This window comes from Argiope bruennichi, chromosome 2, assembly GCF_947563725.1.
Source record: "Argiope bruennichi chromosome 2, qqArgBrue1.1, whole genome shotgun sequence".
Lineage (NCBI taxonomy): Eukaryota > Metazoa > Arthropoda > Arachnida > Araneae > Araneidae > Argiope > Argiope bruennichi.
Window position 1 is genome coordinate 54,827,787 of NC_079152.1, and position 144,179 is coordinate 54,971,965.

Sequence of the window (144,179 nt, forward strand, 5' to 3'; positions counted from 1 at the left end):
AAGTGACATCAAAACTGGTCTTAATCCTGATCTGGTCTTAGCCCTGAAATGTAGCATTAATTCCCTTTGTAAAATCTGGTAAATAAGTCGTGATATTAAAATCATTGTAGAATTTAAAATTAATCCTAATACGCAACATTGTCAGTAAGAGATTTAATGCTTTTCGCTTGGATGGAATTTACAATGGATCATCAGCATTTCATTTATACCAAGGCATTACGAAGAACATCCCATATATGCATATCTTTAAGACTTCCCCAATAAAATTCGAAGAATATTTTATCAGTAAATTTTAAAATTCCAGAACCAGATATCAGAGTGAATTTCCATAAAACTTCAAAAAGAAATAAGTACTAGGAATTTAAGCTTATCGCAACAATTTATATCTTATAAATGTTTATATATTTATGCATGAAGAGCTGTATAAAGAACGGAAATGTATAATACATCCCAGGAGAACCACCCTCTCCATAGGCCTTATGATAAAGTTAAAATTCCCACTTATCTGAAAAAGAAGGCCTGCCCACCAAAATCGTTTCCCATTCTGTGAAATGCGAACCATAAAACCATTCGATTTGTGCTGTCTGCTTTAGTAAACACCTCCAGAACAAATATTTTACCAATAAAAATTTCCTCCGGGACAACCTATCACAGACCGAACCCTGAATAAATCACTGCGTCGTTGCAGTAGTTTCAACTTTACAACCGCTCCTACTTTCGAATTTTTTTTGAAAGATTTTTTTTTCTTCATCTGCTTAGGCTAGCTGTCCCACATAGTAAACTCAGAATAGTTTATTTTTTAGAGGGGAAAGTTTTTAGTGTATTTTCGCTATAAACTGTGTTTGCCATGTAATTCTTTCACTTTGTCGCAAGGGAACAAATAAAGGGAAGTGGTGAATTTTCCTGCCAACATTGTTGCCCGTGAAATGGCAACGGCTTCTGTCAAACATCCGTGATATTGTATTCCTTATTTTTTTTAATGCAGTTACTTCAATCGTTGTTTTGAAATATGTTTTGAAGTTTATTATTTGTTTCTTGCTTATCTCCTTATTCGAAAGAAATTCATTTTTCATAAAATCAAGAGTGAGCATTTTTAGAAAACTGATCTCATAATTTTTTTAATGAAATGGAAATACGCTTGATATGGTCATTCAGATTATTGTTAGTTAATTCTCTTTACCTGTAGAAGTAAAGTAAATAAATATTGTTTTGGCAGAAAACAAAATGAATTATTGTTTGACAACTTATTCTAAAACCCTCCACACTTCTGCGCATGCGTTAGGATGGGGTTAATTCCCCAAAATAGGGGGGGAAAACGATGAAAAGAGGCAATGTTTACATTTAACAGTAAGGTGAACTTAGAGTATTCGTGGACTGAATTAAAATAAAATAATATGCTCAGAAATAATAAGATACTCGCATACATGTGAAAAAAAATGGCAAAAAAGTATCTAATAGGGCGAAAATTATGGCCAAAGAATGAAATAATACTTGAAATGCACTCATCCTTCCGAGTCTCACTCCTCAGTGAGATAGTCATCGAAAAGTGATCTTCTCAGCATATTGAAATGAACATTATATCCGTATTACTTGCTAGAGAAGCTATACATCAATATAGATTATTTAAAAGCATTCTCTATTAGCGTACAACTATATTTTATATAATATATTGATCCAAAGCTTAATAAAACGGAGTAAATTCTGAAAGTATCATTATATTACTGAAACATACCTTAAATGGTGGCCAAAGAGGAAACAGATAGGAAAAAGTTTGATTATACAAATTTACGTAACTTAAATATTTAAAAAAATGTTTATTTCAGAATTGAAGGTGCAAATAAGCACCGATTCAGAAATATTTGATTGACTTATAGCTAATTATAGGCATGACATTTATCTAAAATTTAAATTGAATGCAATTTCACAATCATACCCATTCACCAAAGACCCATTTTATCATATTTTTCTCGTGACACACATATATAAGCAATAAATCATGTATTTTTGTAATGTATAGCAAGCAGCATGATTATTACATATTTCTACTCAAATTCGAAAAAAAAAAAGTGAGACAGGTCAACCCAAAATTTTCTCGCATATATATTCTAATAAATGCATAATACCAGAGAACGTTTTGCATGGCATTTGCTTATAATAAAAAGAAATATTAAACTTTGGCTTTAATTTAATACATTTACTTAATCTACCGCGTCATCTTTGGTAAGTTATTTGACGATTAAGCTCTTGCATGCTGTTAATAATAAACAAAAATGGATTATTTATTATTTTAGATACATTTTTTTTTCAATCGATTGAAACAAAATTTGTTAGAAAACTATGTATATGGTCATAAAATCTCATAGCAACTTTATTATATTTCATTCATTGCATTTTTGATTTTTTGCGTTTATATGTTTTTAAAAGTACAGATAGACAGACAGTCAACTCACAGTTGGATTTGGCTCAAAATTTGAAAGTTGTCTACAGTATGGATGTTATATCTGTATACCGAATTTCATCTAATTAGCTCTCTTCGTTTTGTAATTATCATGTTAATTTGATATTCGACCAGCTGGAGAGACTTCCTCTGAACATATTTTACTCAAAATTGGATAGAAATCTGCAAATTTGGCGTAAAGACCGTATAGCAAATATCTAGCTCAAAACTTATTTGAATTATCTTTGTTACAGACATACGGACATTTTCCAAAAATGTGTTTTTCAAACTCAGGGAGTTTCTTAAAGCATGGAAGCTTAAATTTTTTAACGATTACTATACGTTCTCTATATTACGTATGCGAAAAAGTAATACGTTAGATCTACCAAAATTTGTCTATCAGTGCTATAAAATCAGGAGTTTGAAGCATCATTAAAATGGAAGCTGAAGCATCAAAGTTGTCTTTGCTTCAATTTGGCTTTTATAAGTTAGTAAATTATAAGAGATTGAATAATAAATCACATTATAATATATTTCATTACATTAAATGAAAGCATTTTTTCTTTGAATAATTATTCTAATTTAATTAAATAGTTATACTTCTCATTCTGAGATTACACGAGGGCTTGCCAGATACTTCGTCATTTTTAACATTGGAGCTTCACTTTAGCTTACACATCTTATTAGTGGAAGGTTGATTATTCTAGAAATATTTGAATGATTTTAAAATCATGTATATATAGATTTTAAATTATATTGATCAGGTATACAGAAATTAATCGTTCGTAAAATAAAGAATGAGGTAGCAAAACAAAGAGCAAATACAATCTTTTTGCCAATGAATTAATGAAAATAATTGATAGATCACAAAAAAATTAATATCTATTCTTTTTGCCTAGGAATGCAGGCGGTGAAGTGAAGAATTGAAGCAAAAAAAAAATGCCAAACATGAGACATGAAAGAAAAGAAAATATTATTTACTCCTTATATCATGTCAAAGCGTTTCTTTACAAGAATTTTTTTCCTTTTATTTTTACTTCCTCGTATACGAACTATACAAAGCGAAAGTATTGTAATCGTCAATTAATTCCAATTCGAGGCTTTGATGAATATCCATGTTTCAAATCTTCTCGCGTCTGAAAAACACATTTCTCGTATTATGAATGCTTACGAACACAATAACACAAAATTGCTTTGAGACAGACAGATAAAATTTGATAGATGAACTTTAAACCAAATTTCTAGACTTCTTTAAATTTCAAACGAAATTCATTCCTAAAAAGTTTGTCCATTTGGCTGTCCAAGCACAAATAAATCCAAAAAATAATTTCAAAATAAAATGATCTAGATTTATAGCACGTGATGCATAAATTAAAGATTCAAAAAGCTGATTAACATTAAATTTGAGCCCAAGTCCTTGAAGGCGTTGATCGTCTGCCGGACTGTATTTCATTCTTTCAACATAGAATACCTTTCATGTATGTAAATGACTTAAATAAATCAAATTGTCATGTAATTTGTATTGCAATTCTATTTCAAATTTTGATATGAATTTATAGAAAAGGGAGGGGGGGGGGTAAAAATACATATTTGATTTTATGCTGCCTGTGCCAGAAATTAATCTTCAAAGATGGTTCAGTGAAACGACTTCAATGATACCAAATATGAATTTTTCGTGATTACTATTCACCAATGGCATGCATTTAATACATAAGTGCAATGTTTTTGCTTTATGTTACTACGACACACACCACTTTCGTACGTGAAAATAAAATTCTTTCACCCATAGCAAGTTCTACAATTTAATGCAGGGGGAGATATATAACAAATTTATAAAAATATGCGAGGAAACTTCGAAAAGATCACTCCAGCAGATGTTTTGTTTGCATCTCAGACAATAACTTTCACCTATACATTCTTATAAAACCACAAAAATGTTTTACTTTTTAATGAGTGTAGATGATTTTTCATAATATTGTAGACTTACTGGTAAATTTTATATCATTTGTTACCAACAATTGGCCTTCTTTGCAACTGGTACATCATGTTTTACTTCACATGCTTGAATCGGTGTAACTGAAGTTGTTGAATCTTTAAGGTAAAAAATCCTTAAAGTTTGTTTAAAAATTTTTAAATCATCATGTAATTAGCAAGCAAGAGAATTGTCGTCATGGTATATCTATCAAGGTAGAATGGATTCACGTTTGGATCCCCTAAAATTCCATGAGTGGCCAATTTGCAATCATAGTAGCAAAATCGTGCTATTGAATATCTTACGAAAATGAATTTAGGATTATTTTGATGTCCACATATCTTGCCAAATTTAAAGAATGATGGACCAAGAGAGGTTACTACTTAGAAAATGCAAATTAACCAACGGGAGTGAATTCCCGAAATATTTTTCGTACTCTGTAATAAATACACTTGTGTATTATTAACCGCTTATTATTGGCGACCAATTATTACGAAAGAACTTATTAGCATGCGATCATGCAGAAACATCAGAAAAACGAATAACTAATTTGGAGGATTTCATAAAACCAACTGAAACCTCTTCAAAACTACATTTAAAATCCAAAAGTTAAGTTGAGAGAAACAAAAGCTAAAGTTATTGACACAAAGCCACGATTAAAGTAAAAAAAATCACATGCAAATTTTATATATTTAAGTAAATGTGTTTTTCGGATTTAATATTTATCTACACATCAGACTTAAAATCTGTATAAAATTTTTTTATCTTAATAGTTCTCTTTCTTTTCAGTAATATTAATGTGTTCACTTATTATCTGAAAGCTGGGCAGACTTCCTCTAAACGGATTTCGTTCAAATATGATAGTTTATAAATTTGGTGTTAACCCTTAACTGGGGAGGTGCGGTCTACGAGACAGCATTTCATTTAGACTCAAATTAAATTTTCTAATGAATGTATTAGTATGAAAAACCGTAATTATATTTTGCCGATATTTTTCTTGATATATAGATATGTTTATAAATTTTTCAAAATATATTATCATTGAAGAATGTAAATGCGTTGGAACATACATTTTCTTCTCAAATGACATGTTACAATAAATAATATTCTTGAAAAAACATATTACTTTTTTCTTTTTAAATCATATTTATTTTTACAGTATATGAAGATATATAGAAGAGAATGTAATGTAAAATTCAACAATTATATAAAAAAAATGACAATGTGTAAAATTTACACTTTTTTTTATCGGCTTGTGTGACTTTCATAGCACGGTTTTCTTGGGCATTTTAAACATACAAGTTAAGAAATAGTATAAAAATCAGCCTATAAATTCTCTATATATATCTTTCGATATATTAATATATTTTATAAATTTTTTGAAATACATTCTCCCTAGAAAAATTAATTATGTTTGAACATACATATCAGAATTGAATGCAAACTTTCATCGAAAAACTGTTTTGTACAATTATTCTTATCACTATAATCACTTTCTGCTTCATTTAAAAGTGTCTGGAACACTGCTTCATAATAGGATCAGGAAATCGGATGATATTTCGGGGCCCAAGTTTTAGCGCCATCTGCTAAGCCTTGTTTATCACTGGGACACGAACAGGGGGGTGCGGTCTTATAGATCGCGCTCAAAGAAATAACTGAATTATTTGAAAAATCATCCGCTGAAATCGGTTGAAAAAGTGCACGTGTATTTAAGGTCACAAAATAGGAAGCTACATCGTCAATCCATTCAATTGAGCTAAAAACACAATAGGGGTGACTGAAAATCCAGTGCTAGCGGTCTCAGAGACCTCACGTCCCCAGTTAAGGGTTAAAACAATATGCCAGATTTGATCCGGCTAGTTCAATCCGCTTTGAGTTATCGTTTACACAGATAGAAAGACTAATATAATTCAAAAAATAGTTTTTCGTACTCAAAGAGATACAAAACAAGTCTCGTCAAATTTTCTAGTTTGAATTTTTTAACCATCATAGTTTTTTTCTATGTATATTTCGCATATTAGAAAGTAAGAAGAAGAAATGGATTAGCTTTTCTAACGATGTAAAGATACTAAATCTTTAAAGATGGAATAAAATTTTTATTTAAATTTTTTCTGAAATTCCTTAATGATTTGATTTCAAATGGATAAGGAATGCTAAGAAATGGAATTCAGAAATTTATATTCCTTGCAAAATGGGAAGACTCTTATATTTGAAGATCTCTTAGATTAAAATTGATTAGATGAATTCCTTAATTGCTTAGAAATTAAGATTTCCTCGGTCGAATGTATTTCATTCCTGATTTCAATTACCTTAAACTAATTTACTAAGTATGATTGAAATACTGCCGTCGAAGAATATCGAGGCTGCAATCACCCCAACAGGTTTTCTGTAATTCTTTAGTTAGAATCTACTCTAGATTCTAACTAATATTCTTTAGTTAGAATCTACGATATATTCTAAGTATTCGATTGTCCACATCTAAATCAATATACGATTAATTTTTATTTGAATTCACTGAATTTAAAGGGGTTATTTTAATGAGTTTGCTTGTTTTGATAGTTATAAAAGAAATATTTCTTTTAAAAAATGGCTTATTTTCAATTGTTTTATTATTACTTATTTTATTACTTTATTGATTAAAGCTTTAAAAAATAACACTTTAACAAAACTAATACTGATATTGTGAAAGACTTTATGTATTTTAGAAGTAATAGCGACTCAAAAAATGAATAAAAAGGCCACAACATAAACTGAAACAATTTCAGTATAGGAAAATTGTAACCATTTAACCTAAGTAATAGTAATAGTCTCTTCAATAGTTAATTTTTGAGATTAAAAATACTCAGAAAACTTCAAGTACCTATAAGCTATTTGAATATGAAATACGAGATTTCCTTATATTGAAAAATACAAAAAAATTGTCTACATAATTTTGAAATTTTTAGGGTAATGTGGAATCAAAATTAAAAAAGAATGTGAGTCTTTACACAAATATCTATTCGTGGCAAGAGTGTTACAAAACGGCACCAAGTTTTAGCATTTTGTTATTAAATTTCTATACAAAACAATTTTCTCAGTAAAAGAAAGTCTGTAATGTGTTTTTTATGTCCTAAATACTCACTCATTTTAGTGGTATTTGTGCTTAAATGTATTTGATTTCAATTTATTTTTAGTGTTTTGAATTCCATAAATACATTTGATGCATTTATGAAATTCAAAAGTGAATTCGTTATTTTCTATTAATAATTTATTAATCTATTAATAATTAATTAATCTATTAATGTACGTACTTTTTTATTTGTCATTTTATCAAGAAGTTTTAGTTTTTCTCAGTCTTCCAATTATAGAAAAAAAATTTTTTCAGAAAAAAAACTGATTTAGTTAATATGAAGTGACACGCGTAATTCCGAGAGTTCTACGTTATGTTTTAGACCACTTACAATTCTCCTGCCTCAATTATTTCTGATTTTGATATGGATTTTTTTCCAATATAAATTGGTGTTTGTAGAACAAATAAAGTTCTAATGTTATATAAAGCCCATATTTTTACCTCGTATTTAGAGTTTCACTGTTTAAAAACACATCAGTCATAAAACACAAATATTCATTTACTGTCATATGTTCATAGAAATAAATAGTTTTGTCTAAATTTCTATACATTTTTCTTACATCTACGGAACTGAAATATGCTTAATAGTAAGTTTACTTCTTGATTTATTATTAAAGCTAATATTTTGCAGGAGTTTATATTCATTCTTTCTTACGGATTAGTAAAATACAATGCATATTCTTAATTACAATAAAAGAAAACTGAATCAGGTGACATTGACATAAACTATATCTTAAAACTATTAGTAAAATTAATAGTAAATATATAAAAAAAAATCAGGGGATGCAACAGAATCATTGAATGCCTTTTTAATATTTCAACACCATCTCTTTTTCACAATTATTCTAAAATGGCTTCGAATCAAGCAGAAACGAACAAAAAAGCTGTATTAAATTTTTAGTTTATGAATTTTGAGTTGCTTCTCAAAAAAATGATTAGGATTACAAGGAAGTATTACAGTAATATTGATAGATAATTTTTATTTTTCATAACATAGCTTCCCTGATACTTTTCTCATGAAATAAAAACTGAAGTTCAGAATTTGAAGATTTTAAAATTAATTGACCGTTAATTTTCAATTATTAGAAAATCAGTTATTATATGTTAAAAAATTCATTAAATTATTTTAATTTTATTAAAATTAAGTGGTAGGTAAACCGCATTTTTATCTCAAATACTCCAAGGTAAATACAATTGCCATATCTATTTGGGCCTGAAGGATCAGTCATAAGTAAACTTACACTAAATTTCATTAATTAATTAGTGAGCTTTCAAAATTGTAATGCTTTATCAATTTTAAAAATCATAACACATTTCAAAAAATATTTATTCAAGATGTAACAGAATAATGTCCTGTAAGGAGATAAATTAAATACTTTATTAACCACCATACCATTACTGAGCCGGCGTCCTGGTGTAGGGGTAGCGCGCCTTCCCCGTGCTCTGGGCATCCTGGGCTCGAGTCCCGGTTCGGGCATGGTTGTTCTCCATCTGTTCTATCTGTGAGGTGTGCGAATGTGCCCCTCCCCTTGTAAAAAGGGGGTTATGCAAACGAATGTGATGCGTGAGTAGCTAAGACGTACTCTTGGCCTTAGTTGGCGCTACTAAAACAAGAGACGCTCCCTTAGCTTAAAATCACTGACTTCGTCAACGAGCTTGTCCATGGCAAGTGCCATTATAAATAACAACAACAACCATTACGGACGTATTCCACAGATTTTTTTTCCAAGGTTTGCCAAATAATACACACCTACAAATTTAAGATATATGGGAAAGTAATAAAATATTGTATTTAGAACTGTTATTAAAAATAATTAATTGATTAATTAATAACTCATTGATTAATTAAAATTTCTTTCATTAAATTTCATTGGCTTTACGCTGAAAAGTATACTTCACAATTAATATTATTTATTTATTTATCAATTAATTTTATTATTTATTAAACTTTTGATAAACATTAATAGAAAAAGGTAAAAATTTTGAGAGATGCAGTTATGAATGCCTGTGCAGTATTTACCCGAACTGATTTTCTATGAAGCAAGAATTTAATGATAAATAACCGTACCAAAATGCAATAAATCAAAAAAAGAAATTAACTTTCAAAAACAGATTACATTACAATAAACACTAAAATGCAGATACGAACTTAATTTGGTAAATTGATGGGGACTAGCAAATATAAATCGTTTTGAACATGCAGCCCCTTTTGAACTTAACACAATGTAATAAGAAAAAAAATATCTAAATTAATGCCGTAAATTGCTAGGTAGTAAAGTAAAACTTGGGTCCATTTATATCAATTTGCTATTAATAAATGAAAAAAGTCGCTATGCGAATCAACATTTTATCTTTTTTTATATAGAACAGAAACCAAGCAAAAATTTCCAATTTTGTTTCTAAATTCTTATCACATATCCGTATTTGATAATAATCCCTCCAAATATCAAAGAAAATGTGAAAAATGGGTTCAACTAATTATTCAGCGACGCGTTTGATCATTAATCACTGTTTATCGAGAGTCTCCATAAATCTTTTCTAGACATCTAAATCCCAAAGAAATGTACTGAAATGTTTTGTGCCGCCTGTGAGGTCGTTCGGAACGCTGCATTCCACAATGAAATCATTTCGAAGGATCGTATTATTCCATTTCTTCTTCTTTTTATTTTTATTTTCGCCAAGAAGTATTTCAATAGGTTGGTTTTTCCTTAAAAGCTTTCGCCAAATATCTCTCTAAAAGTGTTTTTGTGAACATTTCTATTTTGAATATTCATTGGCAGGATGAAACTTATTCATATGCTGATAATGAAAGTTTCATATGGATCTCTCCATGATGAGTAATTAAATAAATAATAAATAAGAATATGATAATAAAATGTGATTATTAGATAGTTTTTAAATTATATAAAAAATTAAGTAAAAAATGGCGGAGACGAAATTGTTAAATTCGATTATATACAAATTATTTCTTGAGACCGATTCATGAGTATTCTGGCTTCTTTGTTTGTTAAACTTAAAATTCGATTGCAGAAGTGAATTGATTCTATGATAATGAAATATTATGTAAGAAAGGGAATGAATGTAGATATCTATGGTGGCTGTGTTATGTTTAAATAATTGTATTTCACAAAATACTTAAATAGTCGGGTTTGGCCATGCTTTTTTTCCTGAAATATTAAATAGGATATTGGCTAAAAATTTACGCTGAATTATTCGAAATAAACTTATCTCGGGTAAAACTAAATCAATTAATTTACCTCAGTAACGAAGCACAAAAAATAAAGAATTTGAATTAAAAGTACAAAATTTTATTTTATTGACTTTTTTTTGTTTCCAATTCTAAAAAAATGATATTTTAGGAAAAAAATATTCCTCTCTTTATTTTCAAATGTTTAAGAATCTTAACCCTCTGACCACGTAATTTTTTCAAAATCATTATTTAGATTAATTGTTTGCAAGCAAGTTTAAATACTTTTCAAAGAAAATGAACTCATACTATATATTACACTATAATAATATAATAAAAATCTGTAATCGTAAAAATAAATACTTTAAACTGCGAAAAATGCGGGATGCAATAGAAAATGAACTGATTGCCAACTCGCGAAAATCGCGGGATGCGCATTTGGAAGGTTAATATATTAAATAAAATAGATATTATACAAACTTGTAGTGTAAACAAAAAGTTACAACCAATGATTTCGTAATATACATTGCCTCATATTTTAGGAAATCAAAAACTCCCCTTTATGATTCTTTTAACTTTAATAGTTTATCTGTAATATTTTGAAATTCTTATTGTAACATCGAAAATTATAGCTTAATAAATAATTTTTTGCACAATTTAAAAAACATCCATACTTTGTTTTTCATATCTAGTTTTATTTTGATTTTCATATTTTGTACTTCTTTTTTCAAATCCAGCCTCAATAAATTACATTCAGATAAATATTTATAATGCTTTTATTGAACTGAGAGAAGAAATAAAGAAGATTTGAACAAACTAATACAATTTAATTCTTCATGAATAATTTGCATTTCGAACTTTTGTTGTTTTTCATATTTATTCATTTATTTTTGGTAGTTTCATACTAAAAGGAGATAAATCGATTATATATTAAAAAAGAATTACTTTTTTCGATTGCAGAATTGTCCACACTTTTATACGAATCTACAGTTTGAGAGTAATTACAGCTAAAGCATGAAAAGTAAACACAGACAGAACTTCAAAAATGCTTTTTTTTATTTTTCAGAAAGGTTGAAAAAGTTGCATCCTGATTTCAACAATTTCTGCCGACACATTCTTCATATATATGCAGACAAAAATAACATTTTAATTTAAAATATTATTGCAAAGTTTTAATTCCGAATTTTTCAAAATATATGTTGATAAAAATATTTAACACATATATATTTCATATTCTTGGAAATTCTTTTTTTTTATTGAAACATTTCAATAACTTATTTCGTCTTTTCGATAACAAATATTTAGCGATAATATGAATATCAAAAAATATAAAATATTGACATGTAGTATTTTGTAGAAAATTAGTTAAAAATATTTTTAAATTCTATGTTATTGCTTAATAAAAGTTTTAACTTCGGAATTTCTACTTTCTAATGTCTTAATTTCGAACATAATTTTCTATTGTTTTTTTTTAAAATTCTATTGTTTTTTAAACAAAATAGAAAAACTAGAAAAAATTCTATTGTTTTTTAAACAAAATAGAAAAACTAGAAAAATTCTATTGTTTTGTTAAACAAAATAGAAAAACTAGAAAAAATTCTATTGTTTTGTTAAACAAAATAGAAAAACTAGAAAAAATTCTATTGTTTTGTTAAACAAAATAGAAAAACTAGAAAAAATTATATTGATTTCTTCAACAAAATAGAAAAACTGGAAAAAATTCTATTGTTTTGTTAAAAAAGTAAATTCGAATAAAATAACAAAAAAAATATTTAATCAGTATGGTTTTAAAGTAAATTAAAGTAAATTCTACGTACATTTTTTTATGTGTTTTATATCTATATTTTAAAATGTTTAACCAATTTATGTGCTTTCACAGCTACCCCCCCCCGCCTGTATCTTTTTTTCACCTTAATAGGAATTAATGGTCAAAAACTTTAAGTAAGGTTAAAGCTTTGTGAAAAAAAATCCATCGTAACGAATCCGGAAACTTCAAGAAAATAAAACAAGAAGACATTTTTCTTTCTTTGTTACGAAAAGAGAAAGAGTGTTTAAATTAATTTAGAAGTTGTGTTGAAGTGGAAAACTACTGCCCACGGCGCAAACAAGTGCCGAAATACCATAAAATACAAAAAAAGAAACATTTCAACTCCTTGGTCACTGCGACAAGTGTTGCTAAGGAGAGATTTAGCTCATTAGAAAAACTTTGAAGTTGAAACAGACCGTAGAAATGGCATTAAAACTTGTTTTTTCCCTTTGTTTTTGCTGAAAAGAATTGTGTATGTGCGTGTTATGTTATCAATGTGTCAATTTTATTGTTATAATAATAGAAGATTCAGTTATTTTCTTAATTTTTGAGAGATCCAGTATACATTCCAGTTTCTCCCCAATGTATTTTTGCGTGAAAGAAAGTGAATCCAAATTCAGTGAATCATCATAATTTTTCTATTTCTACTTTTAATAGAAATCACACATTAAGCATCATATACTATTTTTATGCATCATTATTTAATGGAATTTTATTTTTGATGATTAATTTAAATCATTACGCACAAAATTCACACATGAGAGGAATTATTCAACTTTAAAAAAAATTTATATTTATTTAACTAAATTATCATGGTTGTAAATTTCGTGGGTTTTTTATTTGCCGTTGTTTTCACACATGTGGAGTTACAATAAAATTCTTAAATAATTGATTTCTTCAGAGTGAATAGAATTGGACTGTGAATCTGAAAAAAATGTATTACAAAAGTATTCCATAATGATTATTATAATGAAATATATAAAAGAATAAGAAAAAAAAAAGTCACTAAACTTTTTTAAAAATAAATATTATTCGTGCTTTAAAAATAGAAAATTTTTTGATCAAAATTCTTCAAACTGGAATAAAGTAATAAAGAAATTCGGCTCAGAAAATAATACGATAGCAAATAAATGAATGTGTGAAGAAAAAAACCATCTTGAACACATGTTAAAAAACATTATGTGATTAAAAAATATTGAGTTCAATTCAAAATTTCCCAGCTCTTGACGCTTATGTTTTATTATTTCAAAATTTTTTAAAAAAGAAATAATTTCTTCTTTTAAAGATACCAATAAAAGCATTGCTTTGATATACTTTATTAAGATTGCCTAGTATTATCATGTTTATAGGGATTTGAATTTTTGAAACGCATCTTCACTAACTTCTTAATGCCTGAGACTTAAATTTTAAGAGTTTTTATATTTTCAATAACGACTATTTTAATATTTGTGAAAATTGTAATCAATTAATTAAATAATTGATTTAAATTTTGATTTCTTACATGTGGCGCCATCTGTTATTAAATTTCAGCAAATATTTAGAGATTTCATTTTTCTTATTTTTGTGACAGGGAATAAGAAATATGTTAGTCTAAAAAGCCGACATAATAAAAATAAAATAATCTCTCTCTCTCTCACTCTCTCTCTCTCTCTCTCTCTATATATATATATATATATATATATATATACATATATACTCTCTCTCTATATATACATATATATATATCTATATTATTATATATAATATATATATATATATATATATATATATATATATATATATATATATATATATATATATATATATATTATTCTCTCAAATCAGATATTTTTTAACAAATTATTTTTAGCCTTATTCGATAATTTTTATAATCATAATTATCAATTTTTTCGTCTTTTTGTATCTAAATTTATTACATTATTTGAGGTAATGTGTATTTATATTCACCACACTACAATATGCAGAAATAATGTTCTTCCGTTGGTATAAAATTCTAAATTTTTCATACAAATAATATGTTTCGAATATTTTTCAAAATGGATCATAATGTATTGTTCTGAATTCTAATGATTATTTTATATGCATCGTTTCAACATAGCTTTGCCCATCACTGAAAGATTAGGATTTAAAAACAATAACTACAAATTTTATTCAATCAAAAATAAAAAAGAAACTCCCTTTGTATAATATTTGACATTTTGTTATTTTTTTGATGTTTTATGCTTTATCCTATCTGTTTTCTTTGAGTCAAGAAATCAGGCTGTATCGTTTCAAACACACCCTAAATATAAATGTCTGAATCACTGATTTATGCTTTGCATTTGAAGAGAAATTGGATCCATGCAAACGTAAAGAAACCGATATCTGGTATTGTAGACAGCGAAATTGGTGGGCAGATAGACGAATGGCAATGCCTTCCATTTTTTGAAAAAAAAAAAAGAAAAAAAAAGGAACCTGGATGACAGATTGGGTCGTTTAAGTCCTGGAATTTGTTCAAAATCCATGTTTCTTCCGTATGAGTCCATATACACTTTTCTACTTAAAACTATTAAAGGAAATAAATGTCATATTTTTCTTTTCCTTTAAAAGTAAGTAAAGAAGGATATGAAAACACTGAAAGAAAGGAGTTTCTGTCTTTTAATGTAATATTTCTTTATTTTTCAGTTTCGTGTTTAGTTAAGTCATGCGATATAAGTCGTTTTGACTACTTAAGAAAATATACTATATTTTAGAAATTTTTTTGAAAATTTCATGAATATTTCTTTTTTTTTGTTTAAAAAATTTTTTTGGCAGAATCTTACGTAAGAGAGATTTCGTTATAAATTGTAAATATTACGTATCAAATGTTATAATCTTCATAAAATAAATTTCTTCTACAAGAAATATTAAATTAATTTTTTTAATTATATACCTATACTATTCACTAATTTTTGACATTATTTAGAAATTCTTGCAGATATTTCTAAATCGAAAAAAAAAAATCTTCCTACTGAGTATTCTTTTTTAATCTATGCATAAGATGTTTTGATAATTTTATTCTAAATCAGTAAAATCAGGTAAAAAGCAATTAAATTCTTTAAACGACACTTTTTATTAAAAAAATCTGGCGAATTCAATTTTAAAGGACAAAAAAAAAGTAAAATGTTCCCTACTTTTTTTTTTAATTTTAAAGTAATATAAATAATTATAGCAGTCTATGTTAACGGCATTGAATTTTGAAAAAAAAAACAAAAAAAAAAAAACATTGTCTTTTTAATTTTTGTAATTATTTTTGTTTCCATAGCAAGATAACAAAATGATTGATAATAGGCAACACAATATACTTTCTTACATATATTTTAGCATCCCAATTTATTTATTGAAAATATTTCATCTAATGCTTTCAATGAAATTTTGTATAGCAGGATAAAAAAAGCACATTTTAAAAAAGTTTTTCAAATATTATTTTTTTTACTAACATTTATGCCCTATTTTTAGAATATTGTAGAATATTCTATGATTACTAAATGCTGTACTGCAATCACAAGGATCCAACAAAATTTTGGATGATACCTTAAAAAATCAAAAATAAATTATAATTGATTGTAATAATTTGTGAAAATTTTATTGAAGTATTTTTCATATTAATTTCTAGCTTTTTTATCTTTCATTTACAATTCATTATTAGAAGTATAATGGAATCTTGAAATTGTTATTATTTTTTTTATATTTAACTCAAAGTAATAGTACCAAGATGGCGAGATGCAAATAAAAAAATATTTAAATTATTCTTTGAACTGGTAATGAAATTATGAAAATTTAAAAGAGAGGGAATTGTAACTGAGAACACGTAAATTTACAATATTTCAAAACTTTCGAATACTGGAGTAGTAAGAAAAATAAATCAATTTGTTCCATTAACAAAAAAAAAAAAAATAGATGAAAGAATATTAACATACAATGAATCAGAGATATGTTTTATACAACTTTATGTCTGGATAATGACATTTATTAGTGACAATTTAGTGATATTGGAAAAGTTTGATCAAAGCGCATGCATATATGTATAATTAATAACAACTTTTTACTTTATCAATAAAAACTATTTTCGTTCAGCTATCAGTTTTGAACAATATTTATAAAAAGGAATTTTGCACTCTATGAATAATACAATTTACTAAAATTAGCATCAAAATGCTATTACAAAAATATCTAACGAAATATAAAATAAACTAGATTTAATTTCAAATTTTGTAAAATGACTTATTAATGAAATGATTGCTTTAAAAAGAATTAAAATAAATTTGTTCCGAAAGAATAAATTATTAATCATTCAAGAAGATTGGAATTAAATTATTTATTCTATTTATAAATAATTAAACGTCTAATTCGTCAAATCACAATCTTGAATTATTGAAGAATTTTTTTCCCTTCAATGTTGAAAATACTATCTTTATCTTCTACCAAAAAAATTATATTATGTTCAAGAGTACTGAATTCGAAGAATTATTCGCTATTTTCTGAAATAATCTCAACTTATTATTGAACGATTCTTTTACAAAATAAATACTTAGGACCAAATTCCTGGTATTTCGCTTTGAATTAATACGGATCACAAGTTTCTTTGATGAAAACTATATTTATTTCTGGAAAAGCTCTCAGACATTTTCATTTCATGGAATTCGTGAAAAGAAGAACATTCGCAGAATAAAACTAATTTCCTAGAAACACAAATTTATTATTTTATAACGTTCTCAATCGATGCATTAAAGTTCATAAAATTCCCAGAATTATTATATGAAGGTATTGGAATGTAGTACAATTTTATTTTGAACATAATGCCATCTCGGATATTTATATAGAATCTTAATGTAAAAATGCAGTTATATATTTCGAAATGATTTCAGATAAAATTACTGGGAAGTTTATACATCAAAAACATACTGAAGAGACATTTTCTGTCAACTTATTATAAATGAAGAAACAAAAGACATAAATATTTATTTCAAAAGAAATGCAAGGAGATCATAAAAACACAATAGGCATTTTCTTAATTATAATATATTTTTGAAACAAATATTTTTTAACAGAATGCAAATTCAATAATTATATAATATTAATGAATAACTTTAATAATGAATATTTATGTTTGATACTCTAACTAATTTTATTTAGAAAATAAGGTTTGCAAACTATAATTTTTAAATTTATTTACTATAGAAATTTTTGTCTTATATAGTGTGCCTGAAACTATTTAATTAAATCGAATAGCAGTAGAGAACTTATATGTAAATGTATTTCTTCAAAACGAATATTCTGAAAAAATCATAATTTTTATACAATCGTCTTTTTTTTTTTTTCAGATTGTATCGGTGTTAGTAAAAAGGATTAACAGAGTTTGGTAATGTTTGCATAATGAGTTTGGTTGCAATGATGTTTAAATTTACGATAATTTTTAATATATCTTATACTTTATTAAAGAGTAAGATTTATTAAAGATAAGTGATATTAAAGATGAGAGATATTAAAGATAAGAGATATTAAAGATAAGATAAAGATTAAAGATAAGATAAAGATTAAAGATAAGATAAAGATTTATTATAGACAAGTTATATTAAAGATAAGATATATTAAAGATAAGACAAAGATTTATTAAGCATTATTATATTAGTTAAAAGCATTTTTTTTCAAAAACTAATATTTAATAATAATCTTTCTTTAAGAATATAAAATAATTTTCATTTAAGTTAAAATAAATTAATAGGAGGTTCTCTTTACCTATTTTAAAATATGGATGATGGGAACTACTTAAACATCTAATTTCGTCAATAAATTTTCTCTCCAAAACAATTACCAACTTATCAGGTGCATTGGAACAGTTGAGAAAAGCGTTTTTAGAATTGAAAAAAAATAATTTTGCTGTTTAGAATTTGAAATGGCACCAGATTCAAACTATTCTTTTCGTCTTTTACCGTTAAGAAGAATCCCACTGGGGGGGAGGGGCATTTCAAAAAGGACGATGAGAAGTTTCTAGTATGGTGGCTGGTTTTCTCCATCCTGATGGGTACAGAAAGAGGTGAAGGTTTGCTTCTTCCCATAGATAACAGGACGTATTTCTCCAGAGAAGGGTTCTGCCTTGACGGGTGATGGTCTTTAGGACTGAACTACAGTTCCCGCCAGGGTTGTTGTCGCGGTGGTCCGGTCATTCAGTTTTATCCATGTATCTAAGGGCGGGTCGGAGTAGGTAGTTAAAGGTTACCGTTAAGAAGTAAAATTATAAATTAGTACATAATTGAAACATTTTTAAAACCGGTTTGGTGCAACTGAGTGCACCATATTTGCTACTGAAATAATTAATAAAGTGTGTAAAAAGAAGCGAGAATAATTCCAAATATTTTAGCAGAAAGTTCTGTAAAATATTTAATATCCAAACTTTCTCTTGGGAAATTATTATAATAATTTCAATAAAAGTGAAAAATTTAATTTTCTTATCTTATTAAAAAGTAACAGATAAAAAGATCCTCACACTTAAGCTACTTCATCACTTGGTCCAACAGCAACTTACAGTCAGTATTATTGATGCATAAGAATCAATGGTAACACATTTCTTATAAAGTGGCATTAAAGAAATCCAGGGGAAAAATAAAAGATGGTTTTTTGAAAAAGCAAATAAAATCTTTGTCACAAAAATTTACTGATCATTTTAATTAACTATAAATATCTGTAATAATTTTAAATCATCTGGATTTTACGGAATTCAAGAAAAATAAACGAAAAAGAAAAGGGGACCACTACCAATGAAGTATTATACATGCGAAATGATATTTCATGTAAATGCAAGCAACCATATGCAAGTACACGTAATAATTAAAAAAATATTTTATATTAAATAACTGCCTCTGTACAAGTCAAGTTGTATATACATTTGGTATATTGGTGAGGAAAAGGTCATTGGCCTTGTCATTTGCAAATATGGCAGGAATATTAACTTAAAAAAATCTTTTAAATATGAAACAATCACTAAAATACTGTTAAATAATATTAAAAACATTCAGAAATTGAAAGCAATTTCATCTTGCGATTTATAAATTTTAAGTAAGGATTTCCTATATACCCTTACTTGAAGAGGATCGAGTTCCAAAGAGTACGTATTTTCAAATTAATTTTTATACATGCTGTAAAATAGATATCCACTTACCACGCCTTTACTAAATGTTATAAGCTAAATTCTTAATTGGGGGGGGAGAGGGTCATCGGAATTCTCAAATACTAAAATGGATAAAGTCAGAAATAATATGTAATAAAATAATAAATTACATTTTTTTTTCTTCATATACTTTTCGTTCCAATTATACCATTTTATTTCAAATACAATTTTTTCTTTGTTTCTATTGTTATCTTTATCGTATGCACAAAACAACTTTGAACTTCATTCCCCTGATAAACGTCAAATAAGCGTCAAAGTCTTGTATCTGGATGCACCTGAAACATCTGGCAAACATTTTTTATACATATATTTACACGTAAATATATGTCTTTCATAATGCTCTTTTTTCTCTTGAGATTTAAAATTCTGTATAATTTGTTCTGATTGTATCTCCAGTTTAAATATATGGATATTTGATTTACCATGGTTTATTATGCATTTATCTTTTAAATTATCCCAATAGCGCAGCCTATTGCACAATATTGTGCTATTTTATATGATGCTAATCAGTATTCCACAATATTATACGATATGGCGAATATTGATCAATGTCATACAACATTGTACAGTAATTGTGTACTACTAGGGTATTTGTATTGTATCTCAGGTTTATTTCGCATTTTGGATGTTATTTATATTGGTCGATAATAACATTTGAGGTGAAGACAGTATTTATCACTTAATTGTTTGATACTGTTTGCAGAAAATTCTATAATGTTCCCCTGATAAACAATTAATGTCTTGATCATCTTCATTCACATTTTCTTTCTTTGCTTATTGATTTCTGATTTGCTTACTTAAAGTTCATAGAATTGCAGCTTTTTGTGTATTCGTATTCCCCAATATTAAATTTAGTTCTCGTTTTATTCATATAGTTTTCTCTTGAGGAACTTTCCTTCTTTATTCTTGTTTACTTTCAGCATTTACTTTGGTTATCTTTGTTGATGTACTTTTACTTGGATTTTCTTTCCGTTTGTATTTCGATTTGTTTACTTATCTTTATTTTCTTATTTCCTTCAAAAGTCACAAATCAATAAAAAGACATCGTCTTCTAAAGGTCGAATATATTATTTTTAATACAATATTTTTTTTCAATGTTAGAACTTTGTCATAAAGTTTTGAAAATACTTTTCTAAAATTTAAAAAAAAAAGATGAAATAAAAAAATGTTATTTAAAATATATCAGTAATATTAACTTATTTTATAAGTAAAAATCAGTTGGAGTCAAAAAAAAATTTCTTTTTTTAACATGAAAACAAATGACAGAGTTTATGATGTACCATACACAATTATTTAAAAGAATTCAAGCACAAAAAATGAAATAAAATGAAAGTAGATATTTAAATATATTCTGTAAACTTCATTTACAAAAACACTGTGAAGAAAATATTTTAAAGTTAAAAATTAATTATTAATTTTAAAGTTAAAAATTATTTAATAAAAAAACTATCATGTTTTCGCATCATTTTTCTTTTCGAAAACGATTCTATAAATGATCAGTAAATTGGTCCAGTGTCCTTAAAATAGGATGTCGGTATGTTTGCCGAAATGTCCTTCCGTTAGTGTGATGGTGAGTTTGAGTGCTTTTCAGATGCCGTACACAATATCTACCCATGGCTTAAAATTACCAATTCTCTCTTTGTATTTCTCATGATGCTTTAAAATGAGATTTAAACATAAACGTACGTTAACATTAATTTAATGAAATAAGAAAAATTATCGTCAATCTTAAATACTGGATATTTTTAAAAATAAACGCAATCTGTATCAAATGTTTAATTAAAAGTGTTTCTTTAATGAGAGAATATTAGTATTTTTACTGTATAATTTTTATTTAACTAGAGTCTATTTTTATCACTTGATACACGTAAAAATATACATTGCAGCTTATTTCTGAAAACCATCGAGTATTTATAATGAGTAAAAGTGTAAGATGATACTAAGTGTTTGGTTATGTAATATGTAATATTATTTCTTAGCATGCTACTTAGACGTAACTCGAATATCTTAACTGCTCACAAGAACATGGAATCATTTTCGTAAAAGGTAACAAAGGTTTCGTAAATATTGCAACAAAACGAAACCCGATTCCTTACGTCGCTTACATATTTCTTACTTAAAACACATTTCCATTAATCCAAAAATGTAACAAAAAGAAATTCGCAATATCCGTCTTTTCAATTCCTCCTCTCTAATAATAAGGGAGTTGGAATTATGAAGGCGAATGAGAATATAAATGATGAGAGTTTTCTAACGAGATGTCACATATATATGGGTTAGAGAGTTATAAAAGTTATTAAATTCTATTGCTTCTAAATAATTATAAGATCTGTTTAATTTCTCTTCTCTAATAATTAGAGAGTTGGAAATACAAGGGTGAAAAGGAGAGAAGTGAGAATGTAAATGATCATAGCTTTCTAAATAGTTATCTCATGTGTAGGTTAGAAAATAATAAAATGTATCTAAATTTCATTGTCTCGAAATAATTATAGTTCTGGGAAAATATTCAATGTAGAAGTTGTTCCTTATGATAAGACTATTCCTAATATCAATTCTAAAGATTATAAGTAAAAACGAAAATTTCAATTCCCATTACTTTCATCTGGAGATTATGGGCTGGTGGTAAAGTCTCGGCTCTGGCACCGAAGGGCTTCAGGTTTGAGACCCGATTCCACCGAAGAACCGTCGTCGAGTCTAGAGCACGTTAAATCCGTCGAGACTAAACGTCCACCCGCTGGTGTGGTATGGAAGTTTAGAGAGGGCGTGCCAGCTCAGGTGTCGTCCTCGTCATCTGACCGCAGATCTAAATACGAGGTCCGTCCCAAAATAGACTTGGTATTGCTTTAAAGAGGGCCGTTGATATAATTAAACTAATCTAAACTCCATCTAGAGATAAATGTCATAAGTATGAACTCGACTGAAATTTTCACCTTCCTTGCATAATATCTCGAATTCAAATTCAGTTTCGTTTATTCGCTACTCTCACCAGCAGAAAAATCTTAAATCGATATAATATGTGAATGAGTTGAATGACTCGAAAGAGTATACGTGATTTGAAACTCTCAAATTGCAACAAACAAAGAAAATAAAGTAAAAATGTCAAGCTCTATTGCATTTTTTCCTCCAATAAAGAGACTGTGAAAAAAATTTACATACAAAATACTTGGAACCTACTTTTTTATTACATTTTTCAAGTTTAAACATTTGTGATTTTATCCCTAGCATTCTTTTAGCAAGATAAATCGCTTCGGGTCCATCCTTAATAAATGAAGAGAGCGCCGAACCTACTCCCGCTTGTTAATTCACTAGCGAGTAACATTAATTCAAGAATTATTTTTTCCCTCATGCCGCATTTCCCAGAAACTTTTCAATACACTTTCAGAAAAGCTATTAAACATCTTCTTTAAAGCAAGGAATTCAGTGGTCGAAGTTTATGTATTCAGGGTTTCCTTTGTTAATTTTTAACATTATTCACTAGGTCTGGCCGCAATCTCCATTTCATGTAGGGGAACCATTAATTTAGCTGTCTGAATTTTATTGATCTCAGAACTCTTACGCGAAGTCAAACGAGCTTAGAAGCGAAAGAAAATAATCTACTCTTTAGTTAATGATTTAAATTGCCGCTTTATTAAAATATATGCTGAAAGGAGAAAGAATTCACAACGACTTTTAGTTCAGTTAAAAAAAAAAAAGGAGATGGTAGTTGGTAAGTTTGGAGACTTAAGGGGTAGTTTGAACATAACCAAACTGCATGTTTAAAATAAATAGTATTTTGTCAAAAATGTAAACCGACTTTCTTTTATGAGTAAAAGTAAATATTTTGTGAATTAAAATATTCTGCAAAGTTATGCGATGTGTCACGTATTTTTGCCGGCAGCTGTTTAAAAATTGATATAACTTTTTGTTGCGTCTTGTGTTCGGAACTATTACGTATGCGTTAAACCAGATTGTTCTCTTTGCTAAACGTCTGACAGAAATGCGGAACTTGGAAGTGATATGTTATGTAAGAGAAGAAATCAAAGCAGTTATTTATAAGAAAAATAATCTCCGTTGTTTATATTCCAGTCGGATTCGGAATATCAGCAATTAAGATCGGAATATCAGCAATTAAGATATCTGATATAAAATATTAGATCAAATATTTTCTTTCATCATTGAATTCTCAAGGTTAAAATGTCTAAAATCCATTTTGAAAGGTTATGATAAAATCCTTCTTTCACTCAAAATAATATATATACGAAGGTGCATTTTGAAATAAGCATTTAATATCAAACGAAATTTTAAACTTTCATACTCATGCGTTATAAATCAGTAAAAAAACAGATCCCAAAATGAAGCCAGAGAAAGAAACTGTAATGCTATATTTTATTACAACTTTTCTTTCCGAGTGATTCTGACACTGTTTATTTCAGAGCGTCAACATTTTGTGTGTAATAATAGTTGGGTTTTAAATAAGCTTTTATAATAATTTCATGTAATTTAATAACTAATTTATTTAAAAAAAATTGGAAAACCAAAAGAAACATTCAAAATTTAATACTGGCCTTGTTAGTTCAAAACTTCTCATCACTCTGCTAATACAAAATCAGAGTTACCCTATAATACATATAGTAAAAGTTAACCCCAAAAAATTTTCAAAACTATTTTTTTAATTAAATTTTTAAAAATTTTAAACCTGATTTATATACTTTAAAATCAAAATTAGAATAGCTTGAAACAACGTACATACAATTATTCAAGATCAAAGAGGTAAAATCCGTAACAGAATCAAAAAATATTTTCAATTCCGAGACTGTTCCAGCTCATTTGAGATGTCTGGTCATTTTAAGAATTTTCAGTAATGGATTACCTCTCAGTTTCGAATATACAACAATTTATCTACTAAAAAGAATTTTTGGTGAATTATTTATTGAGTATCAACCACAATTGTCGTATTTGCGGTAAGAGTAATTAGATGAGTTATTCTCTCAAAACATTCTGGATGATTTGAATGAAATGATGAAGGTGGTGAGAACAAAGCATTTAGTACTAAAGATCAAAACATAGTATTCCTTTCCCTGGTTTTCACTTTCCCCTCCCTACTCCGAAGGAGATACACCCCGTTAAGTCGAACCAACAACATTTTTATACCCGAAAAAGAAATAAAACATTGCTTAATGCATGAGGGCGATAGGGTCATCAGTAACCAGCGTTTGGTTATTTCAATAACCTCGTTGAAGGTCGTTGCTGATCGGCAAATTAAACTGATCTTTGAGCTATCGTTCATCACTGTCAGTCGTACCTTCTCTGTATCGTACTCTCGGAAGGGTAATTTCTGTCACTTTATAACGTGACGGAAATGATCTTTCTGCATATTGGTTTGAGAATATTGTTTGTGATTTGGTCTGAGAATGTTGTTTGGTAGAATTATTGTATATGCTAATCTGATGTAAAACTATTCCATTAACACTGTGGTAGGCATTAGTGACTGTGCATCAAAACCATATCCAACGTTGCAAAAAATGTACTAAAATAATAAAACACTATTCTCACAAAATAAGCTAGAAACCAATAGTCATTTTTCAATCAATTATTTTAAAGCAATGAACGCGCTAATTATGCAACAGCTTCTCATTCATACGCTAGTAGTCCATGCCTATAGGTGGAGAATGCAATAAATATAAAATGACAATTTTTTTTATTCCATTGATTAATTGGGGCATGTCTTACTGGCGCTGATACGTTGATTCAGTTTGGAATACAAAAAAAATGCAACGATAAATATTCTAGTTCTTGCAACGATCAATGAAAATGAATAATATTTAATCAAAAGTAAATATATTCTCAAGAGTGATAAAGAAAAAAATGAATTCTTATGGCAAAGGTACTGTCATAAAATTCCGAATGTCAAAACTATCTATTAGTAATAATAGGTTAAGCTAAAAACTATGAAAGGAGTTGAAATGGTGCTGGTAGTGTGAAAATACCGGCGCATTATTCAGGCAAAAAACAAAAACGAAAAAAAAGAAGAAAAAGGTATTCAAATTTCGAGTTTACAGTACTATAGTATGCTGATATTTGAATACTGTTTGAATTGTCTTGTCTTCGCCTGGCTTGATAACACTGGCAATGACATTCCGCTCATAACTACTTTTGCATCACATAATTTACAAAAATAATAAAGCATGTTTCAAAATATGTTAGAACATTAGTGACAAAGCGGAAATTCTGTTAAATCTCTCAAGAACGATTGAAATAATCGTATTGTGTATTCAAAATATTGCCATTCTGCAGCACCCAGTTTTATATACTTTATACCACGTACAAAAGCATTATTTAAAAAATTAAATTTAAAGAGAATTGAAAAAAATAATAATATTAGAGTTTTTTTTTAAAAAAATGATGACTAAATAAAGCTAGTTAATAATTTTGATAATTGGAAATACTAATTATTTTTTATTTTAAAATTTGTGAAAAAGGATTTTTTTTTGCAGTAATATGTTAGAAATTATTAATGAAAAATCGTTAAAATTTTGATTAATTTTGAATTAATTAACTAAAAATGTAATAATTATGTAAATCTATTTGAAAACTCATTTCGTAATGATTATTTATAAAACAGAATGTGCCTATGTGTCAAATGTAGTAGATCTAAATCTGGCAATCCGACTATAAAGCATCTAGAGCGATTTTTCTATGACCTGACACATCATGAAATTTAAAGATGTATTCCGTATTATAAATATTATTATATTTAAAATATGGAAATAGCAAAAAAGGAATGAGCCACAAAAATAAAGGGAAATACGTTGAGTTTCATTAATGATTCATTTTTGCTTTCGAAGATGATGGATAATTTCTCCATTCCTATTTATTTCTATGATTTTAATATTTTTTCGATATGTGAAGCTATGGATACAAATGTCATTATAAATATAAAATTTCTTAAAATTTGAATATCAAATTATATGAAATTACATTATAGTCATTTTAATAAAAAACGAATGAGCCACAAAAATAAAGGGAAATACATTGAGTTTCATTAATGATTCATTTTTGCATTCGAAGATGATGGATAATTTCCCCCTACATATTTATTTCTATTACTTTAATATTTTTTCGATATGTGAAGCTATGGATACAAATGTCATTATAAATATAAAATTTCCTAAAATTTGGATATCAAATTATATGAAATTACATTATAATCGTTTTAATAAAGGCGCAATTTGTATCTATATATCTTCAAAATTAATGCTATCTCAAATGCTTTTGAGGTTATATCTAAATAAAATTCTCATTACATTTATAGATAGCGGAATCAAAATTTCCCTTTAAATAAAAATATATCTTTAAAATATTTAATATGTATAATTTTATGAAGTGTCCCCTAAATCATAATGGTATTCATGAGCAAACTGAAGAGGAAATAGCGGGCATTGGTATATTTTGATTCCCCAAAATATTCATTCACTTAAATGGCTTTCAATTAACACCCTTAATGATATTTAATTCGTACATCTAAGTTAGCTACAATCTTCATCGCAAATTGCCCGGAGTTAATTTTGCATAGATCATTATTATTAATACAACACAATCACCATTTGATTATCTCCTATGATTTAATTGTAAGCTCAGCAATTACAGCATACAACACAATGATCAGCGTAACTATTTCACGAGCAGAACACAAATCCCCAATAATCTAGGGGGATGGTCGGGCAAAAGCTCATCTCTCTAATGAGAGTTTTCCTCTTAAAACCAGCGTCCTTCCAATAACATCCTATCAAATGCACTAGGGGAAAATCAACCCTTTCCGGGCAAATCCCGGCAAAGCTCACCTAATACCACTGCAATTCTCTTTCCGTACCATTGGCTGGACGGTTCGATCCACATGCAGAAGTCGATCACTGCTTCACGCCGAGGTGGTGTGCTCATCCCAATTAGCTAATGAATTAATTAGCAGCCACAAGCTCCCGTTTCAATCACCTAATTCAGAATCTGATGCTAGCGTAGATGAGGCCGAGGGAATCAACGAATTAAGGTAAAAGGATTTTGCCACCCTTTCTGTCAATTTTGCTGCAACAGCTATTTAGAAGAGACGGCGAGAAAGTAAAAATTACAGGTAAGATACTTTTACGCTTGGCTTCGACTCATAAAGTAAGAGATTGTCGTATAATTTGTTGTTCAGTTAACTTAAGAATAAGAATTATTGTTGCTAAATGTCTTTATGAGTAACGTTAAATGTATAAATGAGCGAGAAAATTTTGTTTCTGGAGAATTTAAAGTTACATTGGATCGTAATGCGAAAGATGATATTTACGAAATGTAAGGGGAATATTTCCAGTGCTTAATAGAGATAACGCACGTGTCATCATTCATTTTTTTCGGAAAACTTGTAGCAACGAATGGCTACAAAAATATTTCATACTATATTTTCAATCATTAAATATAAAATATTGTATTACATTTTTATTTTGTCCTTTTTTTTAGCAGCAACTAAGCATCCTTTAATAAATTTCCATATGAATTTATTAATAAGAAAATAAAAGTGTATAAAAGCCATTCAGATAAGCCAAGAACATACAGGAATAATATATTAAAAGAATATTTTGGAACTTTTGATTGAATGATATAAAATTTTCATAGCAAAATTTTAACATCTCAACTTTCATTATAAATATCATTTGCCGAAATATTTGTTATAAACTGACATCCAAAAATTACTTTATTTTATACTTTTTGAAAATTTTTGAGCAGAATGTTCGAATTTATGACCGAAACGTCAAAATATATACATAATCTTATAACAATGTTAGGAAAGTTTGAAGCAAATCCTCAGATCCCATAATGATCATGATAATAAAAATCAATATTTCTAAAACAAATCTTTACAAATATCTGTTTCTCTTGCACAACATCTAATTTTTTCGTTTTTCCTTTCATTTTTTTTTTATCCACATATTCTTATTACCTCTCACAGACAAACAAAAATCTTCTCTTCAGTCGATTATCTTTGAACTAAGCCATCCAAATCTTGCCCATAAATAGACATTTAAAGGTAGTAGATGCAACTGCACTTTCTCGTTCCAGTAACATGTGACAGCTGGTTATTTATGCCATCTGCAAATTTATTAACTACTTGACATTGATACTATACTCAAAATGGTCTCATATATGAGTACATATGGAATTACAGCGTAAGTCGCACAGCGTACTCAATTGCCGAATATGCAAGACAAAAAATAACTTTTTCAGCATTTAACTGGAACTCAAACTTCTTTTCAGTTAGTCTCTTTTTTTGAACAACTTACATTTTGATAATTCATTTTCAGTATGCGTGCTCAATCTTCTGCAATTTCTCACTGTTTTCTTTCTACATTCGTTTCAGTACCTGAATTGTCTTTTTTCAGATTTTATTATTTTTTTTGATTTTCATATGTCCAATGCGGTTTGGAATGTTTTGGCTTGATTTATTTCCTTCGCTGAATATTTAACATAGGAAGTACATTTATTTAGAAACGAGATACAAAATTCCATTTTCCTTTATGCAGGAAGTTCTGAAAGGGTTTCAAAGGATGCCGTAAGACAATGTCAGCACTTTATTTGATAGTGTGATGTAACTTCAAAATGATAGTACTTTAAAATGGACGAAACACTTCTAAAAACATACGTTGCGACATAAAACATCAAAAGACAAAAATAAATAAATACAAATTCTAATAAATTATAGTATAGAAATACAGCCTGAGTAAAAACTTTAAGGCCAGTAAAAATTTTTGATAAAATGGAAACATATAAACTGAGGAATTAAAATACCATTTGATTGATAATTATTGAGCTTAAATTAAAGTAAAAAACGTAGAAAAATTAATTTGCAAATATTTTATTATTAGAAAATATTACAGAACACACAGATGAATATTTGAGCCTGAGTAAAAACTTTAAGGCCAACATAGAAAATAACATATAAGAAAAAAATTACAAATTCTTAGAAGGTTGTGTAGGAACCATTTCTTCGAATTACTTCAAATATTCTTGTTTTCATGGACGAAACGAGTTTTTGACAAAGGGTGGGGTCGGTTTTATACCATTCATCTTTGATAGTATATTTCAGCTCTGTTGTTCATGTAAAGTGTCTCTCATTTGCATAAACTCTTCTTGCTAAGTCACCCCAAAGGTTCTCGATTGGGTTGAGGTCAGGTGATCTAGCTGGCCATTTCACAGTTTCAACATTGTTGACTTGGAAACAATTTTTTGTGCTGTTACTCGAATGGATCGATGCATTGTCTTGCTGATATTTCCAATTTTCTCCAGCAAGACATTCAGCATTTGGCAAAAGATGATTTGTTAGGACATTTTGGTATCCTTGTGAATTCATTCTACCTGAAACGAATGCAATTGAGCCCACACCATTGTAAGCAAAACAGCCCCAAGTCATGACAGACCCTCCACCTAATTGGCGCTTGGAGAATATTTCTTTTTCATTTCTTATATCATGCCAGTAGAAATTCCACCCATCTGGTCCATCCAAATTCCATTTTTTTTCGTCAGAAAAAATAATTTCTATCCATTGGTTGTCCCAGGTCATGACTTTCTGGCCAAAGTTCAAACGCTCTATTTTGTGTCTCTGCAGTAACTGAGGCTTAGTCAATTTTGCTGTATAAGTGAACCTTCCAGACCTTCTAATTGTGTTATAAATCGTTTTTTGACAAACTTTTAAACCTGTCGTCAGAATCAGTTTCCTGGTTGAGTACTTTCCAGTAGATGCAAGTTGGCAAACTCTTCTTTCATCACGCGAGGACAAAGCTTTAGGTCTTCCCCCAGTATTCTTTTTACCATAATTGTCTTTCGATTTTAAAAAATTGTTTACTACAGTCTTTGATCTTCCTATCTTTATCGCAATAGCACGACTACTCATTCCTGTTGAAGACAAAGCTTCGATATGTCCTCTTTCATGATCAGTTAACTTCTTACCCTTCGCCATCTTCACAAAGATCACCAATACTTCGAAGCAACGTATGACAAATATGAAAATTGCAGCGTTGTCACAAGCTCACAAGTTGCAATGGTAATTACACGATTATATTATATTTATTTTTAAAAAATGACGGGTGGCCTTAAAGTTTTTACTCAGGCAGAAATACTAACTTTTTAAATAGCCACATGTTTCTCATAATTATGTATTTACAAATTGTGTTTATGGCATTTATTTCTTATCAATGAATTTAATAATTAATATTATTTGAATCCCTTTTATTTCATTTTACATTTTCTCAAAAATTTTTACTGGCCTTAAAGTTTTTACTCAGGCTGTATAACAAGTACAATAATAATCACAGTAATACTTTTCATAATCTCAATAATCATTATCAAAAAAAATTTCGTTTGGCTTGACATCAGTAAAAAGGGAGGATAGAATCTTTCAGATGCACACAATATAAATATATTTCAGTAATATTTTAAAGTAAGATTTTGTTTATTGGAGAATGGGTTTTTTGTACTTCACGATGATATAAAAATCAGTTCACTTATGAGAATATATGTTGCAAACTCGAATAAATATGCAAAAAAAGTTCCAGTTTACACTTTAAATTATGAAAAAGTAATATGAATTTCGAAAAAAAAACTTTATGACATTACATCCTTCTTGCTGTAATCTATAACTATCAAATTTAATACCTATATGCAGAACAACGTTGTCGTGCATAGTGAAAATGGAAACGGCCACGTAATACAGATCTTTTCATGTTTAGAATTTTAAAAAAAATAAGAATAATTGGCTAATAATTAATTATAGTTTAAAATGTTAAACAATGGCAAAAGTTCGAGGATGAATAAACCATTCATTAAAGTAGAATGCAGTGGTAAAGTAGAATACTCAACACTGGAGAAGAAAACACATGTAATCACAAAAATATACTGTATTCATCAAATATTTAAAATAATCAATCATAGATGTACAGCGGAACAACTGATCAAGATATTGTACACGGAAGAAAGTAAAAATGTAACAGATTTCTCCATAACAAAGTAAACTATAAGTTTGCTTATTAGAGTTTATTATATTTAAGGACTTTCATAATATTTCTTATGAACAACAATATTTGGAAATGACAATTCATATTTGATTTCCAGTGTAAATGACTTTAACTATTGCAAACAGTCTTGATCACAAAAATATTTACTTTTCAAAGCTTGCTTAACTATTATTAGATAAATACCAACGACTTTCTTTAGCTTTGAATTCTTTTTGTCTTGCATAGTTTGCTTAGCTATCAGACGTAAAAAAAACACATGGAGAAATAAGAATAAAAAGTAATAATGTGATTCGGCTACTTTCTTTTGAAAAGAATTCTTCAAGTAGATTTGATACTAATAAAATAAAATTTATTTGATTTAAAATTCTTTATTATATATAATACAAAACAAAATGCATTTAAATTTTATTATTAAAAATAAAACTATTATTAATACAATATAAGAAGAGTGTTTCATATAAAATACATTTACAATGACAAATACCGTCTGAAATGTTCTATATTTTTAAAATAGACATTCATTTGCAGCGTTCGCAAATGCGATAATTTTATTATTTTAAATAAATTATTTTTTTATCAATTATATTTTAGCATAATATGAAGTTAATATCACATCTATAATGTTCTTACTTGTAGTTAAAATATGATCTTGTATTATTTTTTCAATGCTATCGATATATATATATATATATATATATGCTACAGTAAATCCAATATATTTTTGATTTTTTATAATTACCGGTGATTATAAATAATCACCGGTAACTGACCCGGTAATTAATCACTAATTAGTGATGGTTATCATAATCACCAATAAGTTTAGTGCTCCTATAATTATATATAATAACTGGATTAATCACATTTATCGTAACATATATATATAATACGCTAACTTATGCTTAATTAATTTACACAGTAATCGTACTTATAATTTATTCTCAAAAACAACTACCATTTGTAAAAAAAAAAAAAAAAAAAAAAAAAAAAAAAAAAAAAAAAAACCATCATACCAATTGCAGACTTCTTCATTAAACGATTTGATAGCAAAGTAGAATTCAATGCCTCGCTTAGCTAATTAATATAATTCAAAATATAATTAGAGATGTTTTGATGATAACTCATTTAATCAGAAGAAAGAAAATATAAAAGAAACCAAGAACTAAGCTAAGAAACAAGCCCAAAAATAAAGTCTATCATCGTCAGATGCATAGCCATTATGGCTTGCCATGTAAATTGATATTCATTTCTTCCAAAACAATTATTTTTCAAAATAGTCCTTAAAAATCAAAAAAATATCTTTTTAATGATATCAATTTCATTTCCTTTCATTTCCTTTTCATTTCCTTAAAATTTTTTCCCTTCATTTTAATCATATTTTTAATTGGTAAGCATATTTTTAATTGGATAATTATGAATTGAAACACTATATGCGACAAATTTTTTTTTAAATAAGATGATGGAATTCAATCTCAGTCATCAAAACATTCAATCGATTGCTTTTGTAGACCTTTAACTCCATCGTAGAATTTTCATTTCTGCTTTCATTTTATAATATATAAACTTTTTAAGTAAGCTGATTTAATTGAATTTGTTTTTCAGCAATATCATACAGCAGGGTGAAATATTTAAATAAAAATTGCATCCAAATATCATTTAATAATTTTTAAAAAGTCAATATACAGGGAAAACAATATGGTCGTCACATGTGGCTAGTTGAATAATGAATATTTAAGATAATATATTAATTCCTAGCAAGTAAAAATCCATTATATTTTTACAAGTAAGAATGGAAAGTCATTATTTTTTACTTACTTAAATAACACTTTAAATCGTTTATGAAAACACAGAGTCATTCAATACAACGAGGGCGATTTCAAAGAATGGTAGATTTTACTCTAACTGATACATTTTTGGCTCGATGGATTAGTTATTGTAAACAATCCTTTAACGTTTCATCTACCAATTAAGCGAGGAGTCAATTCTATTTAATGAAGGTTTATTAACCACTTGCAATGGAAAGAGGTGTCATGCACATCGAGATGCTTTTGTTATAGAATCGCCAACGATGTGCTACACACGCCAGCAGGCAATTGTCACAGAAGTTAAAATGAGGTTCGAGACCCGTCCACTGAGATTCTTTGCAGGAATACAATTTAAAAAAGCGCAGTCTTAGTTCAACAATAAATTGAATATGGGAATATAAATATTTTTCTATACTTCTATAAGATATCAGATACTTTGTGTGCCCTAGTTGCGAGCTATAATGGACTGTTTTGTCACGCGCTCCTGTGAATTTCCTGCCAACTCAAATGGTTAATTTGAGGTGGCACCTGATTTAAGTGACTAAATTGCACCTAACTGAAATCGCACAATTTACATAACTCCATTTACTTATATACAGATCCTCCCTTGCCTCCCCAATATTGTTGCTATTGTGAGTACATACTGGAAATATCAGGCATCTTTTAAATTATTCGCCAACTTTTTCATCGATATTCCCAAATTTGATTCAATAGGGGAATTGTTAATAAATATTGTAGCATTTCCATTAAGAAGCGATTTTAGTTTATACTTAGTTTAAGTTGATTTCATGTGTGTTGTAAATCAGCGTGCAAATCAAATGCAATTACTTGGTCTAATACATTATTAAACAAACTTTAATCATTAAAATGCACAGTATCATAAACTTATCCCAAGAGCTCTGAATCATTCAGAATATTTTTCAAAATTATATTAATATGAGATTCTTAAATATGTTTCATAGTAAAATCATATATGAGCTTCCAATACGAAATCCTGTTTCTTTCTTCAAACCTTTGTAATCTCTTGTTTAGAAGGCGTATTTGTACCGAAACTCAATAAAAGATTGAAAAATAAGACAAGCTTAAAATAATACAAATAAATATTATTCTTTACATGCTTTTTAAATATACTTATTGTTTCTCTTTTTTCGTTATTTCTTTTGTTTACAGTGAAACATATGAAACATATAATATGATAACATATGAATACATATGAAACAAAATAATAAATACATTTTAAGAAATAATAAGAATTTTCATACTTCGTTTAAAATTAAATAAATACGTTTTAATTTTGCCTTATGAAATTAAAGAAACTCCAAAGACAGAGAAAAACACTACTTTTTAGTTAGAGGAAATTCTTAAATGTCTCCCGAATCTTTTCACTGCATGAAGATTAAGTTCTCATGTTCCGTATACTAAACATTTCAGCAGGTCAACGCGACGCAATTTTTATCTCTTGCTCCAAAAAACTTCCATTCTTGGCGTTAAAACTAGAAACCACTTTTAAAATGGACTTGAATGTCTTAAGTTACTCTCCTCGCAATAAATAACTAGATAAAGAGAACAAGTCGAAAATGCAGGGGTCATTTTTCTGGCATACAGCGAACAGTAACGGCTCATTTCTGGGGAAGTTTCAGGAAAATCTTGCTGTTCTGTTTACCGTATAAAACGGAAACTGTCCAAAGAAGTGTTTTGGATCATCTTTCTACATTAGGTTGCTCAGAGGGTGGAAGATACAGTTTTGCGCAGTGCAACCTTCCACGGCTTTGAATTCTACCCTATTGCTGAAACTTCTTTTTCCTTCCCTTTACTCAAGTTATTGCTCTTTTATGCACAAAGTTAAACACATTACATACAGAGTAGTCTCTCTTCGAAGAATATGATTCTTTTTTTTTTCATCCTCTTATCCGTTCCTACCTCTATCTGACCTTTTTAAAATTGAATTTATTCTGAACTTTTTATGGGTACATGTACTGTATGTATACTAAGTACAAACACTTTTTTTAAATTTTGGATTTATTAAATTAATCAAAAGGCAATAAATACACTTTTTTTTAAATTTTGGATTTATTAAATTAATCAAAAGGCAATAAATACACTTTTTTTAAATTTTGGATTTATTAAATTAATCAAAAGGCAATAAATACACTTTTTTTAAATTTTGGATTTATTAAATTAATCAAAAGGCAATAAATACACTTCTTGTAAAATGTTGAAATGTAGATTTGGTGAATTCAATTTTTCAGTAAGTTAAGTATATTTAAATTTAAATTATTTTGATAAGACACTTTAAGAACTACTTAATTTATTCAGAACTTTTTGAGGGTATATGCATTAATTGTAAGCATACTAACTGGAAACTTTTTTTTAAATTTTGCATTTATTAAATTATTTAAGAAACAATATCCTTTTAATATTTCGTATAAAATGTTAAAATACAGATTTAGAGAATTCGGATTTTGGATAAGTTAAATTAGATTTAAATTTAAATTTTTTTGATGAGATATTTTAAGAACTGCTTAATCAAATGTAGATTTTTGTTCCATGGAAATCTTCATAGTTTTTACGAAAGAAAATATGGAAATGAACATGCTGATTTTTCAAATTTTGATTATTAGTAAATCGCCATTTTGATTATTAATAGATTCTCTAAGTCTAAATTTGTTTTCAATATTTTTATTACTTTTAGAGAAAGATGATTTTTTTTCACAATTTCATCCACAATAAGATTTGTTATGGAAATTAATTCATTTTTTTGCAGGATATTATAAAACTGTTCTTATTTTGTCGGTGATTAATTTCTCGTCTTATTGGGTTAAAACACTTTTATGATATCATTTCTTACTTCTTCGTTGTTTGTTTTCGTCTTGAATTTAACTGAACGAATAATAAAACATATATTTGAAATTTGATATAATGGCTACACATTTTAATAAAATTGAGATAAAGTTCTAATAAATGCTGCAATTTTCCTTTATGTTGTATAAGTAGCTTTTACAGGGTAATTATATTCTAATTATAATCCATGGTAGCATAATAATCTATCTTGTAAATTTCCTCTCATTCCTCTGTCTTGTAAATTTCATGGTATTGTAATTTCACCTTTTCAATCTTCTTTTAAATTACGTAGATATTACACAGAATCCCTTTTCTTTAACTTTCAATAATAGAAAAAAATCACGAAATGAAAAATTTCAAACAATGAAAATAGTTTTAATTGCTGAGCAATAAATTAAACTATGGTTAAAAAATAGAGAATATTTTTTAAAAAAATCCCAAAATTTAGTACAAAAAATGCAGAACTATAAAATTGATATTATTAAAAAGGCAATTTTTTTAAAATTTCAAAATATATTTTTCGAAGTGATATTTTCTGATGTTATTGCAGAAAAACTATAAAAATTAATTGTAAAATTTTGATTAATTAAATAAATTTAAATTTACAAATAAAATCGTTTCAACATGCACATTTACACCCTGCAAGGTATGTTTCTGACAAATTTGATAGCTGTAGATGAAACGGTCTGGCCAATTGAGTACGAACATTCATACAGACACACATTCATAGTACAGATTCAGGTATCGTTTTCATGATTTAAAAATGGTTCAAAATTATGTGCTCTTTTCCAAAATAAGACTTTACAGCTTTGAAAAGTTTCGTTACCATAGCTATTTTAATTCTTGTAATAAATTATACCACAAAAATTAAAACTTTAATAAAATCGGAATAATATAAATAAATTTCCAGTACATACCAAAAATCATAAATATTTTGTTATTTTATATTTTATTAAATTACTGAAGTACCTCAATTGTGCTGCTCATGATGATATAAGCTTGGGCGAAATAAAAATTCCATAATTATTTAAATTGATTGTAAGTAAACGAAAATTTCTTTCATATTGTCTAATGAAAACGAAATAAAATAAAATATATTTGTTTTGCATGTTTATTTTTCTTCAAGGTCAGTAATGTCGCAAGCGGGGCGAATCGAAATAATTAACGAAAATGAAGTCATGAAAAAAATAAAAGACAAGGAAACGAGAAAGTTATTTATAAATGAATGCAAGCTGGATAAAATATTTTTCTTGATTTTTGAGATCTTTATTCTCATTTGGTTCCTTGCCAAGACTGCGAAGAAATAAAACATTAGATTTATTTTGACAACTTATTTATCTAAAATAATTTAGACTTATCTTGACTTAGAGAATTAATTAAAAGTCTTTGTAATAAAGGTATTTCAATGTTTGAGTTATTATTTGAGTTATATTTTGTTGAAATAATCAAGTTACTATTTCAAAAAAGTCTGAAAAAAATAATAATATTGGATGGAAGGAGTTTAATTTAAGTTCTCAAAATATCGGGAAAATGCATATTTTCTTTAAAATTCTTATATTTAAAACAGAGTATTCAAATTTAAAACCCAGAAAATTATGTTAAACGATTGAACCAAATGTCATTCGGAAGTCAATTATTTGCTTTATTTGATGATTAAAAATCATGTAAAAGAATTCAAAATATTAAATTAAATAAAAATAATTATACATTAAATTTTAAAATTTGGACATCAAAATGCATTCAATCAGTATTAAGACTACTTTGGATCAAACTTAAGTGCTGTAGATTTGTTTTAATACAGTAAACACGAAAATAAGCACAAAATATATTTTCTTTATGCATTAAGATGGCTATAATTCATAAAAGGAAGAATTCGTATTTATTTATATATTTTCCATAATTATTAGTTTTATAGTAGAAGAGAAACCATGTGGGCTTTAATAATAAAAATACCATCACTGAAACTAAATATTTTCTAATAATTTTCCCTTTTAATATATATATAATGTACTATTTAATGTACTTGAGTTCTCAAAAAATAATATTTAAATGGAGAATAAATATTTTGATGATCCTCTGACTCATTAATTTCAAGAAAGGAGACAGCTGGCACATGTTTTGATAATAATTAAAGATGATGCAAAAACGAACAAATATATTCTCTGCAGATTTCTTATCTCGTAGAAATGAAGAATCAGTGAATGCTCGGTGCGTATTTAACCAATTGGGTAAATATTTATTCCAAGTTTGTTCGAAAGATGCATGATTTTACTGCACACAAATCAGATTAAAGGAGTATCTTCTTTCTCCCATAAATTTTATTTGCTTTTTATCTAATGAATTAGTCGCCTCTAGGGTATAAAACTATTTATTCTTTTCGCTTGTAATCACATTTCAGTTTAAACAAGTAGTAGTGCCTATTTTTTGTAAGTACAAAAAATGAAAATAAGAAAACAAGATAAAAAATGAAAGATTAAATAACTGAAATTGTTTTGAATATATCCACAAAATTCATATTTAGATAAATGAAAGAATTGTGGATATTTTCTTTGTGACCTCAATTATATAAAAATAATGTGTAACCAGCAAAAGTGGTCTCCTGAAAACTCTCTCGCATACTCTCTGGTAAAAATGTTATCACTTTCCTCCCGCATAAAATTGTGGATCTTGGGCAAAGAATACCACAAAAGCTCAAATTATTATTTTCAGAATCTCAGCATGAACACTCTTTACATAGTAAGATAATAATCAGAATCGACTACTCGGACATGCCCAGAAGCACAAGGAAAAATCTGAATGATCGGAATTTCACGATAGCATTAGCGGGAAATATGTTGTGTGCTAAGAACCGTGATAGATTACCGCACAACCCATCCCGTAAGAAGCACGCGCTATCATCAGTTGAAGGTAACCAATCTCGCACCATTTCTGTGCTTACACCAAGTTGGCAGCTTTTGATTCCCATACATGTGGTGCCCCTCGGGGGTTGGCCGTAGCTTAGTAAAGAAAATTGGCAATGTGTGTATTAAGTGCTTGGCAATGGCGAATAATTGTTGCAAAATATAGATCTTCGGTGTGAATTCAACTTCCAAATTTGGGATTAATCGGTGGAAAGCGACTAATACATAAAAACCCCACCAGGAAACGAAATTAGTATTTTAGACGCCTTTTATTCAAAAGAACTGAAACCAAAATTTAACATAGAACTATAACAATATTTATAAGATCCCATTCCAAATTTCAGTTATTTAAGGCATTGCGTTTTTTAATTATAGTATTTATATACATACTATAATATGCACCAAACGCCAGTCATCCCTTGATAGATTTGGTTCATTTACTTTATTTATTTGCTTAGATGTTAAATTTATAAATCGGATTTTATTTACGTAGTTCTTTAATATTTGTAATTTTCATGTTAACTTTTATTCGGACAGCCGGACAAGCAGACTTCTCCTTAAAGGATTCCTTTCAATATATGAAAGAAATCTGCAGATTTGGTGTAAAGTTAGTATACTGAATTTCACCTGGCTAGGCTGGCACATTTTTTATTTATTGCGTTCACACACAGAAAAGCAGACAGAATTCCAAAGATTTTTTTTTTGGAGTCAGAGAGGACTGAAACATGGAGATTCGTCAAAACACCGAGTTCGAATGATTTGATGATAACAATACTTTCTCTTTGTAAATTTCATTTACGAGAAAGTAAAAATGTATTTTATATAAGTAACACATTAATAAAGGAATAAAAAGCAGAGTAAAATATCACAATGAAAGAAACCATTTGGAGTTGTCCCCCGAAATTTTCTCGCATTTTCTCCAATAAAGTTAAAATCTCCTTTCCTCTACATAAAATGAAGGAAACATTGTCAATGCATTTCATGGCAATGAAGAATAATAGTTACAAAATCTTACGATCTTTAATTTGATTTTAGCATTTTTACTGAATCGATCGGGCTAATATATATTTTGAACTTCTTTTTGCTGACCGAATGAGATAAAAATTAAACACAGGTCTATAGCTATATTCACAATATAACGCATCGAATTTCAGTGATTTAACCTTTAACTGGGGAGGTGAAATTTTAGGACTTAACTGGGGAGGTGCGGTCTACGAGACCGCATTTCATTTAAACTCAAATTAAATTTTCTAATGAATGTATTAGTATAAAATACTGCCAATATATTTTGCAGATATTTTTCTTGATATATAGACATGTTTTAAAAATTTTCTGAAATATATTATCATTGAAAAAAGCAAATGCGTTGGAACATACATTTTCTTCTCAAATTACATGTTGCAATAAATAATAATTTTGAAAACGCATATTACTTTTTAAATCATATTTATTTTTACAGTATATGAAGGTATATAGAAGACAATATAATGCAGAATTCAACATTTATATGAAAAATAAAAAAAAATGGACAATGGGTAAAATTGGCCTTTTTTTGATCGGCTTGTATAACTTTCATAACACGGTTTCTAATGCATTTTTAACATACAGGTTAAGAACTAGTATAAAAATCAACCTATAAATTCTGTATATATATCTTTTTTGTATATTAATATATTTTATAAATTTTTCAAAATACATTATCACTAGAAAAATTAATTATGTTTGAACATACATATCAAAATCAGTTGAATGCAAACTTTCATCGAAAAACTCTTCTGTACAATTAATTATCCTTATCACTAAAATCACTTTTTGCTTCCTTTAAAAGTGTCTGGAGCGCTGCTTCATAATAGGATCAGTAAACTGGATGATATTTCGAGGCCCTAGTTTAGCGCCAACTGCTAAGCCTTGTTTATCACTGGGACACTAACAGGGAGATGCGGTCTTAGAAACCGCGCTCGAAGAAATAAATGAATTATTTTAAAAAGCATCTGCTGAAATCAGTTGAAAAAAGTGCTCATATATTTAAGGTCATAAAATAGGAAGCTACAGGGTCAATCCCTTCAATTGAGCTAAAAATAGAATAGGTTAAACAGAAAATCCATCGCTAGTGGTCTCACAGACCACACGTCCCCAGTTAAGGGTTAAGTCATTGTGTTAATGAGTTATTTCATTTACATGTATGCGAAAGTACATACAGACAAATGACAAAACTTGGTTCAGATTAAGTCCAAAATTTGTTATCTACGTTTTAGATGCTTAATTTGTGTCTTTTATTATATTTATCTAACTCATTATGTTCAGTATTTATAAATTCCCTTGAAGTAGGATAGATTTCTTTTCAAACACCAGACAAATTTCTTTTGTGTGGATTTCCCACAAAATTTCATAAAAATCTGCAGATTTTCTTAAGAATATACATAAAATTTCATTCGGCTAGCAGCTTTTTGAATTATTGTATTCAGAGAAGGCAGACCGACATATACGGATAGCTGGACAGACAGAGAGATAAAAATGCCGAAAATGTTTTTTCGAAAGCAGTGCGGCTTGAAACATTGAGAGAAAACTCTCAAGCTTGTATTTTTGGATATTACAATACATTCTCTATGTTTTGTATATAAGTAAGTAAAAAAGGAATTATGATAGATAATTTTTTTCTTAATATTATATCTAATTAATAGTTAATGTAAAATGAATTTAAAGAACACTTTGTTTTGAAATTAAACTGCTTGTGAATGTATGGTTCTTTTCAAAGTAATTTCGTTGTATTGACTTTTAATTGGGAAAATTAAAACAGCATGAACTACGAAAATTTCTTGATGATTTTTAACGTTTTTTAACAAAGCATGCGTATGGAATTCGACTTCCCGAACTGAATGAATTCACTATCTCAAGAATGACTCTTTTCCAACTTAATTTCATGTCAGAAGTTTTTTTTTTTTTTTTTTTTACTTGAGGTGATCATTTTCCTAGAATCTTTTTTCGACATCAGAAATACCAACAGGAAAATGCCCGAAAACAATGAACCAGGGAAAAAAGGACAAAGAAACCAACGTGAATAAATCTATGATATGACTTTCGGCAACTTTTATTCATTTTCTTTTATTCCGAAAGCATCATGGGATAAAACATATCTTTTTATCATTTCTTAAGTGATGTTCAAGAAATAAGTATTCAAGAAACACTCAGACCACGGAAATAAGCGAAATCCCCAAATAGCATTCAAGACCCTCACTTCTTTTCTTCTACTTTTTTTTGTTCTAATCCTTAATGTTTTCTTTCTTGCCTTTTCATAGATGCCTTAACATCCAGGTCAGAAGTGGTGTTATTCAATGACAGCTCTCCAACCCTCGGGCTTTTGGAGAAAACTTTTGTTTGGTCATCATGTTTTGGCCCTTTTGTCTGCTTTATATAGATAGAAGAATTTTTCCTCCCTTATCTTTATATTCTTCTTATTGTTAAGAGAACTTCAATTGTTTTTCAGGAAATTTGGGAAATTAAGTTTATAGCTTCATATTAATGGATGGAGTTACCTTTTATCAGGGATTTTTTTGTACAATGAAGGCAAAAATTAATACATTTCCCAAAATGTTGAATAAGGATTTTTTGAACTTTTGAGGTGGAGGAATCTTTATCTGCTATTTACTTTAATTGAGTATTTTTTCCAGTTCATTCGAGTTTGATTTATCTACACAAATTCAAAACAAATTTTTTCTTAGAAAATCCATGTAAATGCGCATATTTATAAATTTATTATTCTGTTAATTAGACGAAACACGTTGTTTTGTAAATTTATTGCTTCAATTCATGTATAAATATTAATGATACCTGATTTTCAACCGAATGAAAACAATTGCTATTTAAATTTGAAATAAAGCCTATGAAAAATTTTATATTTGGTAATATTAATCTATAATCCATTGTAAGTGAAGGGCTTAAAATCAAACCATATTTATTACTCAAAATTCCCCTCCCCAGGGATGCCACAAGTACGTGGCTGATATATTGAAGTATAAGTAAGTAGACGACTTACTTACTACTACTTACTTCATGCTAATTTTAGTAAATGTGTCGGAATGAGTTATTTCCACCCCTTCGAGTAAGGAATAAAGTGGAAGTAAATATTTCAATCTTTAAAAATATATTTTAAAATTGATTTTATGATAATTATAATCCTGGATGTTATTTTTATATTCATTAAAGTGTTTCGATTAATACAAAGCCTAAAGGGATAAATAATGCATACTTTGATTACCTACGGCTTTAATTACCTACTTAATAATTGTATACATACTTTTTGATTAAATAGGTGTTTTTCCCTTAAAAATCTAAATTAATAGAACATTTCTTTATAATCAATTTCATGCAGTATGGCTGGAAATTTATGCGAAATATTATTTACTAAACATATCCAATATTAGACAAAGGCCGTGATGGCCTGGCGGTAAGGTCTCGGCTTTTGAGCCGTAGGGTTTCAGGTTCGAGATCCGATTCCACCGAAGAACCGTCGTGTAAGGGAGTATGTTGCACGTTAAATCCGTCATGTCAAACGTCCTCCCGCTGGTGTGGCGTGGCGTGGAGAGGGGGGTTGCCAGCTCAGGTGTCGTCCTCGTCATCTGACCGCGGTTCAAAATTACGAGGTCCGTGCCAAAATAGCCCTAGTGTTGCTTTACAACGGGACGTTAATATAGCTAAACTAAATTAACCAATATTAGACAAACTGTTATTATCATAAAGATGTCCTAGGCTTGGATTATGTTGCATGCTATATTATTTATATTTAATGTTCGTTTACTGATAAAATGCTTTTATTAATTTCTCTATTAATTCTCTATTCTATTCTCTATTACTATTTCTTTATTAAAATCTCTATTTTTATGTTTATTTAATTATATATTTACTTGCATCGGGTTTACCTCATTAATAATTAAATATTTCTTCGGGTTCTGATGGTTTAATATGCAAAAGTTTCACATGGGAATGTCATTAACTTTATAGAATTTGTAGCTATAATTAATAAATAAATTTTAAAAATGATTACATTACATTGCAACATCACTATAGTAAGATTTTTATTTAAAAACATTAGAACAATGACAGATAATGAAAAAAATATTTTGTTTGAATTATTTTGTAGCGTATAAAATTAGTGTTAAAGAAAGATATCAAACTACGTGGTTTAAGTAAACGACTCAAAATCTTTTTCTAGTTTAAGATTAGTAAAAGTAAAACATTCTCAAATATGTGAAAGCAATCTAACACCTATTAATAATCTATAAAATACTAAATGCTCTATAAATAAAATAATGTAATAAACATCTAAAATGGATAAAATTTCATCCTGCTTGGATAAACAAGTTACTTCAAAATTTTTTATGAAAACAAGGATATTATTAAAAACGTGTGTGTTTTACAGAAGGTACTGTAAAAGCGAAGCCTCATGGGGAAAAAAAAAAAGAAATTCAAAATACTTGATATAAAATAATTTGCTGAGTTTTATTTTTGGGATTTTTTTTTTAATAAAGCATTTTTTCAGAGAAAAAGGAATATTTAAATTACATCTGAAATTTTCTTGTTTGGATTTTTATATTTGGCAAAAATATAATCTTCGTTGAAATTTGCATTTTGTGTTTTTGCCGGTGCTTAGGAAATAGCCAAGGCTGAAATATTGTTCAGTTTTGTTTATTAACGAATTGGAAAAGTGACTGACTCTTTTAGCAAAACAAATTAATAAAAATAAAATTAAATCTACGATCGCCAATTTCAAGTTATCACGTGAGAACATTATTATTTTAAGTCATTATTTGTCTTAATTAATTTAAGTCATTAACCAGTTTTAACCGGTTTGAAACAATCACGAAACTTTACTATCAGTCTCTATCCCCCCCCCCTCTCTCTATATATATATATAATAATAATAATTTTTTTAAACTTTCATTTTCAATTTTTCTAGCTAGCAAATAAAGTTTTTGAGTTTTGAGATAAAATAACAGTTATGATATCATAGTTCTACGTCAACCTTTTAAAAACGCACCTGCTGTCAAAGAAGCATATGTAATAATAATGCAATACTGGTAAAAGCAGGTAAAAAAAAAAATGCGATTAAAAGATGATGATGAAAATTGCCATTTATGCTTTATTCATTGCCTACGCGATTGCGAGCTTCAATATTCATTGCCAACGTGATTTAGAGCTTCAAAACCCCCTAACCAAAACAATGTCATGTTCTCACATGATAAAAAATCATTTATAAACATATTTGGTTTACGATGAATATATATTTGAAATGTCCACTGCTTCACAAATCTAAACAAACAGTAAACGAGAACTTTGTTTCTGTTCCCACTCTACAGATTCTTGTTGACACTTTTGTACTTTTAACTTTGAACTACCAGAATTAGAACATCTATTATTTCGGACACCAGTAAAGTGTTCTGTTAAAAATCTGTAAAATTTGAATTAATTAAAATTAAGCTAGATTTTGGTGTTTCAAGTAACATCTACTAAAAATTTAATTTCATCAACATTTTTTATTACATTTGCAAGTTTAAAAAATAACCGTGTAAATGACGCAAATTCAATTGTGTTGCCATTTTATTTGCTAAAATTTGATATTGGAAAACTTTTTTTAATGATTTTTTACAATATAACAACAACACAACATTGTTGCAATAAAGTTGAAATCCTTTGAATTGCTTCATTAAATATTAATTTTTGATGAAACAATTTAAAATGATAACTTTTTTCTAATGTTAAAGGCTAAATTAGAAGAATTTTATTTATTTATATGCAGTTTATAGGAGAATTTTTTTAAAAAATTGAATTTATGAGACAATAAAAAATGACGTACAGTATGAAAAGTGATGAGAAATGCAGCTACATTTTTATTGACACTAAAATATCAACATATTTGACTTTATCTGGAATGTTTATGCACACTAAACAAAACAGATTGTAGCACGGGTTTATAAGAACTGGATGTTAAATAGCAATTTTTTCCTCGAAATCAAATTTCAATTTCAAAAACAATTTTTCATCAGTATATTCCCTGCAATTATACTGGTCGTCAAAGAAGGCTAATATTTATTTAAGGAAGGGATATTTTTAAGGAATATTTTTTTCAATATATATTTAAATGCTGTTTATCAAAAAGAAATTTGAAACAGAAATGTTGTGAAATTTTTATTCCAAACTTCATTTCGCTCAGAAATTATGTTTCAAGTAGGAAAAAAAATTTGCAAATTCTATGCATCTGAATATTTTTATGCCTAATATATGGAAGATAACGATACATTTTAGATGAAAAAATATGTGACAGTGTTTTGAATCATTTTGTAAAAAAAAGTTGTATTCTTATCAAATAAATTATTCTGAATATTACAACTTATACTATAATTTAATAATTAATACTTACTAATACTTATACGATATTACAACTTAAGCATTTTATGGTTATACTTTCTTTCCATTCAAAATTGGGATTAATTCAAAAAATTTTCTTGTAATTGAAAATATTTGTTTTGAAAAAGCTTTTTGTGATTTCTTTTTCTACACCTAATTTTTATTTATTTAACTAATTTTCTGTTAAATGAAATTTTTGAATAGTACCTTTTATGAATATTAAATCATATTTCTATTTATTTCTGGAGGATTTTATGCAAATTAATTTATTAGTATAAATATCATAATTACAGAGGGTAAATATGTATTTTATGAAAATAATATCTTAAATTAATAGAAATGCATTGAAATTAATTTTACAGTATATATTATATATTAATTTTTATCTGTGTATATTAATTTAATATATTATAATAATGAACAATATATTTTGCAGCTTTATTCATTAATTTTATATTTCTGAACTTTTTTTTTCCTTATTGAGTTTTTCTCTGTGTTTAACCGAAAGAGATAGACACTGTTTAAGTTTTTTATAATCTGATTTAATTAAATGAACAATAAACTTTTAAATAAGCAAAAATTGAACTAAAATATGAAATATTCTTTTTATTGTTTCATTACCAAAATTTTTATTTTCATCTAAAATAATGTAATAAAATCTGTTTTTCAATATGATGAATATTTGTAGGTCCTAGAAAAACCCAATAAATTTTAAGAACTTTTTTTTCAAAAATTTATTCTAATTAGATTTCAATGTCTTTGAAATGTTCCAGGTATTTAATTTTTAAGGAATTTAAATAAAATTGATGATTAAAATATCGGTTAAACATCAAAAAATTATTGAAAATGAATTAAAAAAATTTTGCACATTTTGTGTGGATTTTAAAATAATAATGTTTCTCTACCTAATAAAGTTTTAAATACTAATATTTCGTTTTGCAGCAATAGACTTCTAAGAACATACTTTTTTTAAAAATCAATAGCGGAGTTAGTTTGAAAGATGTTAGAACTTCATTAAATGTTCGTGTTTCACTGCTTAACGAATTGAATCAAAATAAATTTATTTACATTGAAGATATTTTTAACATAACTACTGAAAGTCATATTCATTATAAATTATTGCATTAAAATTATTTAAAAATTTCATTTCCTGATGTTAACAGATATGGAATCATTTTTATGGCTCTTGTTGTATTGTAATATTCGTTGCTTCTAAAAGTCAATATCATATTTTTTTAACTATATTTTTCAACATAGAGCAATAAAATGCAAAACTAATAATAAATTCTGATTCGTCCAAGAAATAAATCATTCTATTTTTGCTCTCCATAAATAAGTGTTTGATTTCTTGTGAATGATTTTGAGAAAATTATGAACTTCTTTAAGTTGACATGAATGTTATTGGAAACTAAGCTATAACCAATCTCGGTTGACAGAAAAATGTATTAGAATAATTAATAGATTTTATTCGGAGCAATTCTTTTTTTTTGTTACATTTGATGACTATCCTACCTCGTGGAGGGCGGACCTTAAATATGCAAATGAGAAGATTCCAGTATGATGGTTACTTCTCGCCACCTTAGTGATTACAGAAATGATGTGAGATCTGTTATTTCCTACCAATGACGAGATATGCCTCCTACGGGACAGGTTATATCGTGCTCGGTGACGGCCTTTAGGATTCAACCGTAGTTCCCGCATATGTTGTCGCGGCATTTCGATCATTCGAAATTGCCATGTGCCTCTAAGTGGTCGGAGTAGTCGTTTATGGTTTCATTGGACAATAATCTATTTTATTTCCTTTTTGCAATCTTCAACTGTCTTAAATTTTAGACTTAAATTTATTTTGTGTAATATTTTAGAAATATCTACCCTTCTAAACGATTTTATTTTTATTTTAGCATGCTGTAAATTAAATCAACTACTCATTATAAAATTGTTTTGCTTATGCAATATAACGAGAATATAAACATGCGAGTTTTTTAAGTCAACCTATTAAAAATAAAATTATGCTGTTTAGACGAAATGAATATCTGTAACAGTGAATCGCTTATTTTGTTGTAATTTGCTAAAGTTATTGTTCTAACACATATGAGGCAACATACAAGAAATAATAAACTAAAATCAATGCATGCCCACTTTTTATATATCTCACATATTATTTAAGCATGTAATGAAAAATACTTTGAAGCAATCTGATAATAAATATGAATCGAAAACATAAATAATGAAAAATTGATATAAATCATTGAATGCAATGTTTATTGTATTACACTGCGTAGCCAGAATCCCTGAAAAGTACTCAAATCTTATATTTACAATCGACAATATATTGGGTTGAAATATTTAGTTGAATAATTGTAATTAATAATTTTTATCTTTCTAAATGAAAATGCAAAGAGAACATTACATTACGTTTTTAACGATGCATTAATATATCAAAATAAAAAAAAGATAGTTCAGATCACTTCACTGTACTAATTTGCCAAATGCAGGCAAAAAAAAAAACAAACGAATTATATACTGATGTGACAAAAATCATGGAATAGCAGTACGTAAATTTAAAGATATCAGTAGTATAGTGTGCAAAATGTATAAATGAGCAGTGCAGTTGGAGGGCTTATGTTTGTATTTAAGTTGCATGAGAAAAAGTTTCTGATGTGGTTATGGGAGCACGACGGAAATTAATACATTTTAACCCAAACTGGTAGTTGGAGCAAGGTGCAAGTGACATTCCATTTCGAAAATCGTTAGGGAATTCAACATTACTACTCTAACATATCTGAGAATACCAAATTTGAGGCATACTCTCCTACATATATTGAGACATACTCTCTCTCTGTGGGCGATTGGACACTAGTGGCCGATCGTCCACACCTGAAGACCGAGACCAGCGACTTGTTCCTAAAATTGCCCATATTAACAGACAAGCAACACTGCGTGAAATAACTGCAGGGATCATTGTGGGACATAAGACAGACGCATCCATTAGGACAGTGCAACGAAATTTGGCTTTAATGGGCTGTGGCAACATAAAACCTAGAATAACTTTTCTAACAGCACGGCATCACATGTAACGCCTCTCCTGGGATCGTTACCATATCGGTTGGACCCTAGACAACTGGAAAACCATGGTATGGCTAGATGAGTCAAAATTTCAGTTGGTGGTACATGATGGTAGTGTTTGGGTGTGACGCAGACTCTAGAACGTCATGGACCCAAGTTGTTAGCAACTCATTGTGCAAACTGGGGGTGGTTTCATAATGGTCTGGACTGTTTCTGCAAAGGTGTATGTACTAGGTTCTCTGGTTCGACTGAATCAAGCTTTGTCTGGAAATGATTATGTTCAGCAACATGGAAACTGCTTGCAACCATTCATGGACTTCATGTACCTAAACAACGATGGAACTTTTATTAATGACAATGTGCCGTATGATCTGGCCAAAACTGTTCGTCATTGATTTGAAGAAAATTCTGAGCAATACCAGCGAATGATTTGTCCATTTATATAGCCAGCTATAAATCTCATCGAGCATTTACGGGATATATCCGCACATAAAAATCTGCCGTGGCAACGCTTTCGCAATTATGAACATCTATAAAAGCAGTATGGTTCAATACTTCTGCAGGAAATTTCCACGACTTGTTGAGTAAATGCCATGACGAGTTGATGCTTTTCGTCCGGCAAATTCAGGTCCTATAAGTTACTAGGAGGTATCCCATGACTTTTGTTTTAAGTCATTTAAGTTATCTTTTAAGTCTTTTTAAAGAGTAATCAGAACTGGAATAATCTTCCTCATAGTTTTAAACTATTATATTGTTAGAGTATTATTTTAAAAATAAAGATCCAGCCATCTTTAAATTAGTGCCAATTTTACAACGAAAATTTTTCCAAGGAACCCATATGAATTTCAAATATTTCTCACTGATCAATTTACTAAATCCTTTCTTAAAAACATTCTCTTATTAATATTCTTAAAAGTTTTAATTATATTTTAAAGTTTTACATATTTTAAAGTTTAATTACTTTTACTTTTTAGTCTCTATTTATAATTTAGTATTATAAGTTTTATGGAATCATGAAGACAGTTTTTTTATGATATACTTTACTAAACTACGACAGTCACATGGAATCGACCTACACTAACCATTTAATCGATATCTTATTTCAGAAAATATTTAAAAAGTGCATTATCATTAAAACAAGTATACTGGGTCTCGTAATTCTAACATATTAGAAAACTCATTTCATTTTTAAAGGTATTACATAATACAAGTTAAATAAAAATTTATTAAAAATAAAATTAAGGAAAGATTTCTAAAAACCATTACCTCTAGACCCAGTGAAATTAAAAAAGAAAATAAGGATCAATAGCCTTTTAGTAGTAGAATATAAGTTTAATATTTTCTTTCTTACATTTTTAAAATTAGAATCATTTTAAAATTGCTATAATTTAATTTATCCACCATTATACATTCCTTCCTTTATATTTATTTAATGAAAAGTAGAATGGTGCATTTTATTCTAAAATTCTGGATTGAATTATTGGGTAAACCATAGAAATTAAAAGTCAAAGAAATATAAATAATATTCAAATTTTATTACATAAATAAAATAATAATTTAGTATATCTTAACTCTTTTTAGTCTCAAATTCTTGAAAATAAATTCTCATTTTTGATTTTTTATCATAATAATACTAGAAGTATTAATTTTCAGCATTTCATTTCGAGTTGAGTAAAATTTAATTATGGTGAGAAGCGAAAAATACACGTTTAAGCTAATAAAATACATCACAATGTAAATGAAAAATAAAATAAGCAATAGCGGAATTTTGATGATCCTCTTAGAGTTTACGCTTTTTTCTGTCAATTCTAATCCTGTATGAAATAAGAATGCTTAAAAGCTTAAAAATGGGAAATTTGCATTCTTAAAATATTATTCAAAAGCATCAGATGAATAACAATGTAAAAAAAAACTGTTTCCTTAGATTGAAGTAGTTTTAAAGACCAAGCATATAGAATTTAATTAAATGTGAATAACATAACAAGATGAAAATTCTCGTAGCATTAATATAAAATGCCAGCAATAAAATTTTGAAATTATGACATGCGATGTATAATTACATATGAAAGCTTTCCTTTAACTTTAAGCTTAGTTTTTACTGATTTTTATTTTCATTCTGGATTTTTGAATGAGCTTTCTGTTCTTTTTAAAATCTTTTTAGTAATTTTCATGTCAACAATGATAAGAAATAACCGACAACTAAATTTAATTAAATGAAGCATTAATAACTGCATTAATTTCTCTAGTTCCTAAATCATTTGGAAGGTTTTTTTAAATAAATAAAAAAATGTTACTGGAATGGATATGATTTGATGGCCTTTTATATCACTATGTCATTTGAAAAGTTCAATTCAAACATTTGTGTATCTTTTAAAACATGTCATATTTGAAAATCATGTTCTTACATGAATTTCAAAATTGTTTTTGAATTTTGTTGCCAGCCATCCTAGTAATAATTTTAAAAGTAAATAGTAAGATCGTAAAGGACATTTCTTGTCAGAAAATTTGAATTGATAAATTTCTATTAGGATAGTAAAATTTAAACGGCAAACTCTATCATAAATTTAAAATTCAAACAAAGTATCTGATGAAGGCAGAATATTGAATTTTATATTTGAATTAAAAAACTTTTTTTGGACTAGATTATTTCAAAATGCTTCAGACAGAATTTCTTACGCAAGAAAATGGAGTTAAAAATTTTGTACTAAAGTCAACTCTATGAAAATTTTTGTGCCAAAGCATGTACATACAATGAAAAATTCCGTATATTGAGATACTTGAGTTTTAATCAGCTTATTTATTCAAAAGAATTTTCTGAAAAGAGTTTTGGAAAAGAAATCAGTTTATTGATATCGTTTTTAATTTAAAGAGTATTCATTAATTCAATTTTGTACTAATTTAAAGAGTATTCATTAATTCAATTTTGTACTAATTTAAAGAGTATTCATTAATTCAATTTTGTACTAATTTAAAGAGTATTCATTAATTCAATTCAATTTTGTACTAATTTAAAGAGCTAATTGCAGCTTATACATGCAAACAAATTTAAGAATTTTTGATATCCAACTCACATATTTAACAAAATTTACTAATTATTCGAACTCATCATTATATAAAAATTATTATAAATAAACTTTCTTATTTGCTTCTGGAATTCAATTTACAAAAACATAAAAGTGAATATTTCTTTGGAAAGTGAATTTTTGTTATACCCTAAAAATATCTTCGACGAATCGAAATGATATTTGGAAACAGACAATTTTTTTACAGGTTGAATTACTCGAGACAGATATTCGAATTCAGATTCTCTTTCGTAATATTTCAAACATACATAAATTCGAAGTATCTTTATAAATAAATAACATAAAATACATATCCGGCGTAGATCATATAATATCTGTATTTTACACTGAAAAATGCGTTCGAAAATTTTTCAAAACAGAACACTTCTTCATTCTACATTTGAGCTACTCTAGAGAGATTACATTAGAAACAGAAACTAGCTTCCTTTGCGTAAGAAGAAAAATGAGAAATAAAAATATCTGTGCGACAAATTCGCACTTGGAGTATATTGAAAAACATTCAACCCGATTTAAGCTTCCTGAAGTCTTTTCGGTCTTAAACAGAATAAAATAGTGACTTCAGCTTTTTTACTGAAATTTACTGTTGCCAAAATATGCATAATTTCTAATATTATAACATATTTTTTTATATTAAATGTGTTAGGCATTTTTATTTTGCAACTTTTTGTGAGTGCCTTGCTACATGACTCCCACAGCTGTCCACAAGTCTCTAAATTCAATATCTGGATCATCGTATGTTCGTGTCTGTCTTCAATTTGCATGCTGGCATGCTGTATCTTAATCAATCGAATTGCAATAGGCGATCGCGTGGTTCTCTGGGAACCGAAACTATGTGCCAAATAGAATGCTGGACTTACTGGAATACAGCATATTTTATATTTGATGAACTAGATAATGTATTTCCTAAGTTACCTACAAAATTCTAAGAAAATTATTTGAAAAAAAAACCCTGAAGAATTTTACTTTATACCTCTTATTAGCAACCCCCCACTTTTTTTTCAGATTTTTAAAACACTTTTTGCAGTTACCTCAAAGTAATAATGGTAATCACGTATACGCAAACCACGTTGGTTCTTCTGGAAATATGGAAACAGTTGGGACATTTAGCATCTTCGAACGTTCTGAAAAACAAAGATACTCACGGTATACATATTATAAAAGGATGGTGATTAAAGATTTTTCTGGAAAAAAATGTATATGGACCAAATTCAGTAAGCAAATTTGAATGTAAAGGTCATATGCAAATAAAGAGTTGGTAGCCGTCTGAGAAAACTTAGAAATTAATATATTTATAATAAAGTAAACAATTTGAGTGGGGGGGGGAGATGCATCAAATATTAGAGTTCAAAATTATTATGGCATTGCCATTCGGGGTAGAAATTTAATCAGTAAATTTAGAAAACATGCAAAAAGCTGTTATTGCAGTCTACTTTCATTGCTGTTCAACTTCTAAAAACAATTTAAGTGGGCAATGTTCTCCTGGAAAAGATACATGGTGTCATTATCAGTGTGCAAAAGCAACTGGCAAAATATCTCAGAAAAAAATGCCCTGGTCAGCGAAACAGCCTTATTAACACCGTAAAACCAATATATATGGATTTATATGATAAATCACTTCTGCAAAAATGTGTGCACTTTAAAGCTCAAAGTCAAAAGGAATTTTTAATGGCATTTTGAGGAATATTGCATCTAAGGAGACATTTGACATACTTAAATCTCTAGATCCTTCCTTGATATATAGATGTAATTCAATTTAATGAAAGTTTTAATGGATTAAAATTGATTTTATTTTATTTGAATATTATACCGGGCAGATACACTTCTAAAAGTTTCAGTTTCAATTTCAGATTATTATTATTGTTATTATTATTTTGATAAAACAACATGATTTGATGCTTTAAGAATTCAGTCACTACATTATTAGAAAAGAGAGATCAAAGTATCTAAAAAGAAGAAATGGCATTTGAAGGAGATAGAAGAAGCCTGATAGAAAAATATGTATCGACCAAGAAAAATTTAAAGTTCTATATTGACCATATGTTTTTTTTTCTTTTTCAAATTTCTAAACGCCGTCTTCTTGAATTCTGAGTTTTGTTAAGATCTTGATGGGGAACTTCATAAATAAAAATAAAAATTCCACTTTTTCTAAATTTGGTATTATAATTTTTAATGCATTTTATAGCTCCTGAATTACAGAATAAGTAATTTGTTCACTTAAAACATTTTTACTGTACAGAACATTTAATACTACAGAAAATGAGAAAAAAAATGAGAGCATTTTGCATCATTTATTACTCGAACCCCATTATTTAAAGATTGGATTGACGTATAGTTTATTTTTTAGTTCAGGAATTAGATATTATATTTTTTGAGGTGTCTGTAAGATTTGGAGCCAATTATTTCACGTGTTAACAAGAAGGATTTTGCTTTATATCCTTTTTTAGCTAAAAAAAAATAGTCTTTTTCCATTTTAAAACTATTTTTGCAATTTTACTGGCATTTTTTTGTTTCTTTCTCTCTTATAAATATTTTTTCAATCTCTTTTATATAAACAAAAATATTTGGTCATAGTCACCTTAAGTAACATACTTTGGCAGCAAATACAATGACGTACCTTAAGTGGGCTTTTAAGTCACATTCTTTGGTAGCGATTACAGCCACATACTTTAAGTGGGCCTTGAGTAGTCATATACCTTGGCAGCAGATATACCAAAAAGGCTCGAAATCGATGCTAAAGAATTAATATTAGATATACATGGTGCACTATGTTTTGTACGTGATTGACGAAAACGGTAAAAACTATTCAAACATGACAGCAGTTGAAAATGAAATTGCAACAGTAGAGGAAAATGCTATCTATTTGTTATTATTACCATTTATTTTCTCAAATAAAAAAACACACACCCAGAAATAATGAAGAAGAGAGGGACATATTACTGAAGGAAAGTGAAATAGGTTTGAGAAATAGCCGCATTCGGATATTTGGAATTCATTAACTATATGAAACTTTCATTTCCATAATTTGAATGATAAGAATTGAATTTTTTTATTCATTGCTCTAAAATATAGGACAGTTCATTAAGAGGATGCAGTGTTTATTATTTTAATCCTGAATTATAATTAAATCATATAAACTTTCATCAACATCTTTTTATTAACATGGCAATAGCCAATAATTCATTTCTTTCTTAATCATGGAGTCATGAAAGATTCCGAAGAAAACTTACATTACATATTCTTTAATAACGTACATTTTAATTATTATATTCAGAAGTTTGATTAAAATTTTCATTACAGAGATTGAACCATATCCGGAAAAAATGATCCTAGAGGCAGGTGAATATCAACCAATTAGATTAAATTTTCTCTTGGTCGTAATAACAAAATATTTTTACTACATAAGAGAATATTTCATTTCCAAGAAATCATTTTCTGATTCAATAGCTCATCATAAAAAAATAATAAGATCGCATTCCAATTTTTTTTCAATACGACAAATTTTGTTTATCGAAATGATACATTAATTTAAACTACAAAGGAAAATGTTTTATTAAGACAAAACATGAATGATATGATGACATTATAATCTCTGAATAATCAATCTCCCTTATTCCGAAGAATAATTTTTGTAAATATTCCATCTTAATTCTTAATAACAGTAAAATCTGAAGTTTGATTAATTTTTTGAGAATAAGGAGAAGACACGTTAAAAAATCAATAAGATAAGAAATAACTGAAAATTAACTTGCATATTTTGAATGCGAATCTTTTTTTTTTTTTTTTTTGCTTTTTTTGTTACATAATTAAGATTCGCATTTCAGAATAAAGAGACTATATACTTATGATACAATCAACTTATATCTTATGACAAAATAAATTATTGTAATGTCTTATCTTTGAATTTAATTAGATTTTAGAAATTAATTTCCATGAGTTACAGACATTGTTTTATTACATATTTTCACCTCTATGTAGGAGTTCATAATCATGCGATATCACAATACCTTTTGCTTCTCGCTTTTGTTGGGTTGGTTATCTGTTACATTTTTAATAACCCTTTTGACACAATTTCTTTCCTTTATCCTGCTTCAGGGAATTTGAGACAAATGGTTGTTAACGGTGAAAACCAGAATAAATTATCCCAAAGACTACCCCAAAGAAGGGGGGGAGGGACTGATATTTTAAAATTATTTTAAGGAGAAATTCTGTGGCTACTAATATTTTCATGATCTTACGGATATAAATCGAATTTCAATGAATTGTAAAATAAAGAATAAGCAAAAATTTTCAATGAAAATGCTTTTGTGTGAACATTTTTGTATAAAGTTAGATATCGTCACAAATATTCACTTCCATGTAATGTAAAATCGTAATTCCAAAGATGTTTTAGACTTTGGAAATATCTTAAGATTTAAAGAAACAGACATGTGTGCCGTATACTATTAAAAAGATAAAATTGACACATATTTGGTTCCCTTTTTGATACATTTGAATTTGATTACAATAATTTACTTATCGAAAGAAAATACCTGAAATGATGAATATATTTTCATCATATAATAGTAGTTTTATCTGTAGACTATATGCGAGTTTATATTGGGGATTTATAGTTTCTATAAGATTGCGTAAAATCCACGATTTTAGATTCAGTTATTTAATTGAATCTGTTTAAAAGTTTATAGTACGTACATAGTATTAATGAATAAGAAAAAGCACATAGAATACTTAACTATGGCCCTAGAATTGAACTCAGAACACAGTTGCAAGAGTTTAGTCTCTGTATGAAACCAAATTGACGGTGTTATGTTTGACGGTTATATTGACGGTTTTTGTTGAAAAGAAAAATAATTTTTTTAAATAATATTTTCAATTTGAATCATTTATTAGATGAAGGTTCCTAATGAGTAACAATTGAAAGATTTAAAGCTTAATTTTGATGTGAATTGAAGGTCATTTTAGATTTGATTTCGTAAGTATATATAAAATGATATATAAATAAACCTTTTGCTCCTAATTTTTGGATACGCTCGCATGAGGCTATTTGTCACTTTTTTTCATCTAATTTAAAATTTTGATAAAGGATTACTACATGTTTACACCATCCAACTAGTAAGCAAGGGATAACGCTGAGGAATGTCAAAACATCGTTCGGATGAAAATATACATAAGTATAAACACTGTACTTAATTATTATTCGCAAATAAAAAATCCTGGCACACATGAAAAATATTACTCTACTGAAACAGTTCAGGTAATTCATAATAACCCTAATGATTTGAGAAAATTATCACAAAAAATAATTTAGCTGGATCTCGTGAAACGAGACAAAATCTCTTGTCGAAGAAAGAAAAAAAAACACAGTCGAGAAAGTGTGAAAAAACAGAGCAGAAACAAAGGACGAGTTTCAGAGATAAACCGAAGAAACTCAAATATCCACCTAAATTTTGAATTCTACTCACGCCGCTCCTGTTTCTCTTTTCAATTCTAGTCAGTTTCGGAAAAGTTTGGTTGGAAATAGAGTGGCAAAGTGAAAAATTTCATACACTTGTGTTCTTTCTTTCAGCCTGCCGAAATTTGAAAATGGAAATAAAAAAACTTTAGTTTTATTTTCAAAAGCTTTACTGTTTATCATAAGCGCGCAAAAGTAATGAGAAGCAAAATATTAAATAAGCATCAAAATATACATTTGCCAACATAGTTTGATATATTTCTTTCTAGGGGAAGAAAGTTCTTCGGTTTTCAATATATGGTTTAGTTACCAATAATAAAATAAAAATTTGATTGAAAATAAAATTTTTCTTTATTTCGATAAATCCTTAAAATTCAGTTGTATCATAATGAATATTAGCTCTTTTGATTATGTAGTAATAATTTAATTAAGTTTTTATATGATTTTATGAATTTGTTTTAATTAAAAGATACTTCATCAAGATAAATGCTCCAACTATTTATCTGAATAAGAATTTAAGAAATTAAATGCATAGTTTAACTTTACATTTATTTTTAATATTATGAGAGTCATTTATAAGAACGATGAAGTGAAATGCGACTAAACCTCTCTAATTTGGATTTTTTTTTGTCTCCAAGTGCAATGATCCACATCTAAATAAAATGAGCAGTTCTTATGAATTATTTCACAATATTGAAACTTTTTATTGCTTTTTAATAAATTGGAGTATTGGTTATGATCAATTCAAAATGTTAAAATGAATCCGATTTTTTTTCGATATTCTTTTTGTTTAGTTCAATTTTGAGTAGTATTTTTTTAATATCAAAAAAGTTTCTTACAAATGGTGCCATTTTTTTGTCCTTTTGGCGCTTTTGCCTTACCTTTTTGGCGATTTTGCTATTTTAATCTTGTTGATTTTTCTTTTTTTAACCTTCTGTAAATCTATTTATTTGCACCTTGTTTGTAAGGAGGGGATATTTCAAACGTTTTCTTCACTCACTTCCAGATGTACTATAGTTTTGAAACTTTTTACGATGGCAATACAATATTTTAATACGTTCAGAAGTTTGTTGCAAATTAATCAATGTAACCATGTAAATTATAATTCCATGTAAGCTTCGGCTTGTAATAGGGAATGTATGGGAAATTAATTCTCATAATTTTAAATAATTAATTCTCATAATTTTGTTAATAATTCATTATAATTTACTGATTAGAATACAAGAAATAATTAAAATTACTAACAATACATCTCTTAAAACGATAGAGAAGTTGGTCTTTTTAGAAGTTGCTTTCATGAAAATTAATTAATCAAATTTTCAACTTGGGATATCATAACAAATTATAAGCTGAACATTCCTTAAATGTGTTTTATTTCTCTTAATCCCTTAGGAAAACAAGAATATGGGACCCCCATTCGTAAGTGTATACATGGCAGTTATGAAAAAACTTTGCCGATATACACATCTCAAGAAACCTGCCTCAATGAATCGAAATAAAATTTCAGACATAATTAGTTATTTAGAAGCATGAGCTTGAAATTCTAAGAACGACAACAATGTGGCGGTTAAGGTTACGATTATAAATAGAGAAACAGAAAGTTTTGGAATGGCAACTAACACTTTTTCCCATTCGCAATATGCTCCGCGAATGCGAAAACCTTAAAGATCGTTGGAAAAAACGGACGCGCTGTGCACGCGTAAAGTATAGCTCTGTGAACGAAAAATAAAAAAGCCCGATCCAGGGTTCATGGTGCAAATTTACGTAAGACAGACGCAAACACTACTCATTGTTGTCAACATAGATTGGAGAAAAGAAAATTTTTATTTCGATAATATATTTTCCATATGGGTGTCATCACAAGAAATTAAGCAATGAATGCTGGAATTTTCAGATAATACATCCGAATATGACATAGCATGACGAATGTTTGCAATCTCACGTTTAGGAGAGTATTTTAAATCTGGCAAAGTTTATAGTTCATCATGTACAATCTAGATTTGAGATATTCCCAGACCCGGAAATCCACAAGAGTATGAAAGGAGTATCGAGGAGGCTACAGAAATGGAAAATGGTTTAAGATCACAAAATCACCAAAATGTTGGTTTCAGGGTTTTGAGAACAGATATCGCTATATCTGGAGGTGTTCCTTCTTGCCTCCAAACGATGTCACTTAATACATGGCGCATTGCAGCAGTTCTGGTATGACGTAATTTTACACCAAAGCTGAATAGCGAGAGACTGTCAGAGAACACATTTAACAAACCCCGTTTAGTCGCTTCTTCAAAGAAGCATGGGCCAAAAATAATTCTGCTTGCAATGCCGCACCAGGCAGTAATTTTGGAATCGATTAAAAGAACTAGTGCTGCGGTGTGATGATTCGTATCTGTTCAGTGCACACAATTTTTGATGCTGATGTTTTCAGTGAAGTTAAAATGCACTTCTTCAGTTCATAATATTCCTAGGACAGTCGTTAACACCATCATGTTGGGTAAGAAATTCATTTGCAAAGTCGATACGTTGTTGCTTTTCACCTGCTTGCAACATTTGGACCCGTCGATATCGGTATGACTCCGTGCGGAGTACAGTTCGCAGTTGCTTTAAGACCGTTATTTTAGTATATCCGATATAATATCTGTAACTCTTGTAGTTTGCATGTGTCCTGAAGTTATTATGAGGTACAGTTCCTAAACAGCTTTCTCAGGAAGAGATGGTCGTCAGGATCTATAACAGGTGCAGCCTGTTTCCTTGACTTATTTTACTAAATAAAGTATAGTTTGCAGGGAATTTTGGCATGTATTTGGTGATAATGTTGATGGCAAAACGAAAGACTTCCGTGACATTCCTACCATTTCAATAATAGATCTTTACCAATTTACTTTCTCTCGAACTTTCTCTGGCAGTAATTCCTATATTAAGTACGAGCTCCCGACAAAAGAGCTAATATACCAACTCTATTTTTCATTGGTTTTCTAAGCTGAAAGTCTTTCAAATGTCATTCTATGATAGGTGTTTTGACTTTGTGAAATTCAAATTTCCTCTGTGCGCCTCTGATCATGTTTTCTGACAGTCGTGGAGCTGTCTTTTATGCATGTATAACGCCTCCATATTTTGTGATACACGTAACGTTCCAACGCTCCTAAGGGAATCTCGCATGCGCTGAATACTTTATGACGGGGGAAAAGTGGGCTTTTCTATTCGAAAATTTCAAGTTTCTGTAACCTATAATGGTAACTTCAAGTTACAATTTTTGCTGTTCACAGTATACAGAATTTATGTATGTGAAAAACTATATCTAAAATCTCAACTCCGTTGGTTGAACGAACCGGTCACTAAATGTCCATATATCGGTAAAGAATTTTTTATTACATATCTATGTAATCTATATCTATATATAAATATATAATGTATAATAATAATATTTAAATATCATTGCATTTTAAAGAATGTTTAAATTAACAAGAACTTTTTTTTCAATAACTAGAACTAACGCTTGAGAAATATTTTGTTTTATATGCTTGATAGCTTGCTTTGGAAAGAATAAATTTTGAAAAACAATTATAAATTACTTATAATTTGATTTTTTAAATGTATTTTTGGCTTGATAGGCTTTTATTTGTAACAACTGAGTCTTTAGATTTCTATAAGATATTCCTCAAATATCTATAATTGAAACCAATGGGAATATCATCTTCATTTGCTCATAAATTCCTTACAATTTTTTCTTTTTCACACACCAAAACTATAGTCCTTGGGCAAAGGATGAGTTCCTTTTTTATTACCCAAAGAAGTGGACAATTGGGGAATGTGGAAGTGTGAAAACATAAATCGTCCCTTTTATGGTTTCACATATAGTGATATATTGAGTGTTTTAGGTTTCGTAGTATATTAGAAAGCATTATGTATGCATTTTTAATGCCTCTTTTTTAAAAATGAAGCCCAAGTTGCTTGTAGTTTTATAGTTAAGTTACAATACCAATACTAAATTTATTTTTAATTCAATTTGTTTCTTAGTTATTGTTTCGAAATGTGCATGGGCAGAATACCTGACGATACATATCCTTAAAACTTTATAGAAAACCACTTCCTTTGACATTAAGACAAAATTCAAAAGTTCATCCATTTAAAGGCATTTTTGAGTTACTACACAATAAGTGCATAGGCGGGCAGACAAACAAATCTAATTCATTTTTTTTAATTCAAAGAAGTCTGAAACACTGAACATTCTTGAATTTTTGGTTGAAATTTTCCCCAAGATTTCATAATTTTTCTTTGTGTGCTTTGTAAGGAAGAAAGAAGATATTTGAATGAATTCAATGCAAAATTTATTAAAAGAAAATAATTCATTGTAGCTTCAGAAATATTTTTGAAAAGCAATTTTTTTCCTTTTTATTCTTTCTTCTTCTCTCCATCCAGAGTCTTCACTTCCTACACTTTCTACAAAATAGAATTTTGTATACTTCTCAATATATTGTTGGTCTCAATGAAGGCTTCCTTTGAATTGTTCAAGCACAGATTATATACAAAACTCCATGTCGTCCGAATGCATTAACAATAACAATGAAGAAAAAGGAAGACTTGTAAGTAAAATGATGTAAAGGATAGAAATCAGAATAAATCTTGTAGCGTGACATCACTTAAAGTACATAGACTAAACTATCGATTATCGAAATACCTTCAAGGAAGGGGAAAGCTGTCTTTCTGCTTCAGCTCTTATATTTTTTTGCAACAGCTCTTTTGGGCACAGCAAAAAAGTGAAAAGAAAACAATCAGGTTGCTTTCTTTTTCACGTTTCAAATCCAGGTCCATATTTCTGAACAAACAAATGCGTGAGGAAAGAAATGTAAAATGAAAGGATAAAAAATGGAAATCAAAGATAGCATTGTCAAGATTTGACTTCCAATAAGATGCCAGAGCAAAAACATAAGATGCATAATTTCGGAATGATACGCTTTCGAGGACACCGTTTTGCAGTTTTGAAATTGGAATTCCGATCAATGTAACTGAGATTTCGCTGTTTTCGAAACAAGGTTTCGAAGAAAAGAATAAATTTAAATATGAAAAGACGTAGTATTTGTGCATAAAAGATTCAATTTTGTTTCTCAGAAAGTTTTAATAAATTTAAAAGTATTTCGTATTTTTTTCTTTATTGAGCATAAACATTTGTAGCAGTAACATGGATAGATTTAACTTCGTAGATATATTTATTCTACTTATAAGGGGTGAAATCATTGGTTTTGTTTATTTATAAATAAAACACAGGAAAATAACATTTAAATGTTTTTTTTTTAATTTACTATCTGAAAATTATAAAAAACCAATGTAAATGTAACCAATATAAATGTAAACCAATATACCAATGTATAACCAATGTACAGTTCAATGTAAATTTTCAAATTAGGTTTGAATAAGTTGCACAATTTCGTAGCTCAAAGGGGATATCTAAATTATCGCAACATTTTTTAATTTAGCGTTCTAATTTATTTATTTATTTTCATTTTAACTGATTAAGTAAAAACTGATGCAGCATAGTACTATAAAATGCATGGTGAAATTATTTATTGCTAGGAAAATATGAATTTGAAAAATCCGTAATAGAGAGATGGGAAACATTTTCAACTAATTTTTTTTAACAATCTTGCAAAGAAAATCTTAGTTATGGTTTTTAAAATCGTAATCACAGTTTTAATACAGTTAATTTGATATCAGTTTGGTATAAATATGAACTTCAAATCATATTGATATATAGTTCTGCAAATTTGTAAGATATCCTAAAGTTCTGAATTAGAAAAGATACGCTAAACTGAATGGATGTTAATTTTCAATTACGAGAGCTGCTTCATTTTCCAAGTTCCGATGGATGATAACAAAAGAGAAAGATATAAAATAAAATTACAATCGAAAGTTATGTGCTGTCTTAGTTACATTTTGCCATAGTAGCTGAGAAGAGTCAGGCATTTTCGATAATGATTGGAAGAAGGATGGATTATGTTTCCTATATCCTCTTCGAAAATAGCTGCCAAACATTAATGTCCTTATCATATCAATGACGAGAGCTTTAATATTTCATTGAAGCTCTAAATAAATTTGGAACTATTAGTTTAGCATCATATTAGTTCTGCGATTCAGGGAAGAGATGAAAACTATTTTGCTTTAAGCTGTGTTCACCATGAAGGAAACAATGCAACAAGACAGTCGTAACAGAAGATCTTGTTCAACAAGTCGTTCGAAAAAAATGGAGGAAGATGGAAATCCCAAGAAATGTGCTCGCTGACTAACATGCCGAAATTCATGGGCGAATCTTTAGGAATTTCGGCTTCACATTTTTTTCCATTAAAAAAGATTAATTTATTTTCATCATAATCAATTAATTTCATTTTTTAAAAAAATAATTTCATTCATTATATATTTAATATACCATTGAAGAATGTGATTTGTCTCTCACAATCATAAAAAGTACTTAACTAATGTATAAAAATTGTCTGGCGTTAATGTGTCCTTATTTTTAAAGTCACCATGAAAATCCGAACCATTCCAAATATCAGTAGATTATAGAATATTTCTTTAACTAAAAAGAAAAACATAACGTTCTTGAATTGATGAATGTTATGGAGAAGAAAAAGTCTCTCTAGTCATATAATAATATTTTTGTGTGTCTGGAACCCAATTTAACCTTTGACTTAGTAAAAGCTCCATTACCAAAGACCAGTGGTCAAGATACAATGGGCGCACTGGGACTATTGATTTATTTCTACAGAGCGAAAATATTAGATAAAGGAAAATATATAAAGCATACCACAATCAAAAACTTATTTTATTGAGTGGAAATAAATAACATAATCTCATTTCACTTTTTCCCCTTTCGTTTCAGATAGAAATAATACGATTTAATTGATACCTTTGAGTATATCCTTATGTTTTGTATAAATTAAAAAAATATTTTCAAATTCAAATGAAATAGTTAGTTGTTTTAGAATGTAGATTGATTTAGAAGATTTTGTAAGAAAATATACTAAATTTAATTAAATTTTTTCTTAATACTTCTTAGGTCCAATTGGCAAGAGCTTATGTCACTATAGAATTTTAAACGCCACTTCAACACAGATAAACAAAATAAGCAATTTATGGCGCTGCGAATTAAATTTGTTAACTTAGCTAAAAGTATCATTTTTTATCTCCACTGCTGAAACAATTTAATTTGTCACTGCTTATTTAAATTGTTTTTAGCATCGACTAACTTTTGATGTTCAGAAACTTATTTAATTAAATGACCCCCTTACTAACATGTCCTGTCTATAGTAGAGAATAGATTATCAAATTAGATAGTTAGTTCAATACTATTAGATAATAAATGTGAGTCACAGGTGAATCACACGGTAATAAACATGTTAAATATGTTACATAGAAGAAACGCATCGACTAATTATGCACACTAATTAAGAATTGCATATGTGTGACTTGGAGTGATTATCTGCTTACTGCTGAAAAAAACAGCAAGGAAAGACTGGCTGATTTTCATTATTTCTAATCATATTTAGTTTATTTCAATTTATTCTTTTTGTTGAAATTTATGCGAATGCATATTCATACAATATTGCTGAGATATATCAGAATTAGGTAGTAATAGACATCATATACGAAAGAAAATTTTATAAGTTTTCTTAATTGGATGCTGTGTTTTTGTCCAGAGACAATACACTTCCTTTTAAGTGGAGTATAACCGATTATTAAATTAAGGATTTAGAAATTTATATTTAAATGACCAAAAAATGTTCTTTAGAAGTAAGCATTTTATTTAAATTATAGGAGAATGAGTTGACTTGTCTTATTGTTTTAGTTTGGAAGAGTTAGAAATATTAGAATTGGACATTATTTGACTGATACGGTAAGCGCCATATCAGTCATTTATGACTGACTCTGAACTTTCCATTTAGACAGCGTCAGTCACGATGACTGACAGTATTTGAACCTTGACAGTTACCAGTGATTAACAGTATACTTTGATTTCCTATTTCGGCAGTCACTACTAACTGACGTCGTATTTTCTGTTCAGCATATATCTGTAACTATTGACTGACAATATAATTTCGTTCAGGCTGCATTCGCATTGTTGACTGGCGATATACAACTAAAAATTATGTTTGTTTAACAAATCTTTTTTATCGCATATAGATCGCATAAAAATGCATGCGATCTTATCGTAACTTTACATAGATCTCTGGTTATCAAAGAAATTGTATTTCGTGAGTTAAATAGACTTAGTGCTAAACGTTTTAATACTAATCTTTAAAAAAATTATATATATAATATTATGATGTGGTGATGTAATGTGTCGAAATCGTAGTGTCCAGCAGAATTGTAGGATCATGATTCGAAATAGGTAGCCGCCATATGGGCAGTATTATAAATTTACTCTCAATAGTTAAAAAAAACGAACTTGAAATAGAGGACCAGAAATGAAAGAAAGTATAGAAGAGAGCGCTACGAGAGCTAACAGTGAAAGAGAATAAAAGAAACTAACTTTTAAATAGAAGAACAATGAAGGGCACCATATTTGATCCCGTGCGAGAGAAACAAAACAACTGATGGAGTTAATCGACTTCGTAAAGATAAATCAGTAAGTAGATCTTATTTCGATGTATAAATTTTAAATTAAAAGTTTGCTTTATTTAAAACATTATTGATTTGGATACAATATGCAATAAGTTTCATATATTATTCAATAATAATAAGCTAAAAGAATGTTCTGAGTTACTTGGTTTCTTTCTTGGTAGAGAAAGCAGAACATTCACACTACTTAGATTTCCATTATTTTACAACATTTTTACTTTGGCAACTACAACCACAAACAAGAAACGGGCTACATCGAGGCATATGAAGGCACTCGGAAAAATCTGAATGACTGGACAGACGTAACATCAAACTGGCTGGAACTGTGGTTGAGTTCTAAGAGACATCACCGGCCACAGTACAACACTCCCCTAAGGTAGTACGTCCCGTCATCGATGGGAGGAGCCTGACACCCACCTTTTCGTGTACCCACAATAGTGTACCGTAATAGTGCTTCGTGTACCGTACCGATAGCTTCTCATCCTCGATTGCGAGATGTCTCTCCCCTTGTGGGACTTGGGGATGAGGTGAAAGAAAGAGAATAAGACTCTACAAGCAGGAGATCAGGAATAAGAAGGAAATAAGTGCATAAAAAACAGAAGTGTATGAGCATCAATGACCTTCGAGTGTGCATTGGAGTAGATATTTATCGAAAAACTGCAGAGCAGATCTAGACAATGGAAAGAATAGCAATTTCCACAGATGTTTGGGTCAGGGAAGGATGGATGTGATACAGGGTAAAAACCAGCTGTCATTGTAATATGCACAGCATATTTTATTCAAAAATTATCAATTATTTTTTAAACCGGAATTTTATTTTAGCCAATGATTTGATGTATTTATACCATATTAACATCCATTATTTTATAAAATTTTTGGATTATGTATAAACCAAGCTGAACTGAGGTATCAAGAAGTTTGTTTTAATATCAATTGTTTACAAAACTGATCGTCAGTTGCAGTTATAATCAGAAATATCATATCATCATTTCTCTCTTTCATCATTTGTATAAGCTGACTTGTTTATGATATATGAGATGGCTTCTAGACAAAATATCTATAAGATTTTTTCTAGACTAAGGATAAGAATATCAAGATAGATTCTCTGAATATCGCGTAACATTCTTAACTTTTGTCTAGAAACAAAAATTAGGGATGGCTAATAACTTAACATGTTGCATGAGCGGAGTAAATGGAGTCGCTACATTTTGGTTTCTTTTTCTTGGTGTATCAAGATATCTTAAAGGTGTGTGTTTTTCTTGGTGTCTTGGTCCGAACTCAATGATGAAAATGATTCCTCCTTTCGCATTCTTTTTCAATTTAGATAATTGTCAAAGCCCTATAGTAGCAAAAACTCTTATATTAATTTTCGAGAATTAATTTAAGAGTAAATTAGTATTTTTCAATTTCTTTGAGATATTAAAATAAATGAGTATACCCAATGATGGAAAATTAGGTATCTTTTCAAAGTGAAAAACAGTTATAAATCATAAATATATGCACAATTTTATATTTTGAATTAATATAAATACTTGTCTTCTTTTTATAAATATGCTGCGGTACATAAGACTAGTAATAATGTTAATCCATATTGATAATAATTTGTCATTGTATTAAATCGAATTTTCACCTTGGCCAGTAGTTATTAATAATCGTTAACCATTTAATCACATAATTAAAATAATTGTGGCATACTAAACACACACACGCACACATATATATAAGCATTATTTTATGTGAAGCAGAATGCAGTTTAAAGACAGTGAAGAGACTTTTGATTTCGTGACGTTGTTTTATTTCATATAGGAAAAGCGCGCATTATTATTTACAAGGAGGCGCGGACATGGCACGTCCGCCACAGCGCGACATAAAAGCAGAAGTTGGAAAGAAGCGTGAAATAAATTATCCCTCATCTTATATAACATGATATATGGATACGGAAAATATTTTTTACAGTACTAATATATTAATAAGATTCTGGTAGGGATTTCTGACGCATGTCAATCATAAGTAAGGGGAACACAGGGATCTTTAAAAAAGAATGGGCTTATTGGACAATTTTCTACCTCTTCACGCGGAGCGTGAGAATATGTCGGAGTTTAGTCGATTCAGCAATTTTATAAAACTTCTCTTGAATTAAGTAGAGAAAGTGGAATTGGATCACGAAATAAGAGAATATTTTAGAATGAAGTTACTATGGGCTAAATTAAGATAAAACCTTGGAATATCATCACACACACACACACACACACACACACACACACACACACACACACACACACACACACACACACACACACACACACACACACACACACACACACATATATATATGGGGGGGGGTGATGGCCAAGCAATAACAAGTCCAGATGATATTTTAGAATTTAATGGATGACAATAAAATTAGGTAATGGTGAACAAATGATGATGACTAATTTACAGGATGGAGGGGATAATCAAGTTCGGCGATAACATGCAAGTTCGCCATTTAACAATACGTCGTAATATTTCGCCTTCGTATTTTTAAACACGTCGTAATCCTCTCGCCTCTTCGAGGCGTCAACTGAACGTCGCTCTTGTTTCCGGCACTGCTTAGTGGCGGGAAGGGAGATACATGGCACCACATACACACACACAATATATATATATATATATGTGTGTGTGTGTGTGGTGCCATATATGTGTGTGTGTGTGGTGCCATATATGTGTGTGTGTGTGTATTAGCAATTAACTTTTACTTTGAAATGTATTTACATTTTTGTACTACATGAAGGAAAGTTTTGGATTGTGAAAGACGATATTTAGCATGTTATTCCCCTCTAAATTTCTATATTCGAATATTTTTTCCATTGCATTCATACAAGATAGAAATTTCGAAAGAAAACAAACGAGAACTGCTAATGCGATTTCACCTACACTTAAGATTGTCTATTTTATTTAAGTAAAATCTTTAGTTTGAAAGTTTTGTTATAAGGTAAGCAATTAGAAAAAATTACAGAGTTTAAACGATGAATCTAAAAATTAAAGTTTTGTTCCTTGCATTTAAATAACGCTTCAGAATTCGTTACGTTGAATTTTCAAGAAATTAAATAACTTGTTTACTGATTTGAAATCATAAAAAAAATATTCTTATTTCGAAATATATATGCAAATGACGTACTTGTGCGAAAGTTTGATTTGGAAAGTAAATTCTATATACATGATAAAATTATTATCTTGATAAAATGAAATATTTTTTTTAGTGTAATGGAGATTGCGCTTGCATGATATTCCGATGTCTTTATCGGTGCTTATTCTTTTGGAATTTCCTATAGATTATTTTGATTTCCTTAATGGTGATTAGAATGGCTTCTCATTACTGGAAAAGAAAATAACAAATTACAAAACTCGTTAAGTAAATTAAAATGTTCACAAGTGCTGTATTCGTTTCCCTTTATTTTCGACTCAAATAACTTATTACTGAAAAATTGCCCATCATTTGATGAACATAATTTTTTCTTTAATTAAATATTATTTTATAATATATTAGAAAATTTGCTTATACTGCTGAAGATGGTTGTACCGGATTCCATTATTGCTGTGAAATTTGAAACCAAGAAGCATTCTCCGCATGAATTATCCGAATTGTGCAACTTTTTACTATTTCCTCATGCAAGCGATTTATTGACTCCAAAATGTTTTTCGTTTGTGCATTTTAAAAAAAATATTATGGGAGATTAATTACATAAGAACATTTAATTAATAAAAATGTAAAATAAATTAATTGAAAAAAATATAGTTGCATTTAGATAAGGATATGGATTTAAGAACATTCTGATGCAATGGTGAATAGAATATTTCCTAGCTAATAAACATTAATGTCCCATTTGAATTTAATTTTTTATCTCTAATATTGTAAGTTAAAGAAAAGGGTGTTTGAATACGTAACCTGTGTCTTATATTGGGTTACAGAAACCTCAAAATGATTGAAAACTTTGTTTTTGTTACTTTAAAACGTAATTTTTTCATTAAATATTTTTACTCTACTTTCGATTGACAAAACATTTAGCTATTATTTAATTAAATAAATTTAGGATTTAGTTTACGAAATTTATCAAGTTGGAGAAAATTTGAGAAAGCATTTAAACATTTAAAACACAGAAAAAAAAACCCTGAATGTTTCTTGACCTGATCAATTTTCAACAAGGCTTAACAGTAATAAAAAGCAAATATATAGCTAAAGTTTTTAATAAATTACTCCATTTACAATCTATGAAAAAAAATAATGTATTCAAATGTATTGAAAAAAAATAATGTATTCAAAATAATTAAATTCTTTTTTAAAATTGAATCAAAGAAAAAAAAATTATAAATATCAAAATAAAAATATAAAAAAAACGCATTTATCTAAATCTAATTCAAATTCAAGAAGCTACTGCAAATTTAAACAGTAGTAAATTTGAACCAAAAAATTACATTTTCTTACTAAAACATAAGAAAATAGTATTCAATTCAAACTTTTTCTTCACTTGCATTCTTTAGGATTTTAAATTAGGTTCAGCTTTGGAGAGAAAAAAATCTAGAGCTTTTTATTTTCGAATCTAATTTACATGAAATCGAGTGAAAAAAGTGTATTCCACGACTTCTGTGAAGTTTATTTAATAAATATACCAAATGACTGAAGGCTAGGACGAGTTTAAAAATTAAATGAAGAATACTTGCTCACAAAATGTGTTTTAATTAAATTTTAATAAAATTTTCAAACTACAGAAAATAGTAAACATGTATGATTATTCATTAATAAATTTTCATTAGTAAAATAATTATATAAGCTATTTTTTTAATAAATAAAGAATGGTTTTTTAGAACTTGAAAAGAATTTTAAAGATGGAAAAACAGAAAAATCAACAAAGAATAAATTAGTGTGATTTTTCTCTAATTTGATATTTCAATGGTAAAATTTCTTTATGAAAACTAATTTTTCATATACAGTGTTAAAGAGCTTTACTATCAAATTTTACTTTAGAATATTTGATTTGTATTACTGATTAAAAGATATCAGTATTTGTTAAGCTAAATACTTTCATGATTCAAAAACATAGCTACTGTAAATGACCTTTAATGAAATTTAATTAATTTTACATAGTTATGCTTGATAACCAGATAAATCTCTTGTGCCCACTAAAAATTAAAAATTAGAATATTAAGTAAAATACTATAAAACGTCCGCTGCCACGATTTTGCCCATCATCCAGTCTTCTCTGTTTTCTTCACTATAGTAGAGAGGAGGAGTCATCTAATCAGTTAGATGATTCTTTACAATTAGATAAGCGTGAATCCCAGGTGAGTCACGCGACGGTAAATGTGTTAAATGATGTAAAGTAAAACGTCTTAGTCATATTTAATAAAACATTCTTGAAATATTAGTATCTTAGATTGAAAAAGAATACATTGCTAAAATTCGTAGAATACTGCTGAAATTCATAGAGTTATAAAACTTTGAATATCACCATTTCAGTGGCTGCCTCCAAAAATAATCAGCAATCAGGAAACAGTGTTTGCTAGAAATATCAGTTGATTGTCTTTAAAAAGAAAATTAAAAGTCCGTAACTCACTTAATTTGAATAACAGTAGAAGGAAGAAAACATAAATCGTGCAGTTTTTGAATACTGTATTTATTGATATATAACTTAACAATCCAAAGCATTTTACTTTATTTGTAAGCAAATGGCTGCTCCTAAAAGTGTGAAAATTAGTTGCTGGGAGATGATTAGAGTGTGCACTTTATATCATACAAAATATAAATTACATCAATATTTATACTCTGAATTGCTTTTGTAAATGATAAAAGTTTGTTAAATTTTGAAAGAAATTCGCATGAAATAATTTGATATTGATTTAAGACTTTCGTTATTTTTTCTATTATAAACAATTATCTTTTTTTCTAATGCAACAACTTTTGTTGTCTTGATTGTAGCTCTAAGGGAAGCATGTTTTTTCTCTGCCCATCAAAATTAAATGATTTTCTTATTTTTTGTTTTTGTAATTTTCTGAACTGAAGGTGGGGGAAATAATTTTTACAACAAACATTCTTAGAACGTACGTCAGAATGTGATGTAGAATGTATTAAATTTGATAAACATGTGTGTTCATTTTATTCTTGGCTAACCTTTGTGGAATTCCTTTACAACATTTGGAGAAATTCATGAGCATAATGCTTCCCCTAATACTTAAAACAAAATGAGGCTGAAAGTCATCGTTTGGATAGAAACAGTCTCAAATTCACATTTCTAGATATTTTTAAAAGTAATACTGAATGTTTCCAATATTATGAGCACATTTAAGGATCCTAGATTCTACAGTCAGACTGTCTCAACAAAGGAATTTACGACAATTGAAATCAATAGAGATGAGTGTTGCAACTTTACAATAACGCTTAGCTGTAGTACCAGGGAACTCGATTTTCCTACTAATTTCCTGCAAATGTATATAATCAGCTTTAAAGAATTTTGAGGTTTGAGCGCCACATGAATGATGTTTGTTTCCAAGATTTGATGTTGGAGTCCAGCTGTATTTATCGCTTAGAAATGAGGGTTTGAAAAGATAATTGATATTTGATCCAAGACCAATATGAGATATTTTTGTTTTATGTAGATTCTTAGTTCAACCTAACCACAGATTCTCTTTTAATTAAAAATTCGTCATACGTCAACTATGTAATGCTTATGTTGATCCGAATAGAGCAACAGATATTCTGAGTTCTTTATTATTCAACTTTCGAGAAAGGCACTATTGTTAGCCAGGAGGTTTCATGGTCTCTATAAACATAATTTTCGATGATCGTTGGCAAACTTCCATGTCTTTAGTGAAGGTTTTCTTATTACATTAAGATATAGTAATGGGATTTTGGATTTCCAATTTTAAGTTCCAAAGGTGGAATTAGATCTTTCATTTTTATGGACTGAAATTTTTGATTCTATATAGCTCATTTCGTCGTGATTTCAAGTGTGAATCTCCATCGAATAGAATGGCCATCCAGATTTCGAGACTTAAATCCTGCAGAGGAAATTTGGGATTTTCTAATTAAAGAAATTGTCAAATTTATCCCAATTTCACTATCAAGATCTGAAAGTAACTATGTTAGAATAGTGAAGTGATTGTCGTAGATTTATAAATGTAGTAAGTGATTGCCGTAGATTTATAAACTGTTCGTTTCCATTATAAATACCTGTTGAAAGAGTTGTAAAAGAGAGGAGGATACTCCTATTAACTTTTACTTTCAACTTTCTGTGCTGCAGTATCTTCATTATGATAATGTTGTATACCATAATGTTGTATTATGGTAAAATTGTATAATAGTTCTGGCAATAGTTGAACTAAAATAACAGTTGTCTTTTTTAACTGCTGCGCCTTTGTGAAGAAACTCAGCAAAAATTCTATAAAATACACATACAATTTTATTCACATTTTAAAAATAAAATGATTTTTAATATGATAAAACGAACAATTAAACATTCATTAAAAATAATCAATAAGAAGAGAATTGTAATTAGAAGTGAGGTGGAGATTTATAAACAGTTCATTTCCAGTATAAATACCTATTGAATGAACTTTAAAAGAGGAAAAAGATACTCCTATTAACTTTTACTTTCAACTTTTTGTGCTGCAGTATCTTCATTACAATATTGTGATTACTATAAATATTGTAATTTATTATGATAGTTTGATTCGTATTTTAGTTTCTTATGCTAAAAATAAACAGCAGAAATTGTATACAAATTCTGAAAATAGTTAAACTAAAATAACATTTCTCTTTTAAAACTGCTGTGCATTTGTAGATATTATCAGCAAAAATTCTATAAAATTTTATCAAAATATACCCATAAAATTTCATTCTTATTTTAAGAGTAAGAGAGTTTTTATTACAATAGCACGGACGATTAAGTTTTTAAAATTTAATATTAATCCTTTGTTGTAGCTCAAAAATACGTTTATGGCTTAAATGTGAATATTTATATCAACCTAAAAGCAGGCAACCAAAAGAAGCAGAAATGTACACACAAAAAGTAATTCACAATACAAGTCACAAGATCTCTGTGAAATTTATTTTTCAGTCGCCTCTGTCATTTCCGCATATCTCTAAGGTGAAAACTTAATAGAAACTTCTTGTAGTTTAGAATCATTTTATTTATTACTCTCATTTCATTTTTCCCAGAAAAAAAAAGTTTTTCTAAAAAAGTCGCTTGTTGTTAAATTTCCATTTCATTCTCTCTCTTTCTCCTCTCCTTCCTTTCAATTCGTTCATAGATTTCAGACATAGTTTTGAATCACATAAGCAGCGGTATAGTTAGGCCTTTAGAAAAGCAATAAAAAGGATGTGAAAAATTCTTTATCGTTTTATTTATGAGAAATAGATGTTTTATTCCATGATAACTTTTATTGCTTCGTTTCACTCCCTGTGCTCTGCGCGCAACTTGAGGGAGCATAAGCCCGAGGAACATTAAAATGAATATTCCTTCATTCCGTTAAGAAGGGGAAAAAAATAGAAATTCTCAAGACCTGAAAATAATGAAGGGAGTAAGAAAAACCGCCTGAAGGCATTTGCTGCATAAAAATTATAATTGCATTCTTTCGACCAGGGTACAATCGATACTTTACGATTTATCTGTATAATTTAAATGCACAATTCCAAGATAACGGATGTGAAATGTAGTATAAAAGCACACCGCGTTCACGGAAAGTACAATATTGAAATTCTCTTAATGTTGACGTGCTGACATTTCTTTTAAATAAAGATTTGATTTGCCAGTTTATGAGAAATAGTTGTTAGAGTAGGAGCAAAAATGATCTGAGGCCTGAAACTATTTGCCAATATTAACTGACATACCTGGAATACTTTTCGCAGGACAATTTAAAGCTGAATTGAAAGGGAAAAAATTTCATCACATTTTTTAAAGAATTTTTATACCCGGAATTGCAGACCAGTTTTTATCGCTTTATTGATTCAATTATGGAAGAGAACAAGATTTGCATTTAAAATTTTATTGAAGGAATTGAAAGTTGAAAGAAAGAATAGGGCATAACTTTTTATTCACTTCGTCCAAATAGTGAAAAAATAAAAATTATTTTTCGGATAATAAAATTATTAATATTTGTTCAAAATTGAGTCTGCAAGTAAAACAAAATTTATTTTCTATTGAATATGTAATTACTCTGTTTTTCAGCTTGATAATAGAATTGTAGTTAGAAAAGAGATATAGAGAGAGCATTTGTTTACTTTTAAGTTGTCCAGTTATATTAACATCTGATTTCGATACAGCAAGAATTATTTTTATGCAAAGAATTTATAATTTTTTAAAAATGTATTCAGGTTATTAGTATTATTTATTCTTATGAGATATAAATTTCAAAGCGCTTTGACTGACGAATGCTTTTAAGTTCACCGTCATAGGAGTCAAATGTTACTCACACTGCATTTGGCGTTTGAGTAGCATGAATCAAATTAAATACCATTGGCTCACATACTCACGAATGCCATTGGCACAGAGATTTTTATCGTAGGATGTGTAGTCCATCACATGAAATGAAATGTTATGGAAAATGGAATAATGAGAGCTCTTAAAGTTATTGTGTAGTAGTAAGGTTTGAATTTTAAAGAAATGAATAAACACAATCGTAGAAATTTCGAAACTGATGGATGGAAAATTTTACCAATCGATTCTTCCTAAATCTCATAATCAAATGTTACTACTCTTTCTCCTCAATTATTGAAATTAACTTCATAAATTGGCTACTGTTATATTTTATTAGTATCTGCACAAATTCTTTCCTCTCAATTCAGATTTCAGTTTACCCTAGGGTTATGAGGTTCAATTTTTTCAGATATTTTCTAACAAAAATACAGCTTGTTTTTATTGAATTTGTAATTGAAAGATACTATCTTATTATTATTGTATATTATTATACCATAACTATAAAAGCGTAATATGCATTTTGGTAGCACAAAAGTCTTCTCTTAGATCCCAGAAAAACATCACATCACGAATATCATTAAGACTGAATAATCGAGTTTCACAGCTACCGCAAGATGATCAGGAGACGAACTCCATAAACCGCCGTGGAAAGCTATCTTGCATGAATTCTGAAAGTGCCAATATGCTAGCTGAATTCTATGCCAACAACAGCAAACTCGCTTTCAGCAAAACATACAAAGCCCCCATTAAGACTACAAGAAGACTAATTAAAGGCTCCTTTAAGCCCCCTAAGAACAACATCTTCTCCGACATTTTCACAATTAAAGAAATCTACTCTGCCCTCATAAAACTTGATCCAAAGAAAGAGCCAGGCGCCGACCTCATCTTCGGCAGTATGATTCAACACTTCGGCGAAAAAGCCAAGAGAAAGTTACTTGATATCTTTAACCTCTCCTGGACTTCTGACAAGCTCCCAAAAATTTGGAAAACCTCTATTGTTGTTCCGATTCTGAAGGCTGGCAAAAACGCCTCTGACTACAAAAGCTACAGGCCTATATCACTCACCAGCACTCTGTGCAAGCTTATGGAGCGAATGATTCATTCTAGAATCATGAACTGGCTAATTCGAGAGAGGAAATTACACTTCTATCAGAGAGCCTATCGAGCTCATCACAGCACAGTGGATCAGCTCTTTTACCTTTGCCAATCAATTATTGATGGACTACAGAAGAAACCTCATGAAAAAACAGTCGCTGTTTTTCTCGATCTGTCCTCTGCTTTCGACCGTGTTTGGCGACATAAACTCGTCCACATTGCCCATGAAGTCGGCATCGAAAGACATGCACTTGTTTGGATAAATGACTTCTTGAGGAACAGACATTTCTCAGTCAGATTCAATGGAGAACTCTCTAAGACCCGTAGAACATATGCTGATGTACCACAGGGCTCTGTCTTGAGTCCACTACTCTTTCTTCTCTACATGAACACAATCGATGCCTACATCCACCAGAGTACCAAGATCGCCTGCTATGCACATGATATTGCCATCTGGAGCATAAATCGTGATCTCAAAACTTTGTCCTTAATATCTCTTTTCCTAGTTGTTATCTTAAACATATTTTAAAATATTGAATTTTATTAAAGTAATTTTCAGTTCAACTTTATAGAGTCTTGTCATCATAAACCTTGTCTATTAATCTGAGAAAAAGAGATTTAATTGCATCACCAATTTCAATTTATTTCGAAAAAATATATTTCTCCTACGTGAAGATCAGCTGTTTAACTTTTGCTTTATCTCGATACAGAATAATCTAGAATCATATGTTTATTATTTCGGTACAATACATGTGCCACAAAAAATATTACATTATTATTGAATATTTAGAAAACTTTCTATGTTTTATAGATACAATAACTGTGAGTTCCATTCAGAATTATTTTTACTTCATTCTCCTTTTTAAGAAATTGAATTTCTTCAGCCTAAGAAATGTTTAGAACGACACTCTTGACTAACTGCTGTATTTCGATTTTTTTCTCTTCCCCCCTTTTTTATCTATTTACATTTTTCAACCTTCTGATATAATATTGTCAATGCCAGATATGTTCTTTTTTAGTTCTAAGAGACACATCACATTTCTTTTACGCAAGAAATGTTTCGAAAGAGAATTCAAAATCATATTTCCATGTATGGTAATTCAACCTGCACGGAATTCCTTGTTTCTAAACCTTGTTTCGATTCTCTGAAGGAATCTCTCTGGTGCAGTATCAATTCACTTTCAAAAGAAATATTCTTACTCCATATTTTTAAAACATGAAATATAGAAAAAAAAATGATTTTTTTTTATTTATAACAATTTATAAATACTATTTTACTATATAAAACCATTGTCAAATGCATTTTGATTTATATTCAGGTATTGGGAATAAGTTTTCTAGAGATGAATACTTTGTGACCAGTAAAAAAGAAACTGAGGAGCACTTTTGGTTTTCCAAAATAAATAAATAAATAATATAAAAAAATGAAATCTGTTATCGTAAATTTCAAGTTATCATGTGAGAACATTACTTTTTTAAGTCACGTACTATAAATCTGACAGAAAAACACTATGTTCACGCATGACTCATATTTCGCGATCACCAACGAGGATTTTTTGACCAATTTTTTTTCGAAAAGCGATGGTTTTTAACTATCTCAAAATCAATCAAGTTCTAAAAATATTTTTTTTGAGGTGAGAATTTTTTTTGTGAAAAAGCAGTTTAAACTGATTGTACACAATCACATGACTATCAGATTACCATGCGTCAATATTTAGAATGCGATGTTCCTCCCCTCCTCCCCTTCTCAAAATCGTTCGAGTTCAAAAACTTTATCTCGAGTCCAGATTTTTTTTTCAAAAATCCAGTTTGAACTGGTTTGGAATGATCACTTGACTATGTGGCTATTACATTGCTCAGTCATCAACTTTGAGAAAAGTGATAAGTTTTGTTTCATTCAAAATCGTTCGAGCTCGAAAACTCTTCGCCAGGCAGAAAAATTGAAAATTAATATATATATAACTTTCGATACTGCCCCTCCGCCTTGCTGTTTCACGTTCATTCCATTTTATTCTCTGTGTTTCCTCGTGCCATAACTTCTTACGACCCTACCCTTTATTGGCCAATTGGGAGAATCGGGTACAAGGCGGCCATTCGTGCAAAGTTGTAATATTTCTTGGTGATAAATCGCCAAATGTGACAACCTTCTTCATTATTTTCTAATAACCCTAGAAATCAAAATTAATTCAAAAATCGCAAACCAAACCTTATAAGAAGAAAAAATATTGTGGAAGCGTAAAAGATTTCAATCAGATGCAAGTGTAATAACGAACTGTACAAATCTTTTAAGGATGTTTATATTATGAGATTCTTAAAATTATAATGGATAACATAGGCTGCCTGTCATTCGGCATTTTTCTAAAAAGATCTCCCTTGCATAACCTATAGGAAAATTTCGTTGTGAAATCCCTAAATTTGTATGGACTAACTTTGATAATAAGGATTCAATTATTACTAGTTAATTGTTAGAGAAGTTTTGCGAAAACGAGTAGAGATGGTATAAATTCATTGAGACGGTCAAAGCTCTATCTCAATTGTAAAGTTGCTCTGGCGTTGAAGACTTTGTAAATTCGAGAATGCTCAATTTATATTTTTCTATCATTAAATAGAACAAAAATATTTATGATATAATCATTAAATAGATAAATGATTGATGGTTATGAAGAGAGAATGCATATCGATAAGTTTTTTTTATTTTCAAATGGCCCTTTTGTATTTTTCAATTACAGTCATGATTCTGCGAATAAGCATTCATAAACTTAGAAATTAGAAAATATTTGACTATATTAAATACATTTGATTTTATATTTGAATTCTTCTTGATATTTCTTTATTAGTAATATCATTATAAAACATTCCATTAAAAAAATTTCCAATGTGTATTAAATATAATATTTTTGAATAAAATTTTTAATTATAATATATTTTAATTTTTTGTTTTAATAATTAAAATATTAAAATTATTAAAATGTTTCTCACAGTTTAGTATTTTTTTTATTACAGATTAGGATTCGTATTATAAACTTTTTCGATGATTAGTGAAATATTCTGCTGAAATATACATGAAAAATTTGTATTTGAAAGCCAATAATTTGTTTGCATAATAATAAGCTAATATTTGATTGGAGTTCAGATGCAATATAAACTCAAAAATTAGATAAATATAGAAAACTTTTTTTAAGCAAACAAACATTTTCTGCATAATTTTTATAAAAATTTATTTCTATTTTTTATCAATGCTATTAATACAAAAATTAGTGTCTGGATAAGCTAGATATAAAAAAAAATATAACAAACGGTTTATTTTTTTCAGACTTATAAAATATATTTTCGTGTTTGGGAAATTCGGCATTTTTATATTCATTTTGATAAAATTTTTAATTTTGACTATAAGAGTTCTTATTTTGTTCCGGCCCGTTTGTTTATAGTCAGTGGAATTAACAATCTACAAATTCAGAATATGATGTAGATCATTACACACTGAGTAGAACACAGAAGCTTGAGATAATAAAAATAGAATGAAATAAAAGTTATTAAAACAAAATAATTTATCAATTGAAATTCGAGAAAGGTGTCTCAAGAAAACACAGGATTACCCCATCTAAAAAAAAACTACTATGTGAGATAAGAATTATTTATAAGCTTATTCTTTTATTTTAACTGCTTCTGCAACATATTTTCAATTTAAATAATATACAATATTTATATAAAATTTTAAATTAATATTTTGAAACTAATTATTTAATTATCCAAAACAGTTGTTTGGAATACTATCTTTATATTCACATTTTTTAAGACAGAAATAGCCATCTTTGGTGGCCAGATGGTTCACTGGAATAAATGGTCGCTAAATTTTTCTGTAAAAATAATAGTATGTAACGAAGTTTTAATGGATATTTCAGCAAAATGTTTGTAGTCATTTAACTTTTAGCATTTGAGAAGCTTTACATTGTTCTGTTCATTTTGCTATGAGTTTATCTAATTTTTTTCATCTGCCCTAAAATTTTAATTTCAATTTGAAATGGAAATATTGAAACTTCAGTTAATCTATTACATCGAAAACAAGTGTATATTTTTTTAATAAATGAGTGAGAAAAATAGAATTGTTTAGCACTGAAGTCTGACGTATACTACAGAATAATTCTTAAATTTATGCAACATCTCATAGGATTATATTTAATAAAAATATTCTCTTATTCATCATGAATTCAGTTTTCATTTCTGTATTCAAAAATTTAAATGACGGAAATAATAATAATTTCGCTTAGTTTAAATTTTAAGTTTAGTTTTTTAATTATATTGTGTACAGTTTATAAGTCTTATGAATCATATTCAGCAAAATATTCTTGACGCTCTAACTTTTGAATCAAAAATCTTTTGCGCTCACATCTGATTGAAATATTAAGAATGCTTCTATCCATCTAGAAAAATCCATCATGTAAAATAATAAATATGTTAAGAATGCTGATGTTTTGATTTTTTTACAGTAGCATTTCCGCAAGTTATTGTCAAAAAATATCAAAATTTCGCTTAATTTTTAATTAAATAGAATTCCGACTGAAACTTAAAGCAATAATTCAGAGCTGCACATTCCCACTCTCCTTACTGTGCCAATTTTGTCTGACTGTCTAGTGTATAAAACACCAACACCCAGACAAATACAGATATACTTTCATCTTTATTATAAATAGATATCAATCTCCCAATACTTATTATTTAAACAAAACATAATCAATAGCATCACTTTGTCATATTTGTAAAATCTGAAGGATTAAAAGCTCATTCTGGTCCTGCAATTAATTTTTTTTTCATCTTAAATACATTCTTAAATTTGTTTATATATGCAATTTAAAAGCCTTTCACAGTAATTTTTCAAGATACCTGGATCAATCAGTATTGGTTTTTATAATGCAGGTTTTTGAAATAGCATGAGTGGAACACTCATTACCATTTGTTCTGAAATCTCCACGTCTTTTAGAAATTGTTATAAGTAAAGATGTTAAGATTCGTATTAAAAATCAGTAACATAAAAGAAATTAAGAAAATTAAAACGAAACAAACAGAAATGTTAGGAATAAAAAAATTATTTATATTTTGTTATTTTCTTATTTTCCCTTCAAAAATAAGGAAACAAAAATACTGTTTATTTCTATTCAAAAATAAACTACTTTTGATATGATAAAAATCTTTGACGCATTGACCTTTAATATTTTTCATGCTTTACAATACGTTTTGATACACCTTTCAAAATTCCTAATCATATAATTCCCATTTAAATTTTAATTAAATAGTTATTTTTTTCACCCTCAATCCAAGCAAGGAAAATTGAAAAATGACTTTGTAATTAATATATATATAACCATTCAACATTTTAAAATTAATTTCTGGCATTGGAAGTATATATATATATCATTCTCCAAGAAACTCTTCTTGCCTCATGTATGAATTGCATGTCATTAAGATGTGTATTGAGATTCATAGTGCAGATTATTCATGTAAGCAATACATCCTACCTTAAATCATACCACACAACATCCCTATTCTTAGGTACTAATTCGTTTTCTATAGCTTTGAGCTGGATGTGAGTGGAAAGATTCAAGTAGTGCATACTATTCTAATTTAAATTAATAAAGATGATTAATTTAGATGATACATGACAAAGATGATTATTAAAGATGATACACGACAAAGATGATTATTAAAGATGATTCACGACAAGGTTATGTCTGGCTTGAAGATTTAGGAGAATATAGCCATCTGTTGCATTATATGCCATTTTCGCATCTGTTATGAAATATGCGTATTCCAGCTCCCTCAGTATGATTTAAATTAAGCTTAGATATTTCAAAGTCACCGTATGCGTTATATGTTAATGTAATCATTAATTTTGCAATCATTAATATAATCATTCATTTAAATCATTCATTAATGTAAAATCATTCATTTTGACGCGCTTTTGGCATTATGTCTGTCTGTGAATATGATAACTCAAAAATTCTTTCATTTAGAGAAAGTCAATTATGTTTAGTCCATATTTGTAGATTTCTGTCAAATTTTTAGAGAGATCCAATAAGAAGGACACTTAACACGATAATTGCAACACACAAAAATCTAACTATGAAAAAACTGGCACACAAGTTTGCCATTTAAAGCATAGATTTATTGCTATTGGCGATAGCGAGGACCGAACTCTCAATGTTTGGGTTCGTAGCCGAGTAACATGACCACAAGATAAAAATAATTACTCATGTCTCGTAGCAGTTACCTGGCTTATAAAGCGCCATCACAGATTCTTGTCAAACCAATGAAATTCGGTATGTGATCCTGTGATTACTTCTGTAATTCTGTGTTAAATTTTGGTTTCCATTGATTGGGAAAACAGGCGTCTAAAATTAATAATTGAGTCATATATTAGTGAAAATGCTACATCCATACTTGAAATCTATACTTCATAACTATTTCTCAACTGAGCCATGCAAGCTATTTGTGGCCTTACACACATTCCACAATTGTATGCGGTGAAGGAGGAGAATAATTTTATCCAAAGGTATTCAAGAAAGTTTCGGGTAAACGACACTTGCAGGTCTTCAGACTAAAATGGTCATATTACTGAGCAAAGTGGTTCAAATTTTGTGATTAAAGTTTCAAAAAGATCTATAGATGAGATCAATAAAGTAACTTTAAATACAATTACTAAATCTCATTAAATTCCTTTATATTTTATTAATTTTCATAGCTTTACATGGATACAAAAATAAAATCCCCTTCCCCATAAAAACAAAAGTCTCCCTCCCCTTCATTTCTTTGGATAGTTCTTACTGCATGCACTTTCTACAAAACGTCGCATTACATAGAATGCCATTCGTCGTTGAGCTCAATGGAAATTCCAATTGCCTTTTTCAAGAACTGACTGAATATGTCCGAAGCTCCATGTATCATTTTTGTCGTCAAATAAGAAAACAGAGAGCATATAAGTAAAGTTTTTAAAGAACAAAAAGCGGAAGGAAGTTTGTAGCGTGACATCACTTAAAGCACATAGAATAAACTATCGATTATCGAAATACTCTCAAGAAAGTGGAAAGCAGTCTTGCTGCTTGAGCTCTTACTTTTCTTAGCAAATCTATCGAGAAACTGCAAAAAAGTGTAAGGAAAATAATCAAGTTGTTTTTTTTTCATCTTTCAAAATCAATTCCATATATGTGAGCAAACAAAAATCAGAAGAAAGAATGTAAAAAACAAAACAAAAAAAACCCCAGGAATCAAAGATAACATTCGTAAAGATTTGACTTCCAATAAGATGTCCAAGCAAGAATATAAAGCACTTAATTTGAAAATTATATTTTTTAGGACTGTTTTTCCTTTTGAAATTGGAATTTCGATCAATGTAATAATGAATTCGCTGTCTCTGAAATAGAGTTTTCAAAGGAAAGAATAAATTCGCAGGCAATCCGACTTTTGCATGAAAATTCAATATTTCTCTGTAAAAAATTTAATATCGACATTTACACAAGTTTAATGATATTATCTCCGACTGTCTCACACAAACATATAAAGCAATGACATCGATCTTTTTTATGTACAATTATGTATATACATCTCGAAGTAAGTTTTTCTCTTTTATTTTTCCTATTTATTACAAGAAACAGAATAATTGGTGCATATAAATTCCACGATTTTTTATTGATAAAGAGCGTAGCAAAATTTTCATCTATTGTTTTTCTAAATAAAAATGATGTATTTTTATTAAACAATCTAAAAGAAATTTCGCGCATATTTTTACAACTAATATTTTAAATATATACATCAGCTCTGTGGTAATTTATCTGAGCATTGCATTTCTTATCGATAGAAATTCGGAATTTTAAGACTAGATTAATCAGAAGAAAAGATGAAGTACTGCATTGAGTAACATTATAAACTTCTTTTATATTATTTTACATACAGTGGGGTTGGTTGGAACAAATCTCCTTTTCCAAAACATCCAAGAAAAAAAAATACTTGAGATTACAAGAAAATGAATTCTTGTTGATATATATTGTAAAATACAAATGCAATTCAAGCAAAATTAAATTAATGAATAATAACTTAATGAAAATAAATATTTTTATTTTAAATTTACAATTTGACTGTTGATGAATATGATAAATGTTATGCTGTGTATCGGCAGCTCACAATCTGTAATTGACATGAATTACCACTATGATTGAATTATATATCAATTCGCAGCTTTTGAATTCTATTAAGGACAAAAGATTGTATAAGATAGTATCTTAATTTTTACAAAACAATTGTAGTACATTAGTACATTTTATAGCCAAGTGTGACATTACTCAGAGGAATGCTAAGAATGCATATAATGCTAATATGTAAATATAGTTACGGAACTTCCTCCATTAAGTCCGTAAAGTCAATGAGTTCGCTTGTAGTGGCTTAGTCCAAACCGAAAACAGTTGTGTAAAGAGTTGTAGAGATGTTTAGAGTCTTATAAAGTGTAAACAACTATTCAGCTGTTTACACTTTATAAGACTCTAAACATCTTTACAACTCTTTACACAACTGTTTTCGGTTTGGATTAGAGTCTTATAAAGTGTAAACAACTATTCAGCTGTTTACACTTTATAAGACTCTAAACATCTCTACAACTCTTTACACAACTGTTTTTGGTTTGGACTACCGGATTTTTATATTTCCCGGAGCAGGGCAGAGAAGGTTCCAGAAAAGTCAAGCATATATCGGTTCCTATTAGCTCTATCGCCCAAATTCTTGAAGATTCCAGTATCATTTATTTTGTCCAGTGGGCACTAATCTGGCATCTTATCAGCATCCAGTAGAGCTAATCGTAAAACCTTTTTTACAATGAAACTAACTATGCTTAGGGGCAACATTACAGATTCGTAACAATATAAATACACTATATAAGGGAAAAACCATTTTTAAGCTGATCACAATTCTATACATTCTTTTCTTGTGTTTTCCGTTTTCTCTATCTAAATATATTTTCGTCTAGCACGCCATACTGAGAATGGAAATTAAAAAAATATATATTCTGGAAACAAAAATACTGACATTGTTCAATAGAATAACAAAAATTTATTATATTGCAGGTCCTATATTTTTTTAAAATTTGGTATGGCTAATGAAATAGACAAAAGATTAAATCTCTATCTGGGTTATAAGTTTAACCAAAGTTAATTTTGAAGAAAATTATAATAATAATTTCATAACTTATTGTTTATTACTTAGTTCAAGACGATTTTCTTGTACATTGAATATTGCAAATGGAATGCGAATGTTTTAAGTATCGTTTCCAACTTTACATGTCTATAGTATATTTAGTACAATTGGTAGAATTTTAATATCGACAGGAAAAAGCGTCCCCCCCCCCTCAAAATATCACGACCAATGAGTTGGGGAATTTTATACAGAGAGAGGAAAACCCCAAACAAAAAAAGAAAAGAAAAAACCCTTCTATTTAGGTGAATGATTATTTTCTTTGTGTCTGGGATACTATCTTATTCTTAGTTCAATAAAGCTTCCATTACTAAAAAACCAATGGTTAAGAGACACTAACTGACTCTGGCACTATTGATTTAAAAAATAAAGGAAATATGTTTTAGATAAAAGAAAAATCCTTTAATCCTTTTAATGTGAAAGACTAACAATGCTTGCTTTTTTTCAGTTCTGTAAAAGAAAGTTCTGAAAATTTTCCATTTTTAAAAAAAAATGTATATGATATTTACCACTATGCTTTGGGATTAAATGGTTAATTTATGACTAATTCTGTGATATATACAGAAGATTGCAGGAAAATTCTCGTTATCTCAATAACTGTTAGATTTCTGTCTTTTTTCAGTTTCTTCTAGGTGTTTTGTTTTCCTCTAAAACTAATTTTTTTAATTATATAAATATTTATAAGCTTAGTTTAATAATAATTTTTTGAATTACGTATGCGTAAGCAGTTATTTTTGAAATAATGGTGATCGTGGTGATATGTGATTATTAAAGGCTTTTAATTATTACGCATTGAAAAAATTACACACACTATGTTGTTGCTTTAAATTCATTTCCTTCATAGGCATATCTTCTATGCGTAAGATGATGATCATAGCTCTAGTATATATCTTAGTGATATAGTCCCCTTATTCTACCATCTTCCTTCTTATTTTTTCTACTTTTGGCTTTCAATCTCTCTCTCTCTCTTTTAAGCCGGCATGGAGCATCATTATGAAAGTACAGTTTACATGATTGTTTCTAACGTCTCTGAAAGCCCTGCTCGTACATTTGCCAAGCTTCACTGTCACATAAACCCGGAAATCCTGTTTTTGGCTGGCAGATTTTGCACTTTGATCTCCAGTATATATATATATATAATCCCTGCCTGAGGGTGACCCTTGAAAAAGTCTTCAGGCCGGATTCTTTTTTTATATTTTTTATAATTTTTTTGGTTTAATTTTTTTTGATTTTTTGTTTTTCCTATTAACTTGATTCTAATACTTTTGTATCAATTCATCTGTGTTTTAGAAGTAGCTGCAATTGCGCTCTCTAAATACTATGAAGTTCTTTTTTTGGTTTTAGTTTAAATAGGTTATAAATTTTAGTTGCGATTTCGAAACTGTTTTTGTTTCGTTTTCATTTTAGTTTCGTTTTCAAACTTTTTCTTACTTAAGATTGGTTATATATATATATATATATATATATATAATATGTATATATGTCCAAAATTCTTTGAAACCAGATATTAGGTAAATTTCACAGCAATCAGTAATTACAATACTGAATGAAAAATTGGTGAAAAGCTTGTAATCTTTGAAGAAGATATACTACTTAAAAAATTATCCTATAAGAAAGCACGAAGAAAATAACCCAAAAATAATGCCACAAAAACAAAATTTTATTAATGAATCATAATAAATAGTAACAGCCTTCTTCTAAAAGTTTTTTTTTTATTCAGAAGTTCAGACATTTATTAAATCTCAAATTTTAGCTATATTTCAACAAACTCTATATAAGAATATTTTTAATAGTAATTTCTGTTTCTTCTTTATCTTGTAAAATTTGTTTCACAATATCAGTTATTACCTATTTCAGACGAACTACTTTTTTTATAAAACGAATATATTCTTCTCATGTTTTCTCTGTATCATGAATAAAGATCTTGGAAATAAAAGCATTCAAAAATAAGAAAAGTAATTCCTTGTTTCCTAAACCATGTATTTTTATAAGCAAACATCTCTGCGTAAGCTGATGTGATGTGACAGAAAATATATTAAAAGGAAATTGCTTCATCGAAAAGATGGAAACAAACAATAAATTTTGTTTTCCCTACTTACATATCCAATTTCACAGAAGTCATTTGCCTAGAATTTTCACAAAAACGAATATCATTTTTATGAGTGTAAATCCCGAAAACATATTTTCAAGAAAATATCAAACAAATTACTCGTTTTTACGAAAATTCGTAAATGGAAAGGAATTTAGATTTATAAAAAGAAAAAAAAAATACAACATTTAATTTGGTATCTGAAAACACGCTTAAACCAGATTTCTGCGTCTACGACTGCTCTAGTGTTTATTCTTTTTAAATTTTCTATAAAACATTTATTCATAGTATTTGAATTGTTTCGTTTAAAATGAAACTTCAACTGTCAATTGCAGATGGCAAATCTCGTTAATTAATTTAAAGTGTACACAGCAGCTGTCTTCGTGCCCCCTTTTTTGAATAAAATATTGTGTTTGTAAAAAAAATAATTGCCCTCAATTTGAATAAAATTATTTCTCTTACTTTTGTTAAACAGACCTTCAAAGAATGATTATTTTTTGTTAAAAATAGTTTCCTTTGATAAACACAGTTTTTAACTTTTGAATTTAGCATGGAGCGTTTGAGTTGTCCATTAAGCTGAAATGAAAATGGCCTTTTATTTTTTTTTAGGTTTTAGTTTGTTAATAGCGTGGAAAAGTTGCCTTTTAGGTTATAAAAAATAAAAATTTAGTTGCTGTTTTGCATCATCTTGAGGTGCGAAAAAGAGCTTAAAATTTGTAAAAAAATGAACAAACTAACAAATTTTAAAATGGGTTCCAAAAATTTATTTTTCGATTTTAGCTTGGTAATAGTGGGAGGAAATTTACCCTTTACGTTTAAAAAGAATCTAAAAAAATTTGGTTTTAATACTACAACATCTTGAAGTACCGCAAATAGTTTAAAGTTTGAAAAAAAATTGAAAAATTATAAACTTTGATAAGATATTTTCATGGATTTTTTTGTTCATATAATGTTACAAAAAATGATATTAAGTACATATATAAGTATTAGAACTGTAAAAAAATATTAAATACAAAGTATAATAACAAAAAAAAAATTATTTATGTGAAATTTTGCGTTTCTTATTTCTGTATCCTTAATGATTACAAATGCTACAGCTGCAAAATGTTTGTTGCAACTTCATTGCCACATTAAACTATATGTTTTATTAATTGTTGGCATATTCATACGTGAATCAATTTTTGCCCTTATATGTCCTTCTTTTACGGTTGAACCACAGACATTCTGAGCCGATTCGGTCACCATTTTCCACGTACGTCAAGAACGCCGGGAAAAGTCGGTAACTGGGTCCACTGTACTATTTGGCTTGGCTTCAGATGCCTTCCGAATGAAATCTTTGTGAAGGTTATTAGTAACATGTTTTAAAAAGGGTGTGTGTGTCAATTACTCTTCTAATTTTCTTGCTTTTCTAATTTTCATCCTAGCTAATATATTGGTATTGTCTTCTGTGATTACTCCCAAGTCTTGTAAAGCAGCATTAGATATACCGCTGCAGTAGCTCAATCTGATATTCCGGTATGGTCAGCAATGGAAGCTACAGATGGCAATTAATACGCATTTGAGTGCTTTTCTCTTTGTTCAGTTTTGAAGGGTCTAGTAGTTTTGTCTCTTCATGTATATTTAAAATATCTGGTTGGTTTGCCTCTTATTGTTGTTCTTCTGCGTTGTCAATGTCGGCAGTAACCTTTCTGATACACTAGCTTTTTTGTCCGTTTTTGATTAAATTTTACTATTATCTGCAGTTATTTACTTTTTTTTCTTTCTTTCTTTCTCAAACCGTTTATGTTGTAGTTACATCAATATGACCTACATCCATTTTCCTGTTAGAGCGTTGATGGTTTAGAAACTTTTGTTCAACAATTGATAATTTTTTAATGCAAGTACAAGTATTAAAATTTACACACTTACAAGCAGCATTATCAAATAAACTTTTAGCTTCTGTATATTTTGTGAGTTGGTGTCAAACTTATCTGGGCCGTTTTTAATTTTAGACCCTTTTCTACTTTTAGACATTAATAAGTTCCTATATTTAGCATGATAAGCTTTCCTAATTTGTATATTTATTTTCCTAGAAACAACGGAAATAGAAACTCTTGACCAATAATTTATTTTGAGAACTAAAGAACTTTCTCTGAAGCAATTTTGAGCTTAGGCCTAACATAACAGTAACAGATTCATAAGTAGGATACTCAAGCAAACCACTAAATTTCTCCAAAATAAGGCCTTTAAACATTTTTTCTGCCTTCTCTAATTTTGATTGAACAATTTTTACTTAAAACAAAACACACAAACTAATAAATCTGTTGCACAAAATTTACTGAACTCGGCAAGGCTACATGTCTGTCACCAGATCTAAGCTTATCGCCTTACGCAAACAAATTAAATTCCGCTCTATTACAAATTAAAAATCAAAAGCTGATTTTTTCGCTAAACCCTATTGTCCAGCCTTCTATAAGTTCGACCAGTATTTTTTAAATCGAATGTGTGGTCGTCTTTTATTCCGTATATCATATGAACAAAATGACTATGAGCGATTCTAACATGTATACATGTAAAGATTTCAATTCCTTACTATTCTATTTAAACATTTTTTTACAACATCGTTCGGTGGATGTACAGTACGAGGTGTCCAGCAACTCTGATAAAGAATAAGACCCTTTTTTTAACACACACACACACACACACACACACACACACACACACACACACACACACACACACACACACACACACACACACACACACACACACACACACACACACACACACAGAAGCTTTTGCAAGAAGTAAGGTACAATCAGAAATCAACAGCACATTAGTAAGAAGGGAATTCCTATTTAACTAGAAGCACGGCACAAAAACACTCAGTGTTAAAAAAAAAAAAAAAAAAAAAAAAAAAAAAAAAAAAAACTGGAGAGTTTACTCTATAACACTTCAAAGAATTAATTCACTTGAATGTTTTAGCTCGATATAGGTTTCTGTGACAGGATGTAGAATTTTCTAAAAGACATTACAGATATTAGATATATATTGCAATAATTCTTGTATTTTCCAGAACCTAAATTTTTATCTCCAATATTTTTCATCAAGACTGGCGGAAATTAAATTAACGTCTTTTTGGCATCTATTATAATATTTATTAAAATGTTCCCCTTATTATAAGACTAATAGCGCAATGAAACAATATTACATATTCTTAAAAATATAATACTATCACATAAAAGAAATTAGCAAGAATTTTTAAAACATACTTTAATAACATCAGAAAATTCGTAAGAGAGAATAATTTAATACCGGACTTTTCTATTTATTTTCTATTTTTATTATTTTTTCAATGGCAATACTTGTCATTCTATTTTTAAATTTGTTAGATGATCATAGCATGGCTTTGATGTATATACCTTACCATCTAATGGTAGATAGATGTTGAAACAAAAGCAAATAACAAATGTTCACTGGTCAACAAACAGTTTTTTTTTCTGTCCAAATTTCTGAATGGCATACATCCGAAATAAAAGAAAACTGAGATTACATGCTTACATTTATAGCTCGCGATAATACGAATCTGAAGCGGGCAACCATAAATTTGTGATAAAAATGGTAAAGTATATCAATTGTATACAATAATATAAACCATGAGAATGCCGTAAGAAACAATTCTTTAATTTTTGATATCATGGATCCCAACAGATCTGGAGTTTTCCATGAAGGTATAACCTTATTTTTTTTCTACAACCTTCCTTCTTTTCACCGGTAAATTCCACGGCAAGCGTCAAATGGTCGCCAAATTTATAGTGAAGATAAGTTGATTAATCTTACATCCACTAAAATAATTATAAAACTTTTTTCTTTACTATTAGATTTATGGTGTAGAGGACTAAATAATATTTAAAATATATACAATTGTTTATGTATATAATGAGATAAAATATGAGAAATGCAGCAGAATATAGTTTCTCCTATTTTTTTTAAATAATATAAAAATGCACAGCATGAATCAACTAAAATTATATTTTTAATAAAATTTGCATTGTTTAAATTCAATTAATTTTTATACAAATATTTGAAAAAAGTAAATATTTTTTAAAATTAAATCAAAATTTACATCCCACGAACATTTTATTAAATATAATCCAAATAATTATTATAAACAAATGTACTCATTTGGAATAAATTTTATTTATGAAAAGCTTTATCATAATTAAAAATAAGATGTCTCATAAGCTATCGTCTGATAGGAAAAATGTTAATTCATAATATAATATATTTTTTATTTTATATTGAAATGAATAGGAAATCTTTCATCTGTTTGAAAAAATAAAACTGGAATCTCAAGAAGAAAAAAGTTTCAAATTATTAAATATTTAAGGATCAAGATATTATTCTGTATTTTTTCAGAATTTAAATTATAATTATTTGATTCAAATTTATTGAAATTACGAAGCCATAATAAAATTTTTAATATATGTTTTCACCTTCTCGATTTATAATAAAGTGATCTGCATAACTTAATTAGATCCTGTTTGAATATAAAATATAAAAACAAATATAAAATCTTTGAAATTCTATTGAAAAGAATTTCTTTATAAAAAATTATATTCTCAGTTAAGTTCTAGAAGCAATAACAAAACATTTACGAAAAATGTAAAATTTTGCTTTTTTCTGTGGGAAAATCAAATATATTTAAGTTAATTTTTTTATTGGGCTCTTTCCAGAGAATTTTAATAAAAGATTTTTTTTTTATATTTAATCAATTTTTAAAAACCATTTTAAACATGTTTTCCAACAAGAAATCGAAGAAGTTTGAACGAATATTAAAAACGTATCACAAACAACATGAAAAAAAGTCTAGGAATTCTTGAAGAAGTCCAAAGTTGTTTGTCAGTTATTTATTTATTTATTTGCAAACCGAGTTTTTAATCTTTTCCGAACATAAATCAGTATTGTCAAAGCAGATTTTATGAAATCAAGTGAGACATTTAGTTAAATAACTTATGAATCCAAAAAAGATTTTAAATTCACATTTAAAAATACTATAAACATGAAGGGAAAAAAAACCACATTTTATATTGATTTAGGTCAGAAAGTAGATTACATTGCGTTGATCTTTTTTATGAATTTTTGGAGGTACTGACAGAAAATAAGGAGAACACAAATTAAGACTTAAAAGTGTAAATAATTTATTTTTCAAAATTTGAAACTAAAAATATTGTGCTGAAACAGCCATAGAGGTAACATAACATAAAATACTTAATTAAAAATTTTAATAACTATTGACCCCAGTAAACCAGGTCGCCAAAGGTTTTAGCTTAGTTTAATTATATTGACGTCCCATTTTAAATAATATAGAGCTAATTTGGGACAGACCTCGTAATTTTGAATCGCGCTCAGATGAGGAGAACGACACCTGAGCTGGCAAGCCTTCTACAAACTTACACACCATTGCAGCCGGGGGATGTTTGGCTCCGACGGATTTAACGTGCACCATGTTTGCTTACACGATTGTTTTTCGGTGGAACCGGAAACTCGAACGTCCCCTCGAAAGCTTGCATTTCCGAAGCCGCAACCTTATCACCAAGCAACCGCGGGCCTATTTCTCAAAGGTAGCTAGTATTAAATAAAGCATATTATATTTTTTTAATCATTAGCTACTAATTCTTTGAAAAATTCCTAATAAAAAGCGTGAGAAAAAAATTCGTGAAGACGAAAAATAGTTATCCGTAGTAGTTTAGTTTAGTTATCCGCTCCAAATAGGTAAGCTCAAATTCATTGATAAGAAATCCTTAATGTGAATAGACACATGTGTGCATTTTATGAAAATGATTGTATCCAAATTCGATTCAAATTTGTTGATAGGTATCTCAATGTAAACTGATAAATGTGAATGATTTATCAAAATCTATGAATGTGAACTGAAATTTGTAGATAGTTAACCCCCAATGTAAATTGATAAAAGTAGACGATTCATCAAAAGCAGTATATAAATGCAGTATTACACCATTTATACATTTCTTAACTGAACAGAGTATAATTCTGTAAATGAAGGACAACCGCTGATAGATTAAAATGCTCAAGACAAAGGAGTTAAACATTTAACAAATACACGTTATAAATATTTTAGAATATTATGCTCTTATCTCTAGGATTTACTTGAAGAAAATATAGCTAAAATTATTTGTTGATACCACAATAACTGCTTATTCGCTGATTGGGAGACGGATGGTTATAATATTGTATTAATTTATTCATTTTTAATCGTAAAGGCGTGGGTTTATCTAAGGTAATAAATGTTTTTCACCGCATGAAATACATAAATTTTAATAACTAGTATTGTAAATTCTATATAAGTTAACCAAAATGCAATCATAATTATTGTTTCCTATAAAAGTATATAATACAAATGGATTTCTGTTTCTCCATATCTTATTCCGTATGTCTTCTAATTATATTTCAAGTCAATAAAGGTTATCGAAATTATTTCCACACTCTTCTACAGATAACTTTTTGGTTAATAGAAGATTACGTTTAAATGATATTGTAGAATTCCATATAATACATCAAATAATATTGTGGAATTTCATATAGTATATTAAATAATATTGAAGAATTCCATATAACATATCAAAAAAATATTGTAGAATTTCATATAATATATCAAAAATATTGTAAAATTTCATATAATATATCAAAAATATTACAGAATTTCATATAATATATCAAAAAATATTGTAAAATTTCATATAATATATCAAATAATATTATTCATTTCCATAAAAATTTAAATAATATGAAAAATATTGCATGATAACAGACAGCGTATAGAAATTCATCAATTGAGGCCATTCAACCAACATCTAGATTGCACAGCCGTTGTTTACCATGACAGCAAAAGTATAGATGGAGAATTTTTTCAGGTGGCTGTGTGATTTCGTGTCTCTAATGTTATACGCCTAAAGGCAAGAAATGGAATTTTTAAATATGCCTAACTTGTAAACGCAGTCTTATCAATGAATTCTTCATTATAGTTCTCTATAACGTAATTTCTGAATGTGATGACTCGTCATCTCCGATAGATAGATCTTATCTATTGGTGATGATAGACGACTTGCTAGTACTTACTATGAAAGTTAAACTCTAGTGATTATCACTACTCACTAAGTCAACTGGCCGGCTAGAATTTAACATATTTTTTCTAGTTTGTAAAAGCAACTACTACTTGTTCTTTTTGAAATTTTTCTTCTTTTGTTCTTTTTGTGTGATGTCCTGTTTACACTATGCCGGCTATAAGACGGCCAGTAGGCATCACATGTGTAGAAAGAGACTGATTTATGTTTGTCACAATTTTATAAGATAGATTCAGGCATTCCATGCTTGGCTATAAATTGCCATTTTGGCGTCCCTGAAATTTTCTTTTTCACTGCGTATCGTATTAAAATGATGGATATTTACACAAAAAAACATGAAAAAAAGGGTCAACATATCTAAATTTGGAAAACTATAGAAAAAAATGGAAATAAAATAAAAAAAACAACTTCGCATCAGAAAGAGCAAAAGATATCGGAATTAATCCATGATAAGCGATCAATTTTTTTACGCGAAAAAGAATCCGCCAAATTCTACAAATGCGTGCTCAGTACGAAAAAAATAAATAAATATAAAAATACAATACAGAGGCATGTTGTTATCCCGTCCGGACAATTACTTGCCATTGCCGAACAACATTTTTCAGCTTTTCTTCGCACGCACTGCTTCCTGACTAAGCGTAAACCCGGCATAAAGTGAATTTAATCTTGTTTTGTTAAAGCCGTAGCAATTTTTCAAATATTCGTGTGGAAACTTACATAATACCCATTTGACTTCACCTTCCAGAAAATATATTTACGTTTGAATCTTCCTATCTACTTTTAAATTTGTAGCAGATGACTTAGACTTCGATAACGAAATTTTAATAATTTGATTTTATCTGATATTTTATGATATCGTGCTATTTGGAAATGACCAGAGTAAGTTAATTATGGCTATTTTTTAATTTTTAATTTTTTGTAATATTTAGAAATCAAAAGCATTAGAAATTCCTATTTAGAACTTGAATATTTAATATTAAAATGGATGAAACAAATTAAATAACTGACAGATTGGTATACTTTTGTTAGCAAAACATTTAAAGATTCACATCAAATAAATGCATTTACGGAAGATTAAAATCAAATCTTCAGTGAAAAGAAAGAAAAGTGTTTTCAAAAGTTCTAATATATATTTGCCATCAAAATTTCTTATAATCAATTTACCTGACATCTTTATTAAAGATTTGGTCATTTTTTTCCACCGCGGCTGAATCTCCGGCATACATATTTCTACTATCCATCTTATGTAAATGACATCTTTTGATAAATTGCTATCGATTGTTTGAAGTCGTGCAGTTCAGTTTGTTTCTAAGAATGAATGCAGATACTTTCCAGAAAAGATTAATTTTTCAACCTTCTATTTTTTTATAAACTGTTCTTGAAGAATATTTTTGCATTTAATTCGATGATTCTCAAAGAATTTGTGGTTTGAAATTTTCAGGTATTTTTGTTTCAACTGTAGGTTAATTTATTTTTGAATATAAATGCGACAACTTTTCGAAGTTCATTCATAAAACATACTTTCTTTCATACATAATACATAATGCATTCTATTTTTGCATAAACTATTTTTTTATGTATTTTATAACTCATATCTATCTAAATTTTGTATGAAATATGGTCGGTTAACTTAATCTTTTATTTATTGAATTTCTTTAAAAACTTCCTAAATTTGTGCTAACTTTTTAATACTTAATTTAAATGCAATTGAACATTCCATATCAAGATTTTTAATATCAGTCTCATTAATAAGGTAATTAATTACATGAAAAATAGTTTGGAATCTCGAAGCCTCAATAAGACTTTATAGAAATGCGAGTTTTCCTAAATTAATATTATATTATTTGATGATATTTAAGAATTTAATAATAATTTGAAAGATATTAATAACTTAACAAATAATTCTATGAGTAGTGAAAAAAATTACAATACAAAAGCAAGTGTTTTATATTTGTAAACACATGAATGATTTTCAATCTTTTTGACCTTATATTATCTTATATCCTTATCTTCAGCAAGCTTTCTAAAAGAAATAATCTTACGCTGCTATTTAATAATTAAAGAATAAATTTCATAAAATTGGACTTTAAAGAATCCAAATGGGTCCCAAAGAGTTTAAATTAATCCTTTTCAAACAAAAAAAGTAATTCGATGCATAATTATTCATCTAATTAAAGGACTTGTTTATTGCTCCGAAAAATAAATATATATAATAGTTTTAAGTTAAATTTTTCTCAAAAAATTAATCTAAGCCTACCGACCATTCAATAGGTATTTTGAACGATTGAAATTAGCAGGTGCCTAATAGGAGGCATCCGAATGTAAAGGGTTAATACAATGAGGAAACAGACGGGATTTAAATTTCCGTCAGTAAATAAAGGGTTGACTATACAGATAGAGCTTCATATTATATAATAGATGAAACTTATTATAAAGCCTGTATATATATAATATGGTGTATATACATTGTAATTCTAATTGCACTGTAAAAACCTTTAGTGTGTGCGCTAAACTGTTAAAAAGCAAAAATACAAATCAGAATTGAATAGTAATGAACTATATTTAGAAATTCTACCTGGATGACTTAGGGAATTCAGAAGCAAGAAACTGATCATGATTGGAAATTTGTAAAATAATAGTAGTATTTTACAATTATTTCTAACGTAAAATTTCTTAACCTGCTGAAAGATTCGAATAATTCACAATTATAAAAGATTTACTGTGGCAGCATATGAATTGATGAGTTCTTATCATAAATACTTAACCATTATTGATACAATAATGCCTTGGAGAATTTGTCCTCTCACTTCTTCCTATCTGCCATATCATTCTTCGTATGCTGTTACATAATATCCGTAAACTTCCAGAATTTCAAATGAATTCATATTCTACAAGGCTAACGAATCCACCGTAAACAATACTAAAAATCTACAATGTTTGCGAATCTAAAGTAAATTGTGCTAAAAATCTACTGTGCTAGCAAATCTAATTCCCGCAGTGTTCTCTAGTTCATTTGTTTGGTATTTCTGTTCATACTTTCCTGTAGGATTTGTCTTCTTTTTTTATGTTTGACTTACATACAAAATTCTTGTCCATATGTTGTGGAAAAAAGCTATGTGGATTTAATATTGATAAAAGTCGTCTTTAAGGGTTCAGATTATTTTTATACTTTTGATCAATTATTTTTGCATTTTTTTTTTCGTTTTAATGGTTTCTACTCTAAAATTATAACCCATATCAAAAGTTTTTAACAAAAAGTAACGATGCACTCAATTAGTGCCATTTGATCTCCTTGATATTTGCTACAATTTTATTATTTTTCAAAGATATTAATTATAGACAAGATAATTTGTATACAGATAAATTAATTTTGTGTTTTTACCCGAAGAAAGTGAAAGATAAATGCAAAAATTAAAAATTATATAATATTCTCCATAAACGAAAATGGCAACAATAAGTGATATAATACAATAATTACAAGTGCTTACGGTGTTTGCCTTCAACATGAATGGCAATGCGTGTGTAACAAAAATCTTCTTACATATGGCATATTCAAAACAGTTTTAAATTACATTGAAGAATATCAAGTATGGTTTCAGAAGAAGTATTTCCTTCCGATTGAGAATTCATTAATAATCGGATATTAATCAGTAATTTTGATATAAAATGCAAAATTTCCGTTGTATAATTTCCCTATGTATTCTTTTTTGAATTTCAAAATTATCGAGATCGAATGGAAAACTATTGGCAATACAAATTCTATAAAAAATTTTCTTCGGAATTCTTGGTATTAAAAAACATCGAAATGCATTACAATTTCAAAGACGAGCTTTATGATTACTACAACATGCTCTGATTACTGCAATTATTTATTCTGCATAAAAAAATTAAATGTGAGTGGAAATTAAAAAAAGTGAGATCTTTCAGAAATTGAAAGTTAGTTCTTTTGATTTGGTGTATTGATGCTAATTTCCATTATTCTTTTTTTCATTAGCAGGGAAATCGAAGAAGAATTTAAAATAAATTTATATTTACAATGGAAAAATATTTTCTTTTACTGCTCAAATATGTTCTGTTGAGATTTGCAATAAAAATTAAATTATTTACTTTTCAAGTTAGCATTAACGGATTGACAAATAAAGATAAAATGCCATTCACTTTTTACTTCGGAACCGGAGGGTTTCAGATTCGAGACACGATTCCACAGAAGAACCATCGTGTAAGCGAGTCTGGTGCACGTAAATGCGCTGGGGCCAATCGTCCTCCCACTGGTGTGGTGTGGAACCTTGGGGAGGGGGTTTCCAGTTCAGGTGTCATCTGAAAGCGGTTCCAAATTACGAAGTCCGTCACAAAATGGTTCTAGTTTTGCTTTATAATACCGGACGCTAATATTACTAAACTGCACTAAGCCATTCACTTTTTTAAACTGGAACTGATTCATAATGGAAAGTAGTGAGCTTAGAAACCCATCTCCAGAAATTACTTATGGAAAAAATTATTTTCTCAACCTTGTGCATGCTATAGTGAAAGGGACTTTATTGCTTCATATCAATTAGAGAAGACCGTGTTTAGACAAAGACAAAGACAAAGATTTAGAAGACAAAGATTTAGGAGCTTCTATTATTACAACAAAATATTTATAATAAATACAGATTCTTTTGTTTTTCAGAAGACCACTGAACGAGGAAAAATAATTGATTATTTACCTTTTTAATGAGGAGTGTTCCAAAATTAATTGAATTTGCCACCAATCGTGCAGTAGAGTTTTGGCAGCGCTTTTAAAAAATCATTTGGCAGCTACTAGTTTAGGTTTAATAAAAATGGATACACGATAGAACAATGTGTTCTCATTGTTAAACAATATTTCAAAAATAATGAATGTCTAAGTGTCTGTCTTTAATTGGCCCTCTGGATCGTGTGAATTAACACCAATGTACTTTTATGGGATTATTTGAAGTCAAAAGTCTATGCCAACTGGTCCACTTTGCTCTCTATTGTCTGGAACTATTTCCATGATATATCTGGTTGTTTTTTTTCGTTGAAATTGAAAATATGCAGTTATGTATTTGACACACCAAAGATTTTTTTGACGAAGATATAGTTAGTATGAAGAAGTTATCTATGGATCATCATATGGATAGACATTTTGAAACAAATGTATAAAACGGACACGCAATGATGTATATTCAATTCTGCTTATATTTATTTATTTATTTATTACTAGCCGCCTTTGGCGACCAGCCGGTTCGCCAATCTTAATGTTCGTTAAAATTTTAATAATGAAATATTTTATGCAATTCCAACTTTAATAGATTCTTCAGCAAAATATTTTAAAACTTCAAATTTTGATAGTCATATAATTCACTCATAATATTATAAAGGTCTTCAGTCATAACGTGATATGTATCTCTCTAATTTTCTGTTACCCCTCGTAGAAATTATGCTTTAAATTAAAGTGTAAATGATTAATCTGCAATTAATATAATAATATTTTTTTACTGAAACAAAGCATTTTTTTTAATAATATGATTACTGATAATAGAGTCACTGAGCGTTTAAACTTTATGGGCACTAAAGAATATCTTTCTTAATTTATGTAATATCTCAAGAATTTGTCAACAAAATTTTCTCAGATTCATCATGAATGGATCGATTCATTAACAATGTTTCATTTTAAATGCATCAAACACTAAGAAAATAAAATGAATCGTTTAAAATAATCGGTCGAAAACAGGTCTAAAAAACTACTTAAAAAACGATGTACTTAAGACTATAAGTATATATAAAAAATATATATAACTAACATAAATACAATTTAATTACAAAAGCATGCAACTAACCTAAAAATAATTTAAATCATTGAAAACAGGTTAAAAAAAACTACTTAAAAAACGACGTACTTAAAACTATAAGCATATATAAAAAATATATATAACTAACATAAATACAATTTACTTACAAAAGCATACAACTAACCTAAAAGTAATTTAAATCGTCCGTTAATAATGGTTGCCATGCCAACAATCAGAACACAGTGCGCATGCGTGAATTTTCTTCGCCTTTTACGGTAACGTAAATGCGTGAATTTTTCTACGCCAGTTGGGGTAACGCTATGCAGATTATACATTTTTAATTTCCTTTATTCTGTGTTATTTTAATTCAAAAGTACTTCAGAATGAATCTGAAACATGGATTAATTAACAATGTTTAACTTTAAATGCATAAAACATTAAGAAAATAAACAGAATCGTTTGAAATAATCCGCCGAAAAATCTTAACCCTAGCCTCATTACTGTTGGGAGAAAAAAAGAACTAAAGCCTAAATCATTTGGCGTTGGGGAAAATGGAAGATTACTTTGGCGGAAAAGTTGGCGGTGGGGAAAATGGAAGATTTTTTTGGCGGGAAAGTTAGTTTTTAATTAATAATTAAAATCCTAATTAAAATTTCAAAAAAAGGGACCCCAGGTGCACATTCCCAACCTCTAAGGTATACATGTACCAAATTTGGTAGCTTTATGTCAAATGACCTGGCCTGTAGAGCGCCAACACACACACACACACACATTGAGCTTTATTATAAGTATAGATATAGATTGATTTGATGTCATATTACACAAAATGTCGAATTCGAAAATGATCGATATGTATAAGTTTGATAATAATAATAATAATAATAAAAAAAAAAAACCCTAGCTGCATTAAATTTTTTTTAAGCATCTGTTAATATGTTTTTGACTTATTGAATTTTTTTGATAAATTTAATTAAGGCATATTTTTTTCAAAAAAATATGCCTTTTCAAAAAATAAAATTAGCAGTCGGTTATCAAATCCCATTTTTTTCTTGACTTTCAAGTAGTAAATAGATATGATTATGCCGAAATGTTTTGGTTCCTTAGACCGAAAAATTGCAGAATTTTTTAAATATTAATTAAGAAACACCATAAAAAAGTATAAATTAATTATATATGCTTCAAGGCATTAAGAATAATTTTTTCGTTGACAGTATTATAAAAGTTTTAAAGATAGAAAACTAAAATATTGCTTTAATTATTCTGGTTGAACTACTCCTAAAATGGGAATCTTGAGAATGAATTCAGAAAAATAATATGCGGTATTATTCTTGTTCTTAATCAAACAGTGGTGAACTTTTGGAATGTTTGTGATGTAATTATTTTGTACAGAGATATTATTTAATCATTCTACTTATATTTTTTTGTTTTGTCTATTCGTTTCCTATTTAATAACGAAATTAATCTTTTTCCATCTCTTAAAAGAGTATTTCTCTAATTTTTAAAGATTATTTCTTTTTCATCTAAATAAATATACTTTTTGAGGTAGAGATATGAGTGTGATAAAGATTAAAATATTTATTTTTATTCCGTTTATTTTCAGATTATTAATATCAAACAAAAATAAACATAGTATATTATAATTAATAAATTATTATGCAACTAATACTTTATTTTAACCTGTATAAACTAAAGCTGGAAATAGTTGAAAGCCAATTTTATGCAAATTTTGACATCAAAATTGGCAAAAGATGTTTGAAAAAAAAATTTAGATTAAATAAATATTTTGGAAAAAAATGAGTTTTTCTTATAAATTCTTTATAAATTAATTCATGTTTACAGAGATGGGATTTTACAATTGGGTTTTCATTCATTTTTACCTTCCCGTGTGCAAAATCAATAGCAAATATTATAATGGTCAAAAAATTCGAACACAAGATTTTGACGAATCCCCAAGTTTCAGAGTTCTTGAGTTCGAAAAACACATTTTTGTTATTATATCTGTCAGTCTGTCTGATAAAGGTAACTCACTAACACTTTTAGCTTGACAGGTGAAATTTAGTATATGATCTTAGCATGAAATGTGTAGATTTTGTCAAATTTTGAGCGAAGTACATTCAGATGAAGTCAATCTATCTTGTGGTCCGAATATTAGTTCAATAGCTACAAAAAAAGAAAACTAGGTGGATAAAATTTGGTATGAAAATTTAACATCTAAAATATAGATATCTATTAAGCTTTTAAACAAATGTATCAACGGGTTTGATTTTCTATCAATATTCAAGTTAACTAGCTTGTAAACATGGTAACTCAAAAGCAGGATTGATTTTCTATCAATCTTCACTTTAACTAGCTTGTAAACATGGTAACTCAAAAGCGGGATTGATTTTCTATCAATCTTCACTTTAACTAGCTTGTAAACATGGTAACTCAAAAGTGAGATTGATTTTCTATCAATCTTCACTTTAACTAGCTTGTAAACATGGTAACTCAAAAGGGCATTGACTTAAATAAATCAATTTTTGTATGTTATTTGGTAATTATAGATCTAGTTCTGAGCCAAATTTTGGTTTGAATTAATCGGGAATCACGCATCTAGAACACGAATTTGATTTCGGATACTATTAACTGTATGCAATGGATTAATCGCCAAAATGCTCGCCAATGATCACCGACAGATTCAGTAAAAATGCTGAATTCACGGGAAAGGTTAATATTTCGCAACTATTGTAATCCAATGCCGAGGAAAGTGATCTCTGTCTTGTCCAAGGTTCAGGAATTTTTGTGGGGTCTCTGAGATAAACACATTTATTAAAGAATGTGGGGGAAAGTTTTAGGAAAACCACTCTCACTGGGGATATTATTGTATTTTTATTCTGAGACCCTCATGGCAATATACTGTTTTAATATTTTCAAAAAGAAGAATTGTAGTTACAATCAGTCATTCGATCATTTTAATTAAATTTCAATAGCATATGAGTGACGCCTCCTCTGAGTGAATATTTGAAGAAGTGAAGATGAATATTTGAAGATTTCCATAATATTTAAAATAATAAATTTTAAATTAATGGTTTAAAAAAATAATTGAAATAGAAAAATTTCTCCTATTAACATAAAATTAAATATATGTTTAAAAAATTGTTTCTGCACAGCTTTGATAATAAATACAGCCATTCTTTCTAAATCTGAACATTATAGTAATATATTCTCACACGATTCCAAAGTATTCGATTGTAGTTACGCACCAATAATTTCTACTTGGGGCACCAAGATTCATGGATAAGAATTTTTTGGAAAATATGCAAGCTCTCTTTCCTTTACGAGCAATCCCTTTCCAATGAGTAGAAAACTTACCACAGGAGAGGTTGTATTGTGGCAGGTGATAGCATTAGGCCAAAAATTCATTTTCAGTTCGTACATTGTCGTGATGATGGTCATTCAAATTCATGTACATGCAAAGTGAAAATTAAGAAGGTTCACTTTGTGTTAACCCTTTCAATACTAGTTATTTTTTCTTTTCCGAAATTAAGATAATTCAGGGTTCTAATGGCTCAAATAAAGTATAAATAACTATATTCTGTTAAAAAAAATTAACTCTAAGAGCAATTTTTGAAGTGGGTCATAGGTGTCCCATTGGTCTTTTTAAATGGGACATTGTTTCCTATTGGGGTTGAAGTGACCATATAAAATACAATGAAAAATTGAGTCTCTAGTTTTTATAATATTTTAAACAATTTTATTGCAAGGAAACTATTACCAGTTAAAATATCCCACATTATTCAAAATATTTCTATGTATGATAAATTGCAAAAAAGTTTTTGCAGAGTGCAACTTTACTCATGGCACACACAGTTTTCGTTCAGTTTTCTTCATTACGAAGATATAGTTGAAATTTACACTAACATATGAATGTAATAACATAACATAACGCCATCTTGTAGGCCGATTCCTATAACATGAGTGTAATCACAGAAAACCATTGGTACATTCACTTCGATAAATTTCCTGCTTACTTATCCCTTTGATTTGAATAATTTAAAAAATATCAGGTAGATATACAAGTCCGGATGGGGACCAAAGGGTTAAAGTTCACCAATTTTTGTTGCTCGAAAATTTCTATTGCTCTATTTGAAATATGATTGTATGCTTATTGGTTTTGTTCCATTACTTTTCAATGCAGAATGAAAAGAATTAGCGTGTAATTTGAAGGTTTAACTTGCTTAATTTAAATAACGTATAACGTTTAATTCTCTCCTTGCGATTAATTTAATTAAGTTTTATTTAGATATGAATGGCTGCATCTTTTAATGAATTTGAGGTAATAAATTAAAAGTCAATTTGAGGGGTGGGGGGTGGGGAACTGTTAAACAATTTAATTATTTTTTTCCTTATCCAAAGTAAATGAAAATTTTATGTTTATGGAAGCGCTAAGTTGATGACATTGATTACAATTATATTGTTGTTATACTGGCAATAAAAATAACTTTTATTTGGGTGGCTTCAATATATCACTTCTTAAATTTGAGCTCCTATAAATTAACAAAGTAGTATGACAGAATTTGGCACTTCCAGCAAGTTTGCTTTCATAATTTTTAAAAAAAGTTATTCTATCAGAAAATAATTGCACATCATTCTTCTCCTTTGAAAGCCAGGAACCAGCACTATTCATTATTAGAAAAGAATTTCATCGCGTGGAACAAACTTGTTGCTGTTACTTTTCTCCCCGTCGTCATCAGAAAGGATAAAAAGGGAACAAAGGAAAATGCAGCAAATAGAACAGTCCATCGAGGAGCAAAAGCAAAAACCCTTACTTTTATATACATAGATGGATAAAGAAAAATAAGCCAAAATAAGTACTGCTGATTAGGGAGTCGACTTTTCTTCTGTCAGCAGGCTGTCAACGTCCAATCACATCGCAGATAAACTATATAGGAATGGCACTTCCTCCTCCGTGCATTTTCTTTCTTTCTTTTTTTTTTCTCTCCTTGCTTTCTTCCTTGTTATCCGTGAAGGTATGCGAAGAAGAAGGAGATAAGAAAGAAAAGAAGGATAACACATGCCGGTGTTTGTTTTGTGTCAGAGTGAGAAATTTCCTGTGAAAAAAACTGTCCTGGTTTATCTAGGGATCTGTAATAAAAAACGAGATGCGATCAAATAAGAAAGAGGTTTCGGAGAAAAAAAAATCAAAATTTAATTCTATTTCTCATAATTTGGAATGGATGTTTATGGCGGAGTAAGAAAATGCAAAATGCTTATTTTTCTAATAATTTTTTAAAAAATTATAATTGTTTCTGATAACAATCTGTCAATTGAAGTTACGAATGCATATATTTTTCTTTGAAGATAGAACTATTGTAATTGAATATCGTTTCTTGACAAGTTAGACTGCATAATTATGTCAAATATTCTACATTTCAAATAGTAATTTATACATAAATTAATTTAAAATAAAAGGAATCTGCATTCTTCGTATTTTCATTTGTTAGAGAACTGCTCTATGTTGGTTGGCTTAATTTCTCTTTTTTACTATGTGGTTTGATTTGTATTTATTTTTTCCATCATCTTAGGGATTCTACGTATTTATCTAAATACTCTCTAAATTATAAAAGCTACAATATAAATTAAATGCTTTCTATTTATAATTGGATAGAACGAATTTACTTCTGTCCAGCCATATAAAATTGACATTTTCTTTTCAATATATGTGCGGAATGTTCATATTCTACTTCTAAACTTTACTTGTATCTATCAAAGGGTAGCAATGTGTATTTGGAAATCCTTTTTTAAATGTTTTTGATAAACATTGATTGACATTGATAGCAATAATTTTATTTTGTTTGATAAATGCGCGATTAATTCCGAATGACATGTATAGGAAAATACCAGCACTTTTACAATGTCTTTGAAAAATTATGATAGACAGTTTTATCAAATTACGCTTTCTCCCCATAAGTATTTATTTTTTTATTTCATCTTTATAATTTCATTATCGATTCTTTCATCGATTGTTCTTGTTCAAATTAACTAAGCAGTTTTTTCCTCATTTTTTCTGAGATTTTTTCAGACACCCTTGAATCCTGAGTTTGGATTTAGAAGAAATAAAATCGTTGCAACATTTTATTTGCATTCTTAAAAATATTTAAAAAATATTTTTATTTTTATTTTAAAAAGCCAGCAGTTTTAGTAATATCAAAAGATAGATAATAATATATACACAAATTTATTTAATCCTTAAAATGAATATAAACTCATTTTTTCTATGATTTGCATTGCAGTAATATCATTATAATCTTCAATGTTAATTATCAATAATTTTTTTTAATATTTCAAGAATGTAACATTATATCATTTCGATGTAGTTTTAAAATAATTGAAAATATCTTCATATGCATTTAGTATGCATATTTTACATACAAATGTTTATAGAAATACATTTAAATATAAATTTTACCGAATATTATCTCCTTACTTTATTAGAAATCATATGGTTCATTAATCAGAAAAACAGATCAGAAAATTCAGCGTTTTGCTAAATTGATTAGTCATTACCAAGCACTCCTCTAATATTTGTCGAAAACAGTTTAGGTATTTAATTTTAAGATGTATTTTACTAAAATTTAGTAGCGTTTGAAGTAGTTTGTTAATAAGTTAAAATCCCCTTTAGATCAAGAGACACACAAAGCTTATTTCGGTTCAGTCTCCTTCAAGATCCGTTTCAAGTTGTCTTTGGCATTTTCTCTTATCCATTCACTTGAAGAAGGTCTGCATAGCCAGCTGCATTACAGACAAAATCTTTTATCGCATAGTTCCTAACAAAGGGAAGAATAGGACCAGTGAATCAATATTGACCCTTTAAATAAGGTTGTCCATTAGTTCCCGAAGAAGAGGACATCTTTGGACCATGCATGCCGCCCAAAGAGAACATGGAACAGCCATTGACGAAACATCGATTCGCTCGTTGTGCGATTAAAAGGAACCGCCATGCTGACTGAAGAAGAGAATCTGTGGACTGTTTCATTGATCCCGGCTAATCTCCACTAATTCAATGGGCGAGGGTATTTTTCGATAAATCGCGGACAGCGGAAACTTAATGTATGTTGTATTCCTACATTTGAATTAAGTAAAAGCGACACCTTGTACATTGCCGATGGATTCGAATTAAAATTGCTCAATGAATAAATTTAGATAATTTCGCAATAAAAACATTATTTATAACAGTAGTAATAAATTATCGTTTGATAAAAAAAATATAAGAATGAGTATTTATTTTAAATAATTATTTCAATAGCTCGATATGGTACATTCTATGTTTAGTTTAGTGATTACAATTTAAGAAGTTGTTATGTTTATGAAATAGTTTGAAATAATATGCGTATAACGTACAATACAGTTTATACATTATCGTATTTAAATTTTTTTTCAATAAACGTAATTCTTTATCCATTAAAAACAATCTTAGATATTAGAAATTAGATAGGCGCTAAAACAATTCTAAGCGTTTTATTTGATTATAAATGAAGAATAGAATGTCTCAGTATTAAGTGAATTTATTATGTTTGCTTGGATAAAATATTATGAATAATTGGGTATTCTAGTTAATAATGAAATAATCTTTTAGAAAAGCTATAATTAAAATTCAAGTTATTCTAGAAGTATAAAGTAATACAGAAGTGAATTAAGAATTGTCTAGAGACTCATAGAGAAATTTTGAAAAAGGAAAAAACTATCTAAAAATTATCTGTAATTTACTGTGTTTGACGTTTATCAGAATTTTATATTATCAAAAATGATGTCTAGTTTTCCATTTTATAGCATTTAAGTGACATTTCATAGATTTTATCTACATACAGTCAATTAACTTTCTATGAAATAATAATTGGAAAAAATAAATATAATGACTTCAAAATTAAGAAAAACATCACAATTAATGAAATCGAATGCTAAATGGAAACATATGAGAAAAGCACAATATATTATTTAATAAGACTACTGAGAAAAAAATCTCCACAAAATTTTTAAATATTTTTCGAAGGCAGCATTAAATCTGTAAAATATATTTTTTATAATAACATTGGATAGCTGAATTTTAAAGAAAAAAATGCTCTGCACTTTTACTTATTTTAGAATTGCTAATGAAATTTATTTCAACTTAAAACACATTTAGTAAAGATAGATTAGTAAGATTCTTTTATTTCCTTTGATATTTTAATTTTTATTTATCTGATTATATGTATTTATTCAATTTTATGTCTCGTTATACTTTCATATCTTCTGTATTAATAAGGGCATGCATTGAACAATGATATGTGCTATCGCTAGATTTGATTTCTTTCGATAAATTCATATTTTAAAATTCAATAATTTCATCTCAAAAAGAGGACGAACTTTTTTTTTACATTTCAAAAATTCGATTTAACAAATGTCTCAAATTTCCTTAAGATATATCATAGGCTTATCAATGAAATTTAATATATTTGTTTCCTATTCATATTATAAAATCACAAAAGCTATATTTTAATAATGTGCAGTCCCTCTTTATTTTTTCTTTTAAGTGTTAGGTAAGATTTTATCAGATGTCTTCTGTTAGAGCGAGTTGAATTACCCACTGAATTTGTTTTGTGCATAATGTTCTTATTTTGTAGAAGTTGATTTGTTATTCAGTCATCCTGATTACTATATTTGTCATTTTTTTAAAATTTTTGCTACATTAATGTTTATTGATAGAATATTATTTGTAAATCTTTTGGTGGAATACGTACGACGTAAAAATTATCTAAAATTCTTCATACAGCAGACTGCTGGATCCAAATATTTAATATTGACAAGACATTATTTCTTAGGTAGCAAGTACTCTCTAACAAATTCTCTTAAAGTTTTGTTCGATTTTGACAAATATCTAATTGGAAGTAGACATTTCCTGAATGTCCTTCGAGTGTTTTATTTCACAAAATTTACACTAAAGTAAAATTCAAAATCACATTTTTATAGATACCCAAATTTTATTTTCATAGCAATTTTCAAATTTTAAAATATTTTAAATATATTTCAGATTAATAAATTTCATTGTTTTAGAATATAGATTCTTACAAACACGGACTGTGACGATATTGAATGCAATTTTTTCAGTTTCCATGTTACCATTGATATGTTTGAATAAATTTTTAAAAACCGTACAGAAACAGTTGAATAAAGTTTAGATCATTATTATATTATGGTAATTTACATTAAAGGTTCAAATTTTCTTTAAAACAATGTTAAGGTAACAGAAGTATCTTTTACATTTTTCCTATTGACTGCAACCAAGAGTTTCCTTCGATAGCTTCTTTTCCATGTTGATATTTGGAAGCCAAATCCTGAAATTTTGAAAACACTTTCAGCATTGAGTCCATGAGACCTGCTTTGGTAATTGCAAGCTTGCAGTCATATGAGTATTTTAAGAATCTTCAGAGGCAACATAACCTCAGAAACAACGAATACTGTTATTAAACAACTACAGCTACGATCATCCTGTAAAAGGCTTTCCTGCCATTAATAATAGCAATCTATTCTCCTAATCTATGAATGGTTTAAATGCAAGAAAATTCTTCCCATAGATAGTATTTATATAAAAAATGTATCAATATCTTGAAATCTGCTCTATAGCTATAGCGTGCGACTAGGGATTGCAATACCGGACCAAAAGTTCAATACCGGTATTCGGTATTTTTTAAATCTTAATACCGGGATACCAGTTTTAATACCGGTATTAGAAATTTTAGAAAAAGAAAGAAAACACAGGTGTTTCTTTGTTTTATTTGCCAGTTTTGTTAGAGACTGTAAATATCACAGAAAATAATTTGTAACTTATAAATTATAACAGTATATAATCACAAAAAAGTAAAGAAACATCTTATTTATTTAAATCACAAAAAGTGTAAATATCACTATTCAGTCTGGGGTACTATTACAACTTTCTGAAATGTGATCTTAAAAAACATAATGCATCCATTGTACTGTCATTAAGCCTGAAAAGTAATTTTGTGTAAAAATTACCAGATGTCGAAAACGCTCTTTCGGCATCTACGCTAGTTGGTGGTACTGTTAGCAATACGCAATATAGTTTTTCCAAGTATTTACCTCTAAATCCCTCATCTTCAAATAAATCGATTTCTCGTCGGATGGTTTTGGATATAGCTTATTTCTGTATTGTGTTGTGGTTAGTTGAAATTTTTTTTATATATCGCTAATTCTAATTTTTGTTCAAGAGACAATTCCTTTTCACTATCGACTTTAGTGTCATCATAATCTTCGATAACTGAACCGAATTTTTCTGAATGTGGATAGGTTTGTGAGTAAAAAATTTTAAGAAAATTTGCTATAAACTTAATTAGATTTGAATTTAGTTTTTTTTCTTCTTTTTCATCTTTATTTTTAAAATCTTTATAATTATGTAAATACCATAAGACATTTTCTATTTCGGTATGCCTTTCTTCTGTGCGATTTTTCTATGTAATATATAATTCTTCAGATAGTGATGTGTGCTGTTCTTTCAGTGACTGCAACATGAAATTTATTGTTGCATTAGCTGTTAATAAATTAGAATCTCTCCGACACAATGCCTCAATAGTCAGTTTTATTGGAAGTAGAGCTGATATAGTTCTGGATATTAAGTCGAATTCACTATCTGAAAAATTAATTTACAGGTTTAAGTCGATTATTGCTTTTTGGATTGGACTTCTCAGTTTCAAAAATCGTTCCATCATTAGGAATAAGCTATTCCAACGTGTTTTAGAATCTAATATTAACATATATTCTGTTTTATTTTCAGTTAGTATATATTTTAGTAATATATCATTTTTAAATATCTTAACAATTTTTCGAACTTTATAAATTATAGGAAGCAATTCTTGATAGGTTAATATTTCATCCTCATTAGCAATATCTTCTTCAACAATTACATTGTCATTATCTTCATTGTCAATATCATTGTCAATTCATTGTCAATATCTTACTCGTTTCAAAGTTGGAATCCGAAATTTTTATATCCACAGTATTTGGATTCTTCTGTTCTTTATTTTTGTGGTATAATACATCTATTACTCCTAATTGAATTCTATGTGCATAGCACAACTGCTGATTTGCACCCATTAACTTTCCAAGTTTTTTCATAATTGTTGCTCCATCAGTCGTTAAGGATACAATATTTTCTTTCAGTTATAATTTATGTTTCGCTCATTTAGATTTAAGCAATTAATTAAGCCTTTAATTAGCTAATTAATTGCGCCCGTTATGGAGAACGCATACTATTTTGCTATGTTCGATACCTGAACATATAGTGGAGAAATTTTAAAAATTTCTAGTAAATACCGAAAAACCGGTATTTAAACTTGTGAATACCGGTATTACAAAATTGCACAAATGGCTCAAAATACCGGTATTCGGTATCCCGGTATACCGGTATTGCAATCCCTACGTTCGACTTATCGATTTAGTAGTGGAACTTAAGAATTTTTATATAATAATAAAACGTTTCAAAGTAGAAAGTCGTTTCGTTTTCAGAATAGACAACAATGCTGGCATGAATAAGGGATGTATTCTGTTTGTTTCAAATTCGAATCGCAGGTCTAAGCTAAAAAGAACTACAGTTAAACTGTTTATAAACGTTTCTTAATTCGCTTATCAAATAATACACTGTGTAAAAAAAGTAAAAAGGGCACTAGCATTTTTTGGAAAAAATAAGGATTTTAAAATTTTTAATGCAATTCTTTTTATAAGAATTATTTTTTAGACAATTCACCGAAAAAATATTAGTATTATTATCATGATATTCAAAACTAAAGTATACATAACAACAAAAATGGTTTCTTTCATTTGAAACGGTGTAAAAAAGTAAAACAGTAATAAAAAATCACAAAATATATGCGGTTTTAGCAAGGAATACTCTTTTCCTTAGCTTTTATGATTTCGAATATTTTGTTTGGAAGAGAATTATATAGATTGGATTTTTGTTTTACATAAATTATCCCATGAAGTATTTAATGCTCGAAGCTGAGAAAGTGATTCAAACTGCTTCCCACTAAACGTCTAGCGTATATTCGATAAACAAGCATTAATCCAAATATTTTCTACTATATTCAGATCGGGGCTTTTAGCTGGTCATGGTAAAACCTGCACATTATTTGCAGTGAACCAATTTTTAACTCCATTGACGGTGTGGATTGAGGCTCCATCTTGTTCGAAGAAATAAAGAAGACGATCAGAATTCAGAACATTAATGTAGTATGCATACTTCTGCCTACCATTGATAACTACCTACCATTTAACTGCTAACCAGGCCACCTAACTTCCTCCTCCCATTTGTCTAGTTGAATAATATTGCTATCATTCTTCAGACGATGCCAGCAGTATTAATAATCGTCAGAACCATATAAGTTAATTTTTTTTTCATCTGAAAATATCATAGAAGTCCTTTCTGTGGTCCATAACATGGGTTCCTTAGGCCAAGGCAAACGATTATTAATATGTATTTTTTTCCCTTTTGAATGATACCTCCATTTTTTGAAAACGAATCTTTTGGACCTTTGGATGTAGTTGTATACTGTTTGCTAGGACACATGAATAAGACATGCTTGATTTCGTGGTTTGTCAACACTTAAATTACACTTTTTAAACTCATGAGCAAGCTTTCTTTCAACAATAGGTGCTAACTTTTTAGGCCTACGGTATTTTTTCTTATTGTTTGGATTTTTAATAAAGTTAGAAATTGTATTGGGGCTGACGTGCAGTATACGAGCGATCCCTCTAATATTATTACCTTCATTTTTATATGCAGCAATTTGACCCTTTTGAAAATCATTTAAGAGTATACCTCTAGGCATTCAGAAATTAAATTATCAGTGAAATTTTTAACAAAATACTTTTTTCGAGAAGAAACAGTTTCAAAAAAGTATATATTTACTCTCCTACTCATGTTCATTCCACCAACTAAAAAAAAATGTATTAAGTGTCCTTCTACTTTTTTTTCACACAGTAAATCACATATTCTCGTCTTTCTAATTATAAATAGCGGTAGCTATTTCATTTTTACATGAAAATAAAGAAAACATGGTTAAATAAAACCTACATAAGAATCTATTAATCAGGATAAAAATATAAAAGATAATTTACAAAAAACGACTGTCCTTCTACTCTTTTTACGTAGTGTATTTCTACATCAGTCAGATCTCCACCTTTCAATGAATTTAACCAGTCTCATCAGAATATTGAGCAAGTTATTTTTTCTAATGTATTCTCAATAATAGTATCCTTGTTATGATATAAAATCACGTCATTAGTTTGAGGGGATTTGATAAGAAATCACATCATTAGTCACGTTTTCATTTTTAATTTCGAATCCCTGGAATGTACTCGCAATTTGCATTTACTTAATAATAATGGTAATGAACTGCGAAATCAACTTAATTCTAATTTTTTTCATTTAATCTCTTAATTGTTTTGTTTTCTTTTTTAAATAATTAAATGAACATTCCATTTGGGAAATTTGCTGTCCTACTGATTCAATTCAGAATTCACAGAATACTTGAAGTATTTGTGGAATATTTGTAAATTTATATGGAAATATAGCGTTGCTAAATGATTTAATTTTCGCTTTAGGAATTTAAAAACCGTTAATTCGTTAATAACTGTTAAGGGGTAAAGAATATCACCTTTTCGTCTTTGAATAATTTAACAAAAAAGACAAATTATGTTAATATAACATCTATATTTCGTCAAAAATGTCAGAGCCAACGACATTACATATATTAGATGATTCAAAATTAGAAGTAGAGATAGTTAGTAGAAATAAGTATTTCAGGCAAAATAAAATCAGAATCATTGAGGAATATGACTGGAAACGTCAATCGGAGAAAGAGGATATACAATAACATAAAAAAGGAAAAACGTTGTTTCGCGATATTTTGCACTTAGATAAGACGTGCATACAATAAATTTCAGAATAACTGGCATTTCTAGGATATTTGCCGTGACAACCTAGAATTTTAGACACAAATGGTTATTGGATGTCTCGGAGACGACAGCTTTGAGGCTTCGAAGCAAAAAGAAATCTTGCTAAGTAAATCGAGGCTACCAATACAACCATAGAGTTCTCTTACTTATTTGAGTGACATTCAAGGTTATACTTTCTCATGTGACTTGACTTCTTTATTTTGTATTTCTAGTTTCTGTAACATTTCATAATTTAAATTTTGTAATCGCACATATGTGTAATGGTTAATATGATCATTCAGTTATTATTAATAATACCTGATAAACTACATTAACTATTTAGTAGATATTTTAAAAAGATTGTGAATGGTTTCGACTCAGACAAAACCACTGATCAATCATTGAACCTATTTTTGAAAATAGAACAAGTTATTTGGCGACACTTTGCACCTAGTGAGTTTCAATTTAGACTGAAAAATTCAAAGTAACACCTCAAAATTTATACTTGGTTACATTTTTTAATATATTTTTTTCGGAAACAATGCTGTTCATTGTCTTGGATATGCCATTTATTACCTTAATGTAGATTTCATCTTTTCAAAAGTATAAATGTCGTTTAAAACTAAATTCTTTTTCTTTGTAACAAAACATACTATCAATCGCCATAATGATTTACCATTATTAATATGTTCTTCAAACTATGAAAAGTATACTAAGGCCACAATTATCCAAGAAATACAGGGAAGTTACACAATATCGCACATGTGATATTATATTATTCAGTATTTGACAATCTATGTATATAATTCACTAACATACGTGGAACAACAATCCGTATTATTCCTGATTGTCGAATGGCAACAGTAAAATATAAATAAATAATCGTAGGAACAACTCAGACTACTTCATTGAATTGCACTTGATTCAACGCCTCATTTAGATAATTAATGGAGCTGAAAAATGTTATTAGGAATTCTCGGAAAAGGGTTCGCCATTTTCCTCCATTCATTCCTTCCAAATTTAAACGAAATCAAGACTCTGGCTTCAAACTGAAAATTTAATCCAAAGCGAAATTAGGCTTAACCACCATCACTTTAACCTTAACATACACACATTTTAATTTTCCAAAATATAATTTGTTGTAAACTAATTCCATTTGATTCATAAGTTTCGATCTTATTCAATACAAGGTGAAATTTTAATAATTAAATCTCATATTAATAGTTTAATAGCTGGAAAAACACTATTTGGACAAACAAGCTGGTCTTCAATGGAGGCTAGTATTATAACGCATTGTGAATAATGTTTCATATTTTACAATATTGAACAGTATATTTATCCTACTAGGTTAACGAAACAGAGTTTTCATTTGCCTTTAACATTTCAGTTACAGAATTCACTAAATTGCTATTTAGATTAAGCATTTGAAAAACAGATCAAAAAATTTTGAAGCGAAGCGAATTCTTTTATATAGGAAACGCTGTAAGTCATACATGTGACTCTCCGATCTGCCACGAAGGCACGCGGATTTAAACCATAAAACTGAATGAACGAACCGCCGCAACAGCAACACTGGCAGGAACTGTGTTTGAGTCCTAAGGGTCATCACCGGCCACAGTACATCCCTCCTCGAAAGAAGTAAGTCCCGTCATCGATGAGAAAAGCCAGATTCCCTACCTATTTGTGTACCCTCCAGGGTGGCGAGATCCAACCAATACGCTGGAAGCATCGCATTCTCATTTCGAGGTGCCCCCAGGGCCTTAGGAAACGCTGTAAGAATACAATGCAAAGCTGATAATAATGTTAATCCACTAGCCTGCGGAAATAGAAGGACTTACTTTTAACTTATGTAATCTGCACAATAGGGGACCCTAGGGTTAATTCTTTGAATATTTAAACTGTAAACAAGAGAGGATAACAGGAATGCAATAAGATTCTTTCTCTAGCTCGTAAATATTAATATCCTAAAAAAACTTTATTTCATCTTTTTTTATTTGTAACACACTATATTCCAAATAAAATTAAACATTTTGATTTTGTTGAACAATAAAATTAATTATTTGTGTTTGAATAGAATAATTAGATGCAAGTGTTCGGTTGAAGTAGAAACATCCTATCGGTATTTACGCAACTACAAAATAGTCAAAATATTTATGTGAAAAAAATGTGTTAATCTTTATCGAACAGACTCATTGCATGCTTTCTATGTTCTGCAAATGTATTCTTTTAATCATTTATGTTACGCAAGGTTCTAATTTTTTTCTATCTAACTTTGTATCTGAAAATTGGGTAAAAAAAGAAGTCGAATCTCATTTCGTTTGCTTGCATTTTATGGTATGTAGAAACCTACTTTCCCAACTACTTTCTCGTCTCTGAACAGAATAAACAAACAAAGGGGTTAAAAAAGGGGGACAAGCGAAAGTTCGAATCGGATTGAAAATCACATTCTCTAAGCATCAGTATCGAGTTTTAAGGTAATTACTTCGAGAGCCGATGATGCTTCAAATTGGAATCCTATTTTGTTTTCATTTTATTTATTCCCTATACGCCTTTCCTCTGCTGTTGTTGTATCGGTTTCTAAACCAGTTTGATTACCAGGTAGTCTTCCTTGCTACGGCCCGAAGCAAAGTGGGAAAAAATCATGATTAAAACTTTTTCGAATGAAAAACTTCCTATTTTTCCGTTGTCGTCCGGAAAGGGTCTAGTTTGTTTTATAGTACAGAAACTGGCAGATGTTTGGAGCAGAACTTTTTTTTCTATCTTTTTTATAGTTCACCTGGCTCTTATTTCTAATTTTTTCTTCAGAGTTAATCAGACGCAGTAGCCGTTTTTTCCCTTCTACGAACAATTCTTATTTTTAGAGAATTAAAACTTATTTCATTTTCCTTGAGGTTTCTTGATTTTTGGAATTTTATTTTTGGTGGAGCAAATTTTTTTATACATTCAAACCACTCTACCAGAAATGGTCCTTTAAGAAGAAAAATATTCTTAAGTAGATACTGTTTACGTAAAAATACTCATTTGCTTTGCTTAAATTTCCTAAATAAACAAATACTGTCTGACTTCTCAGCGCTAAGTGGTTCTTATGGATGATTAGTTTGAGAAAGGAATGTTTATTTTGCAACAAAGATTTCCATTCCGGTTCCATTACAACTATTTATGCTCGACTATTTCGCTTTTAATCCATTTCTTCTACATTTATAATTAGATTTTTTTTTCGTTTACTAGGCTAGATATGAAACATTTTAATAAAAAGAAATTTTCTTTGATAAATGACTGAAGAAAAAAACCTTTATTCTTATTTTTCATTATTTTGTTTATTGTAAATTAGATAAATGCATTGTTACTTTTTAATTTATGAAAGTGACTTCTAAATTGAATGTTTTATGATTTTTATTTTCTATATTTGTTCTAAATATCAAATAGAACCGTAAAGTATTAAGCTAAATTGCAGCTTAGATGTAAAATTTTTTATTCATTTTTAAATCATAAAGACTCCTAAATAAATAGTTTTTCAAATTATTGTTAATTGTTTGATTTTAATTTAAATATCAAACCGATTCGTAAAGTGTTAAGTTAATTAAGCACATCACAGCTTAGAAGAAAACAAATATTAATTCTTAATTCATAAAAATTTTTCTAAATAAAATATTTATCGTTAATTTTTTTTAAAATTTACTTTAAATATCAAGTCGATTCGTAAAGTGTTAAGCTATTTAAGCACGTTACAGTTTAGATGAATTTTTTTAAATTTATTTTTAATTCATAAAAAATCTTTTAAATAATTTGTTTTTTAAATTATTGTCAATTGTTTGAATTGACTCTAAATATGAAATCGATTCTTAAAGTGTTAAAATAATTAAGCACGTCACAGCTTAGATGAATTTTTTTATTCAACAAATTAATAAATATCTAAATTATTAATTTAACTATAATAAAAGTTAAGAAAAGTGAATTAATAATGTAATTATGTTATTCACAAATTCATTTTAATTCATAAAAAAGACTTCTAAATAAAATTATTTTCAAATTATTGTTAATCGTTTGAATTTATCCTAAATATCAAATAAATTCGCAATGTATTAAGCTAAACTAAGGAATTTTATTACCGATTAAAATGAATAAAACTATTTTTAATGTCTTTGCTTCACATTATCGTCCTCCACAGCGTCTACTAATGGTGTCCAAATTCTTCCTTGAGAGATTGTCGAAATCAATGTCTTACTAACCGTTTCGAATCTTAAAAGCATATAATAAACTGTAAGAAAATGGAATTAATAATATAATCGCTGCTGTTCGTAAATGAATTTTAATGCCATTTATGGATTGAAAATATAGATATTTTTCAAAATAGGAAATTTCTAATTTTGAAATGAACATTATAAAAGCAAATAGATTTCACAAATTGATAAATTTTGAAGATAAGAATATTTTAGAGAACGTTTAAGTCACAGTTATTTCAGTTAGTTAGACAGTTATTTCATAAAATTAGGCAGTTTATTTTAATGGCAACATATGAAGTACATTAATAGCTTCCATAGAGTTGCATCTTTTGATATATCAATATAAAAACAGCTAAATATTAAATATACAGGTTTTAGTTTTAATTAGGAACTTAAGAATTCAAGATATTTTTATATTATGAATTGGATTTTAATAATTCTTTAAGGTAATTTACATTTCATACATTTCGGTATTCCATATTGTCTTGTGGTTTTTCTTCACAACCTATGTGAAACATGAATAATATATAGGAATACAGAGGAATTCCTGTATTTTCCTGTTTTGTATTCCTGTATGTATATTTCTGTATATGTATTTTTAATATCATTTTATTGATAAAGTACTCAAATTTTAGTAAAAGAATATGCAAACTACCTCAACTGATTAATTTTATAATATATTTTACCTACCATTAAGAAACACGATATCCGCATTATCTTCGGAAGGCTGGAAGATATTATCATTCCATAATATCTTCAATTAGGACAATGAGCTGGACTAGTTAGTTCATTTTTACTAATGCATTTTAATAAATCAATACTATCCAAATCAGATGGTGATGAATTAGGCTTCATTTGCCAGCATGATATTTTTATATGAAGAATGAATCTGCTTTCGGAGTTTGACCAAAATTGTTTCATTGTTTGAGTGTATGTTCTCTCATGCTGTACAATTTTAAGTCTATCAATCTATCAAAATTCATAAATATGTCTATGAAGTTTCATCAAAACATTGAAATGATGGTAAATGAAACTAGATTAAGCCTATATATGCATGTATACCCGATTTAATATTTATAGCTTAAATCAAATTTATGAAGTAAGTAATTTTTAAAAAAATTAAGCAAGAAGAATTTACTAATGTTTAAATTATATGTGTTTTATTTTGCATATAAAATTCTCAATTATAGTCAAGCTTTATAGGACTTTATAATGTGCTTAATTAAAAAAGCCAGTACAGAAAATAATAATTACAAAAGTTTAATATAAGCTGTATACCATGAAATAATATGCATAGATAATATGGATTTTCAATTAACATAAAAAGACTTCCTCAACAAAGAATTCGTATTAACTTTTCCATTTGCGAAATTAAACAAAAGAATAACAGTGCTTCATTTATTTTTGTTTAACATCTTAAGAAAGAAAGAGCAAAATGTTAGATATTTTCTAATTCGTGATTGATCAGATTTATAAATTTTTTCGCTTGCCGAAACACATTTTTCTCGCAAAATGTATAAATAGAAATTTTAAAAAATCAGCTCTGTGTTATACTTTATTCAAAGAAAAATGAATTGAATGCATTTTTTATCTCTTAATTTGAACAAAAAAACCGTTTTCTTTTAAGTGGAATTTAATGTTAATTTAATTTGAAGCTTTTATTAAGTGACAAAGATAAATAATTTTGAATATAAATGTCCTTAATATATAGTTTGTGGAGTAGCATGATTATTAATTGCTATGATGAAAATTTACACTAATAGAAAATTTTAAGCTATAGTGTTGAATCAAGCATTTTCAGTCAATTGTTTTTTCAAATTCTTGATGCAGTTTTTCTTCTTCCTATAGAAAAATACTGATCTTTTTACTCTTATAAAATTGTTTACATTTCGAAACTCTGAATTATTTAAAATAGGTAAGGCAGAAAAGATTTCTTTACAAGTAAGAGAAATGTAAGAAACAGACAGTGAGCATGAAATATGAGTCAGTTTTCAAGAAATTGAAAAATTCAATAAATTTAATTCTTATTATGAAGATATTCTGAAATATATTGATAATCTATGTTTTTTTCGAATAATTCATAACTGAATAAATAACGCTTTCTCTTTTTTCCAAACAAATATATCAGATTTGTGAATTATAAATGGAAAAATACTGTTTCAGATTGTTCGAATCGTCGAAAATGTTTTGTCTAGAAGGGAATCAATTCTGTCTGAACAGAAACTTTAATGTTTGCACCCATCCTTAAAAGATTTAGACAGAAAATATTTTCTAGACAGAAGTAACAGAATTTTATTAATATTGCCCTCATTAAAAATCTATCCAAAATTATATCGTAAATTAGAACTACTGTAATTATGTATCTTATATATTTAATTAAATATTGCAAAATTCAGCATTAATTTTAATTGAAAAAAACTTAATTTATTTATTGGTAAATATATTTTTTAAAAAATCAGTTTTATTTTGTTCATTTTTATTAAAAATATTCGGTGCTACTTTCCTTCGAATCATACACGAAAAAGAAATTAACAAATGTATTGATTAAATTTTTATTTTAAAAAACCTCTGTTTGTGGATATTATTGACGAATGCATCTCCCGCCTGTATTTGTAGATTAAAAACTGTGAATGACAAAATTGTCTAAGTATCGAATCGAAAACTTCTTACAAATTACATTCCGATTTTAATAATTATTAAACATATTGTGAAAATCGAAAAATATTAAAATTGCATATTAATGATCCAAAAAAGAGTTCATTCATTATTACAGGGCCATTGTATTCATATTACAGGTCCATTGTAAAAGTGTTTAAATTTATTTTCTTCGAGTTTAGCAGGAGGTAAATTGATTTGTGGTTTAGTGCACAATAAGACAATGTAATGTAAGAAGTTAGAGATCTGAGTAGTTTCGTCTGTCCGTCGAATATGGTTTAATATATTATTGAGTAGACACATAAGAGATAATATAGAAAAATGAAATGTCATTAAAAAATACAAAATTAGTCTCTCTGCTGTATTAGAAAATCCTATCAAAGGGATATGATACATATTGAGAGCTGAATGATTGAACTATTGTAAACAGCAATATTTTAGGCTCTGTAATAGATAAAAACAGCCCTTATTATGGATGTTTCATCCCATCATACAAAGGAACTGCCTGTCATCGATGATGGACCCAGAAAATATTACTTCAGTTGTTGCATCCATGGGAATACGAGAATCATCAATCAAGCCGGAAGTTTCTCATTCCCATATTTGATGTGTACTTACCTTATATCCTAGTTGCATAGATATATTGTACAATATTGTATGACAGTAAACAATGTTCGCAATATTGTATAATATTGCTGAATATTTAATAATATTATTTAATATAGCACATTAATGTACAATATTATGTAACAGGCTGCTAATAATTTAATTTAACATAATTTAATATCGTGAACACTATACATATTTCAAATGCTTATGAAATCTGTACATTTGAATTTAAAATCTGTATATTTAAAATTCTTATGTGGACGCAAATCAGGCCGAATTTGTTAATCATCACTTGGAAACCGCTCGCAAGTTCAGTTTGTTTGTATGCTTTCCGAGGTAGAAAAATTTTGAGACAACGCTATTGTTTTTTGGCGTTGGATAGTACATATACGTTATAGTTTACTGAACGGAATTTGAGAATTACAGGAACGTTCCAATTAATTCTGCCACTTTCGAAATATAACTAACCACTCTGTATTCTATAGAATTATTCAAGTATAATTTTAAATAATATGGCGTTTTTTTGTTATCATAGTCCGTTCATAAAAGCTACTCTTATAATGCTTGTCGTCTTCGGTGGTTATTTCAATATTATTATATCAACCAATTTTGTTGAAAAACATCTTATTAAAACAGAGGAAAAGAAGTAAATTCAATTTTGATTTTAAAACATTTTTACAATTCTATATATTTAGTTGCTGACATTTACACATGTATCATTCTGTTACAAGAAAATTTAATTTTAAAAATAGATGATTTAGTTTTTTTCTATTTGATGAAAGATTAAGGTTAGTAAAACATGCGCTTTGAAATGATTTAAGTTTACTTTTGGTAATGAATATATGAATAATTTTTTATTATTATTAGCAGACATACATAACTATATGAAGAACTATATACTGAAATGCATAACTATATGGAAAACTGCATACAGAAAATGCATAACTATATGGAAAACTATATAAAGAAATGCATAACTGTATGGAAAACTATATACATAAATGCATAGCTATATGGAAAACCATAACAATATGGAAACAATATACAGAAATGCATAACTACAGTGCTAATTAATTGGTACTATATGGAAAACAATATATAGAAATGCATAACTATATGGAAAACTATATAAAGAAATGAATAACTGTATGGAAAACTATATACATAAATGCATAGCTATATGGAAAACCATAACAATATGGAAACAATATACAGAAATGCATAACTACAGTGCTAATTAATTGGTACTATATGGAAAACAATATATAGAAATGTATTACTATATGGAAAACTATATACAGAAATGCATTATATGGAAACTATATATAGAAATGTATAACTATATGAAAAGCAATATACCAAAAGGCATAACTATATGAAAAGCTTTATACAGGAATGAATAACAATATATGCAGTGACACAGCATCACGTAGTGACGAAACAATCGAAAGAATTACAACGTGCTCCTTGGATGTAGTTGCGTGAAACGAACAAGGGGTGTAACGTTTATAAAATGAAAATCCGTAAATTTGCAAACGGTGGTTTCTAAACCTTTAAATTAGGTTTGTTTGTTTTTTTTACTGGTAAGGGTTAGTTTAACTAAAGTGCTGAAACAGCTGACCAAAAATCTTTTTTATTGTTAAACTGATATCTCTTTAAAATAAATTTACACTGTGACTACGACTGATACTTTTTTTCGTCGACACTCGATGAAAAAAATTATCATATTTTTAATAATAAATTTACAACCATCCTCGCATCACATTAAAAGACATCCCAACATCTACAGAGCAAAACATTATGACGGAAACGCTGCTAATTATCGTGACATAGCATTTTCGCATTATTTAAAATTACGCGGTTGTTTAGACTTTTTCATACATCGTATAAAGATCGATATTCCCTGAAAAGGCTATTTAAGGAGTTTAATGTCCATATTTCGTGCTCGCTTTGCCCGTAACGCGTGTTACTCTGAATAACTGCACCTGCCGTGCATTGAAAACCCACTGCCTTACGTAAATTAGATTTTCGCTTTTCTCTATTTTGATTATGGCAGTTGGCGAAGAACTTTTCTACCCGTTTTACCGGTTTTGAAAGAGATTAAACACATCTTAAATAAAACAAAAAAAAAAAAAAAGGAGGGGGGTCTACATCATGTTTTTTTTTTTTTTTTTTTTTTTTTTTTTTTGAGATGGTACGGTGAATTTTTCATACAAGTTTTTACCATAAAATGGTGTTTAACTGTATATAATTATTGTAAAACGGTTTGGTTGGTTGCAGAGTTTTTAATTCTTCGAAAAATTTTAATTAGCCTTTCGGCATTTGAAGTGACTTTAAGTTTTGAACTGAATCAAACTGGTTGTGTTGCTAAAGATGAAATTATCTAGGCATTTCAATGTAAATAATCATTTCGAAATTCATTAATATAAAAGTTTTACTTTTTAAAAGAATAAAATTTCATATTCTGGCAATTTTGTTCTATAATTTAAAGATACAGAAATGTGTTAATATTTTAAAATAAGAATTACTTACTACAGATATAATTCACATAATAGAAATACATATATACAGATGATTTTGAAATATTTGAAACAAAGATAAAGTTATCTAGACATTTCAATGTAAATAATCATTTTGAAATTCATTAATATAAGTTTTACTTTAGAAAAGAACAAAGTTTCAGATTCTGGCAATTTTGTTCTATTCCACTCGTTTCAATTTAATGATACAGAAATGCTTTAATATTTTGAAATAAGGATTACTTACTAGAAATAATATTCACATAATAGAAATATACTTGATTCTGATAATTTTGAAATGTTCGAAACAGAGAAAAAGGACGATTTCATACTCAATATTAATGATAAATTATAACCTAAATTGTACTTATTATTATGACAACTGTATCTGAATTATATTGTAACTGTATTGAAATTTTTCATAATTATAATTGATAAATATTCATAATATCCATGTTATTAAAATTTTATCTGAAAAATAAAAGTAAAGATACTATAGCGTTTTGAAATATTGATATTTCAAGCAATTACATTTTTAGATAGCATAGGCATTTTTTTTTTTTTTTTTTTTTTTTTGCAAATTTGGAATGATCATAATTTGAAGAAATATGGTTTTGTATTTATTTGCATCCAATATTTTCCATTAATTTAATGAGAATATTTTACAGATAAATTGATTATTCTTAATGGAATCGTAGCTACTGAATTCAAATAATCTTATTAGAATATTTGTTTATTATAATACATGTGAAATATAAGGAGGAAATAAATTAGTTCTTAAAATGCATTGCATGGATTTAATTGGCAAAAAATAATGAAAGCGTATAGCATGTATTCATTAAGGTTTAATTGAAAAATAAAATCAATTTTTTTTTCTTCAAAACTTTGCAATTATAAGTAAGGAGATGCCATTTGTATTTATATCATACCCGTTTTCTACTACAAAAAATTATGCATATATTGACTTCAGAATTTCTAAACTTTAAAGTTTAATGAATTACATTAATTAAATATTTCCTTTATAAAATTAAATTATAATTCTAGACAAATAACGCAATCACTGATCTGATGACACACATTTTTTGCAGGTAAATGGAATTTTTGCTGATATAAGGAGACTAAAAACATTATTGACCAAACAGATCTTTATTTGTATTTCTTCACAGACTAACACAGGGAAAAATATTTCAATTGGATAAGAATTCGTTTTCTGCATCACACACACACAAAATAAATTATAAAGTAAAATATTTATAAAGTAAATTAATTTTTATGAATTTACTTTATAAATATTATAGAATATCTTTAAGAACATTTCTTTTGTAATTTAATTTATGAGAATAATTTATTTTATTCTTGAACAAAATTTAATTTTTAAATATATTAAAATGATTGTATGAAATGCTGTACAATATAAGAAACATAATGCAGTAGAATTTCAAAACATTCCCTCCGGTCTCTCTATAACTTCATTTGTAAATTGCATTTTACAAAGCATATGGCCTCGTATATCTTTGTATATCATTGTCTTCTTTTTTGGGAGGTGGGGGGGGGCAGGCAAGCGCGTCGTCCCACTCTAAGTGTTTATATCACTATATTTCATTTTACAAGTATGTATCCGCGCATAAACCCGTCGCACCATCTGTAGGAAGAGTTTGTAGTTAAAACAATGCGTAGAACGTCGAGAAACCGGAAAGATATATGTGTACCATCGGTTCTTATCAAATTAATTATTGTGTATTAAAAGTGAATTATAGTACGCTAAATGAGTCTTTATTTAATGAATTTGAGTTCTTTTTATGAATATCGACGACAATGTTAATGATATGCAGCATGACTTCTATACTCTTCTTGTTTAAATTTTGTAAAGAAAATGCATTTATTATATTCTTTACAAACAATCAACCAATTTGTGAGTTTTTTTTATCATATTTTAAAAAAACATTTATTGTTTTACTAAAACTTTAAAAATTAGAAATAATGCTACCTCATTTCATATTAAACATTTCATTCAAAAAATATTAAAACTAGATAATTTTCTTATGCAATTAGCTATTGCAAATGCATAGATGGAAAAATAAAATATTTTTAATTGCCTTTATTGTCACAAATTGACATACTTTAATAATAATTGCGAATTACTGAGACGGTTAAATTTTCATTATATACTATTTACCATAAACCAATAAAATCATCTTTGGGAAAAGAATTCCACAGAAGGACTGTGCTCTTAATCATTTATTAAAAAAAAAAAAAAAAAACCGGAATTGTACATTACTGCAACGGAGCATTTTTTGCGAATAAAGCAATAGAAAGAAAGATCATGCCTTTAGGCCTGCCGACTACGTGTCGAAAAACGCTGATAGCTCGGAGCACTGTCCTCGGTGTTTGGAAAAAGGGCTGATTCAGAAGTTTCAATTGCATATGCAAAGTAAGGAAGGGATCGCGTGTGGCTACTATTGAATTTCAATCCTCAGAGGAACACTTTTAAATTATCGATTCAGCAATAAGTATTGTTTTGCGTGGGTATAGTGAGAAGTGTGTGAATATTTACACACTCTCTGATGAAGACACTTTTCCATTTTAGAGCGTTTCCGTGTCTTATCTTAGTGGGTTTTAGCTCTGAAGAAGGAACAAAAACTGTTGGCTTAAACAGATTTGAAACATACCTCAATAAAGAATCTGCCAAAGAAATCCAGGATTTTTCCAATACAATGCAAAATAGGAAGCTAAGGTGAAGTTTTCTTTTTCTCTTTAATCATTGATTCAGACCCGTCTAAGGTGCTAATTTTGCTTCGGTAGGAAAAGAAATAATTTTTGCTATTAAATTTCGATTTTCTACTCGCAGATACTTCAATAATTAGTATTACTTTTCAGTAGAAATAATTGAAAATAAATGCATTATAATATTAATATGGCATGAATGAATATTACCACTTAGATAATTGAAGATTAAAAAGAAAACACCAATCGAAATACATAAATGATTTTGATTGAGGATTTAGAATATTTTTAGAATATTGAAATATGAATTCTATTTGTGTTATAAACCACCGATGTCATTGGTTTAAGGGTCAAACAGAAATTTGTAATAGTAATCAATATTTGAATAAAATATATATAACTGATTCAGAAAATTCTTACTTAAATCTATAATACTTTAATGTATGACAAGTTAAATACAATTAAATAATAAATATAGAGGTTATTAAATTAAAGTATTGTAACTTACAAAGGCTATTTTTTAGGTAGGCTAAAAAATATTTCTTATAAAGAATAAAATAATCTAGTTAAATGTAAGCTACAACTTCAATACCCTTCAGAAAACTGAAAATGTTAATATAAGAAAAAATCGGAATTATCTGTGATTTATTCTTAAAATGTAAATAAGATTAAGCTGAAAACTCACCGCGTATATGGTGGCTGGTGCATGTATAAATGTGTCGTAGTCACAAAGTCATCCAAGTATAGACAGTACCACTGAGGGTATTGGGTCAGAGATGATCGTTCTCTAATTCAAGTCTAAATTACGATCTGTAGATGAATGAATGAAATGTATGAACGAAGTTCGCCGCGTGAAAAGGTCTGTGAAGCATGAGTTGGTAAGACATACACTTGGCCTAAGATGGTGCTACTGAGACAAGATACGCTAAAATTCGGCTTAAAATCGCTGACTTCTTCAGCGGACTTGTCTATGACAAGTACCATAAGCAACAGGAATAACAGCACAGCAACAAATAAGACTGAAATGGACGCTTAAATATCTGTATCATAGCTATATAAAAGCATTCCTTGGTTGTAAACTGATTGGTTCATTTTACTAATTGGCCAGGATCTTTTAGCTTTAGAACTAAGTACCATATCATAGCTAACTGTGTTTGCTCCTAGTTGGTGTATCAGAAAAACAGAATCTTATATTTTTATTCTTTCATTAGTTCGCTGTAGCGACCATTATGTTCATCGGAGATACTGGTTATATTAAATTTCAGTTCAATCGTTCTTATTAAACTTCACTTCCATGATTCTGTTAAATTGTCAGATATCAAAGCCATGTTAGCCATAGAGACTAATTCCATGATATCGTAGAGCTATTATGTCCTATATATATATATATATATATATAATTTTGGATTTAAAATTTTTTGAAAGTATTTGCAACAAAACATAAAAATCCAGCTTAAATTTAATTGCACTTTAATTTTAGAATCACTCCGAAGTGCACATTTCTACCCTTCAAATTAAATCTTATCCAAATTTGGTACCTGTAGGTCAAACAGTCTGGCTTGTAGAGCCACAACCCCCGTTAGACATCTATCTATCGGGGATTGTGGTAGAGCTCCAACACAAGTCTCTCTCTCCCTCACATACGCATGTACATGCACGTGGGGAACACAGACGCACGCACATACACACATTTATCTGTATTATAAGTAGAAAAATACATTCCAATACTTAAGCATTGGAATAGATTTTTTTTAACATTTATTTATTCCAATTGGTTAAGGCCATAAAGGAAAGAACACTTAAATAATCAATTCCTAATTTTTTATAGAATCGCACCATAGTGAGCATACTTGAAGGATTTATTGATGATATAATATGTAGCAAAGCGTCTTATGGTATGGGAACAATTCAAATAAGGAAAATGAACTCATTTTTGACCATATATAAAGCAACACATTACAATGCGTAACGTACTTTTGATCCATTCTGTTAAGCTAAAGGTTTGAAGATTTTTATCAAATATAATTACATAGGCTGATTTTTATTGGAAAAGAAAAAGAAATCTATGATTTTTTAAAAATCTTTTATTATTATGCAATATGACATCTATTAAATCAAAAAGGGGTACACATTTTAATACATTTTTATATATTATCAATTTAAAGTGTTGAGTCATTTTATAATAATTAACTATAAGGTATTTTCTTCATATAATCACAAGAACCATTTTATTGTTAGTTTAAAGGCAGTTGTATTATTAGTTAAAATGCCCGACTTATTGCTAGTTTAAAGGCATTTTTTTTTCTTTAATTCTCTTTCCACATATTTTTACATACATCACTTTCCGTTTCCTTAAAAGAGTAATCTGTCAATCTGTGATAAAAATGTCTGCTGTTAAATTTGTTCGTTATGAAAGACAACCAAGAAATCTTTTATTTATTGGATACTCAAACAAGAAATTAGAAGCAACTTATTAATTAGTTTAAAGCGATTCTGGAAAGAGATTATTTTTATAAAAAGGAACTTGTAGCAACAAAATGAAAGTTATTCTCTGTTCAACGTTTTTTCTTTTTGCCAAGGAATAATAATTTGATTAACATGTGGTACGTTAACTAATATCTAGAAGGTTCTAAGATATATGGTTCCCATAGGTAAATTTATTGCTTTTTTAAATTGTATGCATTTTGACTATTATATCGTTTCAAATCAATACTATGCTTTCAATCTATATTTAGCTACATCTATACAAATTGATGTCCCCAAAATTGTAAATATGTTCTCTGAAAAGGATATGAAATAATCCTGTAAAACGATCTATAAGTTATGTGATCTGTCATGTGACAAGAAAAAAAAATGCAGCTTTAAAAATTTTAATTCCGCTGTGTTTATTTATTGAAAATCTGATATTTTCCCTCAGTACTTCTTTGCTTGGTAATAAATTGTTTCAACATCAAAAATTAATTTTGGTGAATATTTAATTAATCAAATATTGATACTTATTTTCCAAAACTTTGAAATACAGGTAAAAGCTATTATCTTCCCAATATTATCTGCAAAAGCTGCTATAAAGAATACTTGTTATAAAGAATCCATTTTATAATTTGTGTTAGAACCAACAGGAGGGAAATAATATCAGACATATAAATATTTGATAGCGAGTGTATAAGCTGTTGATGAAAGCAAGACATTCTGACAAAATATTTTTCTATTGAAACTGCTACTGTGAGAACAGAGTGATTTTTTATTGACAGAAAGGACTTAATTTGCAGCAAAGAGAATCTAGTTACAGAGGTAAGTTTAAAAATAATTACATTACACACACACACACACACACACACACACACACACGCACGCACGCACGCACACACAATAGATATATAGAGAGATAGAGATATATCAATAGAGTCATTTTAAGCCCTTTAAATTCTAAACGGGATCTCGTAAAGCCTGGGAAGTAACATGAACCAGCAGTAAAGTGACTATGCTTAATTTATTGAGACATGTTAAAACTTCCCTAACGGTGAAATAAAGAAGTTACAAAAATAACTCAAAAATAAATAAATAAAGGAAATCGTTGAAAAAGGACAGATAAAATATGTACGCCATATCTAGAAATAGAAACACAGGCAAAGGTTGCATAGAATTATCTATAAAATTGATAGATACATTTTCAATCAAAATTATTAACTTTCCGTGATGATAAAGTGTTCATCCTAAACAGAAAAGTGTAATCCGTATTAAGCAACTATAAAGTGAAATTTTACGAAATATGTAAAGAAAAATGATTAAAAAATGTTTAAAAAAACATACTCGGAGGGGGGGGAATATCGGGAAAAACATTTTTTTTTTTTCAATTTTAAGATGTATCTTTTTAGATATAATGGAATTCATAATTATAATATCCTCTAATTTTATCGATAACTCCATAAAATGCTTCTTAAGCACATTTTATTAACTTCCACAATTTCTTAAGAGGTTTAATGTACATTTTGCTAACTAGACTCTTGGACCGATATTCTTTATTTTTTGAAATGATTATTGCAATCATTTTTCACTTCTAGTGATGTTGTAACATCTTTCATTAAATTCAGCATTATCACTTTCCTATAGGTACACATTATTCGTTATTTCCATGGCATACGAGACGCCGATTTCAATTTAAAAGACTTAAAAGTGATCACTGAAATCACACACACATATTCACATTAAGCATAATGCATATAAACTGCAGCAAAAAAGATATTTTAAAATATACAATAATTTAAAACGTGCATCACTCTTTTAATTCCTTATAGTATTCTAATTAAACTTCTAAAGACAGTATGAATGCTTTAATTGCCATGGAAGCTGAAATGAAATGTAAGATATGTGGGATTTATCTTTAAAGTTTAATTTGAGTAAATAGTTCTATAAGCATAACAAGAAAATTAATTCGCAGCTGTCGCTTCGTCTACTACATAAGTTAAGTCTCAATTAAATTTTTGGATGAGGAACCATCTATTTTAATTTATATCTTTTAATTAATGCAATTGAAAATCAGAAAAGGAAGAATATTAAAGCAATCATGAATCCACAAAATTAAATTTAAGATGCAAATATAAAACAATCATTCATCTGAAATGATATTCATAAATATTAAAATAATAATAAAAATAATTTCAGGTATTTGAAATCAAACCTGCAAAAATTTAATTACGGTTAACAATATTTTTAAAAAAATTTCATTCATAATAATTTTGAAAGGTCCCCAGAAATTAATTTTCCACGATTTCAAATTAATTTTAGTCAACAGAATTCATCAAAAACCTTTTCATTTAAATTAGTTTTTTAATAACAGAAATACTTTCTGTTCCTTATTCATCGAATTTTATTGAAACTGATTAAAATCATTTTAATATTTTTCATACCTCATTGGTATTAAATTGCATAGATAAAGATAAGAAACACCTCATATAAAATAGGTTTAATTATACAGAACTAAATAAATAAAGTCTATATCCAATTTATTAGTGTACAGCAAACAAGAAATTTACTTAAAAGAAAGAGAGTGAGATCTTTCTTCACTTTTTACTTCACGTGCAAATTATAAATGGAACAAATTTAGGAAGAGATACTTAAAAAAATTAAGAAAACGTGTAAGGAAAAAAATATTTCCTTTTCGATATAAGAAACTTCGTCGAAAAAAATTGTAAGGCAGTTCGTACCAGAATAAAGTATAATTCACCCCGTATTCAAAAGATGTGTAAAGGAGATCTTACCATTGAACTTGTGCTCTGCACATGGCACGTGATTATTATTGGATTAAGAGCGTAAAAGACTCCTTTTGAATCGCGGAATCGGCAGTCGGGTTTCTTTTGTGAGCGTCTAGGTTACTCCTTGACATTTCTTATCTCTGAAGAAAAGGATAAATTTCCCTTCGTTGCTCTGTCATTAGTTAAAAAATAATAAAATGAGAATTGGGTTATAATAGACAATGGTTAAGGACAAAGAATACGATTAATAATTTTGACTGCGTTTATTTTCTTTATGATGATACAGCTAACAAAAATTATTTTTGGTTATTATTCTTTTGGCCTTCTTTTCTTTATACATACATTTTTTACTGAAAACTTCTTATGCATTGCATGTTGCGAGATATCAATATTTTCTGTTTTCTATTGCTAATATGTTTCTTAAACTTAAAAAAATGCTATTTGTAACATGTTTTGAAGGATTTTAGTGAGTGATTTCAAAACTGCTTTTAAACTTGCTCTAAATAAGTTTTAATGAAAGAATAATCTTAAATATTAAATACGAATGCATGATTGTTGCCATAAATTTTTCTTTTACTTCAGTTTCAGTACAGAGTTTTATGAGTTTTAAAATGTTATCAGATGCAATTAACTAATAGATATTGGACAATCACAACAAAAAGATATCCTTCATCATGAATTTTTAGGTAGATTCCTATGGGAAGACTGCCTGCTTGTAAAAAGATAAGACTGTCATAAGAGTTCAATAGTTCTTATGACAAGTCTTCAGGAAACTGTTTTCAATTCTTTAACTATCATGGTCCCTAGAACCCAAAACTGCTCTTTGTTCAAAAGTTTATATAACGATTTGACCATGTTAACTTATAAACAGGATAACTAGAATAATTTTGTTTGGATTTTAAGTGGCTTGGAATATGTTATTAGAAATGTAAAAACCCCGGATTAGTTCGTAAATGACCCACCTAGCTCAAAGGGGTGAAATTTTTCTTTCGCTATAACATTCTTAATATTAAAGTAAGAAAAATAAATCCAAATAGCCAAATTATCGCCTCAATAAGGCGGACAACTTTTGTATTTAAAGGTTTTCGATAATTACAATATCTTAGAAGTTAGGGGCTCTAATAGATTTTCAAGCCCTAATTTTGACTGTTTCGAACATAAACAATTTATGTATCCAGATAATAAATTAGATGTAAAGAAATCTACCTTTGCCTTCCAGCTAGTCGAGATGATTTTTGTTTTGTTCATTCAGGAAAAGATTCAATCACTGAATGTAAAAAAATGGAACTTACGGAGAAACAGAAAAACGTAAAATAAGTCATATCCTCCCTTTAGATCGCACGTGAGTTGTGTTTTAGAATCCTGTGCCTATCCCGAAAAGGGATACTACGCCACGAAGACAAAAAATTTTACGGAATTTTATTTTAGGCATATTCCATTCCTTCATTTTTTCGCATTTTTTTCCATGGTTGATTTTCTTTATGAATAGTATTGTTTTGACTTCATTCGATATTGCGTAATGTTTTAATTTTGCTTAGTAAAAAATAAACATCTTTTCCTTCTTTTGTTATTTAATTCCTATTTTGGTAAAATCAAAGCCATATGGCGCATGTGTTAAAGATTTCCCTATCTGAAAACATTCATTCTTTCATTTGTTTTTACCATTACTTTTTAATTTTAAATTTAATCAGCAGGATTTGATGATAAAATGACAAGAAAATTTATATATTTAGAGGATATGTATTGTAAGTATTTAAAGAATATATGTATAGAGGATGAATAGTATGTATTTAGAGGATAGAGGGAAGAAAAATCAATTCCACAAATGCTAATATTTAGTACTGCAGAATTCGTAACAGCAATAGGAATACTCAACCATCTACTCAGTGTAATCTGCTTAGGTTCTTCCTACAAACTTACCACTTAAGCCAATTCACAACACATTTTTGAAATATATTTTAAAATTGTGTCAATTTAAAGTAGATAATCATTTATTAAATGAAATTTTAAATAATTTTCAGGTATCTTGGAGTATTTCATGTTTGTATTAATGAATTTTAATATTTTTTCATTCACTTTTAGTGCTAAAGATTTGAAATTTTTTACTCTTGTATATTCCTGATGACAATGCATTGTTTTAATGTTTACAGAGTTTAATGCGCAGGTTGCAGTAGACGCTTTTTGACTTTCGTTTATGAATCACATCTCCCATCAAATAAAATGATCCATTCTCTGTTATTGTTAGGATACATAAGAGGACCATTGAATAAGGAGAAAAAAAAAAGTGAGATTAAAATCTTTGAATCGCGACAACAAACGTGGTGATTACCAGTTAATTGTTTATTTTAATTAAATTTGGATTTTATATGAAAGACGTCTGATTTTAAGAAAAAAAAGATTTCAAAATTCTATAATATTTTTTAATAAAGAATTCTAAGTCTATGAAATAGAAAATTAATTAAATAAAGCAAATTCTTATGAATGAAATTAACAAAGTTTCACTTATAAAACTACACTTTTAGGAATCAGTTTTCCTCAGTTAAATTTTACTTTTAATTTGACTTCTTTAAATCTAATAGTATAAAAAAAGAAAAAAAGATTTCAAAATTCGTTAATATTTGAGATAATGAATAATAACAAAATTTTAAAAATAAGAAAATAATTATAATAAAGCAATTTCTAATTTCTATCTACACAAATAAAATTGTTCTTCAGAGATGCTTTTTATTTTTTTAATATTTAATCAAATATTATATTTAATTAATATTTAAGTATTACTATTAATATTTTTTTTTACTTCCGAAAATCTATCATAAGTAAAAAATAGAAAGAAAAGTGTAGTGTAAAATACTGTTTAGATAAATACTTTATCACATTTTGTTTGGTGCAAAATAAAACAAAATCAGAAATAATCCTAATTGAGTAAAGTCATGTCCATATACAAAAGGAAAAAGTCTAAAATAACCAATATTAGGAATGAAATATGCATATCTAAATCAGTATATATAATAAATGACGAATCAAAATACAGGTCATAACTTGAAATTCTTATTACTACCGATTTTATTCGAACGTTTTTTTGAAATTTCAGTTTCGAATCGCCAACAAAGTATCCATTATATCTTTCCTGAGTACCTCATTCCAATAAACAAACTCATGTTTGGATATTTCTTTCAAGAGAAAAATTCCCGCAATAATACAATTTGAGGACGCAACCATATTTCTGAAGTTCTCTCAAATGTTTTTATTTCCATCTTGATCCTACCGAACTGCCTCTTCTGGGCGGAAAACAACCACCTCATAAGCTCATATTGCATCGGAATGAACATGAAAGCCATTTGGACAACCCCCTACCCCAGCTGGCAAACTGGATTGCAACAAAGAAGGGTTGGTCAATTCGGGACGATAGAAACGGTGTTATGTAGCATCCAAAAATATTTCTGTTCGGGTCTAGAAGTAGCATCAATCCTCCCTTAATGGGGCGTTTTCGAATTGGAATTTCGAAAGCGGACAAATACCAGAGATTGAACAAAAGAAAATAATTCCGGAGAAAAGGATGAAAAGACCTAAAGGGTAATTACAGATGAAGGACTTTTTTCTCACGATTTTTGCTAACCTTTCTTCCTATATGGTGCTGTTATTACAACTTTTGAGTCTTCGAAAATCATTCATGCTTTGATCTAAACGAAGAAATATTACATCAAATTTTACGATTTATTATGTAGGAGATAATAAATCTTTAAAGATATGTGAATTATATACACCTCTTTAAGGTATTCTATGAATCATTTCCCAAAATTTATTGATTTATTTATATATTAACTATAACAAATCTGCTAGTATATTTTATAATTCTGCTTCATGCATTAAAAGATCTCAGTTATAAATATAACGAATTTTAATAGAATTCTATATTATTTTGAAATTTCTTTGTTCTATTTTTTTTTCAAATCAGAGTTCTTTCGTTTTTTTAATATGCGTTCTAACCGGAAGTACTGTATAAATTTATTAATTAAACTATTAACTGATGTTTAAATAGATTTTTACAAAGAATGGGAGAATGATAGAGCAATTCTTGCTTATAAGCATGAAATGAGAATCAAAAATTTTCATTTTAATGATGACGACAATATTGAAAAAATCAAAAACAAGTAAATTATTAAATTATTGATTATATATTGTACCACAAACATTTAACAAGGAACGCTTTCATAAAACTTACCAAATTTCTTTATTAAAAATTAAGTTATTTCGAAGTAAAATGTTGCCTAAGATTTTTTATCCTTATACTTTGTATTGGAGGGTAAAATTTGTCATATATATATATATATATATATATATATATATATATATATATATATATATATATATATATATATATGTTGTGGTTAATAGCAAAAAGCTCAGAGAATTTTTTTAAATTTTTTGATTAGATTATTTATTGTAACATGGCTGTAACATGTAAAATTATTTATTGTAACATGGCATTAGAATGAACAGCTTTAGAAACAAGTTGTTCAGCCTTCAATTCTTTTGAATATATTTGATTACAATTATTTATTTATTTAAATAGGTCAATATAAATCATGTTAAATATTTATTTTTTAATAAATGCTTAATAATTCAATATCAATGAAGTCATTAACTGCAGTCCTTTAAGTATGCACTATTTCATACTTTTTACCCAAGTACAAAAAAAAAATTAATATATTGCCGCACAAATCAGAATAACCAGCAATTGCCTTGCTGAATCGACAAAGCATCTCATTTCTGATTATTTGGCCCATGGTTCAAATGCCAACTTCGACGTTTCATCCAAAGACTGGAATTTTTTTTATTTAAAATGTAATTTATTGTTTTTCTAAGAACTGGAAAGTGCTAGATCTCTTATAAATAATTGGATTAAAATTGGATTTTCTCGAATATTTTATATATGTATAAATGCTGAATCCCTGCAGCGATAGGTAAGTTCTTAGTCTCGTGCTGTTGTGAGTTGCTTAAGTTCTAACAAATCTTTGTTTATTTACACTAATGTCGTAGTCCTTTACACCTTCGTGACAATATTGATTTAAACAAGAAATAATCTACTTTTGTCATCCAGTTTGCCAAAAGAAAACATCGTTTTTGTAACGGCAGAGAAAACTCCAGAAATAAGTTTAGCCTGCTGTTGTAAGTAAGTATTAGAAAACACGTTAGAATTGATATTTTAATATTCTTAACTTCATTTTAGAACAGTTCAGGAATCTGTTTATCAAATAATAAGAAAACCATCCTAACTCCAAAATTTATTTCATAAAACTGTGAGAGAAAAGTATGCAGGAAGAAATTATTTATCACAAACATTAAGATATAAATAAACCAATCTAAGGTATTCACTTTGTCCATTAATATCTGAGAAAGCCGTTCCATTTGATTGCGCCAAACCTTTGTAGCTGAGAGTTTAGCAATCAAATGAGAAGCTAAATCGTTAAGACATTCCGGCCATTATTTCTCAGATAATTATTTTTGTTTAAAAACATTCTTTGGGAGTAAATATTCCAGAATTGTCATTAAGAGTTGTACCGAAATTATCTGGCGACGTCAATCTTTCTTTTGTGCAGTTTTTTCCTGAAAAAATAATTAACGATTGTTAGTATCTTATTTTTCTTTTTTTTTCTGGTATTCTGTGGGATTTTTCTACTTCTTTTTTTTTTTTTTTTTTTGCAAATTAAAATGCATTTTTTCAGTTGCTATTGATGTTATTGTGATTTCAAGGATATAAATACTAATAAATCTCTTTCTTAAGAAATATACTTGTTCAAGTAAAAATGCTTAAAGTAATGAATTATTTATAAAAGTAATACACAATTTCCTTAATAAATAATTGATTAGTGGGACCTTTACAAAAAAAAATATTATTAAAAAATATATTTAAAATCTCAGTAATGCAATTGTTTTTAGTTCGGAATGCATTTTTGGATTGATGTTTATTAACTTGTTTATTGGTTTGTTATGACCTAGTTTTATTTTACATCATACTCACGTCATGCGTCAGTAGATATGTACCTTCATGTTCTTCTTTCGCTGTTCTTTGATGTTCTTCTTCTTCATGTATTATGTATGATGTGCAATGGTTTTAAAAATTAACTACTGCGACTCATTTTAGATTTATCTCATGAGAATTAAGTAACTTCATTATTTATTCTGCATTAAAATTCTGTTAAAACATTTGAATATGATTAATTTATTTATTAACACATTTATAGCATAACTTAATAAGATTAATTACATATTCTATATTAAATAAGTTTGATTAACAGAAGAATAAGGACAGAAATATTTAAATGAAACAAATGGCTTTACACAAAATTCTGGGCTAATAAAAGGAGATAATTCTGTGTATTCATTTCTGTATATTTGATCATTTACTAATAAAATGAAATAATGATCGTTTCATGTGTTAAATATATTTTCTCTAACAGAAGAATATTAGCAGAAAGATTTTAAATCAAATTTATATATTTATTCATTGGTCTTTTCAAGATATATTGAATATCATCTTGATTTGATTAAAAATAAAGATTTCGAATGGCTTTTTACTGGGTGTCCTCTAATGTCCTTCTGTCCCTCATTAACTTGGGAATGCGACAAGCATTTCCATAAGAATTTAACGTGATCATGCTCTACACTATTATCACATTGACTACTCTGATCTGCCCCTAAGGTACGCTAAGAGTCCCTCATTAACTTGGGAATGCGACAAGCATTTCCATAAGAATTTAACGTGATCATACTCTACACTATTATCACATTGACTACTCTGATCTACCCCTAAGGTACGCTCAGAGTCCCTCATTAACTTGGGAATGCGACAAGCATTTCCATAAGAATTTAACGCGATCATGCTCTACACTATTATCACATTGACTACTCTGATCTACCCCTAAGGTACGCTCAGAGTCCCTCATTAACTTGGGAATGCGACAAGCATTTCCATAAGAATTTAACGTGATCATACTCTACACTATTATCACATTGACCACTCTGATCTGCCCCTAAGGTACGCTCAGAGTCCCTCATTAACTTGGGAATGCGACAAGCATTTCCATAAGAATTTAACGTGATCATACTCTACACTATTATCACATTGACTACTCTGATCTGCCCCTAAGGTACGCTTATAAAACTGAATAATCTGCAATAATTGTCGCCGTTCTCAAACTAATGTGTATTAGTAGGAATTAAGGTATGTTTAAGAAAAAATCTTTCCGGCAGATGAAGCAAATGAAATTTTAGCTCTTTATTTAGTAAACGTTTTTTTTTTTTTTTTATCTGTGTTTGATATTAGGTAAAAAAGAAATTGCGAGTCCCTGCTTAATCCTTTCTTAGGTGTTAGAGATCTCTTAGATTTCTCGGGAATATTTTGAGTTCTTTTTAGGACTCGTTGATTTTTTCCCTTTCAGCTTTATACTTTATATTAGCTATACGGTATGCATTGTTGTATCCTCGTTTAAGGAGCATAATTTGTTCCAGAATCTTACTTGTAAAGCGAAATACGCGTTAAAGGAAACTATTTTTATCCATAAGAATCTATGTTAAATAGGACAATGCACTCCAATCCGAACAAAATACTCAAACAAACTTATAATATAATAACTAAATTTTATTTTTTATTATTTATGATGCATCCTTTTTTACAAATACATCCTTTTTTTGAAGACACTTCAAAATTTGGCGAAAATGAGATACAGGTTTATCGTTAAATGAACTTGCAGCACGCTACTTCTTTATCAGGGCAATGATTCTCAGCATATGATGCAGCGGTTTCCTAGGTTTTCAGCTTCTCACTTATTTCACTGAAAGGTCTGTTGCGTCTACTATTTCCTCCACTCATGACTAAATGTCCATCGCAACTTTGTGTGCTGTGACACAAAATGCAATTCCATAAATTCTTCGGTAGTTTTATTTTCTACTTATAGGTCATCGATGTCGTTGCTACCCACCACATGATCTTAGCCAGAAACAAATTTCGTCGATTAAGGCGCTACAGGTAATTGTTCGAACTCCTTGAACTCACGCACAACAATGCTGTTCGGGAAAAATATTTTCCACTTAGATATAACGACTACTGAATACAGACTGTTGAGGGCCAATCCAACATGTGACTTCTTGTCGCCGTCCGTTTTGCGAAACATCACTCGTTAATCGAGTCGCATCTTCACATTTTGTTTTTTTATTATGCGAATCTCTTGTTGTGCGAGGTGCTCTTTGATCAAAGTTTGCCTATATTATTAAAATTGCAAATGCCAGAAAGAAAAATAATTAAAAATCTAAGATACGTTTTAAAACACAGGTAAAGAAGTGAAATTAATTGCAAAAATAGTTGCTTAAATCATCCAAAATGTGAAGGAACATATAAAATGTTTTCAACAAACATAAAATAATTGATTCAATTTTTTTAACCATATGAAAATGATTTTTTTGATTTTGTACCTAGAATTAACACTGTGAAATAACGCAAATAATATTACTGAAAATTTTCAGTCTTAGGTATTGTAATTTCCTTGGAAAAAAGCATTAAAAGAAATTAGTGAAGGAGAAATATAAATTTTATAGAAATAAGAAATATATAAAATGTAACCCAGGCAAAATTTGAATTGAATTAATTATTTTTTTATTATTCCCTTCAAATAAATTAAAATTTCCTGTACAATATTCTCATTTATAAATTTCATTGTATAATTACGTAATTGCTGCGCACTGCTACTCTCGAATATGGTGCATTTTTAATTTTATCTCACAATACAAATATGTTAAAATAAATAAGTATAAAAGTATAAGCATAAAATAAAAAAGAAGTTCATATACATTGTGCTCAATTGTTATTGTATATTAATAGCATACAATAACGCTTTATATATACATTTAAATCTATCTTTATATTATAATAAATTGAGCCTCTTATAGGTCTCATATGCTATTATAATTTAACATAATACAAACTAAAAAAATTAAAATGGTATTCTGCTTTTCAAAGTTTAAGAAATAAAAATAATGTCTCCAACTTATAAAACTTTTTCAGCTTTTTATACAAATATTGTGTGCCCTGCACAATAGGTTTATGTTTCAAAAAGGCTATATATTGGCATTTTGCTGTAAAATAGGAAATATAATAAACTTTTTTAAAATACAAAATAAAGAAAGATTTAAAGATATAAATGTAAATTTTGGTTTTATTAGAATGGATCCACCAATAAATAAAATATTCCTAATTTTTCTTGACGTAAAAGGATCGAAATATTTATTTTGAAGAGCTGATATATCTAAATTCTCACATTCAACATATCGTCACACATAAAAACGAACTTCAAATAAAGGAATTGTAAGAAAAGACATTTCTTAAAAAGAAAGGGGAATTAGCCATTTATGCAAAAGCGCATTTTTTCATGGAGAGAAAAAGAATAAAACAATAAGGCTTATAGCATTGCTTTAGGCTTGCCGACTGTACGTTAAAAAGCACTTATGGCTACAAGCATATTTCCAAGTGTTGAGAAGAAAAATATTCACGGGTTTTATTGCTAATTCATAGGAAGAAAGAATCGCTTGTTGGTACTATTGGCTTTGAATCCATGGAGGAAGACTTTTAAATTATTAATTCAGAAATATACATTTCCTTGTATTGGCATAACAAAAGTTTTCGAATATTTACAACCAAATTGATGAAGGCATATTTTCTACTTTTAGGATTTCTTTCGTGTCTTTTCTTGGTAGAATACAGCTCAGAAAAAGAAACTTTAAAATATTTGAAATATATCTTAGATACATTCAAAAATGGCATTAGAAAATTTTCCAGTATATTTCAAAATTTAGAAATGAAGGTGAGGCTGTTGTTGGACTGCATTGATTCGCATCTGTTGTTTATAACTTTGAGTAAAAAAAAAAAGGAAATTATTTTCAAAATGTATGTATTTTTTATCGTTTTCTAGAATTTTCAGGAAAGCCTAATGAAAATAAAGTAGACATAATATTGCAATAACTTCGCTTATTTCTATGTTTTGCACAAGGAATATTATACCATAATAAAAACAGCTGATATTAATCTTGGAATATTTTGATAGATCAGTCAAATATCACAATAAGTGCCCGAATAGAAATAAATCAATGCTATGGAAAATTTGCGCTTGTTTAATTCCGGAAGAAAGCAATTCAAACCATATTTAGGCAGGTAGATTTTTGTGAGAAATAAATAAATATACAGTGTCATGCAAAATTGTTTATGTTAAAATAATATAAAATTCATTAAGAGGTGAGAATTTTTCTTTTAAGATTTAAGGCAGAAACAATTGTTTCTTCATAACTTTAGTTTAAGAGGGTAATTTAATTTCCGGAATGTAATTGCAATAAATAAATAAATATACAATGTCAAGCAAAATTGTTTATGTTAAAATAATATGAAAATTTTACTTGAAGTGTACTGAAGAATTCATTAACAGGTCAGAATTTTCCTCTTAAGATTTAAGGCACATTATCAGAAACAATTGTTTCTTCATAACTTTCACGAGGTTCACGAAGATAATGTAATTTCATCATTTCCCTAAAATTA